The sequence below is a fragment of the Coenobita brevimanus genome, chromosome 45 (genome assembly GCF_032717465.1).
Source record: "Coenobita brevimanus isolate Jiangsu-jjx chromosome 45, ASM3271746v2, whole genome shotgun sequence".
NCBI classification, from domain to species: Eukaryota; Metazoa; Arthropoda; class Malacostraca; order Decapoda; family Coenobitidae; genus Coenobita; species Coenobita brevimanus.
Window position 1 is genome coordinate 39,598,113 of NC_136998.1, and position 144,179 is coordinate 39,742,291.

Genomic DNA, 144,179 nt, shown 5'->3' on the forward strand with positions numbered 1-144,179 from the left:
GAATTCATGTGAGAGGGCTTCAAGTACCATGATAAACAACAAGGGGCTCAAAACTAACCCCTGGTGCACACCAACTATCTTGAGTAACTCTCTTTGCTGTTGTTACACCTTGGGATCATGTTGGAGAGGCATGCCTTCATGTGATGGTATCAGTATCACCAAGCAGCTCCATGTCTGGTTACACAAACATTCTTCAGCTCCCTCCTTTTCCCCTGAAATGACAATGGTGGACTGCAGAAAGAGGGCAATTTCAGTCTGTAGCCTGCTGGGTTCACGTTTCAGATTATCTGGGACTACACCTAGGAATTTTACTTGGGCTGATACCAAATGATTTCCTTCAGATGATAGAAATCTTGGGAATCAAAGGGTTCAAAGTATATCAATCCTTACTTCTTTGAAGGAATGAAACAGCCACTTCAGGACCATGACTTTTTTTTTTTTTTTCAGTTTATTCTTGCTGATGATGATGATATTTTTACTACTATTAATTTTTATTTTAGAAGAGGAAGGGCCCAAACAGTGAGGGTTTAAATCCTCCAGCTCAAAAACTCTCTTCTACACTGATTACAACTGTCTGGGGATAGGAAATTGAATGTGTGAATACTGAGCCAAAGAATAATAAGAGTCTGACATATTGTACTATACACTGATTTTGGTGACTTGAATAGTGTGTAAATGAGTGTTTGGCCTATTTCAACTCAGCATACTGCTGACAGTTCTCCCATTTCCATGCTTCTCTATCTTTGTTTTCTGAACCCTACCATATCCTGTCTTTAGGGGGGCATAAAAGGTAAGATGATGATGATGATGATGATGATGATGATGATGATGATACTAATGATGATGACTTTTAAACAAAAGAATAATGGGAATATGACTCATTACTATTCAAAAATAAAAAATTTGCATATAATTTGTTGAAACTTTATTTAGCAGGGAGGTCAATCTATAAATCTAACCAGATCTCAATTGTTCTCCCTGGGTGCTTGCCGTCTGTGTCTCATTTTCTTTTTCATGAGCTTCATTCTGCGGTTCTTGGCACGAGCTTGGGCCTTCTTCTGCTTCTTGGCATCTTGGGCTTGCTTCAGTTTCATTAGGGAGCTTCTCTTCATGACCTGAAAGGAGCTCTTCTTCAGGGAGCGATAAAGGTCCTTCTGTGAGTGGATTCCCAACGAGTCTAACTTCTCAGGGCTGACATCCTCATCATCACCATCCTCTGCTTCCTCCATTACTGTTTCCTTTTTTTTGGCTGTCTCGTCTCCCTCATTTTTTAAATCAAGCTGAAAGAAAGAAGATATAACAACAGCTAATACTGGTACAGTTCACAGACAGTATTATTACAGCTGTATTGGCCAGCCACTAATATACTGCTTATGGTAATGCCTTCCTGTGGTGGCACCATTGTAACTGGAAAGCTTCACTGCACAGGTATACAAAAGTGCCTCAACCACAGCCTGTCCTACAAAAGGAGGATGGTGGTCTGTAGAATGCCAATTTCAGCCAGCAGTCCATCAGGTTCATGTCCAGATGAACCTGGAGCCAAAGCAACAATAACGGCATTCTGCAGACATATTTTTACATTTCCCATATAGAAAATGTTTTACTTTTTTATATATTTCTTTTTCATGAATGGAAGGTGTTGGGAAATATTTTTAGGATACTCTCTGACACTCATTAAGGAATGAGATATGACAGAAGACAATGTTACCAGTGTTGGTGGAATATTTGCTGATGATTTAACTCCTGTTTTTCACTTACTGTAAAGTTACTCATGATTCAATATATGGTTGTGCTGAGGTCTGAGCTTCGTTTTTTGTGTGCGTGCCTGTAATTCACCGGGTCGGTCAGGATCACTTGATGGTCGTGATCATCAGCTTTTACCCTCCCGGAAGGGAGCTGAGAGCTCATATAGTCCGATCTAAGGGCAAGGCTGTGACCTTCACATACGCACACCCCCGTCCCCTTGCTCAAGGGGGACAGTAACCACCCACTTCGTCAGTGAAACTTTTCGCAACCTGAGCGAGGCGCGAACTCCCGTTCACCAGTCGGCAAGCGGGAACGTTACCACTGCACCAGCGAGCGGTGTGTGTGTGTGTGTGTGTGTGTGTGTGTGTGTGTGTGTGTGTGTGTGTGTGTGTGTGTACTCTTAACCCATCAGTCATGAACCAGACATGTTTCACTTAAATCAGCATTTTAACTGCGCACATTCTAGTGTTTAACACCCTGAATCAAGACTTTTTTTTTTCTTATGGCTGAATCTTACTTCTACCAGATGATTACTCTATACAGCAAGACCTCACTATAACGGACTAATTGGGGCCCCAAGGCATTCTGAAAAAAGTGAAATTCCGATAAAAGTGATATTCTGACTTCCCCCTGCTAATCTGGACTCTTTCCGATATATCTGACATTAGTCCGGATCACACCAATGGTTTTTAAACTGTTTTCTCTACCACTGCAGTACTTTACTGTATTATACCTTCACTACAATGATCAATTGGTATAGTATATATAATACTGGGTAATACTGTATTGTACACTGATAGATATGTCTTTTGTTTACCTTATTGTGGTGAACATAGCTGAAGAGGTCAGGTAGTCCGGACTGCTTCTAGCTTTATCGGACTTTTTCATATATATAAGAAATTAGTCCAGTAGCTCCTCAATTCTAAGAGCGAATTCCGGTCTACTGAAGTCCATTATATCGAGGTCTTACTGTATTCATTTCAGGAAGGACCTTAAGTAATTAACAGATTAATAATGGCTATATTTAACCTCTATAGTTCAAAAAGTAATGTAATCATCTAGAGACAGAAAGTATAAACTAAAAAGCACTGAAGGGGTTTAGTGAGAAATGGCTACATTATAAAGTGCATGCTTTACATAACACTAAGTTGAGAGCAACTAACCTGACAGGGGCCAATTTGATGCTGTGAAGTAGACAGGTCAAGGCCTCGGATTTCCACTGTGGCCGACCCACATTTGGACACCATTACATCATCAGCCTCTTCTCTGTCATTTTCATCAACTCCTTCTGCCAGTTTCTGACCTTGGTACATGAGTTTCTTCAGTATCTCGGCTCGCTGCAGAAGTAAAATGGTTGTTAGTTTTGCCGAGAGAGTGCTAAGGGCTAGAAATCCCCCTTCCTTCTAAAATCTGCCTTGCAACATCCTAGATGTTTAAGTAATCATGATACAATATGTATTCAAGATAGCAGTGGCAATACAGATACTGCAAACGGATACAGCACTGTGCAGTACAGCAGCTACTAATGATGATACAGTAAACTGCAAAGACATCATACCACATGCCCTTCTACTGTAGCTACAAAGTATACCATTTTTGTGGCATACTTGTTATTAAACCAGGAAATCATTTACATGTGTTCTCTACATGACAGCAAGTGGGTTGGCGGAGGGTTAGTACCCCTCCCTGGAAAACAACTAACTAAAAATACAAACGAGAAGCCTTGGACCAGGACCGACCAACAGTTGACGACTAGGGACCGAACAAAGGACATGCATGGTACAGACTGCAACATGGAACATGGAATATAAGGGGTGCGAATGATGGGGTGAAAGACAGAGAGATTGTTCAGGTGCTTTAGGGTGCAAAAGTGAATACTGTATATGTTGAATAAATGAGAGTAAATGGAGAGGTTAGAGTGTGAGAGAGTGGAAGTATTGATGCACGATATGTGCAGGAGTAGGTGAAAATGAGGGCAAAAGAAGGAGTATGTATTGTTGTGTGCAAGAGATGGAAGGAGAATACTGTATAAGAGAGTATGGATCAGTCTGCTCAAGGATTGTGTAGTAGGACTACAAAATTAATGTGGGCAATTGTGTGTAAGTGCCAATGCATGATCGTGCAAGTAGAGTGAAAGAAGAGTTCTGGGTAAACGTGAGAGCATGCATGGAAAAGTCTGAAAAGAATGAGAAAGTGTTTTTGACTGAAGATATGAATGGATAAGTATAGAATGTGAAGGTGGATGGAGTAGTGCCTGCAGAAATGGATGAGAATGGCAGTGTTCAGGTGGACATTTGTGGGGGGAGGGGGGAGGTGCTAGCAAATATCCTCTTTCGACACAAAATAATCCACAGGTATACATGGTGAGTGATGAGAAGGGTGGGTGGTGAACTGAATGAGCAAAAGGCTATGATTGATTATGTGTGTGTGGATGACAATAAGGTGTGTAATGGATGCAAGAGTATGCGGAGGTTGGGGAAGTGGACTTTTTGGTCACTATGTGGTGGTGGCGAAAGTCAAGTTTCAAATGCAATGGAGAAATAGAAGGAGGGAGGGTCATGAAGAAGTAGTTCATACAAGGGGGGTAGAGGGGCCAAAAGAGGATGGAAAAAAGGCAGAATATAAGACATTAGTGGAGAAGCATCTGAGTAGATATAATTTGGAGCAAATGGGAGAGGTGTATGGTGTGTGCAAGATATTCACAGAAGAAATCTGTGCAACATATGAGGTGGTGTGTGGGGTGAAGAGAAGAAGAAAGGGGGTGCAAGGAGCAGCATGGTGGAATGAGAAGGTGAGACAAGCTGTGGCACAAAAGAAGAAAGCATACAGTGAGTGGATGGGAAGCTTGGACGTGGAGGAAGCTGAGAGACAGAAAAGAGAGTTACATGTAGAAAGGAAGAGAGAACTGAAAAGATTAGTAAGAGAGAGTAAGAAGAGAGTGGATAAGGAATTTGGAAGGAATCTGAGTGTAAAGTGGAGGGGATGTAAGAAAATGCTTTGGAAAGAGGTAAAGAGAGTAAGACAGGGTGATAAAGTAGTTAGTTGCGGAGTGAGAGATAAAAACGGTAGATTGCTAATGGAGAAGGGAGGAAAAGTGAGCAGATGGAGAGAACACTTTCAAGAACTGTTAAACAGAGAGAATGAAAGTGATGCGAGGATAAGTGGCTGGGGAATGGCTGGGAGAAGGAGGGAGGTGAGAAGAGAGGAAGAAATCAGTAGGACAGAAGATGCTGAAGCAATAAAGAAAATCAAAATGGGTAAAGCCCCAGGAATTGATGGACGATAGAGTGTGTGGTGAAATGCTGAAGGATGGGGGAGCGATAGTAGTAGAATGGATATGGAAGATGTGTAAATTGGTCTGGGAGGAAGGTAGAGTCCCGGAGGATTGGAAGTCAGGTATAATTATTCCCTTGTACAAAGGAAAAGGAGAAAAAGAAGTGCGTGGTAATCATGGGGGCTTTTGTTTTCTCAGTGTAATAAGAAAAGTGCATGGTAGGATACTTATTGACAGAGTTAGGGAAATAACAGAGGAAATAGTTGGTGAAGAACATGGAGGTTTTAGGATGGGAAGAGGTTGTGTGGATCAGACATTAATTCTTAGGTCTTTAGTGGAGAGGTTTCTAGAGAAGGGAAAGAAGTTGTATGCAACCTACATGGACTTGGGGAAAGCATATGACAGGGTGGATAGACAAGAGATGTGGAAAATATTAAGAATATATGGAGTAAATGGGAAGTTGCTGAATGCAGTGAAAAGTATGTATGAAAGGGCTAAGGCTGTAGTGTGTGTGGATAGTGAAATGAGTGAATTTTTTTATTTGGATGTTGGATTGAAACACAGATGTGTCATGTCTCCACAGCTGTTCAATCTGTACACGTCCCCCATCTGCTCCAATTCATATTTGCCCAATCGTTCCTCCACTTCTCTCTTATACTCTGCCTTTTTCTCACCCTCTTGTAACCTTTCCACTCTCCTTACAAATACTCCTTCTTCCCGTCCTTCCCTTCTTCTATTTCTCCATTCTAATTGGACCTTTATTCTGGCCACCACCAAGTAGTGGTCAGAAAGTCCACTCCCCCAACCTCTATAAGCTCTTGCATCCCTTACACATCTTCGCATCCTTTCATCCACACACACATAATCAATCATTGCCTTCCTTTCATTCAGTTCACCACCCACCCTTCTCATCACTCGCCATGTATACCTGTGGATCATTTTGTGCCTGAAGAGGGTATTGGCTATCACCAACCCCCTCCCAGCACAAATGTCCACTAACACACTGCCATTCTCATCTATCTCAGCAGGCACACCCCACTCACCAACTATTCCATCCACCTTCACATTCCCTACTTTACCATTCATATCACCGATCAAAAACACTTTCTCATTCCTTCCAAACTTTCCCATGAACACTTCCACATTTGTCCAGAACTCTTCTCTCACTCTGCTTGCACAATCTTGCGTTGGCGCATACACACACACAATCGCCCACATTTGTATTTCAACTTTCAATTTTACCCACACAATCCTTGACCCAACTGATCCATACTCTCTTATGCTCTTCTTCCATCTTTTACTCACAACTATACATGCTCCTTCTTTTGCCCTCTCATTCTCACCTACTCCTGCACATATACCCCATCCATACTTCCATTCTCTCACACTCTCACCTCTCCATTTCGTTTCAGTTATTCCGCATACATCAACTTTCGCAACTACATAAAATAAGTAATAGGTTCTTCATAATGTTATTAATGATTTTAATGCACAAATATTGAAGATTTTCTCTGGAATATAATATTAAACTAAGGATTAACTATTCTAGAACCAATCAATGAAAGATCTCATTGGCTGCACCTGTGATGGTACTTCAAATTAAATACCTGGTATACAAATACCTTTTCCTATTCTTGACATAAAAAATCTATACAGTACCAGTGTTTACAATAAAGTCCAAAAAACAGTTAAACATAATGTTAAAGATCCCACACCACTGAATTAAGAGACTGTAAGGTTTCAATTGTAAATTTTGAGGTAAAATTTTAAATATCTTACTTTCTAAGAGATGCCATTTTCAAGGAATGAACCCAACCCTGATCCACTTTGTAAAAATATACCAGTAATTTTATTGTATATACTATAAATAAACAAAAACTCATCCTCCTTACATCTTTCCGCATCTGCTTCATCTCTTCTTTAAGGTCTTCCTTGATTTTCTTCATTGCCTTTTCTCTCCGCTCTCTTTTCCTCTTCTGAAATCCTGTGAGGTATTTGCTGAAATGAAGAGCAAAATGAAAATTGTTTTAGAAAAATGATTACATACTGCTACCAGCTGAAGTGAGATGCTTTCATATGGTGGCACTAATCAGTATCAGGATGGCACAGCTGCCTCATTATACAAAGATCTCTCAAATGCTTTCCTATCTCCCCAAAAGGGGAATGGTGGATTGCAGGCGAAGGACAGCTTAAGCCTGCAATGCACTGGATTCACATTTCTGATCAGCCTGGGGCCAAAACAATACAATAACATTCTATATCCATATCTCAAAAAAATTACAATCCAAGTAAAAAAAAGTTCAGTGTATGTTGCTGTAACTATAACAAGGTATGGTACCAATATTTAACCTCTTACCTCCATCACCACAAGAGATGAATCTCCTCACCCCCAAGAGTTCTCCTCTAACTTATGCTAAATAAAATCATTTGATGGCAACAAAAGTATGAGTAAAATGATGCTGTCATATCGCAGTCATTGTACAATACATTACATCTAACCCCTGCATTACAAGAGGTCTCTTTAACTACAAAAAATATAAAAATAAATATTAATTCTTTATCAAATGGGCATAACCTTTCCATATTTTCTACTGAAATGAGTCTTTCGCAGGGTAATTGGCACCTCTCCAGGGTTATCATAGCTACCTTTTTTTTTATTTTTTGTGCTCGACTTTGGGCATAGGCTTCTCAGCCTGCTCCCAAGGCCCAGTAGTCCTCCTACATATTTACCTACTGGGGATTTCTTGAAACTTACCTCTGAAGGCTGTTATTTAGGAATTTGCATTCGTAAATATTCCACTGACATCACCATATCCATCGCTGGATGTCAAATGCTGTGAATGCACATTGTACTTTTGGCGCGATTTCCAACTGGTATGTCCAGGATGCATGAGTACTTTGGTGGAATTGTGTTATTTGCAGTGGTTTACATCAACTGCTTCTTTTAATACACAGCCATTTGCTCATCAAGCACACAAAAAACTGCAAGAGGTGGCACTCTACGATTTCCTTCTGGATGCAGTTGGTTTTTGTCCTCCTGTATATTAAGGTAACTTCCTTTTTTTTTTTTTTTTTTTTTAATACAGTACTGAGCTGAATTTTGCCCTGAAGGTGTTTTTTTTTTTTTTTTTATATACAGTACTGAGCTGAATTTTGCCCTGAAGGGTTTTGGATCTTCAGGGTAATATTTTGTGGCAATCCCAATTCTTGGAGGTCAGGTTTGGTTAGGACTGATTAGGTTAGGTTAAAAGTATGGGAGGGTCTGAGGGGGCTTAGGTCAAGTTTGATTAGGTATTAGTTTTCTTTTGCACATATCTGATTATGTTTGATACACTGACACATCCAGTCCGAACTATGGTTGGTAAACAATGTGGGCAATTGGAAAGATTGTTGATTAAACACACGATGTGGGCAACCTGGCCACTTCCTTAAATACCAAAAATAGGTATATTTTGTCTTTTCCCAAATACTTCCTGCAATCACAGTTCTGCAGTTAACTATCTGTGTTGCATATATACCAAAATTAGTTACCTTGAGATAATATGTTTGTTATACCAAAGGTGGAATTGGTGTGCCCATTTGATAAAGGAATACCATAAATAATCCAGTAGCAAGACTATCAGTAATATGTAAGTTATCAAATAGGCTACCTTATTAGGTAAAAATTCAAGTAATAAACTATATCAACTAAGCATCCTGATACATTACCACCATTTTGAGAATAATTTCCAAGAGTAAATGTTGGCTCCCCACACAAATGCCAAACAAGAAAATCCACAGGCTATCTAATATTTACCGTCTGTCCTCTTCATCAAATTTAATGTGTAGTTTGCTTTGTTTATTGTTAGGTCGGTTTTGCCTCCCCTTCTGTTGTCCAGGCTTCCATTTCTTCTTTTGATGAAAACCTTTATTCTTGTTGTGCTTCATAGTTTCGTTGTGTTCCCCTTTTTTCTATGAGTATACTTTTTAAAGGTCTCTACCGAAGATATTACACTGATGGCCAAAAAACCTAAATCCCATGTAAACCTTCTCAATCTTCTTCTTCTTCTCCATTGGAAATCGGTAAGAAGCTCGTAAACAATGGGAAGTGTAGTTTTACTCTACGTCCCTTGCTTAGAATCGGCTCAAAGTCTTCATTTTTACTATTTTTGGGAGTACATGGAGCTATAAACCAGCATAGATATCCTTCTTCTGCGATACATTAGAAATAATGATACTTAACTTGGCTAGCCTCTTACTCTATGGAGATTATCTTGGAAAACGAAATAGTTTGATCTGATGAATTATTCATATCTCTAAAGAGAGGGCGAGAACATTTTTAGAAATCGGTCTCCATAGTCCCCTAAAATAATGTCAAACTAGTTTGATATTTTTGATAATGATTTTAAATGTTTTAAATGAAGGAAGTACATAAGCCAAGATTGTTATGCACGAACATTTTTTTATACACATTATCCTTACAAATAAGAATAACCGTGTCTTACATTATTTTGTTTGCTGTAACATAAGAATAAATTATGTTTATAAATTATTTATGAAAAACATTCATTAAATGGCAATAGTATTTTACATAAACAACTGTTCTGACATCACACACGGACGCACGGGAGGCTGCGTCGGACGCCGTAGCCTCGCGTATTTTGAACTTATATTGTGCTGCTTATTCACCAGTCTGAGTGGAAAGGTATAGCTCAAACTTTTGTGAACTGTTCAATTGTTTCAGAAGCCATCAGCATAAGTTGTAGAATATGCGTTGGTAAATGTGGCTGGAGTTTAATGGGAAACCGTTGTTTCCTCCGTGTTGGGTTAATTTGTAATGAAGTTTGTGGTTTTTAATTGCTTATCGCCGGTTATTCCCAAACGTTGAGTCATTGTAGATAGCAATGGTTAATATTACCGGAGAAAGAAAAGATACTAGTTAAAATAATTGAGCATACAAACATTATTGAGGTGTGAAGGATATGGCATTTCATACCTGCTTGGGCCACACTACTCACGTTTAAGTTAAATTCAGTTTAATTTTGCTGGAGTGAGAACCAGTAATTTTACATTACTTTTCTTGGTAATTATTTAGTTAAGTAGCCATGTTTTTGGCTGTTTCACAAACCAACCATACCAGACCAATCTTTATGAAAGCAGCTCACCGTATTTATTTTTCAGTGGCTTATGATGAGTTATAACAGTTAGATAGACTTCAAGATGTGGAACCACCTCTTAAATATCAACAAAATTTTTTACCTACCTTTAAAGGAGTCACTTTGTAAAGTTGTACAGAAGTGCGTTTTCAGGTATTAAGAGGGTTGATCAGGAAACAGGACAAATATGAGTATGTAAAGGTTAGATCAAGATAAACTAGGTATGGTTATGAAAATTTAGGGTAAAATTATCATTTCATCCTCTAACTACCTTCAGGAGTAAAATAATAATAATTTGTGATGAAAATGTCGTGTCTTAGATTTGTCTAAAACACCGAAAAAAAGGTTCAAAATCTCGTAATTCTGTTAGGGGTTGAAACAATAATAGAACCAAATTTAGGTTAGGTTTGGATAAATCAGTACTGATAAGGGTAATTTTGTGCCAAGAATGGTGTCCGTCTGTCTCCAGTGCCATTGGGGATTGTAAACAAATATTGCATTTTAAACGATGTTCATTGCTTATTAAGGAAATGAAAAAACATTGAAAGTAGCTTGATCCCTTGCGAGTTCCCACATCATTAGAATAGCCATTGCATGTTTATTTTTTAGAATGATAATTCAGGTATTACTACATAGCCCTTATCAGGTTTACTTTAAGTATAGATTTGGGGCAGGATGGCTCAATGATTGAGCGACAGATTCAGGACTGGGAGGTCGTGAGTTCGAGCCACACCTGGTAGCTGCCACACCGGGAGGGGTAGCGCCCTCCTGTCACCTGATAGGGATATATGATGTAATAAAGTCTGGCTCGGTGGAACATCTCCCTTTAGGTATGCCATAGGTTGTTTAAATGGTAATCCTAGCTAATGTTTCGTCATTTTGTTTTAGGAAATCCATCAAGATGTCTATGTCCGGGGCTGAATACCTGGCCTCCATCTATGGTACTGAAAAGGACAAAGTGAACTGCTCCTTCTATATTAAAACAGGAGCATGTCGGCATAGCGAACGATGCTCCAGAAAGCACAACAAACCTCAGTATAGGTACGTTCCTTTCATTTTGGACTCTCTTCCCATGCCTAGGAGAGTTATTGGAAGTGCCAGTGTAAGTGAATTTGATCAGTGTGAAAGAATATAAAAGGTGAGGGAACCTTTATGAATATGCTCTTTAATCTTGTATATTACCTAGGTAAGCAATGCAGAACACTCCCACACTATTATTCACATCCCAGTCTTTCCTCAGCATTGATTTTGACATTATACAGTACTTCCTTAGCTCCACCTCCTTTCTTTGCCTCTTACTTTGCCTATTTCTTCTCAGCCATCTTTTTAATCACTATATTCCCAGCTTGCATCCTTTCTAAGATTTATTTTATATATATACAGTATATATATATATATATATATCATCATCATCCAATCCTACATTGCCCCATGAGGAGCATAGGAGTCTGGGACTAGGCAAGTTGGTCCTGATATTTAAGATGAGAATGACCAGCCTCATTCATATACTATATATATATATATATATATATATATAGTATATATCTATCTATCTATTGCCAGACGCCTCAATCCCATTCGGGGTGGCCACAAACAAATCACCTCCACGTCGCTCTGTCCCCTGCCATTTCACTGCCCCGCTCCCAACTCATATAACTCTCCACTCCATCCTTCCATCTCATTCTTGGCCTCCCCCTCTCTCTTCCCCCCTCCACCTCACTCACATACACTCTTCGTCAGTCTTTCACCCTCCATCCTCTCCACATGGCCATATATATATATATCCATCATCCAATCCTACATTGCCCCATGAGGAACGTAGGAGCCCAGGGCTAGGCAGTTGGTCCCGACATGTAAGATGAGCGTGACCAGCCTCGCTCATCCCTGAGTGGCATTACATGAACAATCAACCCCAACCATTCCTTGGATATAAACCTTCACCGGCTCAATCTGATTGGAAGAAGGGGCTATTTGGTTCACTTTTGGCTATTTTTTGTTGTACAAAGGTTTGTAGTGCGACATTCAGGGTACTTGGAAAGCTTTATTCAATGGGTTAAGAAACACATATGATCCAGTTTCATATGTGAAGATGGATTTTAATGTAGAAAAACACAGAAAAGACATAATTGAAAAATAAAAATAATGTTTATCAATACTTGATGTGGGGCAGTTGGACCCAGTGGGCTTTACTTTGGTGAAACTTTCAAAGTTTTCATTCAGTTTGCTCCGATCTTCAGTGCCCACTTGCCCAGTACTGTATTGCCCTTTGGTTGTGTGCCTTCAGGAAACCCACCTCTCTGCTCCCCCTGCTTCAATTTGAATCAAACCAGCCAGAAGAAGTTTGGTTATACAGTACCCTCGTGTCCAACATGGTAATATTGTCATGCACGGGTTCCATGTTGGACCCAAAACGTGTTGGACAAACAACAGAGCTTATGGGGAAAAATGAATTACCGGTATGTCAGCAACCCTAGGAAAAGTAACCCTAAATACCTACCATATACCTATACATATATTGGTACTACTGTGATTATAATAAATGGTACTGTACTATGAATGATAACTAACCTTTTAGGCCCACCTCCATATGCCATCACTGCCGTCAGGATCTTGTCTTTGTTTTTTATTATGGTCCTCACGCTGGCTTCATTCACGTCATAGGCCTTGGCGATGTCCACATTCCTCTCTCCTTTCTTCTTCCTCTCGATGATTTCTAGCTTAGTGGCCTGAGGGAGGTGCCGCTGTTTCTTGGGGTTCTCAGAAGGCTTCCTAGGCATCATAAGCAGGGTAAAATGCAGTAGCAAGGGCAGAAAATGCAGTGAGAGAAAAGCACCATCCAATGCGAATTATGTGACTGAGTGGCACTGTGGCGGGAGAAATTTAAACAAAACCACGTGAGAGCAGAAGCATTTTTAATTGGGCGACGTCACGATCACGTCACAATAGCGGGCTGGGGAGGCTACTTGATCGGAAGTTTTGATTGGCTGTCAGCATCACGGGAACATCCAGTATGACCATGTTGGACTGGGGGTGATCGTGCTGGGGGCGAACTCTGCGGATTTCGCCCACTTCTTGGGGCTCCGTCCGTGTTATGCTAATGCACCTGTGTTACAGTAGTTAAATTGTATTAAATCGTACTACTTTTTTGCTCTCCGTGCTGGACAATGCGTGTTGGACGCGAGGGTACTGTGCACAGTACCTCGAATAGTCTTCCTTCACTCCATGACTGCCACAAGTGGTAATTCTTGTAAACAACATATGGAGTAAAGTGCATTCCACTGGCAGTGATGGAGAACATGATGGATGTTCGTCTCTTCGTCGAATTCATGATTTGCTTCGCATGTTTTGTACCACACTGGAAAATCTGGAGCATTCCCTTAGGATCATCTGTCAGGGCTGGGGTCAATTCATTTTTGTCATTTCAATTCATTTCCATCCATCCATCCATCCATCATCCAATCCTACGTTGCCCCATGAGGAGCGTAGGAGCCTGGGGCTAGGCAGTTGGTCCTGACATTTAAGATGAGAGTGACCAACCTCACTCATCCCTGAGTGGCATTACGTGAGCAGTAAACCCCAATCACCCCTTGGATATAAACCTTCACCGGCTCAATCCAATTGGAGCACAATACAGTAGTGCACCAACTTTCGCTACAGCAGGATTCGCGGAATCCACTTTCGCGGCATGCACCAAATATTCCCTAACTTCCACTTTCGCTTGAAAAAAATCGATTTTCGCGCACAAATTTTGGGTTTGGGACAATATTTTGAACTTTGAATTTCCTGCACCGCCCGCCCGCAACCCACCGCCATCTTGAATGACGTCATGTCAACACTCTGTCCACCCATTCCCGCCATTGTGTACGAGCGTGCTAGCTCCATTGTGTTGGATTCTCACGGTTCAATGGCCTCTACTATACCTGGTAGTGTGGGGAAAGGGCCTGGTGGTGTGGGGGGAGAGCCTGGTGGTGTGGGGGAGGGCCGGGAGGCAGTGGTGGTGATAAAAAGTGGCCGGGACATTCAAAGTCGGGAGGAAGGCGCCAATACGTCTGGCGTGGCTAAATAAGCCCACCACGCGCCTCGGATACTTACCCCCAACATCCATTAAACACCTCAACCTGGTCTCTGTGGTATATAATGTGTACTGTACAGTTTTTATTGTTTGTATCTCACAATGCAATGTACAATAGTGATTTGATGTACTGTATTGCAAGTGAAAATGAAAATCTGATGTTACTTTAGGATAACCGGGAACCAATTAGCCTTTTTGCCATAAAGACAATGCCCCAACTTTCGCTAATTCCACTTTCGCGCATTATTTTTGGACCCAATTAGGCGCGATAATTGGTGCCCCACTGTAATTACCCACTAAACCACCAGGCGCCAAAATTTGGTTATATGGTTACCATCCAGCATAGTAAATGGTTTCTTGGTGTACAGGAAACCATTTGGCTTGTCACTTAGTGTAGAGTCACCCACAGGCAGAAGGAAGAGGAAAGAATGAAGGAATGAAAGACAGAGGAGGGAGTGTAAAGTCACCTGTAGGCAGAAAGACGAGGAAAGAATGAGGGAAAGAAAGACAGAAGAAAATGGAAGGAAAGAAGGATGGACAGTTCAGAATAAAATTTGAATTAATCATTTCCGGTTCAGTTCATTTGTAAAAAAGAAATCTTCAATTCCAATTCGGTTCAATTCTATCTATCTATCTATTGCCAGACGCCACAATCCCGTAAGGGGTGGCCATTTGACTTTGAGTTATTTGTTTTACGGGGAGGGGCGCTAACCCTCCACCAACCCACTTGCTGACACGTAGGGAGCACGTATGATTTGGTTATATGGTTACCACCCAGCATTGTAAATGGTTTCTTGGCTTACAGGAAACCATTTGGCTTGTCACTCAATGTAAAGCCACCTGTAAAGGAAAGAAAAGCAATAAGAAATGACAGGAAAGATGGGAGAAATAGGAAGAGAGGAGGACAGGCACAGAAAAAGAATGATAAAGGCAAAGGAAGAAGTAGGCAGCATAGTTCAATTCATTATGGTCAATATTTCATTTGGTTAAAAAAAAATTTCGATTCAAAATCATTTTTAATCTACCCAGTACCATTAATCTAATGGAAAGAAATAAAAATGAGGTTTCAAATTAACATCTTTATTTATTAAACTAACTGGGCAGGGCCAGGCAGGACATGTACTGAACACGTGTGTTTTACCCACACCTTCTCAGTCTGGCACACTGACAGGAACTGAACTTGTAAATCTTAAATATATTTATTTAAAACACATGAATTATGCAGGAAATAGTTTCACAGTTAAATGAAAATTAATATAAATTTAATTGGTTACTTTTTTTTTTCATTCGTGCCAGACGCCATGTATCCCAAACGGGGTGGCCAAGGGCTTAGAGTTAATTGTTTTACAGGGAGGGGCACTAATCCTCCACCAACCCCACTTGACACGTAGGGAGAACGAGCCAACAGCATCTGGTGTTCCCAGGCGGTCACCCATCCAAGTACTAACTAGACCCAACGTTGCTTAACTTCGCTGATCGCACGGGAAGCGGTGTACTCAGCATGGTTACTTCACTTGATATATTTTTAACTTTTTTTTGTGATAGCAAACTGTATATTTTACTGTTTATTTGAATATACAGTACTGTAACTTAATGTATTGCCAATAATGAATTTGCATATTACAGTATAAAATATTATTTTATCAGTTCAGTCATCAATTCATATAAGTTCATTGATATCAATTCCAGTTCAGTTCAGTTAATTTTATTTATATATTTTTCTCAGTTCCAATTCAAATCATAATTGATCCCAGCCCTGTCTGTGATGTTGGTTTCGTCAGTGTTAATATTTGCAGGAGGTACTCCCCTAAGGCTCTCTTCTAGCTTTTTAAAGTAGGCCACTGCAACCTCTTCTGAGATAGCAGCCTGCTTCCTTAAGTATTTTGGCATATCCTGGAGGACAACAGGATTTAAAGTCTCTTCAGGAAGCCATGTACCCAGTCTGTACCAGGGAGATCGTCCTTGAAATCCGTGATGTAATGTCTACAACTTTACAGATAGTACTTGATGAAGTTGCAGCATATAAATTGCCCCAAAGGGCCAAGTCAGATTACCCCAGGGGACCGAGTCAAATTGCCCCATTAGTCTAAAATTATAATATTTTTAAAATGAAAGCAGCTAACATACTTTGGTAGGTGGATAAACAGTAATAACACTTAGCTTGTTATTATATATCCAAGAGACTGGGGAGGAAAATGCAGTTGATCTTGTCATTTATTGTTGTAAATTACAGCTAAAAAGATTCTGAAAATAAGTGGAATGTAAAATTTATCACAGTTCACTTAGCTTCTGCAAGCTATCCCTAAACATTATTTATGATATAAGTTAGTGATTTCATAATATAATACTATATGGAAAAGTCAAATGCACCCCTATTCACACTGTCTGGACCACCTGAGTCTCATTACCCCTTATTGAGTCTGATTGCCCCAGGTGAGTTGAATAGCCCCATAGATAGATAAATAGCTAGAAGCACTGTACTTATTACTGGTACTGTAATCGATTTACAGTATATCACAGCTGACTGTTAGAGTGCACACCATATACCAAATATAATTATTTACCATTAGATACGTGTAAATTACTGATTCAGTACCAGTATGTTGGCACTGAAATTTTTCTTGGTTTTATGCCTTGTGTATCATCATCATCATCTGGACCTCCTTTCCCATCCTAGGGCAGAGTGGGGAGTAGCAATGTCCTCAACTTCTCAACTTTCAGTCTTTCTCCCTGACTGATCCTCTCTCTCCTGTTCCACCTCACTCAGCTTCATCTTGCATATCACAGTCATATGATCTGACGGACCTCCACATTGTCCTCTCACAGCCCTCGTATCAGCAACCATTCCCAGCATCGACCTTTCTTCGAGCACGTAATCAATCAGGCTCCTTTCAGCACAATCCCCGTTCCCTTTATACCATGTATATTTATGTGTATCTCTGTGTTTGAAATATGGGTTACAAATACACAACATCCTTTCCTTACACATATCCTTCAGTTACTTCCCTTTATCATTTTCTCCTGGTACTCCATTACAACCCATTATGTTATCCTCAGGACCAGTGCCTTATGTTTATATATTATTTTTTTTGACACATTGCTTAGTTGTTTAGATCCATTAGTTTACTCCAGCAGGTACTCTTGTAGGTAAATAGGCCTCCTGTTTTCATTACTTCCTCTGCACTCCTGTGTAATGTAACCCTGACCTAATATCGCTGTGCATACTTTAGTACAGTAGATGCTTGATTTAACGAACAAATTCAGCCAACCCCTATTCTGTTTGCTCAAATGTTCTGTTAAGTCAAGTTCTGTAACTAGGTTCAATTTAAAGGAAATTTTTCTGGTATTTTGAGGAATTTTCTTCTTAATCTTTGAATCCAATGGTCAGGCCGAGTTCTTGACAGTGCAGCCGCAAACTATGCTAACTTCCAGTGCTACACACAGCAGTCTGAACCCATATTAATAACCACACGAATTAATTATTGTGTACTTGTTAACAGTGATACATACAGTACTTACTGAGTAATAAAATATGCACACATAAAGAATAAGGTGAAGATAGTAGTGTACGATATACAGTACTGTAGAATAGTAAACAGAGATAGTAAAACACAGTAAGGCTTACACCAAAAGTAGGGGTTGTGCACTTGTTGCGGAAATGTGCCCGACACATGTAGCCATTCTGGCTGCCCCAAGCCTCCGTCAGGCTTTGTGTTTGCTTAGGTCATACACTTGGGTTTTCTTTACCTTATTCTCCTTCATCACCGCCCCTAGGCTGTCTCTTCAGTTATTTTCAGATTCTGGGCAAGAGGCAGCTTAACCCTCTCCTTCTTTGCTTGAACCTTAGGCATGGTGCACAAAAGCATTGGTTCACTGGAAAAAAAAAATAAAAAGATAATTTATATCCAAGGGGTGGTTGGGGTTTGTTGCTCATGTTATACCACTCAGGGATGAGAGGCTGGTCACTTTCATATTAAATGTCAGGACCAACTTGCCCAGCCCTAGGCTTCTAATACTGTTCTGTGTGGGCTGCGCGACGTCACTGAGTGCCCACCATTGCCACTACCCAGGCGGGTTGGCGGAGGCATGTGGCAACACCACCGGCCAGGGGGAGTGGTCCACTGTGGGCTCAATGATCCACTAGATTTACAGAACTTTTTCCGGAGATTTGATAGTTTTCAGAACAGAGCTGCCTTTATGGAAATATACTCAATTTTACAGAAATTTAGCTTTAACTGGTGAAGAATAACAACAAGAAAAAAATCTTCCGCTAAATTGATGTACAGTAATCCCGCATATTTCGCGGTAGTTACGTTCTTGTAACCCCCGCGAAAAGTCAATTCCGCGAATACTCTATTAACAATTGAAAACTTGCACTTGTGTCCACCATGCTGCCCATCACACAGTCCATGTCCATACTGATTGCAAGACAATTCGCCGTCAGACAATTCCCCGTCAAAACATGGACGATTCCCCTTCAGAACAATTCGCACCCTGGACGATTCCCCGCCATTCTATAAATATACTAATCAATACTTTCATCAATATACTTATTATTAATTAATCAATACTTTAATAACTATATTTCAGGGGGATCCAGCAAAGTTTATGTTCAGTAGCGTAGGTTCTGGATATTATTTATTAGTTGCACCTTTAGTCAATAATTAACTTGTTTCTTCCTCGCTGTAGTTGCCTTTGAATTATATTCTAGCGTCACCCATAGCTATCTTCATTAATGAAGGCGAATTGTTTTGTTTGTTGTGACTGCGAATTGTCCCGAAACCTCCATACTCATCCCGAAATACCTTCTTACAAGATTGAAAGCACATACTCCATTATGAAGGAAAAACGTAAACACCGTACTGTAATACACAATTATCTACACATTTATTAACAAAACAGTACAAAATAAAAAGATGCATTAACTGGTGATAGCAAACACTCCCACGGTCGTTTCTTAGCTTGTCCAGTAACACAATTTTCTCTGCTAAGGTCATAACTTGATCGTTTTGTCACTTTGGAGTTCCTACTAATTGGTGAGGCTGGCTTACGTCCTGGGGCCATGTGGAAGGCAAGTGGGAGGCAAGAGGCTCATATCATAGTGTGGTTACAACCACAACATCCACTTACGGCAGGCAGGCATGGACTGAAGAATGCGAGGCAGAGAGCAGTGTTGCCATATCCAAACAACGAACTTATGCTAGGGCAATGAAAAAATTATGCTAGATTGAGCATATTTGTTCCAAGTAAAAAATGAATTATGCTAACTTGAAGCTAAATGATAAAATTCTATACATATTCGTGCAACATATTAATTATGTATTGTTTACTATGAAAATATTAAAATGAACCTACATACAGTAAGAGGATAAATATCGGTATCTACCCATACTGCTTTTTCCCATGAAACTTACGTTTTTCTGATGGATTTTGATGTGATTCGTTCGATTTTGAGCATCATTTCCGTCGGAAATAACCAGATTTTGAGATATGACCCCCCCCCATCCCCATGAAATAATGAGGGATCTTTGGGGAATCGGGGGTTATAGGGAGGGGGGGAAACAGAAAATGGTCATTTCCGACTGAAATGAAGCTTAAAATCGAATGAATCATACCAAAACCCATCGGAAAAACCTAGGTTTCATGGGTAAAGTACAAAGCTCAAACTTATCCTAACCTAACCGAACCAAACCGAACCTAACCTAAAACCTAACCTAACCTAACCTAACCTAATCCAACCTAACCTAACCTAATCCAACCTAACCTAACCTAATCCAACCTAACCTAACCTAACCTAATCCAACCTAACCTAACCTAACCTAATCCAACCCAACCAAGCCCAAACTGAAAGTAACCAACTATTCAAACATCTTACCTTATTCGTCTCTCTCTCTCTCTCTCTCTCTGATTTGTAGCTTTTATAAAATTATTCCAAAAATATTCCATTCCATTCTAAATTATGCTAGAATGATTCTAAAACTTCTAATATGCTAAAAAATATTGCAGACTCGAAAATTTGATCAAAATTATGCTAAAAGAATAAAATTATGCTAGATATGGTAACACTGGCAGAGGGGCCACGGGAAAGGAACAGAGGGTGGCGTGAGTTTACCGCGCTACAATTGGAAGCTGCGGGAATTTCAATTTTTTTTTTTTCTGTATATTCAAGGATATTTTTGTTGAACTTATTAATGCTAAGAAAATCCGCGAGAGGGCAAAACCGTAGACAAAAAATCCGCAAAAAATGCGGGATTACTGTACGTTAAATCGAGCATCTACTGTATTTGATAATGTGGTTGGTATCCCTGTAACGAATAATCAATTTTCTTGAACCCACAGCCAGACAGTGGTAATGCAAAACATGTATGTGAGTCAGCAGAACTCGGCCAAGAGTGCTGACGGGTCACACTTGGCGAACATGAGCGACCACGAGATCCAGGAGCAGTTTGAGTACTTCTTTGAAGATGTGTTCTTTGAGTGTGAGGAGAAGTATGGAGAGATTGAAGAGATGTGTGTGTGTGACAATCAGTGTGACCACCTGAGGGGCAATGTCTACATCAAGTTCCGACGAGAGGAAGATGCTGTGAAAGCTGCTGAAGACCTCAACAACCGGTGGTACATGTTCCGCCCCATCTACTGTGACCTGTGTCCTGTGGCTGATTTCCGTGAGGCCTGCTGCCGCCAGTTTGAAATGGGTCAGTGTGGGAAAGGTGGATTCTGCAACTTCTGGCATGTAAAGCCCATCTCACACCACCTGAAGAACCTGTTGGCTCGGTCGTCTCGTTCCCGCTACAAGCACAGATCCCGTTCCAGGTCCAGGTCTCGGGACAGATACTCAGACAAACATGACAGCAAGCACCGCCGCAGATCTCGTTCCCGTTCAAGGGATCGCGACCGGCGTGACCGTAGAGGCCGCTATTAAACCACCTGTTACACATGGCTTTGGCTACAGCCTGTTTTGTTTGTTTACATGTCTGGAAGGTCTTAGCTAAGTTCCGCAGTACTATAATTTGTATTTTGTTGGCAACAGCTATTACAGCAAAATATGAATATTTACAAGTGACTACAAAATATATTTTTATTACTACTATTTAATAAGAAAAACGTCCTGAACATATTGAAGCCGAGTACTTGCTGTAGCGAAATATGAGACAGTTCCATACTTTTTTAAATTAAACATTTCAAGTATAGTATTAGCTAGGTTTAGGTCTTTTTGATTTTGGTAAAATTGATAAATAAGTGATGTTTGAAGATCATTTACTGTTATTGTGGTTGCCATCAGCCTTGCAATGCTTTACTGGTATTACCCATCTTGGAGACAAAAGTTACAAGGATGTTTTGGAGTTTTGTGTTATGTTAACCCCTAAAGACCTATGGCTGTCGGACAACAGTTATGGAGAATGTTGCATAAAATCCTGTGGTTATCAATGGCACAGAGGCTACCAAAAACTGGCTGTAGGTAACACCGCCTCATTTATGATGTATATGGGACCTGGCCAATGGCAACTAAGAGATTAGATGGTGGGAGGTATGATCTGGCCCCCTTCATGGGGTGTGGCCGCCCCCCCCCCCTCCCCAGGCCATCTCTCCACCTCCCTTGCCCCATTGGATCCTGCTTTCTGTTTCCCCTCCCGCCCAAACTATCCCCCATACCCCCTCTAGACCATATTGGGTGTATGTGGCAAACATATTCCCTCCCTTTCCCCCCCTCCCCCCGTCCTGAGGTCCCTCACACTCATTCCACCTCCCTATTCTCCCATATTTCTCACTCATAGTGAGAAGTGTTTTATATATATATCCATCCATCATCCAATCCTACGTTGCCCCATGAGGAGCGTAGGAGTATATATATATATATATATATATATATATATACGGCCGATTGTGGAGTAACCATTAGACGTGAGAGTGAAATATGCATTTTCTGGTGTGTAAAATCAAACTCTTCAAATCAGTAAAACCATAATTTACTCTGGTGCAATTTTTCTTCTCTCAATACACGAGAGGTAACAGTTTTTATTTTTGATGTTCCCTGACAGTCGATATTGCGGTAACTGTAAGTTATATGAGAGTGAAACATACATTTTCAGATGTGTAAATTCAAGCTCTTGAAACCTGTAAGAAAAAATTTACCCTGGTGAAAGTTAAATAATCGGACCCATTTTGCAGATCTGGGGATAGGGGGGCTGGGAGATTTGCGGTCTTTAGGGGTTAACTCTGAATTTTGTTTATTTGACAAGACCTGTTTGTTACTTGGCACCCTCAGAATGTAAATTGTCCAGTCTATCAGCATTGCGTAATTTTATTTTGTTTTCCAGATCTCTGACCACTAACTACAGTAAGTCTTCTTTTGAAATTAATTATTTGTTGATAATCTAAGCCGAAATGACAGTTTCCCCCAGTTTAAAGCAGCCATTATTTGTAAACAGTTGCAGTATTTTAGAACACTGCGAGAACATGACGTATCAGATAAGGTCAGAGATCTGTGCTCTAGCAGGCTTGTAGTAACATGATACCTGGTTATGGCTACAGCTGCAACACATGGGCTTTGATCTGTAGTAAATTATTGATTGAAAGTTTGTTAAAGCGTTTATTTGTACAGTATATACATATGATATACGGTTAAACAGGACAGTAAATTATTCGGTATTAGTACTGTATAGTTTTGTTTAAAAAAGAAATGCTGCACATGATATTTGATAACTTGACTTCTTTTTACTGTACATGATACTTGATAACCTGAATTTTCTTTTTATATGATATACGATAATTTGAATGCTCTTTTTATACATACCGGTATTTACCATCTATGAAATGGAACCACTGGGGTATGATGGATAATTTCTGTACAAATTTTGGGTATCATATCTCATGGCATCATCAACAAGGACCAGATAACTCATGGATTCCTGCATCATTTTGTCACTGGAAATATTCATTCATTCATCATCTAATCCAGTGTTGCCCCATGAGGAGCATTGAATATTTCAGTTATTAGACAGCTAGAGTCAACTTTTATTATGGATGAAAGTATATCACCTTATGCCACAAAATAAGCTGCATAAGGGATTGGCTTTCCTACTTGTGTTTCATGTTGATATATGAGTTAGAATTACGATCAGAATTGTAGGTGTGATTTCAAAATACAGTTCTTAAACAACAATCACTTTAATTACCACTGTAACTACATATGGTATAATTAAGGAATTAGAACATATTGAGGTTATCGTACAAGATGAGCACTTTTCATAGGCACTCTAGCAAAGGATGCACAATATAATTATATTCTACATAATACAGGGAATCTAATTACCAAACGTGTCTATGCTAGGGGCAAGCCAGCTTGCCAGAGGGGTTTTGGAGTTGGGATAGGTTGTGTTGAGTGATAGCTACCCTCTTTCTCAGAATACAAACATTGTATTGCAAAAACTTGTGTAATATACATCTAACATCATCTTTAGCAGACATCCCTGTCTTCCATCAAACATCATCTGTAGCCGACATCTTTCTCCCATCGAACATCACCTGTAGCAGACGTCCTGCTTCCATCTAATGTCATCTGTAGCAGATGTCTTGCTTCCATCTAACATCATCTTTAACAGACATCTTGCTTCCATCTAATGTCATCTTTAGCAGATGTCTTGCTTCCATATACCCCATCCATACTCCTATTCTCTCACACTGTCACCTCTCCATTTAGTTTCAGTTAATTCACATACATCCATTTTTGCACGCTCAGGCACCTGGACAATCTCTCTCTCTCTTTCACCTTATCATTTGCACCCTGTACATTCCATATTGCAATCCGTACCATGTCCTTTGTCCGGTCCATAGTCGTCACCAGTTGGTCAGTCCAGATCCGAGGCTTTTTGTTCGTATTTTTAGTTGTTTTCCAGGGAGGGGCACACTCTCTGCCAACCCATTTGTCACATAGGGAACACGTGTTGGTTGATTATAGGGTTACCACGCAGTGTTGTAAATGATTTCCTGGTTTACAGGGAATCATTTGGCTTGCCACTCAATGCTGAGCTACCCTAAAAACAGAGTACCACCATACTAAGTGGGTGGATGATGGGCACCCCCACCTACCACTAACATCTTTAAGGATGATATTATTGTCAAGTATGTACCAAAATTTTCCATTTTGAAGCATGCTCCCATACTGTTTGGAAAGAAGTTTTGATTTGTTGATTCTGCCATGGCATATCAAAAGGAAAAGCTGGCTGAAATAAGGGAATATTGATGAAGAGGGGCATTTGGTATCATCTGAAGGCAAATACAAAGTGTCATTGACAAATATGTGTGTCATTAAAAGATTAAAAGATAAACAGCTTTGTGCATCATGAGCTAATGTACAGTGAGAAAGTTTTGGCAGTACCAAGTGTTATAAAAATGGAAAGCATGAGAATGTAAGCAAGACTAATTTTTTATGGTCATTTAAGGAGGATCGTGTTCAGTAATTGTTAGATGTGATATCCTTCATCCAACATTACAGTGTATTCAGCACAGTAAAAAAAAAAAAAGGCTATTATGTTCTATCATATCACAGTTAGTTTTATACTTTTATTTTTTTAAGGGAGGGGGGAACTATAGCTTATTTCATAGTGTCTGACTCGGTTTTATTTGTTTTTGCCTTTTCTTGTCATTCTGTCTCTCTCCTTACCTTTTTCTGTTACCTGTCATATCTTTTTGCTTTGAATTAGTGCCATATGGTCTTTGATATTTGGCACTAGGAATGTCTTATTCAGTTCAGTTTAATTCAGAAACTCAGAAAATTGGGGACCTGTCCACACTGCACTCTCAGTTGTAATAATACAGTCCTGAGTTGTTTATCGAGGGCGAGCTTGAGGATGGAGGATTCTAGGCAGCTGGGGTTGGGTGGAATGCTGGAGTGCCCATGACACATCACGCTTCCCAACTGCTACCGGCCCACTGATGGAGATACAGTATTATTATTATTACAGTATTACATGTAGAAACTATTCAATACTCTTTCCACTTTAACTTGGCCTGAAATTGCCTTCTTTTCATCCTGAGTGCTGATCTGCAACAAAAGATTAGCACTATAAAATGATACTAGGCACAAAACAAAGAAAAAAAATGTACGATAGTGGTATTGAGACTTAGTACAGTATTATCTTTTCCGCCTTCAGGCTATATGAAATAAGCTTTTGAAACTTCACATCTTTTTCTGCCAGTGGGCTATGTGAAATAAGCTGCAGAGGGACATACTTAAAGTGAAGGAACTATGGTGAAGGGGGTAGGAGAGCTAAAAGAGCTCAAAAGTGGCTCATTTTTGCAAGAGAAGCACATGCTGCACTTAATTTAACCATACCCATTAAAGCCATTTCACAACACCCAAGAGGTTGCACAGAAATATAAAATACGTAAAAGAATCAAGGTCTTAATCTGGGATCTCACTGTAAATGCTGCAAGTTATCAAGGGTAACCTTGCTGGGTGTGGTGTGGGACTAATGGAGTGTGGGATTTGCATAATATATGTTTTAGCAACTCCATAGCTTAGCTTATATTCCATACATCTTAACCAAGGTCCAATTCACTGAGGCCTAAGTCCCAGTTGGATAACTAATCTAAACACTGGACGCTCTCTGATAACTCATTTTAAGCCAGAATGGTGGAATTTGGCATATCCTTTCCTAGTGGAGATATCCAGGCAGTGATGATTATTATGATGATACACTGTTTTAGTGTTTTAATGAAGCCAAGGCAATATGCTGACCAGCACTATCTGGCTGAGTAAATACATGTGAAACATTGCTGAGTGTTCTCATAATTTAACACTGCCTATTGGCTTTTGTCAGGCAAAATTAAAGGCAAAGGGAGGAATAGCCTTGCTGGCTGATACTGTGCCACATGACTTATGAAAAAGTTAGTTCACAAGATGTCCAATCGCCGGATGTGGTGCAAGAGAGAAAAGGTTTAGTACTATATTTGACACACACACACACACTCTCTTAGAAAACTGTATAGCAGGATGATTAAGGCACTGTTGCTGTAAAATAGCATGTGCGTTAAAGTTGAACTACAGTAAGTATAACAACATAAGCACGATGTTATCCACAAACCCACAAATACTCACAGGATGCAGCAGGTGCCTTCGAAGAGACAGCATATGAGTGACACCTTAAGCCTCTCGTTACAGTGACCACAAGTAGCTTCTGTTCCAGCCGCCATCATCATCATCACCACCACCACCAACAGCAACGCTAATGCCACGCTTCTCATCCTCCTTGCGTGGTTGGGAACGTGAGAGCAGCTACAATAGTGAATTATACTGTGAATTTTCGTTATATAGCACTGACTTTAGAAGGTGGGTTAAATGTTAATTCTGAGAAGGAGAGAAATTGTTACCCATGAGATTATCGGTACTTTTAGCCCAAACGGTTAAGAAATGGACTCGTGATTGCAAAACTTTTTACTCAAAATTAGCCTAGCAGAAGAATCACCTGAAATAATTCAAGTCCTGGGACACCCTGTATGTCGATGATTCCCCAGTATATCAACTTTTTAAATACTACTATAGGACTGGAAACTGGAAACTCAACCTGGCCTACATAATGCAATAACGGAAGTTTAGCAGGCAACATTTTGCAATTTATAGTGAACATTATTGAAACAAAAAAAAAAAGGCCATACAAGAAGCAATATATAACAAGAACTTACTGTACAATGCTTGGATGTTGCTGTGGGACGTGTGGAGGCCTTTGTGGTTGTGAGAATCCTGTTGGTTGTCTATTAGTATGCTATGGTGGCAATGCGGGTGATTGTCAACTTATTATATAATTATGTTAATTACGCCAAGCACAATACCACACGCAGCAACATACAAAGCAAGGTCTTCGGGCAATCATTTAAGTTAGGTAAATATATATGATTGCCGTTAAATTACATCACATGTCTTGCATGCATAAACAGCAATAATTCCAGTCGTTATTTAACCACGTGCGGAGTAAGGTGTTAAGCAAGTTGTCAGAAAAATATGTAAATTGCTGTTAATTCGCGTATAACAAGTCTTGCAAGCACATTACATGCAAGGTAATGTTTGTTGTGGTGGGAAGGGATCCAGGAAGTGATGAGCCAGACTTTCACTGCAATCACACGCTGGTGAGGTAACAGCAAGCCCACTATCACCGTCACCCACCTGTCCGTGCCTCCAGGAGCAGAGATAAACAACTTCTGATGGTGAAATTGTGTTGCAGAGGTAGGGGATTTTTTAAAGTTATATCGCAATGGTAGCGAATCCTTTGAGGTTATATTGCAAAGGAAGGACGTATCATAGCCTAAATGCAGGCCTATACTGTACTGCAGAGGTTGGGAAGGTTCTGGAAGTTCGACCGTGGTAGCTGTAATGGTGGAAGGCTCTTGTATCGGTATCTGTAAAGCGAAAAAAATAGTTAATTACTGTTGCAGTGTTAGATGTTACTTAGTCTTTATGAACATTTGCTGTGTTGGGTTGTTTTTGTGTATGTAAACTGTTAACTCATTATTTTTGCCCACTCCAGGCAGACAATCAATGTAAGCGAAATTTCAATCTTCACCTAAAATACGACCTGCAGCTGTCAAGGTTATACATCCAGGTGAATAGGGACATGGAAGCATTTTCTAACAGCCTGGCATGTAACGGATGGGTGTTGCGACATGAAGATGTGTGTGTGTGTGTGTGTGTGTGTGGTTATCCACGGCCATTACGTACAGGCGAACTTTCCCTTTTGTTTGCTGTCGTATACAGCTGTGCCAGGGGAGGTATTATAAGAGTAGATTACGTGACGCTAGTGGTAGGGTTTTGGCGGAACGATTATGATGGTAAGTTGGGTTGGGTGTGGACTGGGATCGGGAGATAAAATAAAACCCTCTCATGGTCGGAAAAACGCTAGTGTACCTTCTTCTGCCTAGCGTCCGGCAATTTATCCAAGTGAGAGTGATCCATATGAACCTGAGAATGGTTTTTATCGCCAACTGGCATGACTAGATTCGTACATTACATGCAGCCTCTGAGCTCATTAGATCAGTGCATGCAGCCTGTAGCAACACGAGTTTGGCGGCAGCACATACTAACAGCATGCCACAAACACCCAACTGAAAAAAAGTGGGCTCTTATTTCTGCCTTTAGTACTATAGGTATAAGTATTTTGCTTCTAAAATTAATTTTAAGTACAATTAACGTCCACAGTGCACCGAGTTCTTTGTACAGTGTTTGCATTATGATATCTATAAATTGCTTTGAAATAAATTCGACAGAAAGCTTTTGAGTCAGGGTGTAACATAATTACCAAACGCGTCTGGTAATACTATTCTGTTCAATTATACTGATATTATTCAAGCGTTTGAAGGGCACAATTCGTACTAGCTTTTCACGGTTAGTCATATCGAAAAGTATTTTCACCTCCACAGATACAAAAAAAAAAAAAAAAAAAAAAACGAAATAAATAACTGGCTATATGGTAGCATTTGAGATGGCATCTCATTGGCCCCCGGGATCATTGCAAGCATACGCTCCCAGAATAATTATTTCAACCTATTTTCGATTAGTTACATCATCTAACTGCTCCTGGAGTGTATAGGAATGTGCGAGGATAGCTCAAGACCTATTCGAGGCGAATTAGAAGTGACTATGGTGTGGAGCGGCTATAATACGAATATGATTTCCACTCATTCAGATTCTCGTACGTATACTTTCCCCACTTACGCCCATTCAAGTGTGGTTTTTAACTTCACACTGTATTCCTTTAAACTCATTCATTCTCGATATTTAAATTGATTCATTAGATGTTTAACCTCATTGAGACGAGTATATTAAAGAGCTCCGGTTGTAAACATTACGTCCATTGAGAAGCGATCAGCAGACAGGCATTTTAATACTCAAACTTTCGACGAGTGTTTTTGTGTCTTGCATATCTCTTGTTTTAGTTGTGGATGCGTAGGTGGACTGTAGGATAAAGTTGTCTTTCTGCTATCACCATCATCCTTTCTGGGGATAGGGAGGGAACTGAAGGACGTTGTATAACCAGGACGCAGAGCTGCGGCGGGCCTCTACACGCTTTGCGGGATAATAAAGGAATGGATGATAGATATTTTTTTCCTTTTCCTTCCAGCAAATGACCGGCAGTACTCGTCCATTGTTCCAGGTTGTTTCGTCATCGCTGCATTGTTGTCGCGTGAAAGTCGGCGTACCTGTAGAGTTTACCTGCCTTCTCTTCCTCCTATTGAGTGTCTCGCCAGATAACAGTGCAATGGTGACATTCAGCATTCTTGTAACCATCTAGGCTTAGGACTCAAAAGTACCGGAAGTTTGTTTTCACACTCCCAGAACTGGACTACAGCTTGAGTACTAAGTTGTGGTTTCATGAAATTCGATAAGCCGTACGTGCGAGGTAGGAATGAGTCTCCTTGGTTATTATGCAAATCAGTCCTTTAATCTGGATACACCTAACAATCAGCTGAAATGAAAGGGGTTAAGGATCTTTGTCAAACGCGTCAGCTACTTTCTCAGGTTGTTAGAACGGCAGTAAGTAAATGTTCGCCTTGATTCTCGTAACTTATCCTCAGTCCGTTAACAGGGATACGGAACATCATGACGTCCTCAGTAGTCAACCCCGCCATGTTGATTTTTTTAAAGTTTGCTTAGTGATGGTGTGGGTGTGGGTGTTTTCGTTTCCACATTTAGTGATGGTGTGGGTGTGGGTGTTTTCCACATTATTTCAATAACACTGCTTCGTGACTAGCGTCATATTCTAACCAGTTCAATATGGAGAAGTAGTTGTAGCCAAAGTAAAACGAGTATAGGAAATACTGAAAAAGGGATGTTTTGTGGCTGTATTTTAGATGGCATATAAGCTTCTTAACACCTCCACCTAAGCGATTTATTCTGCAGATAACACTTCAGTATCCTCCTGTATATTATTGATGGAAATACGTGGATAGTAAAACGATGCAAGGGGAATACAAGAGAGTTTTAAGGGCTCATTATGTCGTCGGTTAAGGAAGCTCCCTAACACCTTCTCCTTGGCGATTTATTTTTGGATATGGCTGGTTAATATCCTTTTGTACCTTATTTATGCAGAGTATGGCGATATTGGAAGGATTTATGTAACTAGAGAACAGTAAGGAGTAATATATAAAATAAATCGTTTACGAAATGGTGTTAGGGAGCTTCCTCAACCAATGAGAATACCGGTCAAGGTGTAGGTTAATATGCAAAATAAGTCGCTATGAAGATGCTAAGAATCCTACAGTAGAAATCAACCCATAGTCCCTACAGTACCTTACTGCTGCAAGGATGATGTGACGGTGCTTAGGGCTGGGAGTTACTGAGAGAGAGACTGAATGGTGGCGTAGACGGTAGATGAGGTGGAGAGATATGGAGGGGAGGGGTGGGGAGGAAAGGGGGGTGGAGGGAGTAGGAGGGAGGGTAGAGAAGCGATTTGAAGGGAAGGGAGAGGGGGAGGAAAAGAGGAGCAAAGGAGAGACAGAAGTAACAATGGGTCGAAGAGAGAGAGAGAGAGAGAGAGAGAGAGAGACGTGGAAGGGAGCAAGGGAGCGGAAGGAAAGGAAACATGGAGGGAATAGCATGGAGAGAGGGGAAAGGAAGGGAAGGAGAAGGAAATAGGAGAGAAGAAAGAAGGGAGGGGAGGTAAAAAAAAAAAATGCATGAAGAAGGAAAATAGTGGGAGAGGGAAAACTCAGAGGAAGGGCCATTTGGAGGAAATAAGGGGAGAGGAGTCGAGGTAAAGAGGGAATTGAGAAGAAGGAAGAGGGAGAGGAGGAATGGAAGAGGAACAGGGGAAGGTGGGAGAGTGGGGGGAGACAGAGGGGTCAGGGGGAACAGAAGGAAAGGGGACTGGAGGGGGAGAGGGAGTTGATGAAGTAACAGTAAAAAGTAGTTGTGTATGGAATAATTATGTTCGTGAAAGAAAGTGAGGGAAAGAAAAACTGAAAGAATGATAACCCCTTCACTATGATGGGCATTTTTTCATTTTAATCAGACTGCCACCAAACGATATGATGGTGAATCAGGCAATTATATAAGTAAAGTCTAACCACAAAGATAAATAATAGTGTCTGGTAGTAGAAAGCGAATTACAAATGATGGGGTACCCAAGACATTGGTGGGGGCTATTTCGAACCCCCTACCCTACCAGTGGTCTCTCCTACGTTGAAAAAAATTGGCAGTGGCAAGAAAACTCAAAACCAGTCGTTATGGTACTACAGGGCTTAAAAACAGTATAAAGTTGCATGAAGATTCCTAATGAGTATCTGTTTATGTACTTACTGCCAGACGCCTTACTCTTCCAAGGAGTGGCCACAAACAAATCGCCTCCACATTGCCCTGCCCCCTGGTAATTGACTGCCCATCCTCACTTGCTTCCTCTCACATATCTCTCCTCTCTGTTATGAGTATATATTACGGCGCACTCAATCTTCTATCAGTCACAAAAGGATCGTTAAAGCTCACAAGAAAACTGCCTTTATTTACACTGTAACATAAACAAACCATGATTCGTTTACAAAAAGGGGATTCATATAGACTCACAATACAAATAGTTAAAAATGAGTTATTTCTCGTATCTAACCGAATTACAGTAAGTGGAGGCTACGTACTCACAGCCTAAGGAAGTAGGATAACTCATTGGTGATAATTCTAATCCACACCAGTATTACGCTGGAGCGGCCCTAGTGAGAGGGGGCAGTGTTTGGAAACTACCTGTACTGTTGTTTACAGATGATACTGTGTTGTTAAGTGAAGACGAAGGGGAGCTGCAAGGCTTGATGGATGAGTCTGGGAGATGTGAGAAACGGAGTCTAAAGGTGAATGTAGGGAAGAGTCAAGTTATGGTCTTCGAGAGAAGTGAGGCTGGATGAGAAGGAAATGGCAAATGTGAGTACGTTTAAGTACTTGGGTAGTGTGATGAGTAAGGATGGAAGTTTGAAGGGTGAAGTGCTTGAAAGAGTGCAACAAGGAAGAAAGGTTGCTGGTTCCTTGAAACAGAGAAGTGAGCATGGAAGTGGAAAAGCTACTACATGACAGTATTGTGATACCAACTCTAACGTATGGAAGTGAAGCTTGGACCTTGTTGGAGGGACACAAGTCAAGAGTGAGAGCAGTGGAAATGAGCTATATTTGAGAGGAGCCTGTGGACTCACATGGAGAGACAGACTGACAAATAAGGAAGTGAAGAAGCGTTGTGGTGTGGATGTGGATGTGATGGGAAGCGTTAGGAGAAACACACTGAGGTGGTTTGGACATGTGGAAAGGATGGAGAGTGAGAGACTGACAAGGAGAGTGTATGTGAGTGAGATGGAGGGGGGGAGAGGGAGCGGGAGGCCGAGGATGAGATGGATGGATGGAGTGGACAGGTATATGAGGGAGGGAAATGTGAGCTGGGAGCAGGGCAATGAAATGTCGGGGGACAAGGCGACATGGAGGCTATTTGTTTGTGGCCACCTTACAGGATTGAGGCGTCTGGCAATAGATAGATAGACAGATGGACCAGTATTATATGGAGAGGTATACCACAAGGGGAAATGGTGCTCAATCTGTGTTGTAAGCAAAGTGAACAAGTGTGTCTGCACATAGTCTAGTGATATACTGTGCCCAGTGGGAAATGCGTCCCGAACGTGTCTAGTGATAAATTGTGTTAGACTGTGTCTCTCGCTAGCTCCTCACGCATAATAGTGGCTTTACCCCGCCTACTTAAACTTAACAAGCCAATGGTCTGTCTTCAGTATAATCTACAGCTTATTACACACGAAGGAGGCTACTATTACCAATTACAAGCTAGCACATCTTACTCTTATAGCCAACAGGTGGTGCCAAGCACAACAAATCTCGCCCGACAGAAGTTATTTTATTTTCAACCGTTTTCAAGTTATAGTCCTTTGAAAATCCGTGATCTTGCTTTTGACCTTTCAAGATCACTTGAGGTCAAAAGTCACGCTGCCAAATGAAAGCCCATATGAGACATCCTATATCTTGATAATAGTAAATATCTGTGTCTTAAACCAGTTTAGAGTTATAGCTCCCTGAATATCTGATCTTGAGTTTAACCTTTCGTGGTCACTTAAGGTCAAATGTCATGGCACCAATTAAAACCCATATGGGAGTTCCTGTATAGGCTATTGTTAATAGTAAATATATCTGTCACGAATCAAATTCGCGACATTTCCCTTTTGTGAGAAGCCACGAACTATTAGTGGAAAACTCACTGTGTATCGCTCAGTTAACCGTTTCTCTCTCCATTTCGGGGTATACTTTTCAAAACATTCGTCACTGTTTCAAAAGTGACCTATTCAGTGCACGTCACTAAGTGCTCTTCTGAGCGATACTATTGTTTCTTTATTGTTCGCCCCTGCTTGCCTCAACCGTTAGCCACGCCTTCTTCCGGTGGCTTGTGCGTCCTGCCCATACATTGTATTTTGAAAGCAGTCCAGGTTTTGCTGTGACGGAGAGAGGTCCTGTGCTCCAGCAGTGTGAGAGGTCGCTGGTACCCAAACTCCACTAGACCACAGGAATCTCCAGTGCTCCCACCCTTGGTGATACACAGCATTCATTGACTAGTATTTCCTTTTTGTATTTTCCTAGTTTTAAGAGCTTAGTTAAGGTGTTTTTCCTAGGCGTAAGGATTTAGCTGAATTCAAATAAAGAGATTGCACTCACTCACTCGATCGCCTGTCCACGTGAAAGGTTCGCCTTTTTAGTTATGTCATGGAAGGGTTTCACGATGTCAGCGAACCCTTTTACGAAGCGTCAGTAGAACGACGTGTGCCCGATAAAGGCACAGACTTCGTGGACATCTCATGGTAGGGGGAGGTCTGTGATAGCACACAGTTTGTCAAGATCAGGTGTTATGCCTTCCTTGGAGATGAAGTGTCCTAGGTAGGAGATGGACCGTTCAGCCAGGACGCATTTTGACAGCTTGAGCTTAAACCTTGCCTGTCGGATGCAGATGAGGACTTGTTTAAGGCGCTGGAGGTGGTCAGCCCAGGTTCGGCTGAAGATGATAACATCATCTAGGTATGCCAGGCAGATTTCCCCGGTGAGGCCACTGAGAATCGACTCCATCAGATCGGAAAATGTTGCAGGGGCGTTGCAGAGTCTAAAGAGGAGGACGTTGAATTCGTAATGCTTTCCATTGCTGGTCGAGAAAGCTGTTTTCCCTCTGTCCTCCGGGTGCACAGGGACCTGCCAGTATCCTGATTGGAGATCCAAGGTTGAGAACCAGGATGCTCTTTACAAGGAGTCGAGGGAGTCATCTACCCTGGGTAGGGGGTTGGCATCCTTTGTGGTCACGTTGTTCAGTCGTCGGTAATCCACACAGCAGATGGTGCCATCTTTCTCTTTAACTAACATGACTGGAGAGGACCAGGGGCTAGTGGACGGGGATATAACACCGGCATCGACCGTTTCCTGGACCTGCCGGTCTTCCTCAGCCCATTGATTAGGGTTTTTCCTTCGAGACGGTTGGGGAAGAGGTGGCCCTGTGGCATGGATTTCGTATGCCAGGTACGTGGTGTGACCGGTATCCGCCGGTCCTGACGAGAACAGGTCTTGTAAGTCCAGGAGGAGGCGTCGGAGGCTGCCAGCTTGGTGTGGTGTGAGGTATTCAGGTAGAGAGGGGAAGGGTGTCAGGGGAGGAGGGGTGGGTGTGCATGGTTCAGCTTCTTCCATTTCTCCAACCACTAATCCTTTAGAGAGGGTGAGAGGAGTGGTGGAAATGTTGGCAATGCGTACCGCCCCGAGGTGGGGGGGAGGCGGGAGGAAGGTGGGAGATAGTAGACAGGAGGTGGTTCCAGCAGGCAGGTTCAGGGAGAATAAGATAGAGGTCTCGGTGGGCCTGTTAAGGTGGAGCCAGGCCTCTTGCTGAGGAGGGATAGTAATGGAGGAGGTGATGGTGGCAGGGAAAGCTGTGTGCGGAAAAGTGGGAAGAGTAGGAAAAAGGGGGGGAGAGTGGGACGAGGGAGAAGGTGTGGGGGTGCACATGCAGTGTGGCTGGGTGGGCGTCTGGAGACTTCTGGAAGTGGAGGCGTTGCTTGTGACAGTCAGTGTTAGTGTGTAGTTTCTGCAGGAGGTCCAGCCCTAGGTAGCCATCATAAGCACGGCAGGTTGAGTAAAAAATGATGAATTGATGCTGGGCTGATACTTCCTGGTGAGTGTCGGCTCGAAAGGCCTGAGTTTCCCCACGGATAGGCAGGGGGCCATCTCCCGCATCCACAAGGTGAGCTGAAGTGGGGAGAAGCGGGTCAAAAGCCATGGCATGGCGGGAGTAGAAATGGTGGCAGAGACAGGATCTGGCCGCTCCCGTGTCGACCAGTAGCCTCACATTAACCCCATTCAGTCTCATCTTGTTGTAGACTGGGGGGGCGATATTTTTGTGAGGTGGCCTCCACCACCATGGGGAGGTGCGGGGGCAGTCCTAAAACTCCAGTTGTTGTGGGGCATCTTCTTCTTCCAGGGTCGACTACTCGGCAAAGGGTGCATTATCTTCACTGCAATTGTCTTCTATAGAGGAAACCTTGTGGCGCCCTTGGGTAGCTGTTCTTTGTCAGGGAGCTTTCAGTTGTTCCCGTATGTCGTGAATGGGGCACCGATGATTACAGGCTGAAAACTACGGCGGATTTATGGAGATTAGGTTGGTATTCTCTTTAGGAGTGGGGAGCCTTTTGGTGGGGAGCACCCTGGGCAAATTGGGTGGTGTTGGTGAAACTGTGCAGGTGCGGGGCGTCCGTGGTTTTGGGTGTTGTGCCTTGTGTGTCAGGGCTCTGCTCACTGCGCCAATGTGTTGTGGGGTGATGCAAGCAGCGAGAAGATGCCTTACAAGTTTAGCATCCCTGTCAAGGTCTCCCATTGGGTCATAGGTTGTGAAGTGTTCTCTTATGGTGCTGGGGAGGATCCTCCACAGGGTGTTGAAAATGTGTTGTTCCTGGGTGGCTGCGTCAGGCTCCGGGTAAGTGGTAGTGACTAGTCGCCTAGCCTGGTTGAGAGTGTCGTCCAGGTTGCCATCATAGGTGAGGGCGTTGAGCTAGGACAAAGCTACACTCTTCCCAGGGATGGTGTGACTGCTTGTGTCACGATTTGTGTGAATTATGCCCATGTCAGCTCGGGGACAATCTTCGTCGTGATGCGTGAGACTGCCATTCCCAGATGGGGTAGTGTTACTGCTATCTTTTCCTTGTCATGCACGAATCCGATGTCTAATAGTGGTTTAATCATATACATGTGTCTATATCTTACTGTTCAGGGTCAAATTTTGGTAATTGCATGTGTGGTTTGGCTGCCATTTTGTCAGATTTTCCCTTTTCATTCCTAGTTGCTCTCTCCTGACCGGGTCTAGAATCACTGCTGCCACCAGTGTTATGCCACGTGCTCAGAGATCAACCTCTTGCTCTCTGAGTACAAGGGTCTGATTTGGGTTCTTTCAAAGACCAGGTCCAGAGCATGCAACCAGAGGAACAGGGCTCAAAAACACAGGCTAACCGAATCTTACACATATAATTATTACACATAAAGAAATACAGTAGCTGGGCACAATACAATGTGACAGATTACACACACTATGGAGATACAGGGATTGGAGTTTGTGACTAATGCTGACAGGGTAACTGCAGGTGGCACCTAGGCGTGGGAAGGGTCCTGTCAGGTGTGCGGTCTCTGAAGGGGCACGGGACCACTACTGTATGCCGGATCGTCGGGTGAGGGCTGCGGGGCAGCATAGAGGGAGGCCTTTCACTGGAGGGGCCTCCGTAGGTGTGTCAGCTCTCGGGGCTGGGGCCAAATAGGGTGAGTAGGTGTGCTGCCTTGCACCTACCCTTGATGGAGGACGGCTTGCCAGCTGATCTGGGGAGGTCTCGGTCGGGAGTCCTGGGGACATCCCTCGGTGACTGGGGGCTGTGGTCTCGCCTACGTCGGGAGTCTGACAGAGGCTGCCTGTGGCTTCTTCTCCGAGAGTCCGACAGCAACTGGTGACGTAGGGGTGCTGTTTGTAGTAAGCGTACCCCCAGACTCACTATGGGGCCGCTCTGGACCCTTTCCAGCAGTGACTTCGCTGGGGAGCTGGCTCTGCCCCTTGGGGTGTGGGGAAAGTGGGAGGGGCGCCCAGCTCAGCCTCTGGAGGAGTGAGGCGAGCAAGGGGCTTGACCCTCGGTGGGTGCCACAGGGTTAGCAGATGAGGGAAGCACGGTGGGCGTTCATTCCCCGGTGGGCATGTTGGGTGCCACCGTGGTTCTACTACGCCCTGGGACTGCAGGTGAGAGAAGCATGGTGGGTGTCCCCTTCCCAGCGAGCACAGTGGGCATCACCGCGGTCCTGCTCCCGGTAGGGGCTGCAGATTGGGAAGCATGGTGGGCATTCCCTGCCTGGTGGGCACCGCCGCAATTTTGCTATGCCCTGGGACTGCAGGTGAGAGGAGTACGGTGGGCGTCTTCTCGTCAGCAAGCACGGTGGGTGTCACCACAGTCCTGCTCCCAGTGGGGGCTGCAGGTGAGGGAAGCATGGTGGACATTCCCTCCCTGACGAGCACAGTGGGCATCGTCATGGTCCTGCTTGGGACTGTAGGTGAAAGAAGCACAGTGAGCGTCCTTTCCCCGACAAGCACGGTGGGTGTCATCATGGTCCTACAGGTGGCAGTAGGTGAAAGGAGCACAGCGGGCATCCTTTCCCCGATGGGCACGGTCAACATCCTTTCCCCAGTGGGCATGGTGGACATCGTCACAGCCCTACTTGGAAAGTCTGTTGGCACACAGATCCTGCCCCGATCCTGGTGAGTGCTGGTCCAGGTAGAGGGTAATGCAGCAGGGTGATGTACCTACCGTGGATTCCATTGAGGGGAAGAGGGGCGCATGGTGATTGGGGACGTATGCCCGTCTTGCTCGGGCTATTGTCGCGCCTCTCTGTAGTCTCCCCTTGGTATTTCAGCTTTCTTGCACAGATGGATTGTAGCAAAGGTCTTCCAGTGCAGTTAACCATCGCAGCCTAATGACATCATGTTTATTTTATTCTGGTTACATCTCAGACTTTCTATATCAGGGGAGACATTTTTTTCTAGTACTCAACCCCACGTTTATCCGAATGTGAACCTGGTGGACTGCATGCTGAAGCTGCCCTTCTCCTAGACTGTCCTTCTCTGTTTGGAGGTTAGGAGGGAGACTGAGGAACATTTGTATAACCAGGCAGCTCCACTATCTAGTCATACTGATGCCAGCACAAGGCATCCAAGACTACAATTTTGAGTGAAAGGGTAAATTAAAGTTGTATCTAACCCCCGCAGTTCAAAAAGTTTCGCCTATGCTAAATGAAATAAGCTGGTGGTGGCAAAACTAAACTGACAATGGCATTCTAGGGTTGAAGAGGTTAATAACAATGTTCAGATAAGTCAGTGAACCATTCATACCTCTCCTTGGTGTGGTAACAGCATGAGAAACTTTCCCCAATGGCAATAAAGCATGTAGTGTATGGGCAGGTTGTGGTTAAGAATACTATAATTCAGTGCTGTACATCAATTCCTTCAGGTAAGTTGCATTACATGACTCCCTTTTTCACTCTTAAGTCTAGTTAATAATAATAAAAAAAAGTATCTTTAAGTTCCACGCTATGTTGTACATAGTGTTTTAAGTTGCTGCATCTGGAAATTAAAAAAAGGATAACAGAACGCAGACAGGCACACACTATGGCGGGTACTTAACTCCCTCATCTGTAGACTATTGCAGTTTTTATTCCATACTTATTGTAATGCTAGGTGTTTACGGCCCGACTTCCCGTTCTTAAAACACCTAACACGTAGTGGGGTTCTCTTTCGAGACCGGGGCTAAGGACAAAGAGAGGCAGGACACAAAAACTCCAGGCAATAACTTTGCACATGTATTACTCAGTCAGACAAGGGGACAACAGCAGATGTTACAACACAATATTTGGTTAATCACAAACACTTATATCTAGAAATTAGTATCTCACAGGATACTATGGGAGAATGCACTAAAATAACACTCGAGGCGGCGTGTGCAGAATTATTACAGTCCAAGATCTCCGAGCCCGTGGAGGAGTTAGAGATGAGGCTCAGTAGGGGAGGGTGTAAGGCACTGGGGTCTAATTGTGATTATGTAGTATGAGGCGGAGTTTACTGGTAGCGTGTTCACTTTACTATTTTCTGGGAGCAAGGGACTTTTGGTTAATTATTAATACAAACTCCACGGCTTGGGTGTTTCTCTTACTGTGATATGATGGGTATTGTGCATTGGTCTTATTCGCTATCACTTTGATTCTATATAGACTATTCACTGTTCCGCCTTGTCACTGTTAGACCATCATCATTCCAATTTCACTTAAAACACTTGGTCTGGTACTATGAATGCACTTTATCGCCTCGCCACTGTTATGCTACACTAAGGGAGCAGTCACTGTTTCATGGGTCACTGGGCAGCGGGGGTGGCGGGGATACACGCCGGCTCTACTTATGCCGGAGCAGGGGCACCGCCAGGGAAGGCCGTGCCGAGAGGGCACGGGATCACGCGCAGGGGCGTCTTCTCTCGTCCGGGGCTGCAGGTGGCGAAGGGACCCGTACTTTTCGGGCTGGGGACAGGAGAGTATGGCCTCAGGACTGGGGCCGAACAATTGCCTGAACCTCTCGTTCAGGTTCCTGCCGGAGGCAGAGGTCCTCCGTCGTCGAGGCGTAGGGAGTTCCCGCCCGGGCGTTTTGGGGAGGGCCTGGGGTTCCCGAGGGCTGCGGACCCCAGAGTTAGGCGGCGCCGACAGGGAGGGGCTGCGGCACCGGTCTGCGTCAGAGTCCGTCAGGTGGGTTTTCTCCAGGGCCACTCGTAGGAAGCAGAGGCCGGGGGAAGCTATGGGGCCTCTCCAGTACTCCTCAAACTCCTCTGCGTCGGGGGTCAGGGAACTCATCTCACACTGGGGCAGCGGGGCTGCTCTCTGCCGCTTCCGGCCGTGAGGCCGGCTACCGGCTGTGGCTTCCCAGGGGCGCGACCACAAGGCGCTGAGGCCCGGCTACTGGCCGTGGCCTGAGAGGGTGAATTACTGTCAGCAAACCCAGGGACACCTTTGGAGCAGCTACCGGCCGTCTGACGAAGGCGGGAGCGGCTACAGGCCGACGCAGGAGGGGTGGAGAGCAGCTACAGGCCGACTCAGGGACAACACCTTTGGAGCGGCTACCGGCCGTCTGACGAAGGCGGGAGTGGCTGCAGACCAACTCCTTCAGCAGGAATGAGGAGCAGCTACAGGCCGACCCAGGGGCAACGCCTTCGGAGTGGCTACCGGCCGTCTGACGAAGGTGGGAGCGGCTACAGGCCGACTCCTGCAGGAGGGGTGTGGACCGGCTACTGGCCGACTCAGGGGCAACGCCTTCAGAGCGGCTACAGGCCGACTCCTGCAGGAGGGGTGTGGACCGGCTACTGGCCGACTCAGGGGCAACGCCTTCAGAGCGGCTACCGGCCGTCTGACGAAGGTGGGAGCGGCTACAGGCCGACTCCTTCAGGAGGGGGTGTGGAGCGACTACCGGCCGTCTCCGGAAGGACACCTTCTGACAAAGGCGGGAGCGGCTACCAGCCGTATCCTGGTTACCCTCAGGTTGGCTACTGGCCGATTCCTTAGCGAGGGGCGGGCGGCTACTGGCGGTTCCAAGAGGGAAGACACCTTCAGAGAGGCTACTGCTGACTCCTGAAGAAGGCGGGAGTGGCTACAGGCCGACTCCTTAGGGGCGCTGGCAGGAGCTGGACAGACAGCTCCACCCCGAGGTTGGTAGGTGGAAACTCGTCCGGAAGGTAGTGCAGGATTCCTGCTATGGCGACGGCGGGCGGGCTCCGCGTCATAGGGGCGTACGGCCCGGGCTGACTTGGGCCGTTGTCGCACCGAATCTCGGTGCGCCTCTGCTGTTCCTCCGTGGGGTCCTTGTGGGGGTGTCTGGGAGTTTACGGGAGCACTATGCTAAATTCCTGGTGGAGGTGGTTGTGCGTTCCAAGGGACACTATGCTGTTTTTCACTTATCTACTGGCCTTTCATTGGACAACTCTATTCACCTTAAAAACAATTATGAAAGAGTATGTGGAGATTGTTTCTAACCCTGTTCATTCTGAATAAAAAATCTGCCAGTTGGATGAAAATTACATAATATGCCATTTGTAGTGAAAGGGTTTTTGTCTGAAAAGTGACTTGCAGGTTATGAGTAGCTCTACTGAGCATTTACAAGATGATGTAATAAGAGGGGAAAACAGTGTTAATCTTGAATGTCTCGTCCGGACGAAGTCCGGCGTGGTAGTGTTTTTGGTCGAATGTCTTTGTTTCTCTGTTTGCAAAACATTACGGAAAAATGGGTGAATGAAATTACATGAAGCTTTCAGGATATGTGGGCACTGGTCCCAATAGAAATTGATTACATTTTGGAGGCAATCGAGTGACCCTAAAAGGCCAAAATCATGGTCACGGATTTTCAAAGGGTTATGACTTGAAACCAGTTGAAGATAGATATTTACCATTACCAACTAAAAGGAACTCCCATATAGGTTTTTATTTTGGCACCAAGGCCTTTGACCTTGTGTGACCTGAAAGGTCAAACTCCAGGTCACGGATGTTCATGGGGCTATAATTGGTACCATGACCTTTGACCTTAAGTGACCCTGAAAGATCAAACTTAAGTTCACGGTTATTCAATGGTCTACATCTCGAAACAGGTTGAATATAGAGATTTTACTATTATCAGGATATAGGAAGTCTCATATGGGCTTTCATTTGGCACCACTACTTTTGACCTTGATTGACCTTGAAAGGTCAAATGCAAGAATAGATTTTCAAAGGGCTATAACTTGAAAACGGTTGAAAATAATATTACTGCTTTTGGGCGAGGTTTGTTGTGCCTGGCACCACTTGTTTGAGGGTGGGTTTGAGTGAGAAGTGTGTGATGTCTCCTTGGGTGTTCAGTAACCACATGGACACAGCACACTGGGGAGAGACTGAAACTGGAGAAAAAAGTAAGAATTATTGTACCTATTTTCATGTCTGTAGATAATATTGTGCAGAAATGGTATAAGGAAGGAACTGGCAGATTGGTATGGAAACCCGAGAATGTATGTGACAAAACTAAAGAATGAAATGTACGAAAAACTGAAGTCATGGTTTACTAAGTGTTGATTGATTTTCTGCAAACTTGAACACTTCTGCAATTAAGTTTAAATACCTGGGAACTGGATTTCGTCCTTAAGGTGCAGCAAAGATGTTCAAGGCTTGAAATAATGTGTGAATAATTGTGTGGCCCATTTAGCTGGGTGTGCTGTTTAGTTCAATACTTCTACTTTTGTGTTCTCTATTTTTTTTTTTTTTCTGGATGCCACCTCACCTCTTCTGTTAGGTAAAAATATGGAATGGGATGATGATGATGTAGTATGTCAATGCAGCTGAAATGGAATGCGTAATAGGAATGGGTATGAGTGAAAAGCTGAAAAACAGAATGAATGAAGTAAAACTGGAAAATGAGGGAAGGAAGATTAACAATACAGTGCAGAGACAGAGGGGATGGGTGCCTGAGGTAGGGAAGCTGGGAGTGGTTATGAGTGGTGCCCAAGAGACTGGAAGGCATTTTTGGTCCAGCCATCCTAGATGAACTCGGACTAGGCATCAGGCAGTACACAGACAGATTAGTACCACTCTATAACTACACTGTACCTTCTTTCTGGGTGATGTTCAGTATTTTAAATAAACGTACTGGTGCTGTTGTTATAAATTTTATTGTGCTGAAGTTTATTCTCAGCTGTGGTTTGAATGTACAGTCTAAGTCTATGAATTTTCATGATATGAAGTTACTGTAAAAATTCAGAAAATACTTACATGACTAGATACTTGAACTGTTTTAGGCAAGGCCACACAAGTACTACTACAATCAATACTGTAATGTAGTTTTATTCTCCATACCTTGTAGTTAATTAAAAATTTATCAGGTAATGATAGCACACTGAGAAAAATCTAGTTTAAAAAATATGCACAAAGGGTAAAACATGCACCACAGGACTGCCACTAAAAATGGCACACTCAGCAGCAGTTACCATCAACAAAAAACTTTGCACTTTGCTATAAGTACTTTCCCTGAGGTGAAGGTAACACCAGAAAACAAATCACTGGGCAGAAGTGAACGAGACAACAGATATCAGTCACACTAAAACAACACTCTTACCAAATTAAAATTCTGATAAACAGAACAGTACAATTTGTAACATCTACATAAAATCTCAGTAGTATGAAGGAAAGCTTTGCTAGCATCTCAGCCCATTTCATATAATGGGACATAACGTTATGATGACGTTAATGAACACTGTATTTACAGACTGACGGTAAACAAGGTTACCAAGCTTCATTCAAAACTAAAACAAACCAAAACATCTGGAAAAAAGCTTGGTTAAAAAGTGTAAAGTTAATTCAGTTCTAACAATAACATCCAGATGAGTTCATCCAAGTTTAAGGAACCTTGTAAGCATGAGCCACAAACTTGTATCACTTACTGGTATACTGTATTAAACCGGGGTAAACAACACATAGTTATAAAAATGATGGGTATATTTTCATTCATAACTAACCTTAGCATGAGATATATCATAAAACCTAATGTGATGGTTGTGCTTTGTTACAAGCTGCTAACAATAATTTGGTTTTAAGCCATAACCAGTAAGGAAAAAAAAAAATGTGTAATAACACAATTAACTATAACTACAGATTCCCAGCATCACAGTTTCGGCAGTTATATTCACAATGCGACAGGTACAGTTACTAATCATTGCTGGTTCACCATAACATTCTCAATGATACAATGAAGATATCTATGACATTTTATCTGAGCTGCAAAAAGGCAGTCTGCAGATTCTGAGTGTCTTTTGGTACCCTACAACATGATGTTATCACATTCTGCAATTAGCTAAGCAAAACCAGTGCACCCATACCCCAATATCCAGCAGTGTTGTGTACCAATTCGGTCAGTAAGTCAGATATCAATTTCCCCATAAGATACTGAAACAAAGCCAGAAATGCATTCCAGACCCAAACCCAAACTCTTATATACCTTACCATACTCAATCAATAGAGACTGACACAGAAAACCATCAGAAATGTTATTATCCTCATACACAATACTGTTGCAAAAAAATGGAACATCAAACATCATGTGCAGGGGGTAAGGTGGTGGGTCGTGCAGTGTCCAACACCGCTTCAGGGCAACTAAACAGTCAAGAAGGCTGCTGGCAGTGCGCCAAGCGGGGGTGGAGGAGGGCGGGGGGATGGGAAGGGAGACGAGACAAGCAGGGGTTGGGGAGGGAGATGAGATAAGCAGGGGTGGGGGAGGGAGACAAGTGGGGGTAGGGGAGGGTGGGGGGACAAGGAAGGAGGCAAGAAAGCCAAACAGCCCTACTATCCCCCCCTTGTCTCACTCACTCACTCTCACTTACTCATTCACCACTCTCACTCACTCACTCACTCACAAACACACACACACACACACACACACACACACACACACACACACACACACACACACACACACAGGTCTTCGACAGAGATGGAGCTCCTCCTGGTTCATGGGGAAATAATCGCTGAATCGGTGACGAAAAGGAGACCAGCCTATTTGTGATTATGTTAATAAGTGTGTGAATGGTGGGCCTGTCGGACAGTAGTTAAAAAAAAAAAAAAAAAAAAAAGATGCAGTTTCGGTCATAAAAAGAACAAGATATAGTGGAAATAGAAAGTCTCCATAAGGCTGAATCGTGGCGGAAAGGGACAGTGCTTTCTTTACATCTGGCAAGAGAGAGTTTGAGGGCTTCTTCGAAGAGGATGTGGGAAATGGAAGTATTAAGATGAACCAAGCAAGAGTAGAGAAAACAGCAGAGAGGAATGTCCAGGAGATAAAAAAGCTATGGGCAGTAATTAGAGAATTACAGGAACGGACCATAGAGCAGGAAAACAAGATCAAAATTCTAAGGAATAAACTGGAAGAAGTTTGTACATGCAGTGACGAACAAGAAAGAGAAGTTACAGAATTAAAGGTGAGCAATGAATCTGCCTCTGATGAAATAAAACAGCTTAAGAGGAAGAATAAGAGGCTGGAAGAAGAAAATGACTGGATGAAAAGTAAACTGGATGAGTATGAATCCAAATCAAGAACGCAAGATGAGCACATTAAAGAAATCAAGGAGCAACATAAGGGGTGGAAGAAAATTCAGGAAGAAGGAAATGTAAATTTAAAAGAGATTATAGAACAACAAGCAAGGAAAAGGTGGAGAGGGAAGTGGTTAGGGTACTGAGAAGTAGAGAAGTTAGAGACGTAGCAGATAAGAAAAAATGTGTAATAATTTCAGGAGCTAAAGAAAAACGTATGACAGTAAGATAAGAAAGACAAAGAGAAGAACTGAGTAAGGTTAAAGAATTAATATCAATAATCATGGAGGAAAACAACAATGCTCAGATGAGATTGAAGAGGTGTTTAGGTTAGGAAAGTCCGAGGAAGGAGAGGCAAGGCCACTGAAGGTAAAGTTTAAGTCCCAGGCAACAGTAAATAGAAATTATAAACAGAACATGGAAATTATTGGACAAGAAAGAGTTAAAAAATGTTTGGATAAGGAGAGTTGCAAATGAGGAAGAAAGGGCTAAAATAAAGGCGTTAGTAAAGGAAGCAAAGGTAAAAACCGAACAGAGAATGGAGGAAGAGAAGACAGGTTTTATCGGAGAGTCATGGATTATAAATTAAGGAAGTGGTACCGACGGAAAGAAGGAGAAAAGAGGGTATAAAAAACATCAAAAATAACTCGAAGGTGGCATATACTAATGTTGATGGTTTAATATCGGCAAGGCTAGAAATAAAAGATTTTTTGAGAGTATATGAACCTGATGTTATGTGCTTGGTAGAGACCAAGTTAAGATATTGATGTTCATATGGGAGATGGTAAATACAAACTGTGAAGAAGAGACAGAAAAGAAAAAAACTGGAGGAGGAGTGATGATAACAGTGAAGAACATAAATGTAGATACCGTGGAAATGAGAAAAGGCAGGGCTGAAGTGATAAATATGAAATTAGAAACTGGAGAGAATAGCAAGAGAGATATGGCTGTAGTGTATGTTCCCCCTAAGACAAGAGCATGGAGTGATGATGAATACCAGGAAATGTTGTCAGACATGGCTAGTTATTTATGGGAAATGACTGAGAAAAGCAACAATATAACTTTAATGAGTGACTTCAATTGTAAAGAGGTGAACTGGGAGGAATGGAACTCAGGAGGCGACGAAGATTCGTGGGGCACCATATTAGTAAATGTAACAATGAACAATGTGATGACGCAATGGTCAAAGAAGAGACACGGTTCCGAGGTGAGGACACACCAGCAAGACTGGATTTACTGTTTACCAAAGAACCCGATGTAATAGAATCTCTGAAATATGTGTCCAATTGGAAAAAGTGATCATGTGGTCATTGAGTTCCAGATGATAACAGGGAATGTAGAGCCAAGAGACGAGCTTTATAGGCAGGGAAGATACAATTTTGGAAAAGCAAACTTTACAGGCTTGAGAAAATTTTTTGAAAATGCAGACTGGAAAAAATTCAGAGAAACAAGAGAGATACAGAGGAAGTGGGATATTTTTCTAGACCTCTATAATTTGGGAGTGGAAAAATTTGTGCCAAGAGTAAGGGGGAAAGAAAACAGGAAAAAGGAGTGGTTTAACAGAAAGTGTATGACAGCAAAAAAACAGAGAGAGACGGCGTGGAACAACTGGAGAAAGATAGGTAACAAAAGAACAAAGGAAGAATATAAACGAACTAGAAATCAATACACAAGAATACGTAGAAAGGAAGAAAGGAATTTTGAAAAAGGTATAATAGACAAATGTAAGGATGAACCCAAACTGTTTTCTAGATCTGTCAATGGTAAACTGAAACAAAAGTAAGGAATCACCAAAATGAAAGTAGGAGAGGTCTATAAAGATGCAGCAATGCAAGCAGAAATAATGAACAAATGTTTCCAATCGGTTTTCACTTATGAAAAGGAGTTTGTGGAAGGGGAGGGAGTGACTAGAAGTGCAGTGATAAAAGATATAAAAGTGGAAGTACAGGAAGTATATAAATTATTGGAAACTCAAGATGTAAGGAAAATGCCAGGCTCAGATGGAATCTCTAATTGGGTACTGAAGAAATGCAGCAAACTACTGGCAGATGAAATTCACAGTTTAAATGTGTGTTCTCTGGAAAGTGGAAAGTGCCTCAAGAATGGAAGAGGGCAAATGTGGTACCAATTTATAAGGGAGGAAACAGGGAAGAACCCCTGAATTATGGACCAGTGTCCCTAACCAGCATGGTCACAAAATTGTGCGAGAGAATTCTGAAAGATAGATGGATAAAATATCTGGAAGAGATGAATATTTTGGCTGAATGTCAGTTTGGATTCAGAAGTGGAAGGTCATGTGTTTCCAACTTGTTGAGCTTTTACTCAAGAGCGATTGACATGCTACAGGAGAGAGATGGTTGGGTGGATTGTGTGTATTTAGATTTGGAGAAGGCCTTCAACAAGGTACCCCATAAGAAACTAATGTGGAAACTAAAGCACATAGGAGGACTGAAGGGGAACCTCCTGGAATGGATGAGAGACTTTTTGAGAGACAGACAAATGAGGAGAGTAATAAAGGATAAGATGTCTGGATGGAGGGAAGTAAGAAGTGGAGTCCCTCAAGGCTCAGTGTTGGCGCCAGTAATGTTCCTGATTTACGTAAATGATATGGTAGAGATCTTGAGGAAGGTAGAGGTTGAGGAGGATTGTAAAATTCTGCAGGAGGATCTGGATAGGATACACGATTGGAGTCGGACGTGGGAAATGAAAGTCAATGCAAAGAAATGTAAAATATTGGAAATGGGTAAAAGTACCAAGAGGCCACCACTGAATATATTTGATGGGTAATGAACCAATCACAAAATCGAGAGAAGAGAAAGATTTGGGAGTGCTGGTCCAGGACAGTTTGTTACCTGAAAAACATATTAACAAGACAGTTAGAGAGACGTATAAACTCTTGACTAACATAAGAGTAGCTTTTCATTAGATGGATGAGGAGATGAAAAAATTGATAGTGGCAATGATCTGCCCCAGGTTAGAATATGCAGCAGTAGTGTGGTCCCCACACAAAAAGAAAGATAAAAACAAGATTGAGAGAATACAAAGAACAGCAACCAAAATGGTCCCCAGTCTGGCAGATCTGTCATACAGAGAGAGGCTGGAAAAGCTGGATTTGCCTTCCTTAGAGGAAAGGAGAAAGAGAGGCGACATGATTGCAGTGTTCAGGACCATGATGGGAGTAGATAAAACTGACAAAGAAGATCTGTTTTTGTGGGATGAGAGAGTAACAAGAGGACACGGAATGAAACTGAAGAAGCCAAGCTGCTTGAAGGATATCAAGAAATAAAGTTTTCCTTATAGATGTACAGACCTGTGGAACAGCCTGGACAAAGAGATCGTCCAGTCAAAAAACTTATAACGAGTTTAAAGCTAAATTTGACTTACTGAGAAACAGAGACTGGACCCTACGAGCGTAGCTCATTTCCTGTATATCACAAGTAGGTAAATACAATTAAGTAAATACACACAGGAGAGACAAGTGGGGGTGGGGGAGGGTGGGGGGATGGAGAGAGAGACAACCAGCAGTGGGGGAAGACAGGGAGAGAGACATGCCTAGCAGTGCTGAGTGTGGTGGGGAATGAAGGAGAGATGAGAGGGGAGAGGAGGGACTGGGGAGGGGGAGAAGAGAGGGGATGGAAGGGAGGACCGAAAGAACTTTGTTTCAAACCTAGGGAGAGGAGGGGTGTCAGACTAGCAAGGCAACGGACATTCATACTGTTCGGATTGTGGGAATGTTCCCTATTTCTTGTGTTCGGTCTAGTGAAGCGCCGGTTATTGATGCACTGGACAATGGGGTATGGGTGTATGCCCTTTTCCAGCAGGCTGCATATAAATCACAGAAAAGGCTGCCCTGAATCTCACACGGCTGACTCAACTTTCCTCTTCTTGCAGAGGTTGGGGCTTCCTCGGCCATCAGAGTGTCCATTGCTACGACCAGCCAGGACTTTAAAATCTTCATATTTGTGTGTGTTGCCTTTGTTAATTCGTGGAGATCGCCAGAGACTTGTGTCCTCTGTCTCACCAGCTCGGTCAACCTCAGAATCTCTCTCTAGTCTCACCTGGCACACCTTATTGCCAAGTAAGTTAATTTTGCTTTCACATGCTGTTGCTCGAGTCACCTGTTTTGTGAAGCTGCTAGCATTATTTCTGTCAGATGCCAAAGCAAGCACTTCTCTTGAATGATTCTGGGGTTCACTACCACGAATGTTCCTTTCACAATTTTCTTTAGTTCTATCAACACTGGTATTGTGCACTTCATTACTGTGGTAACTGACCTCACTTCTTTCTTTGGATGCACCACTGGTGTTTTGGGGTTCAATTTCACGACTGTTGGATGCACTCTCTTCCTTAACTTTATTAACACTGGTACTAGTGACTGTGTTCCTTTGGCTGCTGGTGTGCTTACTAAATGTGTCTGAATACTGGTTTGTGTTGAAGCTCCTGTTAAAGGTGTTTCTGGTTATGATTTTCCTAACAGGGCCTCTAGTAGGGTTGTGGGGACCTAGAGGCAGACTATGGAGAGAAGTGGTTGAAGCATGGCCCACTACACCAATGTTGGAAAGCTGGTTCTGGTATTTTTCTCGAGTGCGTGATGGTGTCAGACCAAGGGATCGAGCAAAGGACTCTGCCTGCTGATCCTCTTGCTGGGCCTCCTGAAGTTGTTGTGTCATCAGAGTTGCCCAGAACAATGGATCATCTGGGAAAATAAATAAACATACCTGTGTCAGCACTACCTGACCTTTCTATCAACACTACCAAAGCTTTAGGCCTATATGCATATTATGAATGGTTTTCTGAAAATATGAAGCCTTTTTTGAAGATGTTGCATCAAATCAACATTATACCAGTTCCACTTAAAGAACCCCATACTAGGGTTGACTATGAAACAGTTGAAGGTTCTCCATGGATTGACACAACCTGTTAATACTTCCCAAAAGCAGTTGAAACTGTGACTCACACTGAATAGTGCTAGCTAACAGTCGTAACACTGTGAGAGTCTCAGCTGGGACTTTGACTTATTATACCTATGGTTGAATTTCCCAATTACGAGTCAATGGGCATGTGGCTAATCATCATACCATGCCTGATACATCCCAACTTTGGGAACAAAAAGAAGCTAGCTTAAGAGTCAGACCACAGGAGCATATCAATGCATTTAATGGGAAGTATTATACTGAGGTCCAAGTGAACAGTGTTAGACTTCTAACCGAAGCTGGTAACGTGCTGCAGTAGGGGCATATATGGATTTATTATAAAAGCAATGCAGATAATCAATCAAACTGATGCTTATTCTGAATAGGCAAGCTGAACCACTGTTCCAGAGGTGAAGTTACTATCTACTGAACCAGACAATATAACTTCTAATACACTGCTTGAATATCCCATTGTGTAGTATTACTCTCTACAACTGTACAAAAATAAAGAAACCATACCTTGAAAGGGTACCAATACTACTCTAGCAATAATATATCCAATCCATATACATGTACCTACATACACTTTCACTGTCTTGTATATTTTGGACTTAATACTGTTTGATTTAAATTGATGTCCATGCCAGATTATTTGCCATAGGCCAAAAAGAATTACTAAAGGTAAGTCAACTCACCTTCTCCTACCATTTCTTCAATCTCATCCATCCCTCCTACTTCCGTTTTAGGATCAACGACTGAGGACTGCATCTCCAGATGTTTTTTCTTCATTTTCATTTTGAAAGCCTGTTGCTTTTCTCGCTGTCTCCGTTTTCGGTTTTGCTTCTCTCCATCAGAGAAATTTATGTTAGCATTAGAATTGTTGACCAGGTCACTGGTGAACCCAACAAATGAATCAGGAGACATTTCTGGTTCCAATAAAGATCCTTTCAAGCCACTGGTCAGTGTCAAACAGTGACTATCACCTAAGGCCTGAAGATCACCAGGATGCTGTAGTGATGACTGATGAGGACTTCCCAACTGTTGGTTTGGACTGGCAGCATTGGTAGTTGACAGTTTCACACCTTGACAATATTTATCTCTTGAATTAGCAAGTGTGTCATCCTTCTGAGCTATATTTTGATTGGGCACAACTGCCAACACTTTCTTCTCAGTGGATGGTGATTTGTGATTTACCTTTATGTTTTCCATAGATCTTCTGGTTAAATACGTTGTAACTCCTTCACCTGCATTATCTGTTGCCAGAGTTGGGTTGGTATTGTTCAAACTATGATTCACTCCAGGAGACATCTTGTTTTGTCCAGCTGCAACACCTGAGTTTTGCACAATGTGTGCCTCCTCACCATCTACTTTTTCTTGCTTTAAATATGACTTTACAGGAATAACATCAGAGCATCTGGAAGACTGAACACCACCAATTTCTGTTGATGTTTTTAGGTCGGTAACTGTGCTAGTACTGGATGCAACAGGAACACAGGCAGGTGCTGAAATGTCACTCTGTTGGTTGCATGGTTTCCTCTCACTGCACAGATTTACCTCAGAAGTATTCTGAAAAAAAGAAGACAAATTTATGTGCTAGTGGTATGTGGGAGCAATCACCATCCACTCATTTGATGTAGTGCTACTATCAGGTGTCTACCCTTTCCTCTCCTCCATCCTTCTTTCCTTCCATCCTCTTCTGTCTTTCTTTCCTTCATTCTTTCTTCGTCCTCTTGCCTACGGGTGACTTTACACTCCCTCTTCTGTCTTTCTTTCCTTCATTCTTTCCTCTTCCTTCTGCCTGTGGGTGACTCTACACTAAGTGACAAGCCAAATGGTTTCCTGTACACCAGGAAACCATTTACTATGCTGGGTGGTAACCATATAACCAAATTATGGTGCCTGGTAGTTTAGTGGGTAATTATGGCGCTCTAATCGGACTGAGCTGGCGAAGGTTTATATCCAAGGGGTGGTTGAGGTTTAGTGCTCATGTAATGCCACTCAGGGATGAGTGAGGCTGGTCACTCTCATCTTAAATGTCAGGACCAACTTGCCTAGCTCTGGGCTCCTACGCTCCTCATGGGGCAACGGAGAATTGGATGATGGATGGATGGATATTAGTGTAAACACAAAAATTATTATAAGGTCGATGTGGGTTAGGGTAAATTTTTGGGTGCAGTATCTTGTAGGTTTCTGTGTGATAATCCACCTCTAAAAATAATGGTATACTGACTAGGATACCTCAGGTGCATCAGCGTAAAGACAAGGCATAAGACAAACGTCTATCCAATTATAAAGACAGAGAAAACATGGAAGTAGTGAAATCCATGTACCAGGTGATATACAGGAGGGATCAACATGCTGCAATAACTTGGCAATCAAGTAAACAGAAGTCTGGAAATTACAAAGAACTGGATATTTCTAGTGTAATACATACTCTAAGAATGTAATTTCATTTTCTAATATCAATGCATTTCATCAATACAACCTATATGGTAATGCACTGTAAATTCTAAAGCCAAGATGTCAAAGGTAGCATTTACTAGCATTTCAGTAAGCAAATAGCTAACAATTAAAATAATATCTTTTACTAAATGTTTTATAAAGGAGCAGTGACAACCCTAGCTGGCTTATTCAATTTAGGATACATTTGTACCACTGAAGTACAGTAGTTAACGGTATTGAAGGCTACACATATCCCCTCACATCTGAAATGCTACTAAACTATAGAAAAGACTCTGAAAGTTGCAAGTATGAGTAGTCTGTCATTTGACTGAAGGGGTTACTAATGCAATATAGACCTAAGACAATCTGACATGACACAGTAACAAAACATACAGGCACTGATTCCTGACCTGCGAGTTTTTGTGTTGCCGGCGCTGGCGCAGCACCCTAGTCCGCAGCTGAGCCAAGCCAGTGTTGTGTTCATTCTGCAGCAGCTCTGACGGCTGTATGTCGGGTGGGGGAACAGCGGGGGCCTTGCCAATGTAACGTAAATAGTCCTTGTTGCTTAGACAGTTACCCAGTGCACTACCAAAGCTCTTCAGGGCCCGCTTCAACCCATCTGTTACTGCCTCCTGGATAAGATGAGTATGGTGATTAGGTAATATAAAGTTTAACTACAATATATGTGGTTACATCCTTATATCCATTCACCATCCAATCCTTTCTTGCCCCGTCAGGAGCACAGGGACCCAAGGCTAGGCTACTCAGTCCACACAATTAAAGAAAGAGTAGGCATATGGGTAATATCAATGGACAGGATAAAAGCCAGTACCAGGAAAAGTAAATATATGCAAATTTTGGTAGGTAGGTCAATAGATGCAGAAGATATCTGATGAAACTAAAAAATGTGCAAGTAAAGTTGCTGAGTAGGATATGCAATATATGAGCAAAAGAGCAGGCAGATATGACAAGAAACCAATGAGCACAATAGCTGCAACACTAACAAAGAACACCACACACACACCTTTCTGGCCTTCTCTATAGACAGCGCTTTGCTCTTCATGCCCTCACATACACCATAGCCAATGTCCTCATGGTGCACTCCATCCTTGAGCTGAACCTTCACCTTGGCACTCACACCCACATAGTAGCGCCCATTGTAGTGGTCCACAAAATCTACAGAAAATACTACAGTAGTCAGATTCTGCATGTCTCAAGAAAGTACAGTATTTTATAACCATTAATTCTTGCTTTGATCTTTAAACCCTTTAATTCAATTATATTTTTTAGTTTTTTCTTGCTACTGTACCTCTAGATAATTTTGTTATGCTATGGAGACACACTCTGTATCAAAGGAGATTAAATTAACCTCTGCACACCCTGATTCCTCTCTCCAAACTGAATGAAACTAACAGAAGCTAGCAACAATAAAATTTAAATTTATTATATGTTACTGAACTGAAGTAATTAACCACTAAATTAAACAAAACTGACCAATGAGATACACTTATACTCTTCATTAAACATTTGGAAACATTTTGTCTCATGAACCTGTCACTTTTGTAGGACAATACTCATACCGTACTGTGTTACCCTTTTGCAGTGGTTAATAATTGGTAAGTCATATTGCCTGACATAATTGGGTAAAAATTCAGTAAACAATATCTATCAAGGAATGACATACTGAGAGGATAAAAGTACACAGCAACAAAGCTTTATATCCTTTCATGGCTGACAAAGAGGGCTACTGTGAAGATTTTTGTGAAAATAATATCCCTTTATTCCCTGCAATATTATACTAACCTGCACCACTGAAAACTAATGCAGCAGAGTCTTGTCTTATAATACCAAAAATGCAGTATGCACACTAATATATAAATCCATCCATCCATCATCCAATCCTATGCTGCCCCATAAGGAGCACTAGAACCCGGGGCTAGGCATGTTGGTCCTGACATTTAAGATGAAAGTGACCAGCCTCACTCATCCCTGAGTGGCATTATGTGAACCCAGGGCTAGGCATGTTGGTCCTGACATTTAAGATGAAAGTGACCAGCCTCACTCATCCCTGAGTGGCATTATGTAAACACTAAATCCATATCACCCCTTGGATATAAACATTCACTGGCTCAATCTGATTGGAATGTTGTAATTACCCACTAAGCAAAATTTGGTTATAAGGTTACTACCCAGCATAGTAAATGGTTTCCTGGTGTACAGGAAACCATTGGCTTGTCACTCAGTGTAGAGTCACCCACAATTAGATGGAAAAGGAAAGAATGAAGAAAAGAAAGACAGAAGAGGGAGTGTAAAGTCACCCATAGGCAGAAGGACGAGGAAAGAATAAAGGAAAGAGAGACAGAAGAGGATGGAAGCAAAGAAGGATGGAGGAGAGGAAAGGGCAGACACCTGAGAGCAGCACTACATTAAGTGAGTGGATGGTGAGAAAATACAATAGAGTAGATGTAGTGCTCCCTACTTCTTCCTTAGCCTTTATCATTCTTTTTCTGTGCCTGCCCTTCTCTCTTCCTATTTCTCCCATCTTTCCTGTCTCTTCTTATTGCTTTTCTTTCCTTTACAGGTGGCTTTACATCGAATGACAAGCCAAATGGTTTGCTGTAAGGCAGGAAACCATTTACAATGCTGGATGGTAACCATACAACCAAACCATACATGCTCCCTATGTGTCAACAAGTGGGTTGGTGGAGGGTTAGTGTCCCTCCCCGTAAAACAATTGACTCAAAGTCAAATGGCCACCCCTTACGGGAGTATGGCGTCTGGCAATAGATAGATAGACAGAATTAATAAATGAAAATAGGAGGCATTACAAGTTTCAGCTAATGCCAATACATAACAACTTTCCTCTGTCACAACTCTGCTATGAAATTTAATTCTGAAATACACACCAATAGTCTGATTGGTGACCGAGTGACTCCAGCCATTAAATCCAAAGATCTCATTGGCCAGGGTGATGATGCGCCAACCCTCTATGTAGGCAATCCTCTGGCCTCCCGCCCCAGCACGCTGGCTGATGAACCCTGGTCCCAACTTCTGTCGCAAAACAGACTGCACTGCTGCCTGTTCTTCACTGGTGAACTCAACCTGTGGACAGAGTAAAGTAAGTACACTGTTATGTTTTGCTACGGAAAGCTCCTCATACTTTGAGGATTAAAAGCTGTTTCAGTTAAACCCTTGAGAATGGCTGGGACACTTAAGGACAGCTGGATTTTTTTTTTTTTCTTCAGAAGATAACTAAGTACTTTTTCCCAAGACAAGTGCAGAAAAAGAAAAAAATAAATCCAGATATCAACAAGAAAGGTAGACCTGTGATTTTTTTTGCCAACCCATCCTGTAAGATATTTTTCAAAAACATGTATTTTTGTTTCTTTCTAATTTTACACTTACAATATTTTTCCACCATATTTTTCACTGCCTTCCTATCCCCCAACTATGGCTGCTTTCATACAGGTAGGCCTACCCACAAATACCCCACTGAACAATGCCAAAGTAGGGTGTAAAGGATTCAGCTTTCCTGGTTGTGTCTGGACTGTGTATTACCCATAAATTGGCTCAATCATTTTTTTTCTTTTTAAATTTCACGGCTGTGTCATTCCATCGTGAGGAACGTTACATTCAGAGACAGGTTACAGTACAGTACTGAACTACTCTCAGTTATATCCGCAAAAGTATGCAATATAAGCAAATGGTTTTTGCAAGCTATAGTACCAACACTTCACTCTACATCATACCACAGTCGGATTGTTTATATGTTTTAATTTGGATGTCATTTTTTTGCGGTAGGTGAGGGTGCTCACCATCCACTAACACGATGTAGTGCTGCTCTTGGGTGTCTGCCCTTTCCTCTCCTCCATCCCTCATTTCTTCCATCCTCTTCTGTTTTTCTTTCCTCCATTTTTTCTTCGTCCTTTTGCCTACGGGTGACTTTACACTCCCTCTTCTGTCTTTCTTTCCTTCATTCTTTCCTCTTCCCTCTGCCTGTGCATGACTCTATATTGAGTGACTAGCCAAATGGTTTCCTGTACACCAAGAAACCATTTACTATGCTGGGTGGTAACTATATAACCAAATTTTGGTGCCTGGTAGTTTAGTGGGTAATTATTGCACTCCAATCGGATTGAGCCGGTGAAGGTTTATATCCAAGGGGTGGTTGGAGTTTATTGCTTACGTAATGCCACTCAGGGATGAGTGAGGCTGGTCATTCTCATCTTAAATGTCAGGACCAACTGCTGAAGTAACTGCTCAGATGGACATTGCGGGAAGCGAATGGAAAGGTGAAGGGTGGAGTCATCAGCATACAAGTGGATAGGGTTAGATGTGCAGCTTAGAAGGTCAGTGATGAATAAAAGGATTTGAGTTGGTGATAGGACAGAGCCTTGAGGAACACCACTGTTGACATATCTAGGAGAAGAACGATGGCCGTCTACAACAGCGGCTATAGAACAACCAGAAAGGAAGCTATAGATGAAGGCACAGATAGAAGGATAGAAACCATAAGAGGGCAGTTTGGAAATTAAAGATTTATGCCAGACTCGATCGAAAGCCTTTGAGATGTCAAGTGCAATGGCAAAGCTTTCTCCAAAGTCCCGAAAGGAGGATGACCAGGAGTCTGAATGGTAGGTGAGAAGATCGCTAGTGGAGCGTCCCTGACGGAACCCATACTGACGATCAGAAAGAAGGTTGTAATAGAAAAGATGCTTTAAAATTTTTCTAATAAGAATTGATTCGAAAACTTTTGAGACACAGGATGTTAAAGCAACTGGACGATAGTTAGAGGGTTGGGAATGGTCACCCTTCTTTGGGATTGAGCCAATGCAGGTTTATATCCAAGGGGTGGTTGGGGTTTATCACTCACGTAATGCCACTCAGGGATGTGTGAGGCTGGTCACTCTCATCTGAAATGTCGGGATCATCTTGCCTAACCCCAGGCTCCTACTCGCCTCATGGAGCAACACTGGATCAGATGATGAATGAATGAATGATCTAATCAGAAGACAGTTCCTGTTTAAGTGACATTAACATAAGTCTATTCAAGTGACATCAACATGACATCAGCAAAGACTTGCTGATCCAGGAGGGAAAAGTCAGCCCTTTGAATGTACATACCATTCTTGACACTTATGGAGTTGGCAAAGCCTGCACAACCATGTCATTTGTTATCTCATCTCTGACTGGGATATTAGGAAAATGAAACTGATTATGATCCACTCTGTTGATGTTCCTCTTTCTAAGGTAATTAACTTTGATCATGCCCTCTTCAGGCACTGACTCAGTGACTGCAGTTCATAATGTTTAAACAACTTCTTGGTTGTATAATGAACCAGTACAGCCATGAACACTAATAAAGGGACAAGGTAGTCTGCCACCAGAGTCAAGTTAATCACACATGTCCACCCCCAAATCCCCCTCCTTACCACCAAACCACCAAGTTGTTTGGCGGATGGATCGGAGATTTGAAGTTTCGCTTTCTCTCACTTTTGCCACATGTAATATTAGTATAATTTATTCTACTATTACTTGTATTATTATACAGATACATGCACCTTTAGCTCAGTGAGAAATAATTATACTGAGGCTTTAGCAGATTTCATTAGAATGACCCCACTGTACAGAATTATATTTCAAATATTTATTCATCTTCTACACAGTGTACTAAACTCTAATTACCAGTAACAAGTTGTATGACTACTAGCCCTAAAAATCCCACTCTTGCCTTGTTATGTGGGGAGCCATATATCTACCCATCCACATATCCATCTGCTCACTCAACTCTTCCCAGCCACCTGTGCAACCCACCAGGCACACTGATATCGGCCATGCACCCTGCCCACCCACGACTGTCACCCACCAAGCTCATCTAACGGTGCTACCCATCACATCTGCCCACCTTGTACCCACCCACCCACTAACCCAACCACCCATGCAAAGCACCCTGGCCAGAGAACCCCGGCCACACAATATTCTCAGCCACCCTGGCAGCCCACCGAGTCAGCACACATCCTGGCGACCCACACATTCTGACGACCCATCTTGCCAGCCAACAATGGTCACCCACCCTCCCCACCCACGAATGCCATCCATGACATCAACCCATCCAGCCCTCCCACCATACCGGTACTCATCCATCTCCCTTAATTCAGTGTGACTGCAGCAATTTCTTGTTTAACGCAGTGTGTTTGAAATGTTACCGGTACATCTTATTTTGGTAACCGTCCTCACACTAGGCACGTAACATTTGTGATGGTGCATAGGCCTATGGCTTACCAGAGCCACAATATCACAGGGCTCCATTAGTAAGGTACCAGGATGCCTATTTATAATATAAAGTTATGTTAGTTTTCTCTAATTTGTAAGCTGTGCATGGGAAAAATGTAAAAAAAATAAAATAAATAAATAAAGTCACACACGTTACTCCTGAAAGACAGAAATGTGCAAGACTTCAACAGACTTATGAAGAAGAAGAGTAACAAGTTATAGGAAAATTTTTGTTTGACAGTGACAGCATAGAAGAGACAAAGAGAAATCTACACAGTTTCTGGAAAATAAGGGCAAGAAAGGTTCAACAACGTAACTGAGAGAAAAGAAAAGAAAAAAAATACAGACCATAGAGGAAAAGAAACAGAAGGAAGAAAAAGCAGGAATAAGAAGAAGAACACATCAGGGAGTGCTGTTGCAAAGGCAATACTCCCGCATATCAACTGAACTGAACTGAACTTCCACTTCTTGGTCATGCCGCAAAGTATATGTAAACAACTGTAGTGACAATTACAAATCACACAGATGATGTTTCAATAAAAACCAATGACAACATTCCAAACAAATACATACCGGTACTCGGGTCAGTGATCAGAAAATCACTAATTTCTGTGTAAATTTTTCTCCAGTGACATGGTATGACATTTTCCAATTCCTCATTCTCAGTAGATGGTTTAGAAACTTTTTCTGTCCAGATTCATAAAAGTCAATGTTTAAGTTTTAAAATGGTATATACCGGTAATCTTTATATTTTTGATAATTTCTGAGACTGAAACTTAAGGTTGATATTTTCATGGAGTGACCCAGCTCTGATATTTAGTGATAATTTCCACACTGATGCTCCTTCAAGTTTCCATACTCAGAAAAACTGCCTTGGGTTGTTTATTTCTGAGATACTTCTTAATCATAGCCCTATTACTCTTTTATATTCATCTTACTCTTTTTTTTCTCTCGTTCAGTGTCACCCACAACATTTTTCTTCAGGATTTAGTACTGTACCCATATTCTGAGTTGATTATTTAGTTTAGTGATTAATCCCTGTGATATGAGAGACTGTTTTTGGTAAAAGGCAGATAATATATCCAACTCCCATTTAAAGACTCACACACTGCACTCAAGTATGTCCAGCAAAACTCACTTGCTGAATACCAAGGCTAAGAATGAATTGCGTCTTGCCTCTTGAGCAATCAAAAGCATGATGAATATTTAATAAAACTTCATCCCTGCAAAGTGGCTGGAATGAGCACTATTTTTGCCCTTTTCAGTCTTTCCAGATGGATATTTTCAGAGGTATCTTCCCCTGGCCTAAATCCAACAAGGCTTATTAAGGGAAGATGTGGGACATAATTTTAGGTAATATCAGATACATTCTTTCTTATAAAATGCACTGGCAAATTAAATCAGTATGCCTACACACTAGATATTATTGTCTAACTGAAATATAAGCTACAAGGTTAGATATTTTGGTAAATGGAAATAAGGCTTAACTGGGGCACTGATCTAAGCTGGTCTTAATACCGGTACTTAATAATATAACACTTTATCACCATGACCATACAACCACCCAAACTTACTCTTCCAAAAACGGGGTAATTATGAATACTGTCCATACTGGTTCGGGAGAATGAGAGTAGCTGAGAGGATGATGTTGGAATGGTGGAGAGCTGCAGCAGTAGCCGCCATAGACACTCGAGGTCACTCAACTACCGTACTGATATTGCTCTGGCTGTTAGTATTTTTCCTGGCTTCCTGGTTGGTTATGGAATTTTGCCTTCTCCATTTAGAAAAGCCCGTACTGTATGGATGGCACCCTGATAAGTGAAAAGCAACAAAATGGCCACTCCACTGTCAAGTGACAAAACCAATTATTTCTCGAAGAAGACTTACCATTAATTGCTTTCACTTTTGATACAGTGCATTTTCAAACCAGTTTTTAAACTAACCCCATGATACGCGAAAATATTTCCATATTAATCAATGGGATATGTTCGAAGGTAAATATTGACAAGACGCACATCACTTCCCAGTTTTTCATTTTGCGTGTTGTTTGTTTTCATTAGGTTTATCGCTCTTAGTTTTTCATGCGACGATTGTTTTCCGCTACTTTTGTTTTTCCAATATTTTTGCCATTATATAAAATGCCTTACTGCATCATAATGTAGGATTCTACTTAATACTGCCCGAACGCCAATTACATCGACCATTCTGGGTTTCCTTCTCTTTACACTCTTTTCTTGTATTTGTTATCGCGGCGATAATGTTTTTGCCTGCTTCTGTGTGTGAGTGTGTATATCTGTGAAATAGTAACAACTGAGGGCATCACAACACCCTCAGGAGGCGATAACGGAGGGGTAAGTAGGGCGCGGGCGACATCCGTGCGATATGGACATATATCCCATAAATCCGCGCGCTCCTATTGCACGGAATGCACCCGGGGCGAACATCTCAATCCGGGTGCATTACCCTTCCACCGACCCAGTTTTCGTCAGGATCTGGGTGGAGCAAGAAAATTAGCTCCAGGCAGCACCCCAGTGACGGCCGGTAGCCACACATTAAAAGCAACAGCCAGTAGCAGCGCCCCAGCAACAGCCTGTAGCTGTTCAACCGTGACGGCCGGTAGTCGCACATTAAAAGCAACGGCCTGCAGCCGTGCAACAGTGATGGCCGGTAGCTGCACCTTTGAGAGATGGCCAGCAGACGCTCATAGTGTTGCCCACCCACCCCCTGCAGAACCCGTGACAGCTGGTTGCCGCACGCGGGGAGAGAACGGTACGCCCTCTCTCCTTCTGCAGTTTCCTCGAGGGGCTCAACTCAGGTGACGACCAGCAGCCGCACCAGTAGACAAGGGACCGGCCTGTAGCCGCCCTTCACCTACACATCGCCCCTCATATGGGACTTCAGCGACGGCCGGTAGCCGCACCTGTAGGTACGTGACGGCCAGTCGCAGCACTTCGTCCGTGGTCCTGTCAAGAAGTTGGGCCCCAGTGACAGCCGATCACCGCACCGACGGGAAAGGGACTGCTGGTAGCCGCACTCCACCCTTTGCTCAAGGGATCTTGGAGATGGCTGGTAGCTGCGCCAAGGAGGGTGCCTTAAAAGCCCCTCGCCCCCTGTGACTTCACAACCTGAGGGAGACCCCTACTCAAGCCGCCCCACCGGTGGCAGAGCTAGTCCCACCCTTAACTCGCCAGACTGAGGCAGCCTTCAGGAGGAGAACCTTCCCATCAGGGACTGGTAGAGAGGACCCATCTTGTCCCCGGGGTTGCACTCCATCCAGCCGGCGCCAGAGGGAGACCAGCACCTGTCAGACTCCTGCCGCCAGCAACACCGCAGCCCTACCCTGACAGTGAAGCAGCAGAAGCGAGACTGCAGTAGAAGGGCTCTCCACGCTGCCCCTAATACCCCGGGGCACAACCTCTCCAGTCCAGAGGAGTAGCAATGGCCTACTCGCACCAGGCACCTGTAGGAGTGCCTTCAAAGGATTTTTGGCCCCAGTCCCGAGGGCCAAACCCCCATACCAAGCCTCTCCAGTGTGGGGCCCTTCACCATGCCTGACCACAGCCTGTCCTAGAGGACAACGCCCCCACAAGTAGTCCCGTGGCCCCTCGACGAGAGGACACTTGAGGGGGTGCAGCCAACACTGGGCCCCCCCCCCTGTGAGCTGCCGCCCCCCCTCCCCTTTGTTGGCCCGCTCCCTTGCCCCACATCCCCATAGTGACTGTGACTTCTCTGCCTGCGAGGTGAAAGTGAAAGTGACTAGCCGAGTGTAGAATAGTGACAGTGTCTAAGTACCCAAACTCTATTAAATGTGATAGGAGACATGAACAGTGTTCCACCTCCCTATTTCATTTAGTGAAACGCGGGACAAATATATAATTATCATAAAGAAAAAGCGGCCCCAGAACAAAGTGTAGTCCCATCTTCCTTTAAGTGAAGTGTCTGTCCATCTTCTCCCGAGACTGTTGGTATCCTGGGTGATACCTATAGCTTCTATATACCTGCCATTTCCAGTACTTGCCTTGGACGGAGTCTTGTGAATTGTCTAGCTTCCTGCATCCAGAATTTGGTAATATACGCGTAAGGTTGTTGGCCTGTGTATTTATGCCCTGTTCCTCTCACACTGTGTCTAAGCTCTGGTCTAGAAAGGGAACCCAGCTATACCTTAGGTGTTATTAGGACGGGAAGCCAACCTCAAAACACGTAGCATAACAATCTATATCTCATGAAAGGCTTGAGCTAGCAACATGAAACCTTCAGGGTCTCAAGATATGGCCAAAATCTTGGCCGTGTTCGAAAATGGGCACTCGGGTCAAGGTCGTCACCAAAATAGCTGCCAAATGTCAACTAATTTTTATCGCCAGCCTATAGCACCTTTGTAACTCACGAACAGCTTGAGCTGTCAACATGAAACTTTCAGGGTATCAAGATAAAGCCAAAATCTTGGACGAGTTCGAAAATGGGAGTTCGGGGTCAAAGTCAAGGTCACCTATATGGCCACCAAAAATCAACTAGTTTTTATCGCCCACCTTTAGCACCATGATATCTCTTGAATGGCTTGAGCTATCAATATGAAACTTTCAGATATCAAGATATGGCCAAAAATTCTGGACTTGGAGAACAGCATATTCTGGCAGGCGATTAGCATTCGGCTCCCGAATGCTTTTTGAAACAGCAGCCGTGACAACAGAAGGCATCAAGACACCCCCAAGAGGTGACAATGGAGGGATAGGTAGGGCGCGCGCAATGTCCGTGCAATATGGGCATATGTCCCATACAGCCATGCACCCCTATTCCACGGAGTGCACCCAGCGTAAACGCCTCAGTCCGAGTGCATTACCCATCAACCAATCCAACCCTCTTGAAGATCGGGGGGGAGCTAATAAACCAGTTCCAGATGGCACCCCAGCAATGGCTTATAGCTGTGCACAAGCAGCAGCCCATTGCCATGTACAAGCCGGTAGTCATGAGCAAGCAGCGGCCTGTAGCCGTGCCTTAGCAATGGCCAGTAGCCGTGCGCCAGCAGTGGCCTGCAGCCGTGCAATTGCGATGGCCAGTAGCCGTGCATCTAAGAGTTGGCCTATAGCCGCTTGCAGTGCTGTCCACCCCCCCCCCCTGCAGAACCCGTGACAGCCAATTGCCGCACGTGGGGAAAGGCACGCCCTCTCTCTTTCTGCAGTTGCCTCGAGGGGCACGACACCGGCGACGGCCCGCAGCCGCACCAGTAGACAGGGGACAGCCCATAGCAGCTATCAGTACGTTATCACGTTCGTTGATACGTATTCAAAATTCGTCATAGCCTACCAAGCAAAAGAACACCATGCTGTCGCAGTGGCTGACGCCCTGATTCGGCATGTTTTTCCATACTTTGGTATCCCATAAGCGATCCACTCCAATAACGCACCAGAGTTCACCAGCAAAATCTGGGAGGAGCTAGTCCACATCTTCAGCTACAACATCTCCCACTCACCCCCTTACTGTCCCCAAGGAAATGCCATCTGTGAATGAAGCCATCATACATTAATAAATCAACTCCATACCTGGCTAGAAGCCACCAAAGTCGACAATTGGCCCACCCATGTGAAAATTGTGCAATGGGGCATAAACTCCTGCCCCCGAGAGGACAGAATTTCACCGTACGAGTGAGTGTTTGGGGAAATACCTTTCCTCTTACCCCTACGACAACACTTACAGCCCCCTACCTCTTCCCCTACATCTGACCCCCTTCACCACTTAGAGCAGCGGCTATCCCACCTTCAGAACAACCTGGACCTTCGCCCCGACATTGCCTTCAGTCCCTACAGACCAGATGATACTGTCATGATAGCGCAGCTCCCCACCCCCCACAAGCTCGAGCCATGGTTCACGGGACCCCATACCATCATTCGTGTCCCTAACCCCTACCAAGTGACAGTTGAATATCACGACACCCCTCACACTCTCAGAAACCATCAAGTATGCCCCTTTCACGCTCCCACATCCCTCGCCCCTGCCCTGCACCCTGCCCCACCTGCTCCGCTCCCCTCTACCTCCTATGACTGCTACATCTCTCCCTCACCGTCTCTCTCTCCCTCCCCCTCCCCCCCCACCATGCCACCTCACACCTCACCTAAAGGTTCACCAACACCACCAAGTCCGGATCTCTCCCCCACCTCCTCGCCACAAACCACCCCATCCCTCACACCCAGCACCACAAGCCCCGCCCACAAGCCCGCACCTCCTCCAACCACCACACCCCCGCTCCAACCATCGCCCACCCCCGGCCCCAAATCACCCCACCTGCCTCCCTTTCATGCCCACCCGGCCCTGCCTGCCCTATCCCCCACACCAGATCCCACTTGCACCACCCACGCACCCACTACACCACCACCCAATAGGCCTAAACCCCACCCAATGTCCCGTGCCATCCCCACACCTCACACGCACGTCGACAACGCACACCCACATCACTGCCGACACCCACCCTTAAAACAACCATCACACGCTCCGGCCACCTCTCTCGCCCAGTCGCCCGATACACCAACATGCCCACACCACCCACCTCGCTGCAAAATCACACTCCACCTCCTTCCCTAAATCGTCTCACATTCATACTACACCAGGCCCAAATCCCAGCCACCTACACTCCCCAGAGACTTCGCGTGCATCACTCCAGCATAAAACCCCACTCAACGTCCATCTCCAGCATTCAGCACAGCCCTCCACAGGAGACAACATCTGCCACCATGAGGATTCGCCGAGCCATATGGCACCGCCCTTCGGACATAAACACCGAGTCTGTGGACCCCTCCACCTCCTATGATTCCTCCGCCCCTCCACCAACCCATCCACCCTCTTCATCACCTGTGACTCTCATCTAGATGAAAATCCCACCACCACAGCCTGGCACGCCCTCCTCCAACACTTGCAGCCAGTCTACCACACCTACGACACAAAAGTTTACAACCTCCAGTCACAGGGACATGACTTTTTCCCGGAAGATGGTGGTAAAATGCAGTATAGTCTCAAGGAGGACAGCCCAACATCCCCAGAAGAAGCCTACGGAAGGGTAAATAGAGCACGACCTAACTCCAGCTGATAGGGACATAAGTCCGCCCGGGCCGCTTGCCCCTATGACCCGGAACTCGCCTGCCGCCACCATAGCAAGAAAGCGAGACTACCTTCTGGGCAAGCCGACCACCGACAACCACAGGGTGGGGCTATTACTCTAGCTCCAATCAGCACCCCTGAGACGGCCAGTAGCTGCTCAACCCTCCTACAGGAGATGGTCTGCAACCACTCTGGAGGTAATAAGACGGCCAGTAGCCGCTCCCGCCTTCATCAGGAGATGGCCAGAAGCTGCTCTGAAGGTGCCCTTAAAGAAATGGCCTGTAGCCGCTCAACCCTCCTACAGGAGATGGCTGGTAACTGCTCTGGAGGTAATGAGACAGCCGGTAGCCGCACTCACCTTCATCAGGAGACAGCTGGTAGTCACTCTGAAGGTGCCCTAACAGAGACGGCCAGTAGCCACTCGACCCTCCTACAGGAGACGGCCGGTAGCTGCTCTGGAGGTAATAAGGAGATGGCTGGTAGCTGCTCTGGAGGTAATAAGGAGACGGCCGGTAGCTGTTCCCGCCTTCGTCAGGAGACGGCCAGTAGCCACTCCGAAGGTGTCCTAACAGAGACAGCCTGTAGCCACTCAACCCTCCTGCAGGAGACGGCTGGTAGCCGCTCCCGCCTTCATCAGGAGATGGCCGGTAGCCACTCCCTTCCCCAGGTCACAGCCAGTAGCCAGGCCTTTGCGACGGCCGGTAGCTGCGGCCCTAGAAGGCCACGGCCAGTAGCCGGGCCCTACAGCAGGAGATGGCCAGTAGCCACTCCTCCATCAGGTGCTGACTCCCCTAACGAGACTACGACCCAGAGGGAGGCCACAGCCTGGAGGACTACTGGAGAGGCCCTGTAACCACCACCGGGCACTTCTCACTGCAGCCTGTTCCTGAGAGAACTCGCCTGAAGGACCCCGGCGGAGGCCGACGCCGCAGCCAACTCCTGACGGCGTCCCCAACCACCGGAGACCGCAGCCCACGGGACCTCCAGACCGAGCCCAGGACCCCCGGGCGGGACATCCCTACACCCCGACGCCGGAGACCGTCGTCCTCCGTCAGGCGCCTAAGCGAGAGGTTCAGGCAGTTGTTCGGCCCCATCCCAGAGGGCCAGACTCCCGCCCCGAGCCCCGAGAGCACGGGATCCTTTTGACACCAGCAGCCCCGGACGTTTGAGGACGCCCCTACGCGTGATCCCCTGGCCCCTGAATACGGAGGCCCCCGGAGGAACTCAGCCCCGTCAGTAATTAGGCTGAGTTGTTCCCGCCGCCCTTGTACCTGACCGCCATTACCCCTAGTCCCGAAAGTGAGTGACAGTGAAAGCACAGTGAAAGTGATACAGTGAAGCAAGGGCAGAACAGTGAATTATCAGAATACGGGAAGTCAGAGAATTAAAAGCATCAGTGTTACCGGTAGTGTAAAAGAAACGTGGAAAAAATAAAGTAACAGTGAGACAAATACAGCAGGGCAGTGGAATAAGTGTCTGTCTGAGTGAACATGCTACCATCTAGTGATATAGCCTCACATTAAGCTCATACGGAGGCTCCAGTACAAGAACAATAATTAACGACACGACGAACAAACAAGCTAGACTGCCAACAGTGAAAACAGTGCCACGGCCTTAGTGAACAGAACTCCACCCGATAGATAAAACTACTTCCCCTAAGTGATAGCATTTGGACCCACTGCCCTAGGACTCCTGATTATACTGCTATTCACTTTACCCGATCTTGTCCCGAGTAGTATCCTGCGTGACAAGAACACCCACAATCTAGGCCTAAGGTTTATAATTGTTCACTATAAGTACTCTTGTGACAATCTATCCGTTCCACTTGTAGAATTTAGCAATACACGTGTAAGGTTGTTGCCTTGAGTTTTTTGTGTCCTACCTCTCTCTTATTTGTCTAAGCTCCGGTCTAGAAAAGGGAACCCAGCTACGCACTAAGCGTTAGAGGGACGGGAAGCCGACCCTAAAACACTTATCATTACAGGTCAACTCACATTTTTTATCTGCTTTGGACCAGAGTTGGTGGAAAGATTAAAATGGCACCGAACAAGTTCTGATCAAAACCAAGGAGTTGGAATATCTGAACCGAACTGAGCCAGAGGTGCCGCTTTAGAGTTAATTCACTCTCGACCAAAGTTTTATTTGAGTGCGATAATTGTTTGACTGCAAATAGAAGCAACACTATTTATCTTATCACTCAAGTTATTAATGATTAATTCCGATATGCATGCAATACAGTTTGTGAAGTCTTTCTCGATAATAATTCTCGCTGTGAAAATAACCTTTGCTCCATTGTAAACAAACAATCGAATACAGCGGTGGGGATTAATCTTTGTTTGCCGAAATATAACCCTGAAAAATGTCTAAGGTGAGATGGTTAGGTTTCACTTGCTATTTAATACATCAGTAAAAGCATGATTAGGGAAAATTGATACTAAGTACATATAAGCAGCCCAAAAGAGACCAGAGGAGTCGGGGAGCCTCGGTGGCCATTCAGCAGATTATATAGTTTTATTCAGTCCCATTTGTAGGTGCGTTCAGAAGTATCTGTTTTGGCAGCTAGGTTTTTGTACAGTTCCCTAGCGCCAAACCATATACCGACCAGTTTCTTATTATCTGATTAAGTTTATTGGGTCACAAGTTGGGGATGTACTAATATCTTGCACATGTTATAATCATTAATTTTCAGAGGCCTTGACAGTTGGAAGAAGGTATAGGTTCGTTTAACTTCTGTTGGATCATATGGTAATCATTTTTGAGATAGAAATCTTGCACAAATGCTTGGTAGGAATAATCATTTCAAGTTGGCTCAGAAGGCAGTGATAATTATTTTGTTTAGTATTTCTTGCCTGTCAGTGTTACATGAACATGAACTGGCCTTTATACTGCATATATGCTTTAAAAAATACAGTGTTAAATTTGTAGTTATATGTTGTGACTTTTCCAGTCTGAGATTGCACGGCAGTTTGACTTGCCTGAACGTCAGAGCAAGTTGAACACTATGCTGCGAGAGGAAGGGCTGAAGGATGAACAGGTCTATTGTGTTTGTCGTACTGCTGATGTCTCCAGATTTATGATGTATGTTGTTGTTACTTTTACCATTATAAAATACCCTATGGTAGATCGTTGTTTAATTTTCATGGCTGCTTTGTATGTGGTAATATTATTGAATGAGGAATAATGTAATAACCTTGATGATGAATACAGTAATGGTAGGAAATATATGTGCCAGTAGATAGTGTATACTGTTTTTACCCAGACTTAGCCCAGGTTTTCATCTTTTTTCAAGTCATTTCACGAAAGTCGGTGGTAGAAAAAGATGATGTTACTACCCTACATTGTTTCCTTAGAGTATAAAGGGAAGTTATAAGAAACTGTACTTGTTTTAACAGAGGATGTGATAAGTGTGAGGAGTGGTATCATGGTGACTGCATCAATGTCACTGAAACTGAAGCTAACAAAATCAAGAAATTCTTCTGCCAGGTAAGGAAATTGCTTTATAATCATCGTACAATGTGTTCAGTTGCTCATACTTATAATATTTAAGTTATTGTTGGTTGTTATATTATTTGTGTAGTAATTTTCAAAGCATCCTATGACAAGCAAAAATATATACAATAGAACCAACAGGCAGGTTTTAGGATAGCCTAGGTATTGATAGAATGCGTACTTAGGAATTATAACATTGTCTTTCTCTTATAAACAGAGATGCCGATTGAAGGAACCATCACTGGAGATAAAGTACAAACAGAAGAAGCCACACCACCACAGCCACACAGATAACAACAGCAGCAGCAGCAGCAAACATCGTAAGGATAAAGAGAAGCGTGATAAAGAGAAGAGGGACAAGGAAAAGAGGGATAAAGAGAAGAGAGATAAAGAAAAACATAAGCATGATAAGCATTCAGGTAATTTAATAGTTCTTGTTCACCTTGTGTGCTGTGTGTGATGTTCTGTACTGATAAATGCTGTATGTATATTTTTTCTTAAGAGAGTACATTGTAAAGAACAGATTGTGAATGTTTGTGTGTGTGTGAGAGCTAGTTTCAATCCTGTTTCATCTTTTACCTAATTTACTGTATATTGGTACAGTATATAGTATATTATTTACTGGTTAACACTAAATTTACCATGCAGTTTCCTGTCCTTTTCATTATTTAGTTTCCAAGAGCAAGAGCAGCAGTAGCAGCAGTCGGGGCAGCAGCCAGCGATGTGGTGAGTGTGAGGCATGTTACCAGCGGGAGGACTGTGGCCGCTGCGAGAACTGCAAGGACATGGCCAAGTTTGGGGGACCACACAAACTACGCCAAAAGTGCAAGAAGAGGCAGTGTCACAACTTTGTATGTGCCTTATCAGACCTTTATTTTTGTGCAACAGCATGGGTGAAAGGGTTGATATTCTAAGGTGGGAAGAAAGGTCATGGACATAATGATGATGGGTTTTTGTGCTGTTGGTATATCAAGTTCTTATTTGTGTGTAGCAGAATGTGAAAATGATGACTTTCCAAACCGGTTCTTATATGTTGGCAGCAGTATGCATGAAAGGTTGTTAGGAAAATTTAATCCCAAAAAGAGTGTCGTAGGACAAAGACTTTGCAGAGTGTGTAAAAATGTTGGTATACCAACTCCAGTTGTTATCTGTCTGCAGCAGTGTGTATGCAAAGTTGTCGGGAAAATGGAATCATTTCGTTTGGTTTTGAAGGCTCCAACATGCTTGCATGCGTTGACCAGAATTAACAGTTTATAGCTAGGACTAACTGTATTGGTGTCCCTCACTTTAGTCACTTTACCCTACCCACCTAATCCTCTAGGTTCAGCTGGCCCAGAAGTCCAACAAAAACAGCAACACCAATAGCGGGAAGAAGCACCGAGAGTACGAGCACCCCCACCCAACACCACCTCTCAAGCCTGAAATGGAGGTGCCGACCATGTTAGGGGAGAACTACACCACAGTACTGAAGGACAGAAATGAGCTGAGTGAGGAGGAGCTGCAGGACTTAGGGAAAAAATTAACCCAAGATTCTGACCACTCCAAATCTAGGGACAAGGATGCAAAGACACACAGTCGCAAGGTGATTTCTGAGTGAGGAGTACATGTGCCACTAAGATATAAGATTTCTTTTTATGCATTTGGGTGAGTTGCTGAAATCTGTAATAACACTTATCCTTACCATGGCCTACAAGCCTGTATAAAGTGTATAAAATGCATTGAGTAGTTTACAGAAATTTTATATTCAGTATCATATGAAGTTATATTGTTTCATAGTTGCAGTTGAAGGGAGGAAAGAGTAGTGTTCCACACAGACAGGCAAGAATAATAACTTATAGGAAGAATATTGGTATGATTTATTAAAAGTTAACTGCAGATGTAGCAGATCTGTAAAAAGCTTTACTTGTGGGAATGTTGTTACAGCAATGGTAGGTAAGTTTATATTTCTCTGACCTTTTATTTGAGTGTTTGATTACAGAACATCAGCATTATATGTATTCCAGGAAGAGAGTAATTTGATGAAGTTCATTAGAGCAATATACCATTGGGTAAGTTAAACATCTCTGAATGTGGAGGCCTTAAATCACCTTAACATTGTAGGACTGAGATGTGAGATCTCCACATTTAGGTGTTTAACTAACTTAATGGTATATTACAGTTTGTTATCCTGCATATATTTACAGTTATTGTGGCTGCATTGGCTTGAATTTACTACTACACTCATTGCATTAAGTTGTGATGTTAGAATCCAGAAGGAAGGATCAGAATATGAGGTAGTCTCATGTCTTTTCAACCTGCATTGGCAAGGTGGCTGGAGGTCTTCACATTTAGAGGTGTTCAACCAGCCCATTGATATATTGCAGCATGTCTTTCTGCCTGTGCTGTATTTTCATTAGAGCATTATAGGAGACTGAATAGTGCTTATATTGCTGGTGCCTATTTTATACAATATTGGTGTGTTTTCCTCAGATAATGAAGTACAGGTAAGCCCTTAATTCATGCGAACTTTTTTCACGCGATTTCGGTTATCCACGAATTTTTCGTACAATAATTAAAACAAAATTACAGTATTCAAATAAATAATTTTAATATACAAGAGAAATAAATAAAATATAAAAATGCCTACCTGCTGCCAGTGTACATACATAGATGTACAGTATGTGTGTGTGTGTGGGAGGTCGGTCTACCACGCACCACACAGTCAGTTTGAATCCGACGGTCGAACCATGCGTGACTCGCAAATCATTATTTGTGGCTTATTTTTTTGCCTTCCAGTGATTGCTTGCCTTGTCTGTCAACATGGGGCCTAAGCATAGTGCTAGTGATGCATGTGGTAACACACCAAAACGGACTCGTAAAGTGATGTTGCTGACAGAGAAAGTTAAAGTGTTGAACAACCTTAAGGGAGGAATGTCAGTGACAATTCTCTGTCAGGACGATTCCCTGTCATTTATTTACATCTCAGTTTATTTAGCAAGTACAGTACACTAGTTTTTTACTTATATGAGTTATAAAATCCCCCTGAAAATTAGTTACTAATGTATTAATTAATCAATAATAAGTATATTTATAGAATGACAGGGAATCGTCCATGTTTTGATGGTGAATTGTCTCTGAACCGTGTGTTTGGGGTGAGTCAACTGTTCTTACAATAAAGAAGACAGAACGTAGCATACGGGAGTCAGTGAGGGCTAGTGCACCAGACTGTGCTAAAGTGTCTCCACCTACGCATGTGAACTGGCTCGGAACCGTATGTTTGGGGTGAATGAGTCAACTGTTTGGACAATAAAGAAGGCAGAATGTAGCATATGGGAGGCAGTGAGGGTTTGTGCACCAGACTGCTGAAGTGTCTCCACCTACGCCTGTGCTTTTCAGGTTTCAGTGTTAAATTTCTTACATTTTTGTTGTTTTTCATACTTTATGCTAGTTTATAAGGTGTATGTAGTGCATAAACAGTATTATTCAGATGTAATATACTTAGTAGACATGCGTAATTGTGCACACAAGGGCAGAATGTATACGCGAATTTACCACACGCGAAGGCTCTGGGAATGTAACCCTCGCGTGAATTAAGGGCTTACCTGTACAGTGTTCTGTTTTGTTGTATGTGCCTGTATGATCTTTTGTATCACCATGTATACTGAAATTCTCTCATCTCCCATTGTTAGAGAAAAGACCAGACCCCTGGCGGGAGGAAGCGAAAGAACCGACGTGAGTCGGCATCTTCAGACACTGACTCGGAGGCAGGTGAGGCGGGACAGCGGCAGTGCTTTGGTCCACAGTGCATCAGAGCAGCGCGTCCCGGCAGCAAGTACTGCAGTGATGAGTGTGGCCTTAAGCTTGCTGAGGCCAGGATTTACTCGGTAAGGACATCCTTCCTAAGATATGGATAAAGATATTATTAAGCTGATCTTTTGTATGGTACCCACATAAATTTTCCATTATCCAACGGTCTTTGCAATTGTAGATCGATGATATAGTCTGTCGCAGTGAGTCTGGTGGGTAACAGTGCTGTGGGAAAACAGATTACCAGTATGTTCAGTTCCTTTGTATTTACACTGTATTGTGTTGTCCCTCCTTCCAAAATTCCAACTTACCTTTATCAAGTTGATTCCCCCCCCCCCTCACGGCTGCACCTGACCACTCTTGCTTCCAGGTGCTTCCCCAGAGGATTCAGGAGTGGAAGATGAGTGTGTGTGTGGCTGAGAATAAGGATATCCGTCAGTTGGAAAAGATCCGCCGCCAGCAGTTACAGGCTCGAGCCACCCTGCAACAGCTGGATCAACACCATGTGGTAACATATTTGTGATTATTACTGTACAGTCAGCAAAATAGAACATCATAGGTTAACCATTCCTGATTGATTGATTTTGTGTAAAAGATCATGTACATCATCACCATCATCATCATCATCATCATCATCCAGACCTCCTCTCCCACCCTAGGGCAGGATGTGGAGTAGCAACGTCCAGACAGCCCAAGTTTGTCCAGTTCAAATGGCTGCATTTCCATTCACTCATCATTCAAGCCCCCAGAATCATGGCTCTATCTGATACACCAAAAAACTTTCACCACATTTTGTAGCTTAACATAAACATATGCAGTAGAGTGAATCCGGATGCTGTCATGTTAAAAAGGGATGCCAGATCCCTGATCATGCACTTCTCACAACATTCATCCAGCCTGTCAGTCCCCTAGCCTCACCGACTTCCATACCTCTCTTCCTCACTCACTCATCCACCATATCCCTCCACCTTCTCCTTGGCCTGCCTTGCCTCCTCCCTCCTTCAGATTTGCTCAGATATACCTTTTTCACCACTTTATTGTTATCCATTCTCTCCACATGACCTTATCATGTCAGTACTTTCTCTTCGATCCTGGTGTCCACAGATTTCGTCACTTCACATCTTTCACGAATCACATTATATCGTATCCTGTCCACTCTCTGTACTCCACTTACTTTACTCAGCAGTCCCATCTCCTCTGCTCTCACTCCTGCCTTTTTATTTTCATGCCACACCATAGTCTCACATCATCATCATCATCATCCGGACCTCCTTTCCCACCCTAGGGCTGGGTGAGGAGTAGCAGTGTCCAGACAGCCCAAGTTTGCCCAATCCCATGGCCACGCATCCATTCACTCATCATTCAAGCCCCCAGCATCTTGGCTCTATCTGATATACCTAAAAACTTTCACCACATTGTGTAGCTTCAAATAAACGTATCCAATGGAGTCAGTCCGGATGCTGTCACATTAAAAAGGGATACCAAATCTGTGATCATGCACTTCTCACAACATTCATCCAGCTAGCTCGATCTTGTCAGTCCCCTAGCCTCACCGACTTCCATACCTCTCTTCCTCACTCACTCATCTACCATATCCCTCCATATTCTCCATGGCCTAGCTTGTCCCCTCCCTCCTTCAAATTCGCTCAGATATACCTTTTTCACCACTCTTTTGTTATCTATTCTCTCCACATGACCATACCATCTCAGTACACTCTCGTCGATTCTGGTGTCCACAGGCTTCCTCACTCTGCATCTTTCACGAATCACATTATTTTGTATCCTATCCACTTTCTGTACTCCACATCATTCCTCAGCAGTCCCATCTCCACTGCTTTCACTCCTGACTTTTCATTTTCGTGCCACACCATAGTCTTATACCCATATGTTAAAGATGGCATTAACACTCCTTGATGTAAGCCTTGTGCAGCTGCAACACTCAACCCTCTGTTTCTGATCAAGGCTTTCATAGCACCAGCTACTTCCTTCCTTGTGTCACTCTACTTTCCACTTCTTTTGCACATTTTCATCTCTTTTTCTATCACTGTACAAAGGTATTTGAACTCTCTCACTAATTCCAGTCTCTCTCCATTCACAATAACATCACAATGAGAGTCACCTTCTTTCTTAATAACCATCACTTTGGTCTTTTCTTCATTTACTGTCAATCATGATGCTCACAGATATCAGCAAAACTCTGCATTACTCTACCAAGTTCTTGTTTGGAATTTGCAAGTAGCACTGCATCATCAACATACAACAAATGTGAGATATTCCATCCATCACCATTCAATACCAGTCCCATCCTTCTCTCCATTACTCGTGTTTTTACTTCTCTCATCACCTCATCCAAATATATATTGAACAACCATGGAGATATCACACAACCTTGTTGCATGCCCACATTGATTGTGAATCATTCATTTAGATGCCCATTTACCCTTACACATGCCTCACTACCATCATAAAAACTCTTGATGGCAATTAGCAGCTTACCATCTTCACTGCATATGCGCAAAACCTTCCACAATCCTTCTCTGTCTGAATTGTCATATGCATTTTCCAGATTCATAACTGCCATAAACACCTTATAGTCCTTCTCACAAGCCTTCTCCACTATCTGTGTCACTGCAAGTATTTGATCCACACATCGTTTGCCACTCCTAAAGCCACCCTGTTCATCACTCAATAGGACTTCTGATATCTCTCTTACTTTCTTTATAATAATTCTTCTATATACCTTCCTTACAACACTCAGTAAACTTATGCCATGATTATTTTTGCACTCACTTCGCTCACTATTATTTTTGTACAGGGGTACAATCACATCCCTTTTCCACTCTGCAGGCACAGTTTCACACATCCAACCCTTCTTACATATCTCCAACAAGCACTTCATTCCATTCTCTCGACTACACTTAATCATCTCTGCATACACGTCATCAACCCCAGCTGCTTTCCCATTTTTAAGCCACTTCACAATGTTCTCACCTGTGTGAGTGTCACGTTTCCTTGCACTGCATTCCTTCTCTGCACACCCCCAAAACCAGTCATGTGTACAGAGGCTATGCTGTCTCTGTTCACATTCATCAGGCTTTCAAAATATTCTTTCCATCTGGTCCTTACTTCATCCGCATGAGTTAATAATCTACCACTTACATCATTCACATTTTTGCATTTCTTTCTGCTGTCACTTCTACATTTCTGCACCTCTTTCCAGAATAACTTACTATTTTCAGAGTAATTTGCATTCATTTTCTTCCTAGATCATTGTTTACCTCCTCCTTTTCCCTCTTTGCTAGTCTCTTTACGTGCTTCTTGCTCACAATATATTCAGTTCTTATTTCAGCTGAACCCCTGTCGTGCAACCACTCTAGCCACTTCTTCCACTTTTCTTTCACTGCACCCTTAACCTCTTCATCTCACCGTGCCATACCTTTCTTCTTTGTTACTTTTGCCACATCACACACTGCTTTAGCATTCCCAACTAAGCATTCTCTATAAGCATTCCACTGGCTATCCAGATCCATTTCATTCCAATTCACTGATTCCAACTCCTCCCCTACTTTGGTCCTCATCTGCCATTTCTTTGATCCTCACCTTCTAGACTTTCAGTCTTTCACCCAGGTCCACCTCACTCCTCGCAGCTTGACCTTGCTTACCACAATCATATGATCTGACAGACCTCCACTTTGTCCTCTCACAGCCCCCACATCAGAGTGTAGAGAATTCAGAAGAATCGATCTCAGGAACACGAGAGCAAGATAAGTCGTTGCGTATATATACACAACAGCCACCTTTGGCTTTGAGATGAGTATAGAGAAAGTAGGAGGATACAGAAAAGGGTTTGCTGTCAGCTCCCTGAGACTGCTGAGTCTCAGTTAGAAAGAGAAGGTGAGGTTTAGAGGAGGAAAGGTGGTGCTCACCAGAGCGAAAGTTAGAGGAAAGGCCACGAATGTTGCAGAAATGAAGAAGTGAGTCAGACAGTGGTTCCAGGCGGCTCAAGTCATCACTGGGAGAGGGGTGGAAAGTGGGGGCAGTTGTCCCCCCCCCCCCAGGGACTCCGAGGCTGAGTGTTCAGGAGCCATGATTTATTTATTTATTTTTTTTATTTTTTTTTTTTTTTAAGGAAGTGTAGTGTGTACTGTGCATGTAGTTTGGTGTAGGTAGATAGAGAAATTTGTATTGGAGAGCATACTGGCCTTCTCTGTGTTACTGAGAAATTGAAAAAGTTCAGCAAAGGGGGATGGTCAGGAACTAGTCCTGAGGGCTGATGAAATGGGAGCTGCAGCTCTCTCTGTCATCAGCTTTCCATCCACCTCAAGAGTACTGCCCTGCTCGACTGGGTGCCCCACCTACCACCAACATGTATAACAAGAGTACATGTACAACAGGAGTAAAAGCAGAACAGTGATGAAATATTTACACGTTTATACGTGTACCATGTACATAACAGTTTAATATATTACATACATACAATCCCGCATTGCTCCATAAGTAGCGTAGGAGCTTGGGGCCAGGCAAGTTGGTCCCAACATTCAAGATGAGAGTGACCAGCCTCACTCATCCGTGATTGGCATTATGCATGCAGTAAACCTCAGCCACCCCGTGGACATAAACCTACACAGGCTCAGTCTGATTGAAGCGCCTTCTTTGTCCACAAAACTGCCAGATGCCATACTTCAGTTTTATGGTTTCCACCCAGTGCAGTAAATGGTTTCAAGGTGTACAGGAAACCATTTGGCTTGTCACCCATTGTAAGAGGAAAGAAAGACAGAAGAGGAAGGAAGGAAGGAAGAAAAGAAAGGGCAGTCACTCAAGAGCAGCACTACATTGAGTGACTGGATGGTGAGCTTCCCCATCTACCAATAATAAAACAAAAAAAATAGTTATCTAGCATTAAAATCCATATAAAACATCAAGGACACTGTATTCTGTCAGTCTCAAATCTAATGTATCCTGACATGATCTTGCCAGGTATAACTACCTGATAACATAATTTTCATTTCAATTAGGAACTGGACAAACTGGTGGAACGAGGGAAGAAGGCGGAGATTGATCCACATGCAGATGATGGAGGTGAGGAGGAGGGTGGTGATGGTGTGTACATCTACTGTGTCACTTGTGGTCATGAGGTGCAGGCCAGACGTGCAATAAGACACATGGAGAACTGTTTCAACAAGGTACAGTACAATGCGTATGTCAGGCCCAGCTTGAAAATTTTAGTTTTAATCTTCTTTCTTACTAATTAAAATCAAAGTGAATCAGATAGGGTAAAAGAATCAACATCCTAGCTGGAGAGCATTGGAATAATAATTAGAGTTTTTACCTACTCATTAGTACACCAGCTTGAGTAGTTCATATCCCCTAGCCCCAAATAACAAAAGATTCAGAATACTACCCCTAAAACCTGGTTGTTGTAAAAGGTAATTAAAATGGTCAAGAATGGGGATCTGAGACTTCCCCCTCCTTCCCTGTAGCTATATAGCTTAGGAATATGGCAACTCCACTACTCATCACTTAGGTTGTAATCAGACTCATTGCTCTTAAGACACAGAAAGGAACGGGTTTATCATGGACATTATTTTCATGTGATTAATGCACCAAAGTAGTTTGTCATATATGCTTAAAATTTCCCAGTCTCATATGAACAGGAAGAACAAAAGTACAGTATATATGGTCATACATTTGCATTCTCTTTTACAGCTGGAGAGTCAAACAACATTTGGATCAATGTACAAGACAAGAATTGAAGGAAACAACATGTTCTGTGATTACTTCAACCCAAGCAATTTGACATACTGCAAGCGCCTCCGAGTCATGTGTCCAGAGCACACTAAGGCTCCCCTGGTGTCAGACTCTGAGGTATCTGATCAAATGCTCATTTTGTTTTCAGTGTTGAATATTGTTTAGTTTCAAGAGTGGAGGTTGGTCATCAAGCCTATGCAATTCTTTTTTTTTTTTCTCCCTAACATGGCCTAAAATTGATATCTCTCCATCTGAAATTTTAAGTTGTAATAATAAAATATTGTGATAGTCATAATAATAATAAAAATAATAATCTGGCCTTTTGTTTCTCAAAAGCGCCAGTTCTTCCTTTTGGGAATTCACTAGCGCTCAACACACATACACTATTTTTACAATTACAAGAATTATGACAAGCTACATCATATATATATGAAAGTGGCAATAATTAAACCATATAATCATCCGTCATAGTACCTCTCTCCAGGTCATATCATTTTGAAAAAGAAAGGCTTTCAGCTGTCATGTAGAGCACCCCGGCCTCACAATCTTCTCAGCCACCCTGGCGACCCACACATTCCAACGACCCATCATGCCCACCAACCACGGTCACCCACCCTCCCCACCCATGAATGCCACCCATCCTGCTCACCCAGTAGTGCCATCCATGACATCAGCCCATCCAGCCCTTCCACTGTGCCCTCCTGTCTCTCCCTGAATTCAGTGTAACTGCAATGATTTCATATTTAAAGCTGTGTGTGAGAAACGTTACATCCTTTTCCGGTAACGTTCCTCATGCTGTGCATGTAACATGTGTGATGGAGCAAATGGCTTACCAGAGTCTCATACAAGATATCATAGGGCTATGTTAGTAAGGTACTAGGATGCCTATTTATAATATAAAGTTATGTTAGTTTTCTCCAGTTCATAAGCTGTGTATGGGAAAAATGTTTAAAAAAATCACACATGTTACTCCTGAAGTACTTCCACTTCAAAGTCGTGCCACTTCTGAATTCAAACTGGCTCTCATATTGGCTGAGAGCCAGTTTGGATTAAGAAGTGGAAGGTCATGTGTTTCCAACTTATTGAGCTTTTACTTGAGAGTGATTGACGTGTTACAGGAGAGAGACAGCTGGGTGGATTGTGTGTATCTAGATCTGGAGAAATCCTTTGACAAGGTACCCCACAAGCGACTAATGTGGAAATTGGAACACATAGGAGGATTGAAGGGAAACATCCTGGAGTGGATGTGTGACTTCTTGAGAGACAGACAAATGAGGACAATAACAAAGGACAAGATGTCCAGATGGAGGGAAGTAACAAGTGGAGTCCCACAGGGCTCGGTGTTAGTGCCAGTAATGTTCCTGATTTATGTAAATGATATGGTAGATGGAGTGAACAGTTTCGCAAGTCTTTTCACTGATGATGCAAAGCTCTTGAGGAGAGTAGAAGTCGAGCAAGACTGTAAAATGCTGCAGGAAGACCTGAATAGGATCCAAGGTTGGAGCCAGATGAGGGAAATGAAATTTAATGCAAAAAAAATGTAAGGTATTGGAAATGGGTAAGAGTATCAAGAGGCCGTCACTGAATTATATGATGAGTAATGAACCAATAAAAAAAGTGAGAGAAGTGAAAGATTTGGGAGTGCTGGTCCAGGATAGTTTGTCACCGGAAAAACACATTAACAAGTTAGAGAGATGTACAATCTCTTGACTAACATACGAGTGGCATTCTGTTACATGGATGAGGAAATGATGAAAAAATTGATAGTGGCCATGATCCTCCCCAGGTTGGAATGTGCGGCAGTACTGTGGTCCCCACACAAGAGGAAAGATATAAATAAGATCGAGAGAATACAAAGCACAGCAACCAAGATGGTCCCCAGCCTGGCAGATCTGGCTTACAGAGAGAGGCTGGAAAAGCTGGACCTGCCTGCACTAAAAAAAAGGATAGAAAGGGGAGACATAATTCCAGTGTTCAGGGTCATGATGGAAATAGATAGAAATGATAAAAATGATCTGTTTGTATGGGATGAGAGAGTAACAAGAGGACATGGAATGAAACTGAAAAAGCCAAGTTGTTTGAAGGATATCAAGAAATATAGCTTTCCATATAGATGCATAGACCTGTGGAACAACCTGGACAAAGAGATCGTCCAGTCTAAAAACTTACACGAGTTCAAAGCAAAATTTGACTTAACGAGAAGAGACGGGACCTCACGAGCGTAGCTCATTTCCTGTACAGTATATCACAACTAGGTAAATACAGTCTGACCACAAAATATATGTAAACAACTTTAGTGGCAATTACAGCTCAAACAGATATTATTTCTAAAAAGACCAATGACAGCATTCTAAACAAATACATACTCGGGTCAGTGATGGTAAGAAACCCCCTGGGGGTAGGGGGGCTTCAAGAATACTGCCCCAGTATCCCTGCTTGTCGTACGAGGCGACTAAAAGGGTTGGTGGTGGGTTAGTGCCCCATGTCGTAAAAAGAACTAACTAAACAAGCGAATAAAGCGCCTCAGACCAGAACGGACCATACGTTGACAACTAAGGAACGGACAAAGGACATTCTGAGGGTGTGAACATGGAATATGAGAGGAGTGAATGATGAAGTGAAAGAGAGAGAGATTGTTCAGGTGCTTGAGGATGCAAGAGTGGATATATGTGGATTGACTGAAACTAAATGGAAAGGTGAAAGGGTGAGAGAATGGGAATATGGTTTAGGTATATGTGTGGGAGTTAATGAGAATGAGAGGGCAAGAGAGGGAGTATGTCTGATGATAAGCAAGAAGTGGAAGGAGAATATAAGAGAGTATGGAACAGTGGGTGCAAGGATTGTATGGGTGAAGATGAAAGTAGGTATACAAGCGTGGGCGACTGTATGTGTGTATGCTCCAACAGAGGATCGAGTGGCAAGAGTGAAAGATGAGTTTTGGGCAAGAGTAGAAGCATGTATGGACAAATTTGAGAGGAGCGAGAGAGTGCTTTTGATTGGAGACATGAATGGCAAAGTTGGGAATGTACATGTGGATGGAGTGGTTGGTCAGTGGGGTGTGCCAGCTGATGTAGATGGGAATGGTAGTGCTTTGGTGGACATCTGTACTGGTAAGGGGTTGGCAATAGCCAACACCTGCTTTCGACATAAGATGATCCACCAGTATACATGGAGAGTAATGAGGAGGATGGATGGTGAACTTGTTGAACGAAAGGCAATGATAGACTACATGTGTGTGGATGAGTGAATGAGAAGACAAGTGTTGGATGCAAGAGTGTGGAGAGGGTGGGGGAATGGAGTCTCGGACCATCACTTGGTGATGGCCAAGGTAAAGCTGCAAAGAAAAGGGTTGAGGAGACGAAGGGGAAGACAGGAGGAAACAGCTCCTGTGAGAAGAGTGGAGAATTTGCAAGATAGTGAGAAAATGGCAGAGTATGAGAGCATAGTGGAAGAAAGATTGGGAAGGTATGAGCTAGAGCAGATGGAAGGGGTGGAAGACGTATGTAAGATATTTGCAGAAGAGATAGGCGCAGCATGTGAAGTGGTTTGTGGAGTGAGGAGGAGATGCAAGGGTGTGCAAGGGACAGCATGGTGGAATGATGAGGTGAAACGAGCTGTGGAACAAAAGAAGAAGGCATATAGTGAATGGTTAGCGAGTAGAGGTAAGGGAGAAGATGAGAGAGAGAAGAGAGAGGTGTATGTGAGTAGGAGAAGGGAGGTTAAGAGACTGGTGAAGGAGAATAAAAAGAAAGTGGATGAAGAGTTTGGGAGGAATCTGAGTGTGAAATGGAGGGAGAGTAAGAAATTGTTTTGGAAGGATTTGAAGAAAGTAAGGCAGTGTGAAAGGGGAAATAGTAGGGGAGTGAAAGATAGGAATAATAGATTGTTGGTGGAGAAGAGAGAGAAATGGGATTTGTTGAATGTAGAGTGTGACAGCAATGTGAGTATAACTGGGTGGGGAATGGCTGGGAGAAGAGATGAGAGTAGGGAGGAATAGATCAGTAGGACTGAAGTAGTGGAAGCAATGAAGAAGATCAAGTTGGGAAAGGCCCCAGGAATTGATGGAGTGTGTAGTGAAATGCTGAAGTATGGAGGTGAGATTGTTGTTGAGTGGATATGGAAGTTGTGCAGATTGGCTTGGGAAGAGGGAAAGATTCCAGAGATTGGAAATCAGGTATAATTGTTTCTTTATATAAAGGAAAAGGGGAGAGTGAAGTATGTGGTAACCATAGGGGTATTTGCCTTCTTAGTGTGACTGGTAAAATATATGAGGTGCTCCGAGCCAGAGGGGCGACCATGCATTTTGCTTATTTTCAGTAATTCATTGTTAAATTTCGACTTGGCTAAATATACAGTGGTAAAATTATACATATATCCATTTTATTGTTTATCTTGAAAGTGCTAGCCAAGATGATTAAAACTGTGGTAAACATGACACGTTTAAAGTACAGTATATTACAGTTTGGTAATTCAATGTCAAAGCAAATAAGCAAAATGCACAGTCGCCCCTCTGACTCGGAGCGCCTCATATGGTAGAATACTCATTGATAGGGTTAGGCATATAACAGAGGAGCTAGTTGGAGAAGAACAATGGGGATTTAGGAAGGGAAAAGGGTGTGTAGATCAAATATTTGTTCTAAGATGGTTAGTGGAGAAGTATCTAGAGAAGGGAAGGAAAGTGTATGCTGCCTTCATGGACTTGGAGAAAGCTTATAACAGAATAGATAGGCAAGGTATGTGGACGGTATTAAGAATATATGGAGTGGATGGGAAATTGTTGAATGCTGTGAAGAGTATGTACGAAGGAGCTAGGGCTACGGTGCGAGTGGATGGTGATCTGAATGAGGTCTTTGATCTCAGTGTGGGACTGAAACAGGGTTGTGTGATGTCTCCATGGCTGTTTAGTATATATATGGATGGGGTTGTAAAGGAGGTGCAGGGTAGGGCAGTGGATGTGGGGGTGGCTCTAATGAATGAGGGTGAGATTTGGAAGATTCCAGTGTTAGTGTTTGCTGATGATACAGTATTGTTGAGTGAAGATGAGTGGGAGTTGCAAGGTTTGGTGAATGAATTTGGAACAGTGTGTAGGAGGAGGAAGCTGAAAGTTAATGTAAACAAAAGTAAAGTTATGGTGTTTGAGAGGAATGAAGTCACAGAATGTACAGTGAGGTTGGATGGTGAGGATATGGAGAGTGTGAGTGCATTCAAGTACTTGCGTAGTATGATGAGTAAGGATGGAACTTTGGGGGATGAAGTGCGTGAAAGGGTACAGCAGGGAAGGAAGGTTGTTGGTTCAGTGAAAGCAGCGATGACAAATAGGGAGGTGAGTATGGAAGTTAAGAAGTCACTGCATGATAGTATTGTGATCCCTACCCTGACGTATGGAAGTGAGGCATGGACCTTGCAAGAGGGGAACAAGTCAAGTGTGAGAGCAGTGGAAATGAGTTACTTGAGAGGAGCATGTGGAGTAACATGGAGGGACAGGTTGACGAATGAAGAAGTGAAGGAACGCTGTGGGGTGGATGTGGATGTGGTTGAGAAGATTAGGAGAAATACACTGAGGTGGGTTGGACATGTGGAGAGAATGGAGAATGAAACACTAACTAAGAGGGTGTATGTAGGTGAGGTGGAGGGAGGGAGAAGGAGGGGTACACCGAGGATGAGGTGGAGGAATGGAGTTGAGAAATATTTGAGGGAGGGGAGGTGAGTTGGGGGGAGGGTAGTCAAATGGTGGATGACAGAGCGACTTGGAGGCGTTTTGTCTGCGGCCACCCTTTGCGGGATTAGGGCGTCAGGCTATAGATAGATAGATAGACATGGTATGACATTTTTTAATGCCTCACTCTCAGTAAACAGTATAGAAATTTTTTCTGTCCAGATTCATATAATTCAATGTTTAAGCTTTAAAATGATGCACTGTAAATGTTTTATATTTTGTATCTATTTTGAGATTGACACCAAAGGTTGACATTATCACGGAATGACCCAGAACTTAAGATTCTCTTACTACTCATATCTTTCCATCTCACTTAAATCAGGTCTGTGGTGCACCAATAACCACCAATGTTTTTGATGAGACGGGCGAGATCTGCCGTGCACCCAAGAAGAAGTGTTTACGTCATTACTGCTGGGAGAAGTTAAGGAGAGCAGAGATAGATATGGAAAGAGTCAGACAGGTGAGACTCCAGCTGTATCAGTTTCTTTGTAGTGGATGGGTATATAATGATTTGGGGCCATATTCTGGTTTGCACAAAGGATGTAACACTTCTCATTCAATTTACTTTTCGTATCGTATTACACCTTTATTTCTTTGAATGTTTCTTTTGTAATTTTATTTTTATTGATATTATTTTCATCAGTGCATAGCTATAAGAGAATATGAAGGTATAAGGTGGGGGCTTTCATCATCCACTCACTCGATGTAGTGCTGCTGCGGGTATCTGCCCTTTCCTCTTGTCCTTCCTTCCTCTTCTGTCTTTCTTTCCTTCATTGTTTCTCCTTCCTTCAGCCTATGGGTGACTCAATACTGAGTGACATGCCCTGTGATTTCCTGCACACCAGGAAGCCATTTACTGCTCTGGGTAACCATATAACCAGATTATGGCACCTGGTGGTTTAGTGGGTAATTAAAGCACTCCAATCGGATTGAGCCCATGTAGGTGTATATCCAAGGAGTGGATGGGGTTTATTGCTCACGTAATGCCACTCAGGGATGAGTGAGGCTGTTCACTCTCGTCTTAAATGCCAGGAGCAACTTGCCTAACCCTGAGCTCCTCTGCTTCTCATGGGGAAACATAGGATTGGATGATGGATGGATGGATGAATAGATAAAAAAAAAATTGAGGAAGAAGTTTTGCAGAATCTTATTCGACAAGAGAATTAGCTACCTCTGAATTCCAAAGCTGATATCCCTTTGCTAGTTGATTGTATACAAGATGCTATAAACTACTTGTAGGGTTGAACTTTGATTGTATATCTATCTGTCTATTGCCAGATGCCTTAATCCTGTAAGGGGTGGCCACAAACAAATCGCCTCATGTCGCCCTGTCTCATCTCCAGCCATTTCACTGCCCTGGTTCCATCTCAAAGTCCCCTCATTCATATACCTCTCCACTCCATCCATCCATGTCATCCTTGGCTTCCACCTCACTCGCATACACTCTCCTCGCCAGTCTCTCACTCTCCATCCTCTCCATATGGCCAAACCACCTCAGTGTATTTCTCCTAACACTATCACATCCACTTCCATACCACAATGCACCTTCACTTCTTCATTTGTCAATCTTCTCTCTCCATGTGACTCCACATGCTCCTCTCAAATAGCTTATTTCCACTGCTCTCACTCTTGACTTGTGTTCCTCCAACAAGGTCCAAGCTTCACTTCCATGCATTAGAGCTGGGGTCACAATACAGTCATGCAGTGACTTTTTTACTTCCATGAATAGGTATCACAATACAGTCATGCAGTGACTCACTTCCCTATTTCTTATCACTGCTTTCAAAGAAATAGCAAGCTTTCATCTCTGTTGTACCCTTTCATCTACTCACTCAATGTAGTGCTGCTCTCAGATGCCTGTCCTTTCCTCTCTTCCTTCCATATTTCCTTCCTTGTCTCTCTTTCCTTCATGTTTTTCTCTTCCATCTGTCTGCGGGTGACTTTACAATGAGTGGCAAGCCAAGTGGTTTCCTGTATACCAGGAAACCATTTACTACTCTGGTTGGTAACCATGTAACCAGATTATGGCACCTGGTGGTTTAGTAATTAAGGCTCTCCAGTTGGCTTGAGTCGGTGCAGGTTTATATCCATGGGGTGGTCGGGATAGATTGCTCACATAATGCTATTCAGGGATGAGTGAGGCTGGTCAATCTCATCTTAAGTGTCAGGACCAACTTGCCTTGCCCTGGGCTTCTATGCTTCTCATGGGGAAACACTGGATTAGATGATGAATGAATGAATGAATGTACCTTTTCAGACACCTCATCCTCTAAACTTCCATCCTTACTCATCACACTACCCAAGTACTTAAATGCACTCACATTTTCCATTTCTTCCTCATCCAACCTCACTGTACATTCAGTGACTTCATTTCTCTTGAAGACCATAACTTTACTCTTCCCTACATTCACTTCTAGATTCCATTTCTTACACCCTCTCCTGAACTCATTCACCAAGCCTTGCAGCTTCCCTTCGTCTTCGCTTAACAACACAGTACAGTATCATCTGCAAACAACAGTACAGGGAGTTTCCAGACACTGCACTCTCTCATTAGGGCTGTGCCAACATCCACTGCCCTACCTTGTATCTGTTTTATAATCCCATCTGTATACAGATTGAACAACCATGGAGACATGACACATCCCAGTTTCAATCCAACCTTCAAATAGAAAATTTCACTCAGTTAACATCCACATGCACTGCAGCCTTAGCACCCACATACATACACTTACACGGCATTCAACAGTTTCTCATTTACTCCATATATTCTTAAACACTTTCCACATTCCTTGTCTATCCACCCTGTTATATGCTTTCTCCAAATCCACAAAGGCTGCGTACAACCTCTTTCCTTTCTCTAGAAACGTTTCCACTAAAGACCTCATAAGGAAAATCTGATCTACACAACCTCTTCCCTTCCTAAAACCTCCCTGTTCTTCTCCAACTATTTCCTGTTATTTCCCTAACTCTGTCAATGAGTATCCTACCATATGCTTTTCCTGTTACACTGAGAAGACAAATTCCCCTTTGATCACCACACACTGTTTTTTCCCATTTTCCTTTGTAGAGGGGAATAATTATACCTGATTTCCATTCTTCTGGGACTCTGCCTTCCTCCCAGGCCAATTTGCACTTCTTCCACATCCATTCTACTACTGTCTCTCCCTCATGCTTCAGCATTTCGCCACACACTCCATCAATTCCTGGGGCTTTCCCCATTTTGACTTTCTTCCACAACTTCCATCCTGCTGAATTCTTCCTCTCCTCTCACATCCCTCCATCTCCCAGCCATTCCCCAGCCACTTATACTCGCATTACAGTAGTGCACCAACTTTCGCTACAGCAGGATTCGCGGAATCCACTTTCGCGGCATGCACCAAATATTCCCTAACTTCCACTTTCGCTTGAAAAAAATCGATTTTCGCGCACAAATTTTGGGTTTGGGACAATATATTGAACTTTGAATTTCCTGCACCGCCCGCCCGCAACCCACCGCCATCTTGAATGACGTCATGTCAACACTCTGTCCACCCATTCCCGCCATTGTGTACGAGCGTGCTAGCTCCATTGTGTTGGATTCTCACGGTTCAATGGCCTCTACTATACCTGGTAGTGTGGGGAAAGGGCCTGGTGGTGTGGGGGGAGAGCCTGGTGGTGTGGGGGGAGGGCCGGGAGGCAGTGGTGGTGATAAAAAGAGGCCGGGACATTCAAAGTCGGGAGGAAAGGCCAAGGCTAAAAGAGAGTATCGTGTTGGAGTGAAGAAACGGCAGTATAATAATGAAATGAAAAGGAAGATAGTTGAGCACGTGGACAAGGGCGCAAAAAACAGTGAGAGAGAGTGGTAGCGAGGCAGCAAGAGGTGGCACCAATACGTCTGGCGTGGCTAAACAAGCCTGCCACGTGCCTCGGATACTTACCCCCAACATCCATTAAACACCTCAACCTGGTCTCTGTGGTATGTTTCTCCTCATATAATGTGTACTGTACAGTTTTTATTGTTTGTATCTCACAATGCAATGTACAATAGTGATTTGATGTACTGTATTGCAAGTGAAAATGAAAATCTGATGTTACTTTAGGATAACCGGGAACCAATTAGCCTTTTTGCCATAAAGACAATGCCCCAACTTTCGCTAATTCCACTTTCGCGCATTATTTTTGGACCCAGTTAGGCGCGAAAATTGGTGCCCCACTGTACTTTCATTTTCATTATTCAGCAAATCCTTAAAGTGTTCTCTTCATCAGCTAACTTTTTCTCTCCTCTCTGCTATCAATCTACCATTTTTATCTTTCAGTCTCCTGCTAACATCTTTATCACCGTGTCTAACTCTCTTTACCTCTTTCCAGAACATTTCCTTACATTTGCTCCACTTTACACTCAAATTCCTTCCAAAATTCTTCATCCACTCTCTTCTTACTCTCTCTTATTAATCTCTGAATGTGCAGTAGCATTTATTCATCCCTGATTTATTTTCATTGATCACAGTTTGCATTAGGTATTAGAAACTTAGTATATACTGTGTAATTTTGCTGAGGCCTTATTTGTAGTTGTTCATGTCATATAATTAGATGTACTGTGCTGTGCAGTAATTAGTCATGTTTTTTATGGTTCTTTATCTCTTATACTTGGGTACACCAAAAGTAACTGAAGCATGAGCAGCAGCAGCAAAAACAGTATCTTTAAAGCACTTCGATGGCAACTTTAACACAATTTAAGATTAGGTATACTGTTAAATTCTTTGGATTAAAATAATTTGATTTCAAGTCCAGCATGTAAGGACTGATATTCAAGGTTTTGTATACTGATCTTCGCACAGCAAGTTTACTTGTAGTAGTAGATGGTGGTGACCATCATCCACTCACTTGATGTAGTGCTGCTTACTTCTTCCTTCACCTCTATCTTTGCATTTCTGTCTGTCCACCTTTCTTCCTACTTCTCCTCCTCCTTCCTGTCAGTTTTACTTCTCTTTTTACCACTTCATGTGGCTGTGGAGTGGAACGACAGGTCTAATGATTTCCTGTATCCCAGAAAACCATTTTCAGCACTAGGTGATAACAATATAACTAGATCACAGGGTGAAATGGAGCTTACTGTGGTGCCCCTGTTAACTGGGGAGAGATGCAAAATGCAGCATCCACCCAGGAACCAAACTCCTACGCTTATCCCTGTGCCTCGCTGTAGCAACACACTGTCAGCTGCAAGGGAACATCGGTTCAGTGCACAAGACAGCCTTGCAGGAGCAGTTGCTTGCCTGTTGTTGTTTGATCTGCTCAGCCAGACAGATGGGTTGATCAACAACAACTTGCATTGGGCTTCTACTGTGCATGATGGATTTTATGTATTTATTTATTTTTTATTTATCTTTTATTTATTCATTTTTTATTTATCTTTTATTTATTTATTTATTTATGTATTTATTTATTTTTACTAGATCAGGAACATTATGCTCAGGATACATTGCAAGTAGATTAATTTCTGATATGTTCCTCAAATTAGTGTCTAGGTATCTCTTGTGTAACATCATAGGTTTTTACCCTAGGCTCCTCTAGAATGGTCCCACTGGACTGAATGCATTTGTGTGATACTGGGCCTTATTTGCAGTGGTTGAAGCTGGATGAGTTGCTAGAGCAAGAACGTACAGTACGACAAGCCATGACCAACCGTGCAGGGGTGCTGGGTCTAATGCTGCACTCTACCTATGATCACGCATTGGCGGAGAAGTTGCAGCAGTCACAGCACTACCACCAGAGTAACACAGATCATCAGTACCACAGCAGTCACCAGAAAGTACAGCAACGTTCATCCACAACGGGAACACAACCCAAAGTTGCCACGGGTGGTGGTGTACCACAGCTAAAATCTCACTCACATCACAAGCAGAAAACTCCCCAGCCAAATCAACAAAAGCAGCAGCAGCAGCAGCAGCAGCAGCAGCAGCAGCACAGACATCAATCATCATCTTCAGTGCAGAGATATAGCAGTAGCAATTCACAGCATCCTCACCACTCAGATCACCAGTACCATAGCAGTGACAGAAAACACCACCATCACCACCACCACCACCACACGCAGCAACACAATGACCACCAGTACCACAACAATAAACACCATCAGTCACAGCATGTTCCACAACATAGTGACCACCAGTACCACAACAGCGAACGCAAGGAGTCAGACCACCAGTACCACACGAACCGAGACCGTAAATACCAGCCTGATCACAGGTACCACACAGACCACCAGTACTACTCCAGCAAGAAACATAAGTAGAGGAAACTGGGATGAAACTGAAGAGGAGTGAGGAGAAAATTAGTAATGAGTAACTCCCTCATTATGGTGACATCTTGTATATCATATTCATGCTGTCTCCAGGTTATTGTATTCAGCTTAGTAGAGACTTTCCATTGGGAGAAGTCAGATGAGGTATTCATGTACCTCTTCACTACACTACATCTCCCTTAAGCTAAATAAAATAAATTGGAGATAGCAAAAATGAACCACAAAAATGGTTACCAGATTCAAGGGGTTAAGAAATGCACAAAAGGGAGAATATGAGAAACTTAAAAATGTCAGTTCTTTGAAATGCAAACAGCATACAAGAATAATTCTATATAAATCCTAAGCCAACCAGATGCATGTGATAAAAAAGAGAAGTTAAAAACCTTAGTCAAAGGAGTGTGTTAAGGATGCTCAGGGCTTTGTATTAGCTAATTGATGGAAGCATTGAGATGGAGTTACTAATTGCCAGTAGCCAGACTGCAAATATAAATACATGGCTAAGGGAGAAAAGGTAATTTAGGAGTTAGGAAAAGTCATCAAGAGTAAGCAAAGAGAAGTTGAAGTTTTTAGAAATATGTACTGTGAAGACAGAAAGAAAATGCAATATATTAAAACAAGACACCAATACAGTAGAAGTGGAGAGTTAGAGCAAAGAATTTGGGTCCAGCAGCAGCTTGCAAGCACTGTACCTTATCCAGTAATTCTATTATATTTTAAAATATTATCGTGACTGATATTAGAGTTAAGTTTTTTGTTATATTTGTGACTGACTCAGATTTGGTAAGGCAGCAAAGTCACTCTCTTACTGTGGAATATTTTCATGGCAGTATTCAATAGTATCTTCATTACCAGACACATTTTACTGCAGTATTGTGTTTAACGTATAATCTTGATAATTAGAGTGTTATTTATTTATAGTAATCATCCAGATATATGACCTAACCCTTTGAATCCAGTGATGTAATTTTTAGTTCATTCTCCTTACCTCCAGATGATTTTATTTAACCCCTACGGGCCAGCATATTTTAGCCGTGGCTGCCCTCTCAGTACGGCAATATTTCCCAAAATAGCCTTATTTCAAATCTTCATATCTGGGAAAATGTAGCAGTTAGGGAAAATTAAAGACCATATTATTTATCAACTCTTCTTCTTGCGAATGAAAGCAGGTGCTCTTTTCGATGAGTAAAGACGTGAAGAAGATGACTAGCTTTTGCCACTTGAAGCAGGATGTCTTCGTGCTTATGTGCTCAGCCCCAACTTTGGCTTCGCTCTCAACGTGATAACTTCACAACTAGATAAACTAGGCACATTGGTGTCCAAGGCACACCCTAAGGAACTGTCACTTAGCCTTTTCATAGTATCCTTGGAAAGAGGCTTGGCAGGGGTGGATGAGGCAAGGGGTCCGCATGAGGGGGGAATGGAATTAGACAAAAAGTCTCAGAAAACATTGTTCAGCACCTGGCCAAGTCACAGAGAAGACTGAGGTATGCTTGTGTGAGGTGGCGAGTGTCTCTCCATACCCTTTGGTGACAAGGTCATGTGATGGCCACTTAAAACTATGGCACAAAAACAGTTGTGGTTCCTACCGTCACCTGGTGACGTTTGTCCACCAAGTTTACGTCAGTCCCAACCGACACCCGGCGGGTAGGGGTTAATTTGGAAAAGGCCTTTCTCATACCGAAGGGGTTAATGAAGGTTAAATCTTACCCCTTCAGTCAGAAAAGTTTGTCCTAAACTAAATAAAATCTATTGGAGACAGGAAGAATAACATACCAAGCACATCATTGAATCAGGGTTAAAGGAGCCTAACTTTTTAAACCAATCAGCTCAATGACAGAACTTTTTATCTTGGCTCTTGCTAATTTTAGGTGGTTTTCATTCAGTTCACACACACACACACACACACACACACACACACACATATATATATATATATATATTTGGGGAGGAGATGATGAAAAAATTGATAGTGGCCATGATTCGCCCCAGGATAGAATATGCAGCATTAGTGTGTTCCCCACACAAAAAGAAAGATAAAAACAAGATTGAGAGAATACAAAAAACAGCAACCAAAATGGTCCCCAGTCTGGCAGATCTGCCATACAGAGAGAGGCTGGAAAAGCTGGATTTGCCTTCCTTAGAAGAAAGGAGAAAGAGAGGAGACATGATTGTAGTGTTCAGGACCATGATGGGAGTAGATAAAATTGACAGAGAAGATCTGTTTTTATGGGATAAGAGAGCAATAAGAGGACACGGAATGAAACTAAGACACCAAGCTGCTTGAAGGATATCAAGAAATATAGTTTTCCTTATAGATGTATAGACCTGTGGAATAGCCTGGACAAAGAGATCGTCCAGTCTAAAAACTTAAACAAGTTTAAAGCTAAATTTGACTTACTGAGAAACAGAGACTGGACCCCAAGAGTGTAGCTCATTTCCTGTATATCACAATAAGGTAAATACAATTAGGTAAGTACACCCACAGTGGTAGCGTTCTCGCTTGCCATCTGGTAGACGGGAGTTTGTGCCTCACTCAGGATGCGAAAAGTTTCACTGACGAAGTGGGTGGTTACTGTCCCCCTGGAGCAAGGGGACGGGTGTGTGTGAGTGTGAAGGTCACAGCCTTGCCCTTAGATCGGACTATATGAGCTCTCAGCCCCCTTCTGGGAGGGTAAAAGCTGACGATCACGACCATCAAGTGATCCTGACCGACCTGGTGAATTACACACACACACACACACACACACACACATACACACATTATTTTACTATTACAGGGTTTTCCTAATGTGAATAACACCATCTAGAATTAGCAAGAACGATTTTAAAATCATCATAGGAGAGAGTAATATATTGGCTTAGTTTTGTAAATATTGACATGTACCGTACCTAACCCTCATCATTTATGGTGCAGTGTTTCAACCTTATGACTTTTTGGAGGGTTATACTGAAAACACTGTGTTACATTGTACTGATATTTTCATACTGATGCATCAGAGTAAGATTTGTATCAAGTCATGATTTGTATATATATATTGATCTTTATAATGGTATTGTGCTGTGTGTGTGTGTGTGTGTGTGTGTGTGTGTGTGTGTGTGTGTGTGTATGTGTGTGTGTGTGTGTGTGTTTTAAGTAGAAGGTATATTTGACTTGGATTTGAATGAAAAATTGTGTTAATATAATTCAAGATTTGTATGAGAGCTTTCATTTATCATTTCATGAGGAGTTTATGTATAAGGTCTGATTCGTTTTGTATGATAAGTGACAACAGTGGCTTAACTATGACAGAACGTATATTTGGATAAAACTGGATTATTTTATACAAGAGAAATTCAGTATGCCCATTTTACTCTGTCCATCCATCCATCATCTAATCCTACCTTGCCCCATGAGGAGCGTAGGAGCCCGGGACCAAAAAAGTTGGTCCTGGCATTTAAGATGAGAGTGACCAGCCTCACTCATCTCTGACTGGCATTACGTGAGCAATAAACCCCAACCACCCCTTGGATATAAACCTTCACCAGCTCAATCCAATTGGAGCACCTTTATTACCCACTAAACCACCAGGAGCCAAAATTTGGTTATATGGTTACCACCCAGCATAGTAAATGGTTTCCTGGTGTACAGGAAACCATTTGGCTTGTCAGTGTAGAGTCACCCACAGGCAGTAGGAAGAGGAATGAATGAAGGAAAGGAAGACACAAAAGGGAGTGTAAAGTCGCCCGCAGGCAGAAGAAAGATGAAAGAATGAAGGAAAGAAAGACAGAAGAGGATGGATGGAAAGGAAGATGTAGGAGAGGAAAGGGCAGAAACCCATTATACTCTAATGGCCTGAAATTGCTATCTCTCTACCTTGAATGCTGAGCTGTGACATTAGATTACTCTAATACTAGAATACAATGCTAGTCAAGAAGTAGTGTGGGAAGATTGTAGACCTGTTGTATTATCTTTTTATGTCCGCAGAGCTATATGAAAGAAACTGCCTATTATGAAAATCTGGGCCATGTTAAAGGCAGTGTAATATCTTGTAGGTTGTCATGCTAATACATCACAAACAAATTCTGGAAACAAAGGATGGAGTCACTAACACATCAAGGGATTTTATTAAAGTTGCACATCGAAGGTAATGCTTTTCAGGGCAGTTGCAGGGGCAGATGGAAAGGAGGGAATTTTTTTTTTTTTTTTTTTTTTTTTTTTTTTTCCAACTCTGGGCATAGGCTTCACAGCCTGTTTTCAAGGCCCAGTAGTCCTCCTACGTACCGCACATCTCTACATGTCACCACTTCGGCGCTAACACCCACCATCCTTATTGAATATATGCTAGGGCTGTCTTATACAGGACTGGTGTATTGGTATTAGTGGGGGTATTTTTACGACATGTTGGCGGGTCTTCTGGTAGATCAGTAAAGTCTGACTTTTATGAAATTCAAATCCTTAAACTGTTTCCTGCCCTAGCGGGATTTAAACCCCGGTCCGTTGGGACGCAGGCCACCTCTCTATCGATTGAGCCACTGCATCCCCATGTTAAAATTTTGGTATGGATGATAGAGTTATAAGTGTAACGTGTGGCATTGTTGGGTGGATAAAAGGTAATGCTGAGATTTATGGATTCATGACATGATGTCATTCTCAAGAGTTTTCAGTAGCTGTTGGTAAGTAATAAGTTGGTTTGGCATTTGGTTTAATTTCCAGTCCATAGAAAACATCAGCTGTACCATGGCCAAACTCAGTATGGGGATTTCTGTAGAGGAAGCATGGTGTCATTTGGTATGTCTTGATTGGGTGCCAGAGAAGGTCTTGGAAAGCATGATGAGGGTAATGTTGGAAAAGGAGAACTATGAAAAAAAAGAAAAAAAAAAAAGAACTATATTAATAAGGGAAAGTGAGGAAGATGAAGAGTGAGTGAGAGATGTAAAAGGAAAGTAGCCTGTTCCTGGAAGCATTTATTTTACAAACATTCCTTGTTAGAGGTTTCCAGGAGGAAGCAAGGTTTTTGCAGATGATGATGAAAGATTTGACTTCAGACCAGGGTTTTTAAAAAATATATTTTCAGGGTTTGCTGTACCAAATACCATCTGAATGCATGTTAGGAAAGGAAGAGGTTGCATAGCTCAGATATTCATTCATAGGTCTTTAGTGGAAAAGCTTCTACAGAAGGGAAAAAAGTTGCATGTGGCCTTCATGGATTTGGAGAATGCATATGACAGGGTGGATAGATAAGGAATGTGGAAAATATTAAGAACACAGGGTATAATGGGGCAGAAGGTAATTACAACAGTTGTTCAAAATGCCCACCTTCCACCTCAGTGCATTTTTCTAGTCTTTTCTCCGTGGACTAGCACACCTAGCGACATAAAGGCGCTGTAATTTGTGAGCAGGCATTAACAGTTATTAGTTTCAGTTCCTCAACCGACCTGGGTTTATCTGCTGGTTGCCCTATTACTTCTGCACCACCCTCTGTATGGAGTATGTGGGAAGTTGTTGAATGCCATGAAGAATATGTATGAGGGGGCTAAGGCTGCAGCGCATGTAAACGGTGAATTAAGTGAATTTTTTTATTTGATGGATTGAAATGGGGATGTGTCTTGTCTCCATGGTTCATCAATCTGTTTATGGATGGGGTTATAAAAAGAGATACAAGGTAGGGCACTGGATTGGAGCATCCCTAATGAGCAAGAGCAGTGTTTGGAAACTCCCTGTACTGTTGTTTGCAGATGATACTGTATTGTGAAGTGAAGACGAAGGGGAACCGCAGGGCTGTGGTAAATGAGTTTGGATATGTGTGTAAGAAACGGTATCGAAAGATGAATGTAGGGAAGAGTAAAGTTATGGTCATTAAGAGAAATGAAGTCACTGGATGTACAGTGAGGCTCAAAGATGATGAACTGGAAAATGTGAGTGCATTTTAAGCACTTGGGTAGTGTGAAGAGCAAAGACGGAAGTTAAGGGATACACCAAGGAAGAAAGGTTGCCAGTTCTTTGAAAACAGTGATAAGAAACAGGAAAGTGAACATGGAAGTAAAAAAGTCACTGTATGACAGCATTGTGATACCAACGTATGGAAATGCAGCTTGGACCTTGTTGGAAGGACACAAGTCAAGAGTGAAAGCAGTGGAAATCAACTATTTGAGTGGAGCATGTGGAGTTACATGACAAATGAGGAAGTGAAGGAGTGTTGTGGTGTCGATGTGAATGTGATGGAAAGCATCAGGAAAAATACATTGAGGTGGATTGGCCATGTGGAGAGGGTGGAGAGCAAGAGACTAATGAGGAGAATGTATGTGAATGAGGTGGAGGGGGGGAGAGGGATGGGAGATCAACGATGAGATGGAAGGATGGAGTGGAGAGGTTTATGAGAGGGGGGTGTGAACTGGGAGCAGGGGAGTGAAATGGCAGGGACCGGAAGGCATGGAGGTTGTTTGTTTGTGGCCACTTCTTACGTGATTAAGGCTTCTGGCAATAGATAGATGTTAGGACCGGTACTATTGTCGGAAGTGGTGATTACACTGATAATAAGAACATAATATGTGCCAGCGTACCAGGGCAGACAACTAATTCAAGGTACAACCACATTGTGAAGGTGAGGATTACCTATCACTGTGTCATGTCAGTTTGCTTTTTCTTCAGTTCATGATTTTAAGCAAGGTAAGCAACGTTGGGTCTGGTTAGTACTTGGATGGGTGACCGCCTGGGAACACCAGATGCTGTTGGCATAACGTTCTCCCTACGTGTCAAATGGGGTTGGTGGAGGATTAGTGCCCCTCCCTGTAAAACAATTAACTTTAAGCCCTTGGCCACCCTGTTTGGTATACATGGCGTCTGGCAATGAATGAATGAACAACCACATGTAAACTTTGCCACCACACCCCTGCCAACTGTGACAATTGAATATGATGAATGAAATGTTTTTACATAATAGTTGGGGGCAAGGTGGCTCAGTGGTAGAGTGCCTGACTCAAGAGCAAAGGGTCGAGAGTTCGCGCCCTGCCCAGGTAACTGCCCTGCTGGGAGAGGTAGCTCTTTCCCGTCACCTAGCGGGGCTATTTGATTGATCAAGGTATAGCTCGGGTAATTCATTTCTTCATTATTACATGATAGTTGTACGAAGAGAGAAAATTTATATAGGGAAGCATGATAATCCACCAGGTTATAAAGCCAACACACTAACCAACTGGCCCAAAAGTAGCTCAGAGATTGCCACATCATTCATTCATTCATTCATTGCCAGACGCCATGTATCCCAAACAGGGTGGCCAAGGGCTTAGAGTTCATTCCATATTTATGACACTTTCATGTGTGTGGAGTGTAGAGATTCACTGAACAGTTCTTCAGGCTTTGATGTATTATACATCATGAACCAGGAGAGAAGCCGCAAGTCAAACCCTCCCCGCCACCACCATCACGAACAAACGTGCTTACAACTCAAGCAGTGTGGTTGCCACATTCATACACTGACATAAAGAGGAAGAGTCATATTTCCCCGACTCCTGCTCCACTTAATCGTCTTCTTCGACACAGGTATTACATGGCTAGCGTTCTGCATATAGTAGAAATTACTGTATGGCTTGAAAAGCAACATTTTAAAAAGTAACCAATATTTTTTAAGGTAAAATGAAAACATAGATTTATATTTGTGTATATATAAAATTTAATACAAATATTCAATCATATAATGCGAGGCACCTGTCATTCAGCGAGTATCGTGGCCCTGTGTTGGTAGAGTAAGCGACCCCGGACGTGGCAGAATCATAACAAAACCCGTGAAGATGGGGCTGTGTAAATGTCCGAAGAAGAAAGTCACTAATCAGTTTTGTTTTGAACACAGGGTTAATGTCTGTGAACACTGTATGGTTGAGGAGCATCCTGCTGTAAGTACTGGTGATTAATTGCGGTAGTGTGTCGAATATAGTTGTCTGATAAAAGTGCATCGAAGTTGGATTTTCTCATGACATTTCAGGTTGAGTCCTTCACACAAGGAATCAACCTTCACTTTGTCGTCGTATAAATAATATTTATACCGGTAGTTATCTACGACAGGGTTTTAGACGTATGCAGAACCCGGTTTGTTGTTTGATATTAATTCTTTACCAAAAGTCCACGGCCTTTCCCAATCTTCTATTGAAATAAGTCCTTCACAGTTTACATGTTATTTTTCGTGGATTACCACAGCTAGTTTTTTTTTTTTTTTTTTTTTTTTTTTTAATAAACTTGCCTCTGAAAGCTATAAATGGGGATTTATAATGTGTAAATATTCCACAGATATCTGCCAGTAGCTGGCCATATTTTACGTTCTTAATGTACATTTTTACATTTGAAAGCTGGTTGTCAAATGCAGGTTAGGTTTAGGTTGGATTAGGTTTGGTTTGGTTAGGTTAGCTTTCTTTAAATCATTATGTTTCCCATAGCTCTGACACAGGATACACTGACACGACCAGTTGGAGTGACGGTTGATAACACGGCCAGTCGGAGAGATTGTCAGTAAACACTGCTGCCGGCGACCTGGCTGCTTTCTTAGTTACCTAAAAATAGGCATATTTTGTTTTTTTCCAATCAGTTCTTGCAGCCACAATTCAACAGTGAACTATCTTTGTTGCATTTGTACCAGAATTACTTACCTTGAAATCATGAGTTTTCTATAAAATAGGTTGAATTGCTGTGCCTGTTTTGGTAAAGAATCACTGATTTTTTTTTTTTTTTTTTTTTCCCTTACAGTTCACAACCACTTCTCATAGTATCTTTTTACACCATCCTTCCATCTCATCCTCAGTCACCCCTTCCACCCCACTCACACTCCTAGTCAGTCACAATCTCCATCCTGTCCACATGGCAAAACTATCTCTGAGTATTTCTCTTAACATTTTGTCACATCTGCATGTGGTTTACTTTCCTTGTTATTTGTTATGTAAATCTTTTCTTTCCCTTGCAGTGTATAGTTCAGTCATACCTGAAGTGGTTAGATGATAGCGAATACAACCCAGTGTGCCGCATCTGTAACAAACAGTTAGCTTCGGGCAACTGCATCCGCCTCGTCTGTTATGGTAAGCTCCTGAAGGATACAGTTGCATATATATAGACATTAGCTATTGAATACGGTGCTGGGAATACGTACATGATGTTATTATAGAGCTGATGGTACAGGTATATTTTATTCACTGGGGCACTGATGTGTGCTGTCTTAATATACAGTACAGTATAACACAATAGTTCTCAGTTATTCTGTCTAATTCTATTTGTTGTGCAGTTTTATTCTTTTATGTATATTATATCCATTGTTGCATTGATACATTATTAATAAAACTGTGCAGTAGTGTATATTCATCAGATATGCAAAAAATTTGCCAGTTAGTAACAATTATTTCTTATATCATCACTCCTTCAAAATAGTGACACATTGTTCATTATCTCAGATCTACCACCAGATGATATTAAAGTGAGGTGGACTTATTATATTTAAGAGTTAATGAAACTGTATTCGAAGCCCTCCATTCAGAATACCTTCCATCAGCTGAATAAATCATCTGGATTTAGCAAGAAGACAGTAAGCTAAAAGAGATGACATTCTGCTGATGAGATATATACAATACAGTACAGTATATAAATATGCCAGTATCATCATTATCATTCCAATCTTCTTTTTTTTTCCCCACCTAAGAATTATGAGGTATGGTCCAGAAAACAAGGAAAGAATGGGGGAGAACTACTGTATCAACAGCATTCCAGTACTGAACTACGGTATTTAAATTGCTTCATGTTTTATCCTTAGATGTGTTTCACAAGGATTGCCTGGTGGGGTGGGCAGGACGACTGCCAGCTAACACTGCCCCCGCTGGCTACAAGTGTCCAGTCTGCTCCCAGCCAGTCTTCCCAGCGGCCAACCTTGTGTCCCCTGTCGCAGACTGTCTCAGGGATGCTCTGGCACCATACCCCTGGGCTAGGACTGGCCTTGGTCTTCCTCTGGTAACTAGACTTTGATCACTTTTACTAGGTATCAGTTTGCATTCTCTCCATCTTGAATGCTGAGCTTTAATAAGATATTAACACAAGATTATGATGGAAATCATGAAAAAGTGCTGTGGAAAGAATATAGGCCTATACTGCTGTCTTACTTTGCCATTGAGCCATGGGAAACAGGCTGCAAAAGGATGAAATTCTCTAGCAAGTTAATGTATCTGTGTATCACCAGTCCATTTTTTTTTTAACCCTATCAGGAATTTATCCCTTAACCCCTTAACCGCGGGTGTCATACCAGAATGACATTGCAAAAACTGGACCAAACCGCGGGTGTCATTCTGGAATGTTTGTGAATATTTTTAATACCGCGCGTTTTTCCGTGCACCAGTTGTTTCAAGGGAGAGTAGCTATTAAGTTCTTTCACTCCAGCCGACCCCCAGGGCCCCCACCCCACCCCTGACAAAACACGCATCAGTATCTGTCCAGCTTTGTGAGTGACAACAGCGCTGATGTGGCAGTGAAGTGCGGGCAATTACAGTGCCTTTTACCTGCCTCAGTGAACACAGAGTGGGTGTTTATCGTATGTGCAGTGTTCATATATGTTTATAGTATTATTATCAGAATGAGGTTGGCATTTGGTAATGGTGTGTGAGCAAAAAATAGTGATTTTATATCGCTCACTTCTAATGGCACCACCCATCCAGTGATAGTCAACGAAATCATGAAACCCACATCATTGCAAAGCCAAAGGTTAGTACTTTCTAATGGTACCTTATTTTTCGCTCTAGATTTATTCTGTGCAGAGTTATAAAGGTTTAAAGTTTGTTTACATTTTGGCTGGAACCCCCGCGGGGGAGGGGGCCAGTCGGGTCAAAACAGTGCCCGCGGTTAAAGGGTTAAAGTCCCACGGCTGATGACGTGGGCCTTGGAAAATGTACGATAAAGTCCTATGGCTGACGATCGTAGAGAGGTCACAAAAAACTGGAGAGTTGTAACCCCACCTCTTTTATGATGTAAATGATACTTAGCCAATGGAAAGTAAGAGACCAGGTGGTAGGAGGCATGATCCAGCTCCCTTCTCAGGTGTGAGGGCCCTCCCTCCTCTAACCATCTCTCCACCTCCCTTTGCCCCATTTGATCCTGCCCTCTGTCCCCTCCCACCCAAACTCCCCCTCAAACCCCCTCTAGACTGTATTGGCTGTATGTGGCAGACATATTCCCTTCCTTTTCCCCCCCTCCTGATGCCCCCCCCACACTCCCTCCACCTCCTTTTCCCTCTTACTTGTCAAGGATGTCCTATTCTTGCTCATAGAAAGGTTTTTTTTTTTTTTTTTTTTTTTTTTTAGTCAATTGTGCAGTAACCATTAAACATATGAGAGTGAATATACATTTTCTGGTCTGTATAATCAAGCGCTTCAAATCTGTAAGACCAAAATTCACTATGTTGCAATTTTTTTTCTCTTTCTATACACAAGGGGTAACCATTTTTATTTTTTACTATCTTTGACAGTCAGTATTCTGGTAACCATTAGTCATATGAGAATGAAATACATGTATACATTTTCAGGTATGTAAATTCAAGCTCTTGAAACTGGTAAGAAAAAAATTTAAATTTAGTGAAAATTATAAAATTGGCCCCTATTTGCGGTTCAGGAGATTGGGAGGTCGTGAGATCTGTGGTCTTTAGGGGTTAAGGGCATGGGGCTAGGGTATTCGGTCTAGACATTTAAGGCAGAAGTGACTACTTGCTGTCCTTTGAGCAACACTATGTGAGCACTAAACCCACAACCATCCCTAGGAATTTTGAGCACTGTTAATCTGTTGAACTATGAAGCTTTTAAATGAAGGACCTACGTGTCAAGTGGGGTTGGTGGAGGATTAGTGCTCCTCCCTGTAAAAACAATTAACTCTAAGCCCTTGGCCACCCTGTTTGGGATACATGGCGTCTGGCAATGAATGAATGAATGAACTTCTGGAAATCGTTTGCCACCAGATGTCTCTCAGTGTTAACAGCTTCTCTGTCCCGGGCACATGTTCACTTACCATGATTTTGCCCTTTTGATGTGAGAACCTCTGTGACAAATACCATCATACAGAATTGAAGTATTGAAAAAGCTTTGTAACAATATTATAACAAAGGAGAATACATTGCTCTCATTGTTATATTTTCTTGAAAATGATGCCCTAATTTTGAAAACCTGGAACTTTATATTTCTTTTCGTCATTTTTAATGAAGCTGCTGAAAGTTGAGTTACCGTAATTCTTGCCTTCTGAAATATTCAGTATATGGTATACTGTAGTTTCAACCAAGCACTTGCTTTGTTTGTCAGTCTCTCTTTTGGTGGAAATTTAATGATGGTTTATTAAAGTATTCTACATCAGCTATCCGAGCGCAGTGACAGTCCCCACTCCAAGACTTGATCATGACTTATTCCCCTAGGAAAATGCACGATCGCCACTTTCAAATAAGTCATATCAGATCTTGGAATAGGGACTGTGTCTGAGCTTGCATGGCTGATGTAGAATGATTTAATATGTTATTATTTAAATTTCCGCCAAAAGAGAGACTAACACAAACAAAAAAGTGTTTGGCTAAAATTACAGCATATTTTGAACATTTCAGGAAGCAAGAATTAATTCAGCTTTGTAGCAGCTTCATGAAAAATGACGAAAAGATATATACAAGTGCCAGGTTTTCAAAATTTGGGTTTCATTTTCAAGGAAATAAAACAACGAGAGCAATGTATTCTCTCCAGTTATATTTTTGTTATAAAGCTTTTTCAGTACTTCAGTAGTGTACAATGGTATTTTGCCACACAGGTTCTCATATCAACAGAGAGAAATCACGGTTATTTAACACGTATTTGGGGTGGACAATCTGTTAACGGTGGCGCCCTCTAGCGGTAGGCAGCTTCACAAGTCCCCCTATTCTTATGTCCTTTTATTTATCCAAGTGTGTTATGACTTATAATTTTATAACAGAAGAAACATATCTGGTATTTGGCAGAATATATGATAATTCGCTTCAGAAGTTGTTATCGTAGTGAAGGAATTAGTAGACGTACTGTTGTAAATTAGTTTCCTGAAAGCTTTCTCTTTACAGATAGAGGATGATAGAAGTAGCACCAGTCAACCTGATTGGAGTTTGGCCAATGGCAGTGTGGTGAGTGAGAGTGATAGCAGCCAAGGCCACACAGGTTCTGTCACGCCCACCCGACCCCTCACACCTGCCACAGACACACACCCCCGGACACAGACCCATGGTAAAGTGTTGTTCTTGTTGTTTTGTCATCATTGTTATTGTGTCAGGCTTAGTTGGATGTAGACATGGTAGAGGTATTCTTTATAAATCTGTGTAGTTTTTTCCTGTTTAAAAAAAAAAAAGCCTCAGACTTTTGAAGCGTTAAATAATATATGAATGAGCATTAAACTGTACTTCACAGAAAATAGTAGTACAGGTATATATGTGTTGTAAAAATTACCTGCTACTGGTTAGCCATCTGAAGAACAAGAGTCATTATAATTTGAGTTATTGATATTTCAGTGGTACAGTATTTACTTCTTTGTGTCTTTTCCCTTTTTACCAGGAGTCAGCAATTAATTACCTGACATTGTTAATTATTATTATTATTTTTTTACTACTTTGCAAATGGTGCCTGTCTGTATCAGGAGTCAGCACAGGCAGCAGTGGGTTAAGAGTGACAGCCATGGAGGACCCAGCACTGACCCACTCTCAGCATCGTGACCCCCACCACCACCACTCCCATTCCTCACCCTCCATAGCCCCTGACTCGTCCAGTGTTGCACGCAAGACCTCGTCTTCTGACACCCGCCTCTTACTACCAAGCCACCTTGATGTGGATGATGGGGAAAACAAGTACAAGCGCAGGTCTGCCGTGGAATGGTTTAGCCGTTGGTGGAGGTGAGTTTAGTGCTTGGACTTATAACACTGAGCCGTGGCTTTTATCTTGGGTAATAAAAAAATGTCATCATAATACTGTATAAAATTTAAAAAATTTTATTGTTGGGGGAGGGGCAGTTTGAATGACTGAACTTCCCAGTGATTTTATCAAAAAATTTTGCAAAGGTTAACTGTGACTTTGGTAGCTGAAGTTTGAGGAAAAAATTCAATTGTGAAATTTGCACTTAGAGTAATTCTTTATGATGGAAGTGCTAGAGCTTTTAATGATGTGAATGCACAGATATAATAGGAGTATACCACAGAGGACATTGGACATAGTAATGATGATTAGGATCAAAAAGTGTTTGTACCAGTAATAATAATTGTGAAAAATCTTGCTTACACATACACTCCTCTCATTGGCATCCATGCTGTCTTTGACTAGGGTACCATATCAATACAGTAATTCAGGTCATAATAACTTGTCGAATTGTTTTGATACAATGGCTGATTGATACATTTTAATTCTAAACCCTCATTTATGTTTGTCAGAACGATGAATCGTCCAGCATCACGTCACCACCAACGCTTGACTCCTGGAGTGAGGAAGATGGCTGTCGTGTTGGTGGTGCTGGCAGTGGTGACTGTACTGGTTGTCTTCTCATATTTTGGCCGTGGTGCATCTGACACTGATCCTATGTTGGACCCCTTCAACAACCCCAACATACATGTGGAGGGCCAACAGTGATTTAGCCATTATTATCATATGGCATTGACATCTTGCTTCCTGCTGGGACCCCACCGCAGTGGATGGTCATGACAGTGCCTGCAGGGCTGTTTTATCTTAATATACCTCTCCCACTCTCAAATGCCATTCTTCCTCCTCCTTTTCTCTCACCATTGTATATCTTCTCTCTCTTCTTCCACACCACACAAGGTCCTCTTCCTTGAAACCTTGGTTTTTAATGTGTGGCACAGGCCTTAGTTACTTTTCACATTTTTGGCCCATCGTCTTCACTTTGCATTTATTTTTGTACTCAGCCTGATGACATACTTTCACTCCTGCTCTTTCCAAGCAGTTTTATTCAGCTTAGGAGAAACTTTTCAGCTAAAGGGGTTAGATATAGCCTTCACTTGCCCTTTCATTATGAGAGATCTGCAAAGTTGAATGATATACAGATGTACTCACTACTCAGACTGTAAAGTTTAAACTTTTAGTTGCTATTTCCTCCTAATAAAATACTCTTTTCTCTATGCATTGCTTGTTGCAGTCTGATTTTGTACAGTAAATGCATGTTTTATGCTGGTGATGTGTTTCGGAATATCATGACTGTTTCCATACAAGTGATACTGTAAGTTAGGGGAAACTAACAAATCAACTTCATAGATAGTGGATTTACTGCAGCCTTTATAGTAGAAAAGACCGTCAACGAAGGGGATATACCATAAATGAGGACTTTCTGTATCCCATTCCTCATTCTTCAAGGTATTTCATTGTGCATTCAGTTGTAGGCCCATTGTGCTGGAAAGGGACATCTTAATGTGGTGGCACAAATATAACTGGGCAGCTCCATCTTAGTTATATAAACATCCCTTGGTTCCTTCCCTGTCCTTTGCAAAGAGGATAGTGAATACCAGAAGAGAAAATAAAGCCTGAATTCCTCCAGTTCCACATCCAGATGAACTTGGGGCCAGAACAACATTTGAAAACCTGTAAAGACAAACTCTCAGCACATACTTGCAGGATCTGTGTCACTGAGTAGTGAAAAATTAGTGTCTTAACTTCCATTTCAGCAGAGGCCTACTTGTATACAGAGGCATCAGTGAAAGTGCTAAATCCATAAGAATTTGCTGGGCACCTTAGTACTGAGAACTGACATTTTTAGCTTGTACGCACAAATCAGCACTTAGTGATTGTATATTGGAATAATGACCATACTACATGGCTCTGATATTTTATAGTACTATAGAATGTAACCAAGTGCCTCTCAATGTTTGTGAAAGTGGTTTTGAACCTTCATGTATCTGCATGTCCTTTGATGGGTGGTAATCACATAACCAATAAGTGGGTGGCTAGTGGTTTTAGTAATTAAAGATGATGTGAAGGTTTAACCTGCGGGGTGGTTGAGGGTTTATTGCTGACATACTGCCGTTCAGGGAAGAGTGACTGATCACTCTTACATTATGCATCTGGGCTTAGTAGCCAAGCTCTAGGCCCTACTCCTGATGGGGCAGTTAAGGTGTGAGTGATGGATGGATGGATTTTGGACATTAAGATTTTTTTTTTAATCCTCTCTGTTTTTGGCATCTGGCCTTCTAGCATTGTTTGGTTTGCCAGTCAGGATGAGTCATGCTGCACCCAGATTCTATTCCCAAGGATGCTTCTGGCTGCTATAGATTTTATGGTGAAATAATTTCACAAGGGGCATAAACTGTACTCCATTTCACGGAGTCTGGCACCATCAGCGATGTCCTCGATGCCGGTAGCATTGATAAGGGTCCTCAGTACTGGATATACCTTTTTGTATTGCCTTTTATATTGGTTCTAAAGGTAGTAAGTAGAGGTTCACCTAGTGCAAGTGATTTACATGAACACTACAGGCATTGAGGTCACCTGTCCTTAGAAACCCAGGACTATGGTAACCTAGGCATGGATTCCTACTCCCAGAAGGGGACGAAATGGAGCTGGTTGCATTCTTTTTTCCCCCTCCAGATGATAGAATTATAAGCGTATTTTTCGTAATTTTATGGACGTAGACTTTGGCTTTACCATGTACAATTTCACTTCATTTAATGCCCTCTCCCCCCCCCCCCTCCCTTTTTTTTTTTTTTTTTTTTTTTTTTTTTTTTTTTTTTAAGAACTTGACAATAATTATGGACAATATTCATGGTGATAGTATCTTAGTGCACCAGAGTAATTATAACATTCCTTTATTAAAGTTTGCTTTGCTGTGTTTTCTCTTGCATATTGGTTGGATTCAGGACAAGGTTTTTATAGACGAATTATGTGCTTATCTTTCCTTGTAATAGCCAGTGAAAGATTTTTTTTTATTCTTTACAGGGCTGTGTATATTCTGTATGTATAATACTGATCAGTTTAGTTTGTAATTGTGTATTTTCTGTTTCCATATTACTGATCACATTTTTATCACATTGTATGTATTTGACTTCACTGGACCATGTATTAAAGGCCTGCTAGCTTTTTCAATTATTAAGTTCTGCTAGGTTTTTTGTTATGTTAGGGTTTATTGGTTTCATACGTTTCTTTTTGCTAGTGTTTTGAAGATGTAGCAGCACTGAAGTAGCAGTGATGTTTGTGTCCCATCTTTTGAGGTATGCAACTGCTCCAGCTACTATAGAAAAAAACTGCTGTTGTACATAATGTGCCATGGGAAGCATATTTGTGGGATAGGTAGTGTAAATACTGGATCTTTCATTTTACAGATACAGTACACACAATTACTGTAACTTTTTCTGTACATAGATGATGGAATGGAGTACATGAGAGAGGGTGGAAAAAAACTGATGGTGAATTGTGATGCAATGTAAAATTTTCTTCTTCCTTCAGCCCCCCCCTCCTCACCTTTTTTTTTTTCTCTCTCCACATAGTCTTGAAGGGGAAGGCAGGCTTCCAGTTTTTTACTGATTATTTGTGAAGCGTATGACAAAGTTATACAGTAACATGTCTTGCCTCTCTGTCATTGCTGGCAGCACTCTGTAATGTGGTATGAAGACTAACAGTATCAAATAACTGTTGGCAGTCCAAGGTTGTCCATAAATAACTAGGGTCTTGCCATCCCACTTATGATGTTTTTTAAGCATAGGGCATTGTATTTAACAAACTACTGTATTTTACAGAGAGTGGATATGAAACTAAATAATGTGATTCATGAAAGATGTGGAATGAGGAAGTCTGTGGACATCAGAATCAAAGAGAGTGTACTATGATGGTATGGTCCTGTGGAGAGAATGGTTAACCATATAGTGGCGAAAAAGATATATCTGAGCAAATTTGAAGGAGGGAGGAGGCGAGGTAGGCCAATGAGAAGGTGGAGGGATATGATGGATGAGTGTGTGAGGAAGAGGTATGGAAGTCAATGGGGTTAGGGGACTGACGAGATCGAGCTGGCTGGATGAATGTTGTGAGAAGAAGTGCATGATCAGGGATTTGGCACCCCTTTTTAACGTGACATCGTTTGGATTGACTCTGTTGGATACATTTATGTGAAGCTACAGAACGTGGTCGAAGTTTTTGGCATATCCGATAGAGCCATGATTCTGGGGGCATGAATGATGAGTGATTGGAAGTGTGGCCCATTGAATTGGGCAAACTTGGGCTGTCTGGACTTTTGCTACTTCTCACCCTGCCTTAGGGTGGGAAAGGAAGTCCGGGTGATGATGACGTATTCAGTTCTATATTGTGTTGAAGTTTTATTATACTTCACGGAAAATATGATATTGAATAAGTAAATGTGATGTAGGATACAAATGTCATCAGCTTACACTCATGAAACTCAGTTGCAACTCTGTATATATAACTATTGACCTCTCAGTCTGATGATGTATTTGTTCAGTTTATTCTTGCCTCATCTAGGGAATTTTATTGATTTTGGAAGAGATGTTTTCTAGTGGAAGGGTCCATGAAAGGTACAGAACATATAACTTTTCCATTTTTGCAAGTCTCTCCTGGGCTGGGTGAAATTGGCTGAATGTTGCAAGAATGAAACAGAAAATACATCATTGTAGTGAAGGGGTAAATATACTATACTTTATTATAGTAAGGAAGTGATGCCGGAGAGAGATGTTATCATATGGTGACACAGTTATTACCAGACAGTGTAAGTACTGTAAACATCTCACAACTCCCTCCCAGTCCCCCAAAAGGAGGATGGACTGTAGGAGAAGGGCAGCTTGAGCCTTCTGTCCACTGGATTTATGTCTAAATGATCCTGGGGCCACAACAGCAACAAGGAAGAGGTTCTAGGGAGGCTACCAAACCCTTTGAGAATACAGCCCCAAATCTCTTTCCCAACTGAACAGATTTACTTGCAAGCAAAGTTTTAGTGGAGTATGGGAGCAAATGTTATCTAGTAAAGATGCATTGAGCAGATATTTATATATTGTGTATACAATGGTGTATTCAGTACTAGCTTTGTCATAATCAAGAAAATAGTACAGTAATTTATATAATAGATACTAACCTATTTATTTTCCTCCTAAGACTGACCTGTATAAAGTTTTGTTGTTGTTGCCACATTTTGATATTTCAAGATTTATGATAATTTATGTCAGTATTTGTAGTGCTGTACACTGGGTATTCTGAACTATTACAAACCAGTTATGGAATCGAAGAATTTGTACATAACATATCTTCCAGCAATGTATTTATAAGATTTAGGCCACTGAGAATGAATTTTAGATACTGATGATGGTGCATGTTGTGTTTCTCATCCTTCCTGACTATGCTTACCCCCATCAGAGTAACAAGTGAATTAGGGATGTTCCTGTATGGCACAAAGGTCAGGATCAGGTGTTGTTATACTGTTTTTACTCTAACCTGGCCCAGATAGTTATCCTTTTGCAGCTTATATCAGTGGACAGAAAAAGACAATACTACAGCCACACATCCTTTCCATGACTAGCATTGTTAATCAGTTGTTAAAACTCGGCATTCAGGGTGGAGAGATTGCAGTTTTAGGACAAGTTAGAGTAAAAAGAGTTTATATGTACAGATGTAGTGTAGGTTGCATTGTACAGGATACTTGCTTTTGGTTAGATATGAAAATTATCAGTCATTGAAATTCAGAAATAAGTACTTTAATTAGTGTCAGTTATACCCAGATCAAGCATATTTTAATTCATCTACCATAGGGCATCTTGGGATTAAATAATGTACAGTAGGGTATCCTGTCTGAAATCCAATATAGTGCAGACATAAAGTATTATTCATATTAGGTTCTTTATATGAGTATGGTGGAATTATGAACGATGAGCGAATCCAGTGGAAGTAAATCTGTGGAGAAATATGAGAGAGATGCATTGATGGAGTAGGAAAATGACTTTGTAAAGATGTTTTGTGGGTAGAACAGTTGGTGATCGAAAGGAAGAGAGGATTTTATAAACACAGAGGACTGGGATTAAGAAAAGTGTGGGTGAAGATAATAGAAGCAGTACAGATAAATATGTACATTTGCATATACACCAGCAAAGTTCAGACAAAAACTGTAGAGAAATTATGAATGACAAGAGCATGCAGCACCTTGGATTCCCTTCTCAAACTTTTCACTCCACCAGTCGGTCATTGCCATCTTTTTTTATTTAGAAAAAGCCTACGATACAGCTTGGAGGTATTATATTCGTTGCCTTCGCTCCCTTGGTCTGCATGGTAACATGGGTGTTTTTCTTCAAAATTTTCTTTCTCTCCGAACCTTTTTTGTGCTTTTACTCACCATGAGGGTTTCCCCCCAAGGCTGCATCCTTAGTATTACCCTTTTTTCTTACAGCTGTAAATGGCATTGTCTCTTCGTTATCACCTTCTGTTTCAGTCTCTCTGTATGTTGATGATTTAGCTATTTACGATGCAGATTCAGCTCTGCCTTGGCTACAATCCCTTCTTCAGTCCACCATCGATGCTGCCTCCACTTGGACTTCCACTCTTGGTTTTCGTTTTTCTGCCTCTAAATCCTGTAAGGTAATGTTTACTCATTCATGAACCATACCACAGCTTTTTCTGTACAGTACTTATATAGCATCTCTCTTCCCTAGCGATCCTCTACCACATTTCTTGGCCGATTATTTGACTCAGTTAAATTGGAATGTGCATATCTCTTCCCTCAAGCCTTCTACCCTTCATCGTCTTTGTTTGCTGCAAGTGCTATCTCATCTTTCATGGGTTGATGATTGCGTCACACTTCTTCGTCTTCACACCGTCTTTATTCTTTCCAAACTCGATTACGGTTGCCAAGTCTATTCTTTTGCCTCCACTCACACTCTTTCAAAGCTAGATTCTGTTCATCATACCAGTCTTCGTGTATCTCTTGGTGTTTTCCGGTCGACTCCCACTACAAGTCTTTGTGCTGAATTGGGCATTTCCCCCCCCCCCTCTCTTAACGTTGTTCTCTTCTCACTGTCAGGTCCTATACAAGTCTCCTTCATCTCTCCTCAAATAAGTTACTCCATCCTCCTAGCCTTCTCCAACACTTTTTCAATCGGTCCCCCATCTCCTTCCATTCCCCCTTCGGGTCCCCACCCTTGAGTCTATTGATTTAACCTTTCCTCCCATTCTTCCACAACCTCCAGTTTCCTTCCCACCCCGGCTCTGCCCCCAGCTATGGTCTGCCCTTCTCTTCTCCCTTGTTCTAAGTCTTTTCTTCTCCCAGATACCTTTCACTCCCTTTTTCTTGAACACATATCCTGTCACTTCTACCATGCATATCCTTACTGGCTCTGAATTTTGTCATGGTGTTAGGTTTGCTGTTGTGTTCCCTGACTCCTTCCACAGTACACTTCCCTCCATCGCAAGTATCCTCACTGCTGAACTATATGCTGTTCTTTTTGCCCTGAAGTCTCTTCCAAGGTTCTCTTCCTCCAACTTTGTTATCTTCTCTGATACTCTCAGCATGCTCACTTCCTTACACATCATGCCTTCTTCTCATCCTCTAATCACCCAGGTTCAGGATTGGCTGTTCCTCCTTCCTGTTAGAAAAAAGTCGTTTCGCTTCTGCTGGGTACCTAGCCATACTGGGATGGATTACAGGTAATGAACAAGCCAACTCATTGTCACGCTTTGCTGCTTTCTCTTCTAGGTCCCCCCTTCGTCCCATAATGGCCTTTGATTGTTTCCCTCTAACCTGCCTCTTCCATGATCGTTGGCAATCCCAGTGGGACCAACTGTTTCATGACATACTTCGTGATGCTAAACCCTTTGTTCCTCCCTGGTACACATCAACCCACCCCAATCATCGATGGGAGACAATCCTTGCTCGTCTTTGCTTGAGTCATACCCGCCAAACCCATGGTTATTTGATGAACCATGATCCTCAGCCCATCTGCTTGCACTGTAACTGCCCTATGACTATCCATCATCTTTTTGTTGATTGCCAGCGTACATTCCAACACCTCTCAGCATTCCCCTTCCTTACCTCACTACCTCGGCCCCCACAACTTACCGATTTCCTAGATGACTCGCCCACTGTTTCTGTTGCCAATATTATCACTTTTCTTACAGCACTTATCATACATTTAATATCATTTGACTCTCTCCTTTTTACCTTAGTGCCATATACAGTAGCCATATTATGGCTTGGTGCTAGTTCTTTATTATTCCTTCCTTCCTCCCCCCCCCCCTCATTTGTTCTAACTGATGAACGTCCCCAACCCCTTTCAGTTTAGTTGATGGTTAAAAGTAGACATATTGGAGAGTCACTCTACCTGCAGCCAAGGAGGCTCAGTCCTCCCTCACTATTATGCTTTATCAACCTTCGTGCAACCACAGTTTAGTAATGTAGGAGTGGCCCAGTTCTTTCAGGTAAAACCAGACCAATTTTAGCAATACCTTTCATCAGGACAGCACTGAAACTTGATGCAGTGGCCCTTTTGTTGAACAGCTTGTTGGAATCAGTCAGAGGTGGTTATACACTGAAGTTTTAAGACAATGCATGATAGCAAGGGTAAGAAAAATGGTATGGTGACGGGGAAGTGCCGGGACGGGGAATTGGCTGATAGCTGAGGTGCAACCATTGTTGACAAACACCATTTTAGGTAGGACCACTTTATTAAATAATGCTGTAAAATATATACAGTGTATTAGAATATATTCCTGATACTTCTGCGTCATTGAAGCTTGAGGCTAACTATAAATTTCCAAATCTTTGCTGTACCTTCATAAATGACTAAATGAAGTGCAAAATACATTGTTTACATCGACGTCATTGACATAACAAGTCGCCCACCTATTTACCAACTTGATGTGCTTAATAGCTAGACCTTAGGTTAGCATGTACCATCTCTTCAGTGAATAGTTCTGGAGTAGTTTCTAGAGTCTTCAAGATAAGGTTTGATTATGACAACTTCAGTCCAGAATACAGAACCGTAGTATGAATGTTGATTAGTTGTTTATTTAGATTTAGATTATGGGAAGAACATAGATTAGCATGCATTTGTTGATAATAGAAACAGAAGATGGTTTAACACTGTTGAAGCCTGACAGTGTCACGATTTTCCTGGAAACCCAGCAGACAGTGTTTACAGGGTTTGGTTTGGTTACTGTAGTGTTAACCCGATTATCCCATTTCAGGGCGAAGATTGTAACTTTAGAATTTCATTGACGGATGGGGGAAGCATATTGAGCATTTAAAAATGCTCTTGTAGTCTTGTCTTGCCAGCCATTTATATTCCAGGTTAGGCAGCAGAGGCAGTACCACAGTGACTCAGTCACCCATGAAGTGAAATATGATAAATGGAGAACCAGATGTATGAGAAACCAAAACAGTAGTTAAAATTTAAACAATTTTAAATATTAAGTTCCAGCTTATAGTAAAGTATCATCTTTTAAAGGTGTTATGTGACATAGACCAGGTTCTGGTTGGTCCTCTCAGTGACTATTCCAGTAAATTTTTACAAGTTGCCAGTACACCCTCCAGGTTGTGCAGTATATTTTTCTTGTAGTATTTGATGAGAGTTGAGTGATTTTGACCTTCATTTTTGTCAGAAATGCTTCATTTTGCCTCTTTTTTCCTGTCATGAACTGTGATTGGATGAGGTGAATTAAAGCATTTTTGACAGAAAACGAAGGCAAAAACCACTCAAATCGCATCAAAAACCACCAGAAAAAATATAGTGCACAACCAGTTAAGCTAACCAAACAGACCTAACCTAACCTAATGTAACTGACAGAAAATGAAGGCGAAGATCACTCAAATTGCATCAAAAACCACCAGAAAACTATACAGCACAACCAGATAACCTAACCAAACCTAACCTAACCTAACCAACCTAACCTGCATAACCTAACCTAACCTAACCTAACCTGCTGCAGTGGAATGCTTACTGACACATTTGTAGTCTCTCATTCCATTCTGCCACACCTCATTCATCAACAAAGCAACTCCTTCCTTGCATCTTCCTCGCCCATTCATTCCTGATCTTACACATTTCATACCCTCCCACTCCTCTACTGCACACCCTTTCATCTTCGTTTCACACAGTGCCTTCACGGCATATCTCACACTCTTGAACATATTCACCACTTCCACCCTCTTGCTGTCGTCATTCACACCTCTCAAATTGTATATATATATATATATATATATATATATATATGTATATATGCAGTAAAACCTCACAATAAGACTAATCGGGGCCCAAACTATTCCAAAGAAAGTGAACTTCCATTGAAAGCTACATCCAGACTTCCCCCTGCTAACCTGCACTTTTTCCAATATATCAGACAGTCCAGATCGCACCAATAGTTTTTAAACTGTTTTCACTACCATTGCAGTACTGTTCTGTATCATACATTCACTACAATCGTCAAATGGTATAATATACAGTATATAATAATATCGTACTTTACACTGATAAACATGTCTTTTATTTACCTTAATGTGATGAACATAGCAGAAGTTGTCAGGCAGTCTGGACTGCTTCTAGCTTTATCACACTTTTTCTGATACAGTATATGGTATAAGATTTTAGTGCAGTAGCACCTCAGTTCTGATAAAAGCAAATTTCAGTCTATTGAAGTTTGTTATATCAAGGTTTTACTGTATATATACAGTAGTCCCTCAATTATCTGACGTAATAGAGCCAAAGGCATCATCCGGGTAGTGGCAATGTCCTGATAATGAAGAATATCCCCAGTACTGTACCCAGACCCTACCTATGCCCAACCCCTAACCTATACCTAACCTATTTGTGCAGTACCCGTGCTTACTTGGCAGTATTTTCTGGTCATTCATTCATATTTAGACATTAAAACACACATAGGAATATTGAAAATAATTTTTAACACCAAGATAACCATGCAAAAAAAAAAAAAATGAAAACCAAAAAATACCCCACCCATACACTACTATATGTACAGTACCCCTCCTAATTTTGGCACTTTTTTAACGTCAAGCTGCCATATTTAGACATCAAAACACACATGGGAATGTCCAAAGTAATGCTAAACACCAGGAAAACCATGAAAAAAAAAACCTGTATGTACAGTACCCCTCCAAATTTTTGCATTGTTTACTGGTCATTCTGCCATATTGAGACATCAAAACACGTATAGTAATATCCATATTAATGCTGAACACCAAGAAAACAATGCATAAACAACAACTATCCACAAAAAACCTGAAGATGGTTGGAAAATCAGTTACCGGTATTTTTGTGACGAGTGATAGCTGCTCCCAGGGCACCAAAAAAAAAAAAAAAAAAAAAAATCCACGGTCAAATATGCCACCGGAAATTGGTTATACAGTATTTGTATAAATGGTATACCATCATCTTCACTGGTGTTTATACTATAAGGTAAGCTAATAAAAACAGAAAACTGATGAGTAAAATAACAAAACTGCAGTGAGGTGTTTAAGAGTAAAACATACCTTCAAATAACTTCCCACCATTGTATTGTAAAATTTGTCTGCGCTTTGCAAGAGTTAAGCATATGTCTAGTTGCAGAATTTCATGAGCTTTCTTGTGGATTTTGCAGAATATTGATACAACCAATAGTATTCAAATAAATCACCCAAAATTTTAAAAAGTCTCGGGTCAGAGCTTTCAATGTGAAGGAGGGGAGGAGCTGAGGGAGTGAAGGGGGAGCTGGGAGGCCTGGCTAGCAAGGCGGGGAGCATGGGAGGGTATGGAGGAGAGAAGTGAGGCTGTGTGCAGTTTTTTCACCCTGCTGTCATAAGCTGGACGGTTACTTTCACCTGACTTGTGGCTTGTGGTCTGTGTTAGATGTACGATGGCAGTTGGGAAAGGCTAATCCCGGTGGCCACGGGACATTGGACATTCGGTAGGGATGCACATGGAAGTTTTGACATCGCTTGTGGGTTATGGTTGGTATTACTCGGGTGCTGGTGGTACTTTGGGAGTGATCAGACCAGCACATGACTTAGACCATTCAATACAGGGACAGATGGACATATTAGCTCAGGTTGTGGGTTACGGCCTATTTACCGTGTATGGCTAGAGCCCAGTGACCACAATACCGAATGTTTGAACATGTTGGCTGGCCAGCCGAAGCTCTCTTGGATTTTTACGTCTGTATAATAGCAAGTAAATTCGGATAATGGTTTAATAGACCCAAGGTCCAGTATCCAGATAATGAACAGGTCCGGATACTGCACGTCCGGATAAATGAGGGATTACTGTATGTATATATGTCAACATAAGACATTGTTTTGTCAGTTTTAGGCAGCAAAGGATACAACGCTTGCATAAAAAAATTTTCATGGAACAAATTCAAAAGTTGATGGTTGTTTTTGTTCATCAGTTACTGAGTAAGATTCAGAGTTCCTTATCAGCTGTAATGGTACAAAAAAATAGCTCATTGTACTGGAAGAAAATTAACTTAAAGTTCAGTTGTTTCCTACCAGATTAACATTGTCATGATTTGGTTATCAAAGATAAAGTGATGTAAGAAGCTGCTGATAAGAGCATCTCAAAACATCTCACAGATAATAGAAACAAAGATTATGGAGGCATTTACATTCCATTAAGTTGTATTGGGTATGATATCTGTCATTTCCTGTTCTCTTACCAAAGGAAATCTTCAAGCACAGCAGGTTTCTTCTGTATTTTCATCAGTTTTCAGTCAAGGATATTGTATGTTTATATATTCATACATTCTGTTTTTTCATACTTTATAGATGGTGCTGGGGAGGAATGCCATCATGAAATGGCACTGGTATATATTGGTACCGTATATATGCAACTGGGCAGCTCTGCTGCTCAGTTGTACAAACTTCTCTCAAGAGGAGGGCAGTTTTAGTCCGAAATAGAGTAACATGGATATACTTATAATACCAGTTTTCATAAACAAGAGGCTTAACTAGATAACTTCAACAGGGGTGACATGTCAGAGGCTGCCGAACTTGCAGTGGCACCCGTGCTGTGTGTGGGCCATGTGTGTGTGGACCTGATGAATGTGACTGCAACATACCCTGAGGAGGACAGCAAAGTGGGCACCAACACAGTGCCAAACAGGTATGGACTTTATCACACCACCATTCATTACCACTAACTCCAAACCAGACTGCAACCAAACCTATCCCAAATTTATGATTTATAAACTAATCATAATGTGAGTGGGAGAAGACTAATGATGAGTTGTACAGAAGTTACTAATGAGTATGGTACAGTAGTAGTGCTGAACTGTAGACACATCTTTATGCTTAAATGTTCTCTTAATTGTACAAAATATTTTTGTTGGCCTATGATCAGTCTTATAATGAGCAGCCAATGTTACCTTAATATATTGTCTAATCTTGCTTCTTTAGCCTTGCAGTAACGTGATAATGTTATGGTATTCAGAGTAGCACCATATGTTAAATTACTGAGTGTACTGGAGAGGATTCCTTCATTCTGTGGTAGCACCATTTTGGGGTGCGAGTTCCAGTCCCCATTTTAGGTACAAATGTTTTTGCTTGTTCTTCCTTCCTTCAGTATGAGATGGTGGGGTTTAACAATATTTACGAGGGTTGGTATGATGACGATATATGTAATAACTCGTTTGTTTCATACTCTAGCAACTTTATTTTCGTGTTTGACAAGTTACTGTTTCATTCTGACTTGAGTGCATTGTTTATTTACAGGGAAATCAGTCGTTGACACATTTGTTTTATATCAGCAGTTTGTGAGACTTGGCAGCATTGGTTCATAGTGTGTTACCACTGTGCTGCCTTACAGTATATTACATGCTGTTACAAGTAATCATAATTTATTTCAGTTTTAGAAAACAAAAGTGCTTCTGAAAATACCTGTGTGTACAATGCTGTATGTACAGTACTGCAATCACAGCATGAGTGAAAATAGTTTTTCAGAAAAGCATGTTAATTGACTTGTTAAGTGTATTTAACCAGGTTGAAGAGCTAGCACATGTTAGGCTGATGCAGTTGAACCTGAGTATTGTGTTGTGTGATGGTAAAGGAATACAAGTATTACCGCCCAGTGTACAAAGAGTTATAATAATGACCTACAGCACAGTTACTGTACAGTGATTGGATAGGGAGAGGTTCCACAACTTTGTTAAGACTTCAGAATTATATGTGCATGGTGTGAGTGTGGCAGACAGAGTCACACGGGTAAAGATACATGCAGGTGGTGTGATGAGTGCCAAGCCAAACATTCTGTGTGTGGGGCTGTGCTGCCTGGACACCATCAGTCAGGTCACACACTACCCAAAGGAGGACACCGATCAGAGGTAGGCTGACATGGTACTCTGTCTTTTCTTTTGTATTTCTCAGAGCTGTAGATTAAGTCAAGAGTTTTTTTTAGACAGTACATTGCTGTTGCATATGTCATGATTTCTGTGTTTAAACTTGTGAACCTCGGCAATTACCAGTCATTTTAAAGTTTGTGGTATGGTAGATATGTATAGAGTAGCTATATGAAATACTATACAGTAATATGTTGTTAGGTGAGCACTACTGTTGTTGGACTTGATATTGTTTTTAGTTATTAGTTTTACTATAGTAAGCTGATGAAGTTAGGAGTTCAGTAACACATTTTTTATTAAATACTGTTTCGTATTGTACATATTCACATTTTCCATGGGAGTGTCAGTGTTCTTTGGCTAACTTTATTGCACTTGGTTTTCACTTTATGGGTCAGAATTTTCTGAGTTTGGTGTTATCCCTTGGCTCTGTTTCTTCTAACTTTGAATGCCACTTTGCTAGTTGAATTTTCTAGCATTGGTTTCCAACTTTGATTTTATTATGTATCACTTGTGCTTTGCTGGACCTGACATAATTCACTGTTTTGTTGACTGTTGTGTTGTAAGAGAAAGGGTTTCTTGCCTATATATTGGGCAGGTTCATCTTTATGTCATTTCAGCTTCTTTTCAAGTCTTGAATAAATTTATGATGTTTTAACTTACAGATTATTGAGAAAAAAAAAAAATGTAGCATCAGCTCAGCTTATTATACAGCTATTTTCACTTGTATGCCAGTAGTACATATTTTGTATCCCCCCCCCCATCTGGGTTTGCCACTCTTCTATATTCTTGGGTTGCACTCTAAGATCCTGGCTCGTAATTAATTGAACCTATACTACAGTTATACTGCCTTCCTCTTTCCTCTGAGTCTTTGGAATGGAGTCCTTCACTTCGCATGGAGCTGTTCCTTTGTTGTACTGTAATTGTTGCTGCCATAATTTTATGTCTTCCTTATCTTGGCCGGATCCGTGGGTTGGGCCTTTACTTGGTGACTCTGCAAGTAGTTTGGTGCCTTCCTATGGTTATAACACATTTTTCCCACCTATTATGTCTCTTTTTTTTGACTGATAGCATTGTAACCTCTTTATACTTATTTGTGACACTGTTTGCCTGCATGTGGTGTGGCTGTTGTACTTTTGCATGTGGGGTGCAGTGTTCTGGTTTGTAGGAAAAACACCAAATGCACATGAAGGACCCAGAACTTCAGTGTTTCTCATGTTACAACATCTTCAGGAATAACCAATAAAGCCACAGATAATACATTGAGTAAATCCTGGGTCCTCTTTCTGCATGAGGTGTGTTTCTCCTCACGGTTGTTGCAGCACACAGTTTCAACTTCATTCCTGTTTGTATTTATGTTCTTCATCCACTGTACTTAACACTGAGTGATACAGTCTCTTCCATTCTCCATGGACCATTTGCACCAAAATACTCCATTGTAATGTTTTTATTTGTTAGTTTCTGCTACCATACTTTATTTATCACATTATGCTATGGACACAAATTGGGATCTTAAGGTTATTATTAATTATTTAAAAAAAAAAAAAAAGGCTCATACTCTCCATCCAGGACTAATTCCAGCTGGTTAAATCATATACCACTTTATCTGATACTCAACCCCTCACCTTCAGTTTTAATCAGTTCAAGATTCTTTTTTCCAGTGACATCAAAAATATATTATTGCTACAGTACTTTTCTCTCTCGTGTGGTGATAATGTGGAGTTCTCTCAGTAGTAACTTACAGCATTATTAGTAAGTAAAAATTTTTCATTTAAATTGCATGTACAGTACCATACAGGTATAATAAATGCAGAAAGCTAAGGTCTGGGGAATGAGTCCTTCATATTGGCACTTTTCAAACTCTCAAAGCAAGGTTTACACTCTAACTACCGAATTTAGCATGTTATTTTTATCATGAATGTTTTGAGTCCGTGAAACTCACAGATGATTATGTAATGGATGCATGGACAGATTTTCTAAAAATGTACCCATAAACACTGTTGAAGGTGATTTAAATATACCTACTAAAGAACTTCATAATTAACCAGTTAGTGCCTAATCCCGTTCTTTTGTACAGTTTTGTAATCAGTTCCGTCCTGTTATCTTATCCCAGTATATGTACAGTTGTGGCCGAACATTTGTGAAACTCATACACTATATTCTGAAATGTTTGTTGGGTTCTGAAGATCACATCACTAAGTTTTAAAAATGAATACTCACTGTACAGTTATTGCTGTTTACTGTAAAGCCGTGGATCAGTACTAGAGTGCAGTAGTACAGTCCTTTTCATGGTAGTGTGCTGGCAGTCTTCACTTATCTTAGAGAATGTACTGTACTCCTGTTGTGGGATTCTCAGACATTCTTATGATTTATTCCATATCATAATTTAGATTTGTGTTTGCAGGAACACCTAGACACATGAGGAAATTCTAGTCTTGTCCTCTACTGCAGAAAATAGATATGACAAGATGATATTCTACATTTTTTTTTGTTTTTTGTAAGGAGTAAAAGGAGACATGAGTAGACAATTCTCTTTTTCCCATCTCTCTTTCAAAAACAAGTCAGTTATGACAGGGAGTCAATTGTAAATATATATGAGAATCCTATCCCAGGAGACTGTAAATTAGAAGGAAGTAAAATAAAGTGAAAAAAAAAAGTATATATATTGTGACAGCCTATGAGATTCACATTACCAGAATGTGCAGGAGTGCCACCTGGTCAAAATTGCTCTATGTAGATAATAAATGGGAAAGCCGTCTCTGTGTCCAGGAAGATGGGCTCAGTTATGGTAAGGAAATGTAAATAAAGCAGAGAGCTATAAATCCTGTTAGTTCGTGATTGTGCTCCTCTTGTTGGCTGGGTAGTGGTCATACTGACATACTAACAGATAACAGTGATATGTACATATTTTGTGCATAATGGTTGGTTTTTGCATTTGTACCAGCCAATTTTTTTTTTTTTTTTTTTTTTTAGCAATGGTTAGACTCACCAAAGTTAGTGTTATAAAAAAAAGTTATCCATATTGATAAGTAAAAAAAAAATAAAAAATGTATAGTGGGAGGTTTTCTTTAGTTGCCAAATAGATGGAGGTTTTGTAGTGCAGCTTGCAACATTAGGTATGTGATTAGCAGTAACAAAACATTAACACAGCAAGCAGCTGAATGTTTAAAGTCCCATCCATCCATCCATTGCCAGACGCCATGTATCCCAAACGGGGTGGTCAAGCGCTTAGAGTTAATTGTTTTACAGGGAGGGGCACTAATCCTCCACCAACCCCACTTGACACGTAGGGATGCCAACAGCATCTGGTGTTCCCAGGCGGTCACCCATCCAAGTACTAACCAGACCCAACGTTGCTTAAAGTTATTCTCTTAAAGTGAGATCTGCCTGTGCCAACTTACGAAGTCAGTGTGGAAAAAAGATCAGCACTACTGTGTACTCTGCTGTTGTCCAGAGTGGTATTACAATGTTGACTTGGATAACTGAAATAAAATTATTGCTTATAACATCTTTACTGGGTTAAAGTGTGTGTTTGAACCATTCTGCATTTAAGCTTTGTTTTTTCCTCTGCAGTATTTTGGAGATTTATTTTAATCATTCAGTAAGGGACTGTCATGTAGAGTTCACCATTCACTTAACTAGAAAGTTTGGGCTTCATTTTATGAGCACTGGATATGCACCAAAACTTTTTCAGTTGCTGTATTGTAGTTACAAAGGGTTTAAAAAAAAATGAAGCATAGTACATTAAGAAAAATAAATCAAGAGTATCAAAATCATCACAGCTTTCATGTAAAGTAGTTCTGCCTGTGTGATAATGTTATAAAAATACAGTATGAGTGTTAAAAGAAATCTTGTGATGCCACCAGTTGAGTCAACTGTAGCAAAGTGTAACAGGAGTGGTATAGTGATGAAGTGCCTCTGTTAGGTGCGTGGCACAGTGGTGGCAGCGTGGAGGTAACGCTTCTAACAATTGCACTGTCCTGGGGCTGCTAGGGGCTAAACCAGCATATTTAGGGACCATCGCCAACTCCCACGAAAAAAGGTACAGGAGCAGCTAAGGTCTTGCCACTTAGTCAAGAGCTTTTTGTCAGAATTAGGCTGGCTGAACATCCACCTTGGTGAACATTAAATGACTAAACACCATTGAATTTATTGTGGCTGTACTATAGCATAAATAACTTATGGTACACTCCCTTTTACTTGTACAGTGTATGAGATGCGGTCCATTCAGCTCCTCATGTATAAGATGCAATTTTTATAGCGGATAAAGTACAATGTATCTATCATACGTCACAGTCCTTGGTGGCGGGTTTAATACTTTGCTTACTAAATGCTTTTAAATAGTACATTTGAGAGCTATAAAAGTAACTATATGCTTTATATTTTTGTATTTTTATAAACATGGTAGTACAATACAGCTTATGATAGATTTTCGTTATGTACCAGTATTTTTGCCATATGATGGATGGATCAACAGTGTTACTGTTCCTGAAATTCTATTTCCCAAGTATTCATTTACAGACCAATCAAGAAAATCAAAGAATGAGGGAAAAGCAGGGTGTAGTGATGTAATAGGATGGTGAATGAAAGAAGTCTTATGTCACAGAGGTGGATGTTCATTTGTGTTGCCAAGCACAGTATTAAAGACTTTGTTCCAGTGCAAAAATGTGTGTAATTTTAAACAAGTAGCTACAGTGTGTCAGTGCATTAGCACAGTAGTGTGCAGTTCAGAGATCCTTGGGATAAGATGATTGATAAATAATTAATATAATTGTATTCATAATAACAGGAGTATTATATATAACTACTCACCCCTAAAATATATTGATTTTCTCATTTATTTTTGCTTCAGTTATTTTAGGTCATAACTTTATAGTATTTTGCATGTTCCCAATGATCTGCATTTATTTAAACCCTTATAAAGGATCCAGTTGTTGCTTTCTTATTTCCTACCATCATTCAATCATGTCTCTTTGAATGCAGTAACTTACTGTGGTTGTATATCTGCACCTCTCCTCTCATGTACTCAGTTTGGATTTACTGAGTGCAGCTGCAGCTGTGGGTGCATCATAGCTCATAGGAATGTTACTTCATTAATCTGTTATTGCACCATATTTATAATTACCTCTGTGATACTGTATATTATATCCATCCATCCATCATCCAATTGTATGCCATCCCATGAGGAGCGTAGTGGCCTGGGGCTGGGCAAGTTGGTCCAGACATTTAAGATGAGAGTGACCAGCCTTATTCATCCCTGAGTGGCATTACGTGAGCAATAAACCCCAACCACTGCTTGGATATAAACCTACACAGGTTCAGTCCAATTGGAGCACCTTAATTACCCACTAAACCACCAGATGCCATAATTTGGTTATATGGTTACCACCTGGCATAGTAAATGGTTTCCTGGTGTACATATGTGTAAATTAAGCATTGAAATATTTTCATTAGTTTAATTCAGCATTAGATGATGAGAGGTAAGGTAATACAGGTGGTCCACATTATATGTCATTGATGTGTTTAACCCAGTAAACCTGGATATGTCTTTGTCAGTTTATTCTTCTCATCTCCAGATGATTTTATTCAGCTTTTTGGAGAGACTTTTTGGACTGGAAAGGTTAGATGTACCCTGAAACCCATTCAGTACAACAGACCTTCCCTAAAGAGAACCAGATCAATTGGTAGCAGGAAAAAGTATGCTAAAAGGGACACAACTAAAACTCAGGGGTTAAAAATGTCACAACATTTGCCATACACATGATGCTGCCAATTGGGAGCTTTTAGTAAATCAGCTTTTTAGGTAGCAGTGAAACTCCCTTGCAGTTGCAATGTTAATATTATTATTTTTTTTTTCTTTAATACTGCTACTGCTACCAGATAACTGTATTTAACAGATGACAGACCTCTAGATGTGAGGGGGTTGATTAAAGTAGTAGTAGTGGTAGTTGTTCCCTAGACAGTTTGGCTGAACAGCCCTGAGTCCCTAAGGAAGGCTACGGCCGAGACCGGGCTTTCCCACAGAGCTTTCAAGAAGTGTACGTTGTGTTGTTGGCGTAGGTGGTTTTGTGCAATGCAGTCTTCCATAATGTGCTTCGTAGTATGGGGTGCTGTGTTACATTTTGGACAGGCATCAGCAACAGAGTCATCCAGCCTCATGTGGTAACTTAAGAGGGCTGGATGATGCCCACATCTCAGCCTGGCCAGGTGGACCCTGTCCTCACGAGGGGGATAGGATTCAGCAGGGTGGATATCAGGAGGCCGTGCATGCAGCTGTGTGTTGTCTTTAAGTGACTGAATGGAGCGGCGAGTGATTTGAGTATGGATATGCTTCTGGAAGCTGGTCTGAGGCAGGCAAGGGGGAAGAGATGACAGTATTTGTGTATATCGTGTGCTTGGTGTTGTTTTGATGTTCCTTGGTGTGTGTGAATGTGCTGCCATGTAGTGTAGTGGATGTTGTGGGTTTGTGGAGGCTGCAGCGAGAATTTGGGTGCCTCTCATGTCTAGGTAATCATTGACTTTGAGGACTTTGGTTTCTTGATGTAGGTGGTCTGTGGGTGTAGTAGCTGTGCAGCCTGTGATTATTTTTAGGGCCTTGTTCTGTATGGTCTGTAGAGTGTTGTAGTGTGTTTTAATGAGGTTAGGAGCCCAAGCAGGGCTTGCATAGTTCATCACTGAACGTATATATTGTTTGTATACTGTGGTGATGGTTTGTTTGTTGTGTCCAAATGTTGTATGGGCAAGTGACCTTAAGGCATTGAGTCTTGGTGTTATTTTATTTTTAATGTTTGTGATGTGTTGTTTAACCCGCCCCGTCCCGGAGACGTGAATTCACGTCCTCACATGATGTGCACTCATATCCCGGAGACGTAAATTAATGCGGCAATTGCAAGGTCCCTAATTTGCACAATTTTCAATTTTCGCGAGTGATTTCGCAAGTGATTTTTGGCACGTATACACGGGACACCTTCCTCTATTCCTCTACAAGATGCCAAGCAGGGACAATGCCTTACACCGCATAACCTCTCCCCTCCCCCTGCATGCCATTGTCTCGGCAATTCACCTGTTACCAGTGACCTGGCCGATAAAGTTATTCAGGGCCAGAGTGATTCCCCAATCGATGACAATGTGGAGGACAAAGTTTACATAGCATTAGAGGAAGAAACAGTCAGAAATGATGATCAGGTAATGTGGGAAAAAAAGGTCATGAATGGTGATGAGTTAGTGAGTGAAACAATGCTTATAATGCCTATATTACTGTTTGAAAACCAATATACTCTTGTACTACATATTAATTTGTACCAAGTAAATAAATAAATAAATACTGTTTATGAGTGGATAAAATAGTTACCCTCCCATAGAACTCGTTTTCTTTGGTGCCAGCCTGTTACAAAACCCAGTCAGGTAAGGAGGTACTCGTACCTGGATCGAGTATTTTAAACCTCAGGTGAGCGATTTCTCTATGAATTTTCGATGTTTCTCACCAAAAGCGAATGTTTGAGCCTGAAAAAAAAAAAAAAAGGTCCAAAAATGTCGAGACTGGGGCGTACCACTGCCCAGAAAACGTCGGGATGGGGTGGGTTAAATGACATTAACGTATTGTATGTTACACCAGGGATTTTGTGTGTGTGTGTGTGTGTGTGGTAGGGGTGTGTTGTTTATGGTGAGGTGTGGAATGTGATTGTGTTCTGCTGTCCAGTTTGTGAGAAGGGTCACCGTAGATTTGGCTGGGGCTATTTTGAGCCTGTTTGTGGTGAACCATTCATGCAGTGTTTTGAGGTATGGCTGGAGGATGTGTGCAGCTGTGTTTGCATTTTGGTGTGTACATGTAAGTGTTATGTCATCTGCATAGGTAGTTATGTGTATCTGTGGTGTGTGGGATGTGGGTATGTTGTGCATGTATAGGTTAAAGAGTGTAGGGAACAAAACAGATCCTTGGGGGACGCCATTTGTGAAGTTTCTGATGTTCAAAGACTGATTGATTAAGGTTATATCAAGCATGCAGTTTAAAAAGTCTAAGTTGAAAAAACTTGTCAGGAGATGGTAAGAATCAAATGAAAAAGACAGTCTTAGGATCAGTGGGTTAATTGGTAATTTTTCTATAAATTGCTGATGATTGAGAATTTTAGTATATAAAAAAAATAAGAAAAAAAGATGTCTCTTGAGGACTTGCTGTGTTCTGTCTCTTTCGTATGGTACATTCTACTCTCTTATTCTCGCGTACATCCACCAGATTTCTCCTAGATGACTTTGCCAAGTACGGTATAAGGACAGATAGTGTGGTCGAAGTGGAAGGGTTCTCATGCCCAGCCTCTTGTGTGATACTGAGTCAGGCCACTGGATCCCGCACCATCATTCATGCTAATGCCGGCCTGCCTGAACTCACACCTGCTGACTTTTCCACTGTCAACCTTTCAGAATTTAAGTGGGTCCATTTTGAGGTGAGGAAGCTTAGATGGGCAATGTAAGTTTTTCTGATCTGATGAGAGCCTTTTACTTAAAACAAGTAGCTTTCAAGATCCAATGCATTATCCATGAAGATAATGTACCGGTAACTGACGCATTAGTAATAGCAGATTGGGTACCAGGTTATACATTATTTGTGATTCATAACCTTATTGTACTGAAAGTCCTTATGGATAATATACATCACAGAATTATTCAGTAATTTTTGTTAAATGTGCTTTATAATAATAGTTGTTACAGTAGCCATAAGTTTTAAATGGATTTTGAAGGATCAAGCTTGGTCAGACTGTCAGGTACATGTATTGGAATATTTCATGTAATTTTTATAATGTAGCATAAGGAGGGAGTCTTTTAAAAATCACTTAACTCTTGAACCCAAAAATGATTTGTTTTTATATTCTGCTGCTGCCAGATTATTTTTTTGAGCAGTTGGTGCAGGTTTAGCAATTGGAATACAGTATGAAATATGTTACTTCTTAACAATGTAAATATAATGAAGCATATACACTACAATAGTAGCAAGTGTGTTTCATGCAGGGTCGAAATGTTGAAAATGTGTCCAAGATGATTGCCCACATTAGGCAACACAACAAGAGCATGCCGGCTGGGGAGACCATCACCATATCAGTGGAGGTTGAGAAGGCCAAGGCAGAACTTGACCCACTCATTCCCCTTCCTGATGTCCTGTTTGTGTCTAAAGATTATGCAAAATTGAAGGGCTACACCAACATGACTGACACTGTGAAGAAGCTACAGGAGGAGGTTCGGCCGGGGTGAGTAGAACTTTGATCTGGTGTTTCCTTGACTGAAGAGGTGTTGGAGAGCGATGCCTTCATGAGGTGGCACCAATATAACCAGGCAACAGTTTTGTAGATGCCCTCAGCTCCCTACCTATCCCCTGAGAGGATGATGGTAGATTGCAGAAGAGCAGCTTCAGCCTACACTTCACTGAGTTTGCATTCAGGTGGCCCTGGGGCTATAACTACCACTACTACTTCTTTAAGTGAAGAAAAGAATGTTAATTCATCAGTAATTTAATAATGAAGTAACTGTATGGGAATTACCTTTAAATGAGGACTGTTAATGGTGGTGAGTATGCTGTATTCAAAGCACCCTTTCATCACAGATGCACTGTGATCTGCCCTTGGGGTGAGGTGGGTGCCAGTGCTGGAAGGAATGGTGAACTAGTGAGCAGCCCAGCCTTCCCCCCTAAAGCCGTTGTTGACACGCTTGGAGCAGGAGACACATTCAACGCAGCCACCATCTTTGCTCTTTCCCAAGGCCACAGTCTCACAAACAGTGTCACATTTGGCTGTCGTTTAGCTGGGGCCAGGGTGGGAGTAGTGGGTTGGGAGGCATTTGGTGACTTAGTATGCAAATCGGACTTCAAGCTGACTCAAATAGGAGAAGTTTTAGGCAGAGGAAGCTGATATATGGAGAGCTGGAGGGGCAGAGGGGTGGATGAGTTGAGGCCTAGGAGGGTGGATGATTGGAGGCCAGAAGGACGTGTAGAAGGAGTGGTGGCTGCAGCGTGGGTGTACCTCTTAATACTCTTGGTAGTCTGGCAGCTTCTTTTCTCAGACCAAGAGGAGGAGTTTTGACTCTCCAGGTGTACACAACAGATAATATCCTCAACACATTTTCTTTTCTTGCTACATTAGGCCATTTTGAATACTTTATCCTGTCATTCTCTTTTGATTGAATATACTGTATTTTGTTTTCCAATCATTATCACACCAAACAACCTCTTTGTGTTTCTTGTACTGTAAGTAATGCTGATTTTGATATTACTTTTTTTTTCAGTAGCTCTTGAGGCAGTATGAGATTTGACATTACAAGTACAGAGATAAGTACTTTGAAAAATTTAATACAGTCTTTACTTACTTTAATAAAATTCTTGGTATTAATTCTGTCAAGCTTGACCAAACTGTCTACAACACTTTTTATATATATATATATATATTGCTCAGTACCTGGTTTGGATCAACAGTATTCCATACCATCCTAATTTGTCCAGCCAGTATAGTAATGCAGTATACAGAAATGCTTTTGGGAAAAGTGTGAAACACAAAAGTCATAAATTTTAGTTTTAGTGTCGTGACATATCTTCCCTCTAGTTTCTGTGAAAATCATACTGCAATTGTGCACTCAGCACGTTAGTCTGGTGTCTAGGGTTTCACTGTACCTTCACTATTTTTATGCTGTCTTCGGTATACTCTTTTTACTTTAACTTGGCCTAAAACTGCCTTCTCTCCAGCTTAAATGTAGAGTTGTTACAATAGATAAACACTAGAATATGGTGCTATTCACAAAGTACTGCTATGGAAAGGATGTAGAGCCACTTCATTGTCTTTTTCTCCACTGAACTACATGAAATAAGTTGCAGATGGATGAAAATTGGACCAAGATAAGGTGACTAGAATATAGTGACTCAGTCAGTGGTGGAAAGTTGAGGAGTGATATTTGTTGTATAATAGACTGAAGACCACTCTTTTTGGTTCTTGGTTGACGTGACTCCCCAAGATTTGCTCAGTTTCCCTTTATTGTTGGGTTAGAACACATTAGTTTGCTCATTGACACAGTAATTAATGTTGCAGATAAGTTACTTTTCTATTTCTGTGTTGTTCAGTTTTCTTAGAGTTTGTTCAGATTGATCGTATCAGAAAGATTTTGTGCGTGTCTATCCTTACTTTCCTAGAGACATGCGTTCCAGCCCAGTTCATCTTTTCTTTGTTTCATCAGTTTCCCTTTAGTACTTTCCAGTTAGGATGAAGGTCATGTGCTGGTTACTAGTTTTGAATTTCCAACAGGCAGCTGAAGGTTTGTTTATCATGTAATGCTTCCAGGGGTTGGGCTGGTGACCCATCCTCCAGTGTTGTAGACAGCTGTACCCTAGCCGTGGGCTGATGCGCTTTGTAAGGGTCAATATAGGATGGGCTGTTGCTGTTTTTGCATACAAACAACAATCGAAAAGTTCTGATAATGGTTGACACTCAGTTTTATTGGACAGTAGACACGTAAAGGTACTGCACGTAAATTATCCCTTTCAGCATGACCTTTGTTTGTGATCATGACAGATGGGCTTTATTTGGTTCTGATGACAGTGATTTCTTCCTCTGGGAGATCTGCCTTTTCGTATCTGAGTCATACGCACAAACCCAAGTTTCAGCCCCATTTATGGCCTTGGATAAGAGTGGTGGACCCAGTGCTGGCGGAAGAAAGAGCACGGTGCTCCTTCTGGTCATTTCTGAGAGTGCATAAAACAAATGTATTGGCAGAAAATCAGCGGTGGACAGGTCACTTAAGTGTAAACTTATTCTTGCTCTTGCTATGGTGCACAAGCGTATGTTATTTAGTCATATCCTGCCTTCTTTCCATCATTCCTCTTCTGTCTTTCTTTCCATCATTCTTTCCTCTTCCTTCTGTCAATGGGTGACTGTACACTGAGTGACAGTTCAGATGGCTTCCTCTACATCAGGAAGCCATTTACTACACTGAGTGGTAACCATATAACAAAATTATGGTGCCTGGTGGTTTAGTGGGTAGTTAAGGCGCTCCAGTCGGATTGAGCTGGTGCAGGTCTATATCCAAGGGGTGGTTGGGGTTTATTGCTCACATAATGCCACTCAGGGAAGTGAGGCAGTAGGTCACTCTCATCTTGGATGTCAGGACATCTTGCCAAACCCCTGGCTCCTACGCTTCTCATGGGGAATCATCGGAATAGGTGATGATGACGATGATATATATATGGCAACTATAAGAGTGCCTGATATGTGATAAACAGTGACGTGAATCATTGGCCACACATTATGAAACATTGAGACCATTATCAGAAATTTTATTACCACACCGTGTACTTGCCAATAACAGTTCAAGGCTCATAATGAATATAGATCAATAATGGTAAAGTTGTTTCAGTCTGCTAATCATGTGGCTCAGAAACATTTGTAAGCAAAGTAACTGGAAATGCAGTACAATACAGTAGTCCAGTTGGTACATAAATGAGAATCAGAGGTTCATTTAGAGATGTTCCCCAAATTACTGTCATATTTTGTGCAGTCAGGAAGTTATGATTGTGAAAATTAATGGTTGTGAATTTTAAGGATATGCTATACTGTACTCTCTTTACCCTAACTTAGCATAAAGATACCATCTCACCATCTTGAATGTTTAGTTGTAAGAACAGATTAACACTAGAACATGATGCTGTTCATGAAGGAGTGCTGTGGAGAGGTTGTAGAGCTGAAGCATTGTCTTTTTTCACCACTGAGCTTGTGTGTTACAAGCTGCAAAAAGACAAAAATCTGGGCCAGATTAGAGTGAAAAAAGTATAGTAAAAGAGGTGCCGAAAAGTGAAGGGAGATAAGTGCTAGTATACCATAAAGTGAGATCAGAATATTAAAATAAAATCATTCCTGTATCATGCTTTTATTTGTTGTGCTTCTCTCCCTTCACTACTCTTTGCCTTAAATTATCCTGCATCGAAAAGCAAGACTAAGCTACATACTTCATTATCATTCTTGAAAGTATCTGTTAAGTACAGTATTGTCAACACAAAACCTTGGTACTAGGCTCCCCTTTTCATGTTAGTGGCTTCCATTGTTGTTCGTAGGGTAATTTTGGATGGTTGAAAACATGTCTTCAATGTGCTTCTTGTATTCAGTCATGGCTCAGTGTAAATGAACTGCTGTAGTGCCTTTGTTTATAGAATGTATTATATTTTGACAAATTTGTAAGCTACAGAATGGTATGCATGAATAAATGTTGGCAGGATCATTACTTGTAGCCCTTTCGCTTTGTTTGCTATTAAGGTGTATGTGGATAATGTGGGCTCTAGTTGACATGTTTTTTTTTTTGAGGTCTGTAGTGGAGTAAACTGTTTTATGTTTTGATTGACGTTTCATTATCCCTAAGTGTTTAAGAAGTTAATGTCCCTAATCATCCTACTGTGTGTGTGTGTGTGTGTGTATTTACCTATTTGTAGTATACAGGAATTGAGCAATGCTCATGTTGTCCTGTCTCCATATCCACATTTATCAAGTCTACCTTTACACACGTGAATGTTTTTCTCATGCACCACCTTTTCGTCCAAGTCGTTCCAAATACTTATGTATTTACCTAATATACCTAATTGTGATATACACGGATTGTGTTATGCTCGTGGGTTTCCGTCGCTGTTTCTCAATAAGTCAAATTTAGCTTTAAACTCACTTAAGTTTTTAGACTGGACGATCTCTTTGTCCAGGCTATTCCATAAGGAAATAGCCTGTAAGGAAAGCTATATTTCTTGATATCCTTCAAGCAGCTTGACTTTTTCAGTTTCATTCTGTGTCCTCTTGTCGCTCTGTTATCCCATAAAAACAGATCTTCTTTGTCAATTGTATCTACTCCCACCATGGTCCTGAACACTGCAATCATGTCTCCCCTCTTTTTCCTTTCCCCTAAGGAAGGCAAAACCAGCTTTTCCAGCCTCTCTATATGACAGGTCTGCCAGACTGGGGACCATCTTGGTTGCTGTTCTTTGTATTCTCTCAATCTTGTTTATATCTTTCTTTTTGTATGAGGACCACACTATCTAACTATATACCTAGGCTGCTTCCCCCAAGGAAAGGGAGGTAGCCGAGACAGGACGACACATTCCCCATTTACTCATCCATTCAAACACATTCATTCGCATCTTAGCCCCAAAGGGGAGAACGGACAGATCCTCACCACACCACACCGCACAAGGGTCAACTGCGCAATGCAATCAGTGACATCCACAGCAGGGCCTGACAGCAGAGCTGGTTTACCCCTGCCACATCATAGAAGACCCATCCCCTTACCCGCACCTGACCTGACTAGCTGATCAGACCAAATGCGGGAGAATATCCCCTCAGGGCTGCGTCATCACTTATTCATTCACAATTTCTCTCCATTTATTTCTGTCACGCACAGCCACTCTTCCTTGCTCAACAGACATCCCTCTCGCATCCAGCGCTCTTTTCACACTGTCCGTCCATCCTATTCGTGGTCTTCCTCTCAGCCTTACACCTCGTACATCAGATTTAGTTATCTTTTTCACCAATCACTCATTATCCATTCTCTCCATATGCCCAAACCATCACAACACCCTCTGCTCAACTCTACCAGCTATCTCCCAAACAACTCCAGTTCTCCTTCGTTCTTCATCATTTCGCACTCGATCCATACGCGTCACTCCACACATACTCCTCAGACACCTCATCTCCATTACATTCAAACTTTTCCTCTCTGCTACACCCATATTCCATGTTTCAGCCCCATATAATGCAGTCAGTACCACACCACCCTTATACAGCCTTCTCTTTACATCCGTTCTAAGCAAACAACATCTAAACACTTTTTTCATTCCTCCCAGCACCTTTCCTACTTCATTTATTCTAAACTTCACTTCTGCATCTATTCTTCCATCCACAGCAACATGTGACCCTAGATATTTAAAACACACTACCACACTACCGCTGCATATTCTAACCTGGGGCGGATCATGGCCACTATCAATTTTTTCATCATCTCCTCATCCATATAATGAAATGGTACTCTTAAGTTAGTCAAGAGTTTATAAGTCTCTCCAACTATCTTGTTAATGTGCTTTTCTGGTGACAAACTATCTTGGACCAACACTCCCAGATCTTTCTCTTCTCTCATTTTTGTGATTAATTCATTACCCAACAAATAATTCAGTGATGGCCTCCTGGTATTTTTACCCATTTCCAATATCTTACATTACTTTACATTAAATTTCATTTCCCACGTCCGACTCCAATCATGTATCCTATCCAGATCCTCCTGCAGTATTTTACAATCCTCAACCTCTACCTTCCTCAAGATCTGTACATCATCAGCAAACAGACTTGCATAACTGTTCACTCCATCTACCACATCATTTACGTAAATCAGGAACATTACTGGCGTCAACACCGAGCCCTGTGGGATTCCACTTGTTACTTCCCTCCATCCAGACGTCCTATCCTTTATTACTGTCCTCATTTGTGTGTGTGTGTGTTGCATATCAAGGTGGTTGAAGAAGTGGTCTAATGGAGTCTGGAACAGTTTGATTATTTGAATTTTTTTATTTGGACTTCATTGATCTTCCACAATAATCATCATGTTACAGTAACACCCTTGCTAATACAATCATGCCAGTCCTGATGGGACAGTTCTTGCAGGTATTCAGTATGGACCGTGGGTATTAGCACCAAAGTGATGATGTCAAGGTGGGTAGCACAAGGAAGGACCGTTGGGCCCCGGGGAACAGAGTATCAAGTCTGTGCCAAACACTTAACAGCTAGGAAATGAGAAGACTTCCAGAGGATGTGTTCAGCCGTCATCCAACAGCAGTTCAATACAAAAAGATGCTGTCTGATAGTGCTGAGGAGCGTGGTTGACCTTGAGAGGATGCTGCCTGATAGCTGCTCAGACAATACCAGTCAGTAAAATTTGATTCTTGTTATCTCACCTGTTAAAAACCAGGATATTGTAAATGAGACTCGTTTATTTACTTGTGTTTCCAAATGGATGATTCACGCACCTTTCATGGGTTGGTAGGTAAAAGTGTAACACTTGGAGAAGGGAACAATGGCAAGCTGGATGACAGGTGGCATTAGAACCTAGGGTAGCAGTTAAATATCTGGCAGTAGGCTCTATGATCTAAGTAATGGACGTGAACACTGTGGTTAACTTCCTCATGGCATCTGTCCCTCACCTTTACCTTTACCTTTTTTTTTTCTTCTTATTTTTTTAAATTATTGTTTGGACTGTAACTGTCAAACCAGGCATGATAGTGATGTAGATTTTTAAAATAATTGCAGTACATTGGTTCCGGATTTTAATTATAACTAATTTATGTACAGGTATTTACAACTGATAGGGATGTATGTTAATGATGATAGTGTGCTTCATGAACACCCCTGACAGTGTATTAGGGTGAGGACCAGGAGGGAAACAGAAACAGCGAGGCCAGCTTGAGCATGTCCAGGCATGGGCACATCCTATCACTACAGTGGCCTGAGTCAGACTGCTTGCCAAGCCCCAGGCGGGCAGTGATGTGCACGGGAAAACTTCCCACTCAAACAAAAACTCCAACACCCCCTCTCTATTGCAGTGAACTCCCCACATCCTGCAGTATTGATACAAAGCACACTGGTTGAGGAGGAAGGAGGTCACTGCAATAACAAAACAATGGGCAGATACTGTCACTCATCATAAGACTAGGCATTACATGACACAATGCTGGCAAGACTTACATGTTACATATATGCTTATTTAAGAATAGCATAAGTGCTACAACAAGGAATTCAGTTACATACACTGGGACAACCATCGCTCTGGTATCATGGTAAAGTATAAGTGCAACAAGGTTACTCACATTGCAAAACACCTTAACATGCCTAAGGGTACAAAACACAGCAATGTCTTGGTACATAGTTTTCTAGGTGTCTTGGGGTGTGCCTAATGTGCCGTGGCCTCTCTAGGGAAGGGAGAGACTGAGGGGCCTACCCCTTGTGGTTGTCCTCCCGCCGGGGATCACCCTAGACGTGCGTGGTAGGTGTCTGTTCCCCTGTCTCCTCATTGGGGCGGAGGTGGCAGTGATTCCTGAGGGAAGCTCACCCACTGCCGTCCAGCCACACCAGGTATTGCCTTGGGACCGATGTCTCAACAATAACCTCCACACGGTCCCACTGTCCCGTCCCCTGGCTCTGTAGGCACACAAGCTGGCCTAGGTTGAGAGGGGCGAGGTCATGTGCTGTCTGGCTGAATCTCATGGTTGCTGCGTCCCCAGTGTGGGCCATGGCCCGTTCCCTGCTTCTCAGCATCCCGGCCCTCTTCCTGCTGATCCTGTAGTGTTCTCTGGCAGTGGGTACGGAGTCTCTCAGCTGATGTCCCATCAGCTGCTGGGCTGGGGATGCATCGGTGTCATGTAGCAAGGTGTCAAGGTACTGGGATATGGCCCTGGCAGCTGCATCCAAGTCCAGTGAGCTTCCTGGGCCGGTGTTGTTCCTCAGCAGTCTCTTGGCAGACTTGACTGCGGCCTCCACTCAGCTACTGAATTGTGGGTAATGTGCCGACGACACTCTCAGCTGCACACGCCACACAGATAGGAACGCCCTCACCTCCTCACTCACAAGGTTTGTACCTCCATCACAAAACAGGACCTCCAGGATACCGAACCTTCTGAACTACGGTACTTACGAAAGGCCATATTGAGCCGTGAGCTGACAGTGCTCCTTGGCATATGCTCCACCTCCAGTCAGCCGGTTAACCTGTCTGCGTAAGCTATGTACTCCTCCTCCCTTTCTAGTTGGGACAGGTGAGCCACTGCTTGCTGGAAGGGGTACTCCGGTAGGGGTGTGGGCAGTAAGTTTTTCGCGGGTTGTGATGGGGTGCTGATTTCACATACTTGACAGTGCCTCCTCTTCTGTTCCACCTCAACATCTATGCCAGGCCAGTACTGTACATGCATTGCCTGGCACGCCTGAGCATGAAATCCCCGCCCTGGTGACCTGCGTGGAGGTTGGCTAGGATCGCGCGTCGAAGGGCTGTGGGAATTACAAGTCACAGGTGACCCTCATCACTGGCATACATGACAGTGTCTCCCTGGCAGAACAGGTGCCTCCTCATCCTGTAGTATGGGCAGAGTGCTATCAGCTCCTCATCCTTTTGGTCGACCCAGTCCCTGGCGCTCATGGAGGAGCCTGTGGTCCTTGTCTTAGTGTGCATCCTCCTCCACTTGACGGAGGTCCACGATGGTGCCTTCTTCGTCTTGTAGGGCGCAGGCCATAGCTGCTGCAACTGTGACACATGTAGCCTCATCTTCCACCAGGTCCATCTCATCTGGTCTGCCTCATAGCAGGAGATATCTTGAGAATGCGTCTGCTGCGCGGTTCGCTTCCCTCTTCAGGTACTTCATGCAAAATGAGTACATCAATGTCTTCTCTTTGAGGTTGAATATGCGGGGGTTGCTGATGTCTTTCAGTTCTTTGTCTTTGAAGATCTTGGTGAGTGTACAGTGGTCTGTGATGAAGATGAGGTCCAGACGTCCCACCAGGAACAGACGCATCTTTTTCAGGTACCATGCAATGGCAAGGGCCTCCCCCTCCAACGCTGAGTAGTTCTTCTTGGCCAATGTTAGATGGCGGCTGCCACACAGGTCCATTTTCCAGCCACCCTTGCAGCACAGGGGGGCCTCTTGAGACACACACTGGGTGTACTGCTGCATGACCACAAAACCGATCCCAAGCCTGCTGAAGTCAGTGATCACTGCTGTGGGCCGTGTGGCGTCGTAATATTGGAAGCCCGCTGCCGCAAGCTTGCCTATAGCCTCCTGTGTTGACTCAAAGATGGACTGGAGTTGGCCATCCCATTACACCACTTTCCCTGATGGTTTTTTCAACAATTATCTGAGGGACTTGTGAGTGGTGCAACGGCAAAGAATGGCACCACCTGGTTCACCAGCCCGAACCATGACCGGATATCTATGAGGGAGGGGCGTGGCTGCATCTGGAACTTGGTTATAATGCTTAGCAAGTCATGGCTAAGCTGATACTCCTCCCAGCCGAGCAGATAACCTGCAAACGTCACGCTTCTCCTGCAGAAGAGGAATTTGTCTGAGCGGAGCGTGATCCCATTTTCCGCACACGTCCACAGGAACTGGAATGTATGCCGGAGAGCACTGGTGTTGCTATGGTCATGCAAGAGCTTGTTGTCGACACATTTCAGTTTCCTGGGAGATCTCTGCTGTTGTGTCGTCATAGCACTTGGTAAAGGGAACCTGCCCTGCACAGTGGCCCATGGGTGTGCGCTGGTGGCGGAAGCAGCCCCACGGGGTGATAAAGGTGGTCAGCTTCTTTCTCTCCTCCTCCAGGGGGATCTAGTGGCACCCCAAATAAGCGTCTGCTACTGTTTTGAACATGTGTTTCAGTACGCTGGTGATTGCGTTGAACTGGGGACAGGTGTGGTGGGTCTCCCGCTGGTTTGTGTGATTCAGTCGCTGCTAGTCCACTGTTTTGCGCAGCCGCCCATCCTTCTTCGGGACCACCACCATACAGGAACACCATTCTGTGGGTTCTCCAGCCGGTATGGGCGTGATGATACCCTTCCTTATGTCCTCTTCCAACTGCTGGCGAACTTTGCTTAGAAGCGGTGGGGGATGGATACTGTCGTGTGCACCACATAGGGTTTGGAACAAGGGCGCAGGTGGATGTGGTGGGCTGGCCCTTTCATCTCTGGCAGGGGGGCGCAGCTCACTATGAATATCATGTGCCCAATGTGCTCCAGGAACCGCTTTTCCAGCAGGCTCACATTTTCTTTCATCAGGGCTTATGAAGGAGTACAGTATCGGGGTAATGGGCGGGGATTAGGGACTCTTCCACCTGTTCAACGGCCCCTACGGTCGCCAGCACGTTGAGGAAGTCGTGTGGCACTATACTCAGCTCTTTGCACGTCTTCAGCGATAGGTACAGCTGCTGCACCGCCACTCCCTCAGCAAAGAAGGTTCACCATGCCAGAATTTATTACAGGCACCAAAGAATGGCCCAGAGATCGCTCTGCTGCCCTAAGTGCCCAAACCTCCCCCTGGAAATTCTAAAAATTTTATTTTAGATAATAAGTACAGATAATTACCTGGATATTGATAAATGTGTTAAAATATGCCCGTAAATACATTCATTTTTGAAATACCCGCCGCCGCTGGACCACTCACCCCGCCACCCGCCCACCCCACCACCACACCACCACCCCAGGAGGACACCATGGCGGGGTTAGTGACCCAGGACAAAAGGCTCACCAGGACACCTATTCCCAGAGCCCCTCTTCCCCGGAACCGTCACAACACCAGGTGAGCGGCAAAAGGCAACGACCCTGCTGGTGGGGCAACCCTTGGCAGGTTCAGGGTGGGGCTGATCCAGAGTCAGTCCCAGGCAACACCGCGGTACGGCCACCATACGTACCGGGGAAGGAGCGGCCACCATACGCCCTCTTGTTGTTTCCCCGTGACACCGCCATCACGGCCACCGTACGTGAACGGGAAGGGAGTGGCCACCGTACGCCCCTCAGTCACAGGCCCCTCTGGGGACAGCCTCGGGGCATTAGTTATTGAACGCGCCCCGACTGGCAGAGAGAGGAATAGTGGAACCATGTTCACGGCCACCGTACGTGACGGGGAGGGAGCGGCCACCGTACGCCCTTCATCCACTATTACCTCCTACGGGAGTAACGCCTCAGTTACTTCCCGAAGGGCAGGCAGGCTCACGGCTACGGCCTTAGTGCATGAGAGGGTAAGTAGACCCTCGTCTACGGCCTCAGCACATACTGGAGAGGGCGCTGCCCCTGTGCACCCCTCTCCTGCCTTTTCCTCCTGTGGGAGTAACACCACGTTCACAGCCACTGTACATGACGGGGAAGGAGCGGCCACCGTACGCCTTTCAGTTGCCAGCAGCTGGGCAGGCACACAGCTATGGCCTTAGTGCGTGACAGGGTAAGCAGACCCTTGGCCATGGCCTCACCACGTACCGGAGAGGGCGCTGCCTCTGTGCACCCCTCTCCTGCCTCTTCCTCCTTCGGGAGCAGCACCGCGTTCACGGCCACCGTACATGATGGGGAAGGAGCAGCCACCGTATGCCCTTCAGCTGCGAGCCCTAGGAGTCATGGAACCGCGTTCACGGCCACCGTACGTGACGGGGAAGGCGTGGCCACCGTACGCCCCTCATTCGTGACTCCGAAGGCTCTTCCGGAGCAGGAGGTCCCTTGCTCTGCCGACCCCTTTCCTCTTGGCTGCATGGGACGCCCTTTGTCTCCCCACCGGAGCGATTCCCCAGAGGTGCTGGTGGAGTGGTGGCATGGCTCAGTCCAAACCCTACCACTTACCCCTGGGAGGTCCTTGTCCCTGACGGACACCCGACGGAGGCGACGCCACAGTCCAACCCTGACGGCGCTCCTTCCTGCAGGCGGCCGCAGCCCCTGGACTCCCAGGTCTGGCCAGCAGTCCCCAGGCCCAGACCACCCAGGCTCTCTCTCTCCTAGGAGCCAGAGGCGCCAGGCTCGCCTGCTGCAGCTGTTTGGCCCCAGTCCCGAAGGCCACCCCACAGGTCGAGGCCCCCAGACCGGAGGGCCTCCCTGCACCCCATCGGCGCGGCCCCAGTGTGAGGGCCGCCTCTCAGGTCGAGGCCCCCAGAGTGAAGGGCCTCCCTGCACCCCAACGACGACTACCACCCGGGCAGTGACGTCCCTACAGACAGTGCGCTGCCCCCTTCAGGAGGGCTCCCCGTAGGGCCTCTCTCTCACGCCCAGGACGCGCAGCAGATACCCAATGGAAATACGGGTACGTGGTGACACTAATACAGTGAACAATCACCACAGTAGTGTATAGTGAGAGAGAATAGAGTACGGCCCGAATGATAAGTGAATAACTATAGACCCATTCAGTGTACAGTGACCCGATACCTGGCAGAACAGAAAAGACCATATACAGGAGGGCGTAAAGAAAACGTGGGTTAGAGCAGGTGCGCGCGGGGTTCATTAGAAACCTGTGATTCAGTGCTACTGGGACTAAGTAACTCCCGCGAGCGACGCGACCCACATTCTACCCACTTATGGTACTATTCGTTTCCTCCACTCCTGGTCCCGTCCTCCCACAGTGAAACAGACTCAGTGAATTAAACGCCATCTCTGCCAAAGTGTATTATTCGGGTACTGTAATTTCCATACCAAATATCCACTGTACAAATGAATAGTGACTTACTGTGTGTGCCATTTTGTCTATTGTATTAAAGGCTAATTCTGTATTCCCTGTCTTTTACCAGTATCCAATATCTCTTTGTCTATATTGTCACAGTGTCAGAATTAAGGTAATAGATGTGTTAAAGTGTACTGCCTGGTTTTTATGTCCAGTTCCTCTGTGGGTGCTTTACTTCCGGTCCGGAAAGAGGACCCCGCTCAGAAGCTGGTGTTCTTAAGACGAGAAGTCAGTTTAAAAACGCCCAGCATAGCAATTTTCATTTCAAATCAATATTTATGCAAAATAGAAGACTGTCAAGGCGAGTTGATGAGCTGAAGGTGGAACACCCACTAACTTTAATAAATCCTAGCTCTAATTCTTGATTTTTTTATTAATAGTTAAATGAAACAAAATTTTGACCGGATTTTCGATATTGAGGTGTGTATGAGCCTATATGGTCATAAAGATGAGAATATTTTCCAAATAAAAGTGCCTGTTCAGTAAATGACCGCCGAATCGGTATTTCATCGCACCCTATAGAATGAATATGGAAAAGACAATGAAAAGGATTATGAGATACGCGTCCCCGTGAAATCCCCCTCCCCAGGACGGAGCCGCAGCCCCACTCCCACCCCAGAAAGATACCACAGTGGGGCAGGTGAGCGCGATGGAGAATCAGAGCGAGATGGGCACAGGTATGCCCCGGCCCTATGTCCCTCTTCCCCTCAACACGCCCAACCACAACATCTCAGTGACGGCCACCTACATCTCTGCTGGACCAGCATTTGTTAGGATCGGGGTGGGACTGCTCCAGATAGAGTCCAGGGCAGCACCGCAGTAATGGCCACTGTACGTACCGGGGAAGGGACGGCCACTGTACACCCTTCTGCTGTTTACCCCTGCGGCACCGCGGTAATGGCCACTGTACTTACAGGGAAGGGACGGCCACTGTAAGCTCTTCTGCTGCAGCCACATCTGGGGTTAGTCCCAGCGTGACGGCCACTGTATGCACGTCGGCAGGCAGGAGTAGGAGAGGTGGAACTGCAGCGACGGCCATTATGCGCCGGGGAGGGAACGGCCACTTTATGTCCCTCATCCAGCTCCTCCTCCTATGGGAGTAGCACCACGGTAACGGCCACTGTACGTATCAGGGAGGGAACGGCCACTGTATGTCCCTCAACTACTTCGCGTCGGGCAGGCAGACCCACAGCGACGGTCACTGATACGCTGCAGGGAGGGAACGGCCACTGTACGTCCCTCATCTGCCTCTGCCTTCTTTGGGAGCAGCACCGCGGTAACGGCCACTGTACGTACCGGGGAAGTAACGGCCACTGTACGTCCTTCTGCTGCTACCCTTAGGGTCTATGGAACCGCGGCAACGACCACTGAACACTCCGGGGAAGGGACGGCCACTGTACGCCCTTCATCCACAGTCCCTAGGGTTTTCCCGTCGGAGGAGGTCCCTGGCGCGGCCCACTCTTCATCTGGAGGCCAAGCGGGATGCCTCTTTGTCTCTCCCTCCAGGCGTGGTTCCCCGGAGGAGCTGCCATTCCAGGAGTGGTGGCGAGGCCCTGTCGCTGAAGGCAGGATCCACACCCTCCAGCCTGCCCCTGAACAGCAGAAGGACGTACCATGGCTGTTCCTTCCCCAGCACGTACAGTGGCCATCACCACGGTGCTGCTCCCGAAGGAGGAAGAGGCAGATGAGGGATGTACAGTGGCCGTTCCCTCCCCGGCACGTACAGTGGCCGTTGCCATGGGTCTGCCTGCCCGACGGGAAGTAGCTGAGGGACGGACAGCGGCTGTTCCCTCCCCTACGTCCTGTGGCCGTTACCACGGTGCTACTCCCATAGGAGGAGGTAGATGAGGGACGTACAGTGGTTGTTCCCTCCCCGACGCGTACAGTGGCCGTTGTCGCAGTTCCACTCCTGCCTTTGCCTGTCAGTGTGTGTACAGTGGCCGTCACACTGAGGCGGGCTCCAGATGTGGCTGCAGCAGAAGGGCATACAGTGGCCGTCCCTTCCCCGGTATGTATAGTGGCCGTTACCGCGGGGCTGCAGGGGGAAACAGCAGAAGGGCATACAGTGGCCATCCCTTCCCCGGTACGTACAGTGGCCATTACCGCGGTGCTGCCTGGGACTGTATCCGGAGCAGTCCCACCCCAATCCTGACGAGGGCTGGTCCGGCCGAGAAGTAGTTTCGCATCCTTGCGACGTCGTGGTTGGACAGGTTGAGAGGAAGAGGGACACAAGGTCGGGGTGCACCTGAGCCCATCTCGCTCTGGGCCAGCGTCTCGCTCACCTGGCCCACCGTGGTGTCCTCCTGGGGTGGGGGTGGGGTGCGGCTCCGTAGCGGGGTGGGGGTTCTGGCGGCGGGAGCGCGCATTTCAATACCTATGTCTTGTCCTGTATACTATCATATGTATATTGTAAGGAAGTGGAATTAAGGCAATACATGTGTAAAGGTAGCCTGTCGAGTTTTTATGCCCTGTTCCTCTATTAAGGTGTTCTATTTCCGATCTCAAAAGAGGACCCCGCTCAGTAGCTGGTGTCTTTGGAACGAGAAGCCGATCTAAAAACACTCAGCATAAC

General features: G+C 42.8%; 6 protein-coding genes and 1 pseudogene across 6 annotated transcripts; 4 read left to right on the forward strand and 3 right to left on the reverse strand.

Annotated features, from left to right (window-relative positions):
• Nucleotides 1-910: 910 nt before the first annotated feature.
• On the reverse strand, nt 911-9,054 carry vito (nucleolar protein viriato). The gene is made up of 4 exons (XM_080271236.1): nt 8,817-9,054; nt 6,913-7,018; nt 2,910-3,083; nt 911-1,280 (listed from the first exon to the last, which is right to left on the reverse strand). The coding sequence occupies exons 1-4, from the start codon at nt 8,945-8,947 to the stop codon at nt 966-968; spliced, it is 726 nt and encodes a 241-aa protein (XP_080127362.1). The 5' UTR covers nt 8,948-9,054; the 3' UTR covers nt 911-965.
• A 568-nt stretch (nt 9,055-9,622) lies between these two features.
• On the forward strand, nt 9,623-23,390 carry LOC145398346 (splicing factor U2af 38 kDa subunit-like). The gene is made up of 3 exons (XM_080271237.1): nt 9,623-9,704; nt 11,044-11,196; nt 20,567-23,390. Exons 2-3 carry the CDS (start codon nt 11,057-11,059, stop codon nt 21,147-21,149), a joined length of 723 nt encoding a protein of 240 aa, XP_080127363.1. The 5' UTR covers nt 9,623-9,704; nt 11,044-11,056; the 3' UTR covers nt 21,150-23,390.
• LOC145398534 (5S ribosomal RNA) lies at nt 15,627-15,745 on the reverse strand (annotated as a pseudogene).
• Nucleotides 23,391-49,113: 25,723 nt separating the features above from the next.
• On the reverse strand, nt 49,114-60,685 carry LOC145398347 (uncharacterized). The gene is made up of 6 exons (XM_080271238.1): nt 60,577-60,685; nt 55,636-55,831; nt 53,754-53,905; nt 53,140-53,361; nt 50,983-51,853; nt 49,114-50,070 (listed from the first exon to the last, which is right to left on the reverse strand). Exons 1-6 carry the CDS (start codon nt 60,610-60,612, stop codon nt 49,232-49,234), a joined length of 2,316 nt encoding a protein of 771 aa, XP_080127364.1. The 5' UTR covers nt 60,613-60,685; the 3' UTR covers nt 49,114-49,231.
• Nucleotides 60,686-68,418: 7,733 nt separating this feature from the next.
• LOC145398348 (CXXC-type zinc finger protein 1-like) lies at nt 68,419-91,750 on the forward strand. Its single transcript, XM_080271239.1, has 12 exons — nt 68,419-68,456; nt 69,036-69,166; nt 69,481-69,571; nt 69,795-69,996; nt 70,250-70,428; nt 70,899-71,159; nt 73,246-73,440; nt 73,734-73,871; nt 78,379-78,546; nt 79,070-79,228; nt 85,150-85,287; nt 90,430-91,750. Exons 1-12 carry the CDS (start codon nt 68,448-68,450, stop codon nt 91,096-91,098), a joined length of 2,340 nt encoding a protein of 779 aa, XP_080127365.1. The 5' UTR covers nt 68,419-68,447; the 3' UTR covers nt 91,099-91,750.
• Nucleotides 91,751-98,868: 7,118 nt separating this feature from the next.
• LOC145398349 (zinc finger protein-like 1 homolog) lies at nt 98,869-105,739 on the forward strand. Its single transcript, XM_080271240.1, has 6 exons — nt 98,869-98,976; nt 100,035-100,146; nt 100,872-101,065; nt 104,163-104,322; nt 104,729-104,981; nt 105,513-105,739. The coding sequence occupies exons 1-6, from the start codon at nt 98,875-98,877 to the stop codon at nt 105,706-105,708; spliced, it is 1,017 nt and encodes a 338-aa protein (XP_080127366.1). The 5' UTR covers nt 98,869-98,874; the 3' UTR covers nt 105,709-105,739.
• A 12,287-nt stretch (nt 105,740-118,026) lies between these two features.
• LOC145398350 (ketohexokinase-like) lies at nt 118,027-129,607 on the forward strand. Its single transcript, XM_080271241.1, has 4 exons — nt 118,027-118,160; nt 127,622-127,829; nt 128,392-128,627; nt 128,981-129,607. The coding sequence occupies exons 1-4, from the start codon at nt 118,030-118,032 to the stop codon at nt 129,282-129,284; spliced, it is 879 nt and encodes a 292-aa protein (XP_080127367.1). The 5' UTR covers nt 118,027-118,029; the 3' UTR covers nt 129,285-129,607.
• The last annotated feature ends 14,572 nt before the right edge of the window (nt 129,608-144,179 follow it).

What these genes read in the sequence shown, in the direction of transcription:
- vito (XM_080271236.1), bottom strand. Translation starts at nt 8,947, where the DNA reads ATGAAGCACAACAAGAATAAAGGTTTTCATCAAAAGAAGAAATGGAAG. An exon ending in TGAAGCAGATGCGGAAAGAT is followed by an intron (nt 3,084 to 6,912) that starts GTAAGGAGGATG and finishes TTACTTCTGCAG; the next exon opens with CGAGCCGAGATACTGAAGAA. An exon ending in ATCAAATTGGCCCCTGTCAG is followed by an intron (nt 1,281 to 2,909) that starts GTTAGTTGCTCT and finishes TCTTTCTTTCAG; the next exon opens with CTTGATTTAAAAAATGAGGG.
- LOC145398346 (XM_080271237.1), top strand. Translation starts at nt 11,057, where the DNA reads ATGTCTATGTCCGGGGCTGAATACCTGGCCTCCATCTATGGTACTGAA. An exon ending in CACAACAAACCTCAGTATAG is followed by an intron (nt 11,197 to 20,566) that starts GTACGTTCCTTT and finishes TTGAACCCACAG; the next exon opens with CCAGACAGTGGTAATGCAAA.
- LOC145398347 (XM_080271238.1), bottom strand. Translation starts at nt 60,612, where the DNA reads ATGGACAGTATTCATAATTACCCCGTTTTTGGAAGA. An exon ending in GGTCACCAATCAGACTATTG is followed by an intron (nt 53,906 to 55,635) that starts GTGTGTATTTCA and finishes TATTTTCTGTAG; the next exon opens with ATTTTGTGGACCACTACAAT. An exon ending in TGAAGAAATGGTAGGAGAAG is followed by an intron (nt 50,071 to 50,982) that starts GTGAGTTGACTT and finishes TTATTTTCCCAG; the next exon opens with ATGATCCATTGTTCTGGGCA.
- LOC145398348 (XM_080271239.1), top strand. An exon ending in CTGAGGCCAGGATTTACTCG is followed by an intron (nt 73,441 to 73,733) that starts GTAAGGACATCC and finishes TCTTGCTTCCAG; the next exon opens with GTGCTTCCCCAGAGGATTCA. An exon ending in TGGAGAACTGTTTCAACAAG is followed by an intron (nt 78,547 to 79,069) that starts GTACAGTACAAT and finishes TCTCTTTTACAG; the next exon opens with CTGGAGAGTCAAACAACATT.
- LOC145398349 (XM_080271240.1), top strand. Translation starts at nt 98,875, where the DNA reads ATGGGGCTGTGTAAATGTCCGAAGAAGAAAGTCACTAATCAGTTTTGT. An exon ending in CATCCGCCTCGTCTGTTATG is followed by an intron (nt 100,147 to 100,871) that starts GTAAGCTCCTGA and finishes TTTTATCCTTAG; the next exon opens with ATGTGTTTCACAAGGATTGC. An exon ending in CCCCCGGACACAGACCCATG is followed by an intron (nt 104,323 to 104,728) that starts GTAAAGTGTTGT and finishes TGTCTGTATCAG; the next exon opens with GAGTCAGCACAGGCAGCAGT.
- LOC145398350 (XM_080271241.1), top strand. Translation starts at nt 118,030, where the DNA reads ATGTCAGAGGCTGCCGAACTTGCAGTGGCACCCGTGCTGTGTGTGGGC. An exon ending in ACCAACACAGTGCCAAACAG is followed by an intron (nt 118,161 to 127,621) that starts GTATGGACTTTA and finishes TACATCCACCAG; the next exon opens with ATTTCTCCTAGATGACTTTG. An exon ending in CAGGAGGAGGTTCGGCCGGG is followed by an intron (nt 128,628 to 128,980) that starts GTGAGTAGAACT and finishes CTTTCATCACAG; the next exon opens with ATGCACTGTGATCTGCCCTT.